The sequence below is a fragment of the Seriola dumerili genome, unplaced genomic scaffold (assembly GCF_002260705.1).
Source record: "Seriola dumerili isolate Sdu_G_001 unplaced genomic scaffold, Sdu_1.0 BDQW01000044.1, whole genome shotgun sequence".
NCBI lineage: Eukaryota > Metazoa > Chordata > Actinopteri > Carangiformes > Carangidae > Seriola > Seriola dumerili.
Window position 1 is genome coordinate 1050542 of NW_019174299.1, and position 138020 is coordinate 1188561.

The following is a 138020-nucleotide window of genomic DNA, read 5'->3' on the forward strand; positions in this document are numbered from 1 at the left end:
AAAATGTTTTGGAAGAATGATGTTCATCCCTCCAGTTTTTCAAGTTCCAGAGTTAAGAGACTTGTAGAATCAATAACCAAGGAGCACTGAAGCTGTTCTGGCAGCATGTGGTGGCCCAAGACACTTTATACTGTTTTTTACTTAAATTTGTCATTTGTTTAAATTCATGATCATCTGTATTTGTACAGTATATACAGTCTGGTTAGATTTCCTATCGACAACAACCCAATGAAAGGACCACCTGGATACACTAATGCATGAGTGATGTTTGTGTAATCAGTGTTCACGCAGAGAACACTACCACCTCAGGGAAATCAGACAGCTTGAATGTAAATGTTTTTTTTTAATCAGATTTGATTAGATCAAAATGAAAAAAGCAGCTGCTTCACCTGATACACAGCATCCCAATGTAATCAGGTTTTGCAAAATTAACAGAGAAATAACGAAAACAAGATCTGCGATATGATAAATGTTACGAGTTAATACACACACCATACTGAGAGAGTATAGGGTTGAAAATATGTGGAATTTACATCAAGTCATTCAGCAGTGCTCATTCACCTCCGTGTGAGCAACAGGCACAGTTTGATAGAATTTCACCTTTTAAATCTATATAAGATTACAGACGTAGAGATGCAGGAGTGGAGTGTGAGTAATAAAATGGAAGAACCAGATGTACAAATTAAATATTATATATTTTGTATTTTGATATATTGTCTTATAGTATACCTTGTTATCTAATTAGGATCTTTTAAGGTATCAATATGCCTGCAGCGCCTCCCAATGGTGCAGAAGTTTTCAACATGTTTTTTCACATAAAACAAATGTGACCAGCAGAGGGCAACAGATAACTGCTTTATCCTGATAAGTAATGCATACTTGAATCCAACACACTAAGCTACTTTGTGTATCTGCTAAAATTTTGTCTTTGAACTGAAGGTAAAAGCTCTTCTGGTTACAATTTTCAAAATAATGTGCATGTGTAAATAATCTTATTCTATGACTGAATTCATGTATTGGCACTGCTGACTTTCTGAGAGAGTTGATCATTTACAATAGCAATGAATCAACATGATTTCATAGAAATAAGTAAACTTCTTTACACCTTACTAATTAAAGCTCTGGTCATGAATGTGATCAAATGATTGAACGTTCAGCATGTGCGAGTTGGATCTGTTTTCCTCCTAATAATGTGAGATAAATTTAAGCTCACATTAGTGAAATAAAGATACACATGCAAGATTTAGGCAAACCTATAATATGGGTGCACAATGCGAGACTACAGTATTATTTGAGCGATGAATATGCAAAGGAAGGGAGGAGGGATAATTGTCACAGTAATAAGTTGCTATGTTTGTGTTTGCTTGATCTTTGCAAATGTTTTTTTTTTTTTTTTTGATCAGCCCGTAACTCAAAGTTGATCGATCACTGTAATCCAACGACTTCAGCATCACTATGACGCTCTAGCTATAATATGACCTCCTTCCTTTGTACAGTTACAGCCGTGATGATGCTCAACAGTGTCTGAGATCCAGCTAAACACATGCAAATGCAACAAGCGTGGATCTCCGTGTATTCATGGCCTGTCTGCATCAGCTGAGTCATTTGCATGTGTCCTTATTATTACTCGAGAAGATGACAGCTTTTCTGTATGGGAATCAGCTTATCACCCTCCCCCACCCCGCACCCCCTCCACTCAGCCTGGCCTTCTGTCTGCTGAGTGCCATGGCAGAGGGATCTCTATTAACATAATGATGCTGTACATGTTTCTTTCCCAGTGCTCCAGTGAATGTGGACCATATGGTGATGACGTGAAGAGGAGAAAGTGGCTGATGTGAGCTCAGCCGTGCAAATGGTCTCATCATTTAATGATTAGCAGAGCAAGCAACCGTCAATCTGAGAGGTTTGCTTTGGAAAAAAAACAAATATTTCCCTCAGTGACGTTTCACCTCACTTTTTCTTGTACTAAGAAAAATACCAGCTCTCCAGCCATGCTACAATGTTTACCTAAACAGCAGCAAACTCAGCTTCAAACCGCAAATTGTCCTCTCTTGAGCTGGGGCTTTCCCAGCTCCTTCTCTCTACAGGCGCAGACACTACAGGAGGGTGGGAGGGCCTCAGGATGTTCTCTGAATAACAGGCCCTCTCATGAGCAGACACCCCAGGGAGCATGATGGCCCAGTGGGCCACCCAGTCCACATGAGTGCATACATGCTCCCACAGAGTGTTTGTTTGAGGGCAGAGGTCTGATCCCTCAAAAAAGTCCAAGCAACCATAATAAACCCAGGCTGACAGTGTTAAACTGTGATGGATGTGTGCTGTTAGAGAGGCCTGATAGTATAGCTGTGGGTTATCTGCTGATCTGTGTGTGTTTTTAAATGTTTGTTAATCAGAAAGTCAAGATAACACAAATCAACCATTAAAACAGAATCTTACAAGAGCGATGGAAGAGTTTGATTCTTTGTTGTTTTTAAAGTTTACAGACAGAAACACTAGTGTTACCAAGTAATAAAACACGTTTGACTTTACTTTTGTGACACAGTTTTTTGCATTATGATAATGATTCTTGGTTTAATTGCATGTTGTCATGGATTTTGTCGACTGGTCCCAACATGTGACATGAAGATGATCTGTTCTATAAAGTTTCTGATGCACAGAATGAAGGAATACATTTCTTGCCTTTGTCCCACATTTTTGCTGGATTTGAAAACAAATAGACGAGGAGCTAGAAAGCTATTCAAACAGCACAATTTAACCCCACATCCTGAGAGACGAACACATGTCTCGTCCCAGCTCGTGCCTCTGCTAAACAACGCTCAGTTTTCCATTTGGAGGCATCGCCAAAAGGTGAGGGTGAACCGTGTAGATGGAGATTTAGTGCTGCGTCCGTCAGAGGTTACTCTGTATGGACATCTCTCTTGTCAGTGGCAGCAGACACACACACACACACACTCTTTTTGAACTACCTCACTTCACATTCCTCCAGTTTGCCAACATGTTTACCCAGTGTCATGGAGCATGCTTGCGGTCGTGCTTACTTGTGTATCTAATGGCAGGGATATTAGCTCAGAGGGTCAACCCAATGAGGGTAATGGCCACTATTAAAACAGGGGCCTTCTGGTGGCTCAGCAGGAGGTGTGGGCAGGATGGGGTTGGGGGTGGGGGGTCGGACCCTTGTTGTGGGTTTTTTGGAGGCTGTCAGCAGCAACCAAACTGTTTTCCAGCAGAAACAGAAGCAGTAGACGAGAGCTGATGGGCTGAGCAGCTGGAGACCATGTTATGTGATGGAGCCAGGGCTGTAACAGATAAAGCCCTTCATCCTCTGGTCTGTTCTGCTTCATCTTAGGCTGTGCTACATACACAACTAGGCTTCTGTATTCCTTTATTTTTAAACTGTATCTATTTTTTCTCATTATATATTGACTAATGGCCTGAAATAAAGTGAATATATTGATTAATTGACTGGCTGACAGTAGTGGAAGGAAGCACTAAGATCTACTCTTACTTAAGAAAAATGATTGTGGGATAAACGTTTGAACATCACTTTAATAATGCAGCTGGTAAAGATGGAGCTAATTTTATTTACTTTGTATTCTGCTGTGTAGCTTTGCTTTCTATAGATTAAATCTAGAAAGCAGCTGGTAACTACAGCTGTTGAATAGGTAAATGTAGTGAAGTAAAAAGTACAATATAGTAGAATTATAAAGTAACATAATATGGTATTACTCAAGTACATGTACATCAAAATTGTACTTAAGTACATGTACTTTCACTGTTACCCTCCACAGCTGTTGACTGATTTATGTTTGTAACTAGCGGATCCCTGTGGTGACCGGATATCTTAGCCGTCATGAAAGTATAAATTCATTATATTACAAATACTAAGCCAAGATAACAAGAGCTACTGATGTAATATTTTGCACAATTCATTAAAGTGGTGGATAAAGGCAAAATATGTCTGTAAAATCAGTAAATGTGAATCTATTGTACCTTCTGAGGTGTACCTCTTGATGTGTTATTATCATACACATTACATTACATTACATATTATCATATACATTTTTTTTTTTACCTCAATATAATAAACCATTAAACCCATCACTGCTGGGGTGCACAACAAGAGCACTGTGGGCTCTTCCAAGGGTCGGCACAGGGTCACCCTTTCACATCTGGACATGTCATCAGCCCTACAGATCTGCACAAAGGCAGCCAGTGTTCTTGGACCAGAGACAGACTTGTGTCCAACAACATCCTATTGACAAAAATATGCATCATTATATTCAACAATTAACAAATTGACACATGTGCGGGCCTCAAACTGTACTTAAACATATTAAATGTCAGGGTTAGTGTCAATGAAAGTAGATATGGTGGATAATGAGCATGTCGTGATCTATTACTTGCAGGTTCAAAGGTTGCGGTCACAGTTATCAGTGTCTGATATCTACAACAGCACCGTGAGCTTCTTAACTGATTTTAAGTGATTCAACAGATGCGCACACTTCTCCTATCTCATCAAGACTGCAGAGCTGTGTCTCTGAAAATGTGTCTGTCAGTGCTTTATGAAAACCCTGGTCATATATACCACCGATTCTTATTTACATATGTGTGAAAATGATCTGATGGGTAAAGTTTCATTCCTGCTGGGTGACTCCTGCAGAGCTCCATATCAAAGAGTATCACTTACCAAACCGTGATTGATCGTCGCTCACCTGGTCCGTCTGGTAAGCTGAGATGCTTGCAACCACATCCTAAATTTGCACGACAGCTCCTGATTCAATATTCTCATGTTTGTGCCTGCATGTCTGCCATGTGTGAGCGCGACAGGCATCACCAGTTTTTTTTTTTTTTACAACATGTTGTCAGATCAAAGTGTGGGGCTGGTGCTAGCAGGTCACAGGACAGGGTGTTGCGTGCAGCAGCGCATTCGGGTCATGTGTGAACCATCCAGCATGGCTGTCATCAGAGCATCCCTGGGGTGTGCTCTCGCTGAGTGATGGCCTCACACTGGAGCCCCGAAACCTGCAGTCCAGAGAGCAAGCAGGATCTGGACTGCATATCTAACAAGTAGTACTATTAGAGCTTCATGTATGATACCAGGTGTCTTGGGCCAGCAGATAGAAAACATTTATATACACAGACGTGCTCTGTTCTGGATACAAGTTGTTGGATACAGCAAGTAGAATTTGCACAATAGATAAACCAGATCATTGTTAATGAAGGCAAAAAACAAAAAAAACAACAAAGAATTACCACACAAATACCGGAAGTTTCAGTCTTTTGTTTGCAGGTTTCTTACATTCTTTGAGCTTGTGTTTGAGTCTGTAACAAAAGAATTGTAAAGTGTAACACTTCTCTCTATAAAAGGTAACAGGAGAAACTCAAAGCAACGCCCCACAGCAACAGTTTGTGCTGCTATTGAGTGGTTTCTCTCCAGCAGGAGGAATTCACCCCGGCAGATGGCGGGGCCGAGGCCCTCGAGGCCCCCAGGCAATGCTACACCCTGGGACCCGGATATCTAATCGTGGCCTGTTGAGCCTCTCACCTGCTGCTCCGCCGCTCACAATGTTATCTCATCTCCCTGACCTATTGTGGCTCCCATCGGAGATAATGACAGTTGAGAGACCCACGCAGACCCGGAGCAGGGGCTCGTTCTCCCCGGAGAGAGGCAGGATCATGGGAAACCCTCGGAGTAATCGATCTCTCCATTTCGCCTCCTCTGGTGGATCTTGTTTCTTATCGTGACCTGCAGACAGCTACTGCGTTGTTTGTGTATATGGCACAGATTGCTATGATTTTAAAAGCAGCTATTCTTAGTGCTGCATGTAATGTTATTATTCTTTATAAATGGGTTGTGGTTGGTCACTCTACCTCTTTACCACTATACATTGTAGTGAATGTTTGTATATTTTCCTATTGTACTTAACAGGGAATATTTTTCTTAGAAAGTGGAACAAAGCAGTGCAATGTAAAATCAACAGTGACATTTCATTTGTTTATTCATGTTGTCTTGACCTGGCATTTTACATTGTAGTTTTACAATGGGAGAACATTTTCCCTCTTTCACCATGAGCTCATAAACGGTCAAACCATAAATCTGCCGCCTTGGGTAACCACAGTTGGTTGCATTTTGAAATCCCAAATCTCGCAACCTACTTATGACCAAACCACGGTGTTGTGCTGTGGAGAATTTTGTTGTTGTTGTCTTTTTCTCTTGCTCTCCACCGTTTTAATTTTCACCCAGTCATTTTCCCTGCACCATCCAGTTCCAGCGTGACCTCGGTTCCCACCATCTCAGACAGATATTTGTCACAGTGGCCCAGTTCTCACTGAGCTCCGCTGGATCATTAATGGGACTTTCACTGTTTCATCTTGAATATGTACCTCTTCAGCGCAGCACATCGCTCTGTGGATGGGAAAATGACCTGGTGTGTCAAAAAATATTAATCTAGTGTTATACTTTATGTCAAAAGAAGATCCAATTCCAATTTGTATGCAGTTCTTCCTGCCAATTCAGTGTACAACATATATTCAGATAACCAGCTTTGGGGCCAAGGTTCACTCTGAAGTTACTGTACTTGCGAAGCATAGACCAAGGACCTCCTGTACAAAGGGTTCTGACATAACATAAACACTGAACATGTGTCTCGTCCTAGAGCAGTGATCTATATACTACCTGCATAAACTTGAAGCACAGTGCTCTGACTTATTCTGTGTCATGACAAGATTCTGACACTCATACAATTCCTTGAACAAATCAATTACTTATTAGTTGTTCATGTCCAAACATTTCTACTTCTTCACACTGTCTGCAGATCCAAGCCCAGTTCTTCTGATTGAAGATGTAAATCTTTAAAAACTGTTCACAAATATATATTTTTTAATTTTTAAAAAAGGCTAAATAATCACCTAAAAACAGCGAGGCACTAGACTTTTAGACTTTTTTATTTTACAATACTCCAGAACTTAACAGTGTTTTTATTTTTAGCTGCAGATTCCTTGTTCTAGTAAGTATTTCTGGCCAGATGATGATGTGTGTTAGAACAGTGTCTCACTGATGTGTTTTTTTAATTGTTTTTGGACAACAGTTGAGCTCCCAATGCACAGAGGAATAAACTCTATCAGCCTTTGGACACACATTGCTGGTTTTGGTCTTTTTTATTGGATTTTTTGTTAATAAAAAAATATTGCATCCTCAGACTTATTGCTAACATTAACCTTAAAGGGTTAGTCCAGCTATTTCATATTTTCCAGCTATTTGATATTGCACTTCCATAAAGACAAGAAGGTCCCTTGAATGGCTCCACAAATCCTTATATTATATACCCTAACTCTATAGGTACTTTCATTAGAGCCTCTTTACCTCTCAAATACCCACCACTTTCAAACCCCACAACTACCGTCTGTGAGTCTGCAGTCCAAGTCGAGATACCGTAACTCTGATGGCATTGTCAGCATCCTTTTCTTAAACTTTCAGTGATACAGAAGATATAAAACAGCTGTTTTCACAAGCTGAGAGAAGCACTTTTTCATGACCAGAAACCTGAGTGGTGGATTGCCTTTTTCAAGGATAAAATGGTGGTAAGCTCAGGCTTTGTCTATCTGATTCAACATGCTTAACAATATATGACCAAAAAAAAAAAAAGACCCAACAGCAGTTAAAATCATCGCTGTATCTATACTTGTGTCCGATATGTGCAGTAAAACATATGCAGTCTAGTTTGACTATGATGTATTTTGAGTCCTGCTGCAAACATAAAGGGAAGGAAGTGAAGGGAGTTTGACAATGATCTGTCTCATCACCAGTTTCTGTATAAACAGAAAAAAAGAGTATCTTCTTGCTTCAGTAAACTTCACAAAAGAGATCAAATGCAAAGAGCACACCCAATTATTGTGTGAGCGGCTTAAACTGTGTTGCCTTTGTAGTCAAACAATCCATATGTAACCAAGAGAAAGGAAATGGAGTTCTTTAGGGTCTCGGACAATGCAAAGAGAAGCACAGTGTATGGTTTTCACATGAGATCTCCTACAGACTTGGCCTCATTAAAGGTCACTTTGCATTCAGCTTTTCCACTTCAGTGGGCTTTAAGGAGGGTACGAGTCTTCGTGGAGTGAAATGCTCTCAGAGCTAATACAGTTTTACATCATGGCAGAACTTTCAGTTTATGAACTTTGTGATTCATAGTTCAGGAAATCTGGAAGATATTTTGTACTTTTCTAGCTTGGCAGAACAACACTCTCTAAATCAAATGTACATATGTTCTGTGTATTGTTCAAAATTCCATCAATAATCATGAGATTATGAAGATTTTTCAGGCTCACATGCCGGCTTAACTAAATTAAGAAAACTGAGAATGTCTCAATGTCAAAGAAATCCTGCAACAGTGAGAGGAAAAGGGGAACTTACATTTGGTGACAGACATCGCAGATACAAAGTTGGATTTTCTTCTTTATGACAATTAACCCTAAGTAAACTCACCAATTCATTGTCAGTAAAAAGTTTCCTCTTAATGACATTGTATTTTGTCATTGTTGATGTAGTTTGGTACATTTATAGACAAAATATTTGTGATATTTTGCCATTGAGGGAGACATTATATAGTTAATGGTGACTTGATGTCGCAGATCTCCATTAGATGTCTGAATCCAGGAACTTGAGAGGACTTATTTTATTGTATAAAGGCAGATATCCATGTATTTTTGATTATAAAGCAGGTCTAGGTTCTATATTAATATTGTAAAAGTATGAAAGTGCTCAGTCCACAGAGAAATGCATACAGCCTGTATTCAGAAACTGAACCTTAAAATAAGCTGTCAGGACTTCTGTAACTTTGAGATGTCACAACAAAGCAGTCACCACTCTTAGTCATGCCCCAAGCCCCGAGTGTTTACCTGAAATCTGTTATATTTTTTATTCAATCACTCAGAAAACAATCAATCAGAAGAGAGGCTGGCCCACCAACCTGTTTTTACTGGAGAGAAGCTCGAGAGAGGAGATGTAAAACTACATTGAGATGCTTTTTGGTACTTATTCTGTATCTTCCTATGGATCTCAAAACCTCAAATAAAACACCAGAAAAGTGTAAAATATGGGCCCTTTAATGATGTCTTTGTGTAAAAAAAATGGAAATTAAAATTTCTAATCAAAAAACATCCACAGATCATGACCTCCATGTCCTCAGTTGAAGTTATGGCCCCGGTTGACATGCCTTTTCTGCAGGCAAAACAAACTGTGGAGCAAGACCTCCTCCCTGAGAAACAGAGCAGAGTCTCACTGCAACAGAAACCAAAGTGACACTGCTGATAACCCTGTGCCATTGTGTGCCTGGCTGCCAGAGCATCTCTGTTGCACGGCAGTGTGTAAAACACGATGGAGATAACAGCAAATCCCAAACATTCCCCAAAAGAAAAAACAAATCCTACATTTTTCTTCCACAAAAGCAAACACCAAATCTCCTTATCTTAAGATGGATTGCATCTGTAAGACCACCACCATTCAAAGAGAGGAAACGCTGATGTTTTGTAATGTTATGCCTCAGGGGACAAAATGGCATTTTGTAACTTATATGAAAATATACTTTGTTAAAAAAAGAGAGCAGACTGGTGTGTGTGTGTGTATGTGCTTACAAACTTATGGAAATGCATGCTTAGTATGGAAAACGCAATTGATAGCTATGTGTACATGTACAATATATTGCTTGATTGAGGCTAAAGCTGTCCCAGGCAATCATTCAGTATCTTCGCCAGTTGTTGATCCACGTAAAAGATATGAAAATAAAGAAACAGGTAATGTAAGTTGATGCACTATGAAATGCCCCTGCCTTGAGTAAAACTGGGTTGGGTTATTACTGTAGGTAGAAGGGCAGTTAGGCGGACATGCTCACGTTTGCAGTTTATGTTAAAGCAGATAAACACACTGTTTAATTCCTTACACATTGGCTCTTTGTATATGTTTGGTTTTGGAAATGCTAAAAAAAAAAGAAAAAGTATCACTCTTACTACAGCCACACAAACACCTTTAATGTGGAGAAATCCAAAACTTGGTGGCAGAAGTTGAGTGAATTAAAAGAAGTTGATGTTTTTCAAAGTACAAAATAACTTCAGTAATTTAGGATTCTGTTTTTCCCAGTACATTTAAATTTTATCTGAACAAAAATCAGTCTTCAACATGAGAGAAATGGCATTTTAATTGTCAATATATCTGTTTGATCCGACTCTAAAGATTACAGCTGAGAAACACAAGTTCTAGGAGTTCCCCTTTATTACAAGGTAGTGCAGGTGAGAGCAGGTAAGGGCTGGGTGTGGGGCAAAAGGCAAATCCAAAAAGATGAAAACAAAAGTGCAAAAAAGCTGGACCGCCACAGCTGAGACAAATGTGACAAAAACTGTTTCAAGCTGTTATGCTGTCGCTTCCACTACTCCTAACTGGCATCATGCTGTAGGCTATGCTAACGTTTTAGCATGCACGCTCTGGATATTCAGTGACAGTCCTCTTCGTTACATAAGATGACCCCCTGGCCAGACTCAGAGTATCAGCGTATCACTGCAGTAATGACAACAAATTGCCTCAACACCGGCATGTGACAGTGCTGAAGTAACAGAGGAGGATTACACTCCATCAAACCTTTCTCAGGGGTTTATCCAAGAGCCACATCCTGCGCTCCATCAATAACAACAGAATCAATTTGTTTGCTTTTCACTTATCATGTGGAAAAAAAGTGACTCATTTAATGACACACAGACACAGACACAGAAAGAAAGAAAGAAAGAAAACAAGAAAGAAAGAAAGAAAGAAAGAAAGAAAGAAAGAAAGAAAGACAAAAAAAAGAGCTGCTCTGCATCCTAGCAAAGTGGCCCCAACATAAACAGTGATCTGTTGAACAGCAGAGTAAACTTCCTCTGCTTGCACTGGTGCACACACTTCCTGAGGGGATTGAGCGATGCATCAGGCTGAACCCCGTTCTCCATAAAGGCTGGAAGTGTCTCATCCGACAAGCAAATGGGCCAACCCAGCAAATTCAAGCCACATGCTGACCACTTGCTTGTCTCCTGTTACTGTAGGTCATCTGTGCACGCCGCCTGAAATGAATACAGTGTGCTCAGAAATTCCCGCTTATTTTTTGAATAATAAAATAGATTTTTTTTTTTTGTTGATATGGACATAGGTCAGCCCACCACTTCTGACTGAAATATTTCAACAACAACATGGATCGATTGCCATGAAATTCTATACAGACATTCATGGGCCCCTTACACGCTAAACCATTGTGAGCATGTTAGCTCAGCACACTGCTGTGCCTATAAGTACTATGGCAATAAACTCTCATTCAAGCATTACTGTCTTGGGAAATTTTCAGTTTCAGCCTGAAATCAAGCAAAGAATAAAATGCAGCCATGGCTCAGTTTCCCACAATGTCTTGTGTTAAGATGATTTTCCTTTCCTATACATGATCTCAGCACTAAGATGTTTTCTGAGAAACATGTCTGTTACTTTATTGTTCTGGAGAAAGTGGATTAACTAGCTGTTTCCACTAATTCAGTGTGTTCTACAGCTTATTTTTGATTTCCTGCTCCATGACTACAGATTAATATCTCCGGTGGCAGCAGCCCAACTCCAACAAACCCTTGACTAGGAGGGTCCCTAACCCCAGCACCCTGAGAAACACTGTAGCCAGTGCGAAGAGCCATACCGCCGCATAATTGGAGACATGATTGGAGAAGAGTAGATATGTGTGAGTTTCAGCCGCCTGGGGGGAGTCCCACCCAGGGAGAGTGGAGAGGAAGCTGTACAGATGGAGGTCAGAGTTGGGTGGCTCACATCCTACTCACTATTTGTCCTGTTATTCCAATCTCCGCCAACACACAGGCGGGATCCTGATCAGGGATAATGCTCAGGGAATCCGAAAAAAAAAAAAAAAATTTTTTTTTTTTTTGCTCCATAGTGATTTTTACTTTCAACACAACCAACTCATGAACATGAAAGCATGAAATGACACTCACTAAGCCGCAGGAATTTAAGAAGAGTTTTAAAATGCGGCCATCGGGGCAAACTTGCCATGAAATCTTATAAAAAGTCTCATAAAACAGTATAATTAGAACTTTTTTTGTTCTAAACTGCCATTTGTCAACTACAAAAGGAAGCCAGATGCAACATTTACAGCCTGAATTGGCAAGTGTAACGTCCTTGAAGGCTTTGAAGACCCTCCAACTGATGTTCATCATTTCCATATATGATGTCCCCCTGTGACTTAGCTGCAGGGCTTTTATTATGTTATTTCCAGTCTGCTGCTGAATTTGGCCTGCAGAAGCTGAAGCTGGCTGATGTAATGTTTTTTATGGCTTAAGCAGAGAAAGGCTGTTCTCAGATGTCAAATATATCTGTGCAGATACCTTTAACAGTGCCTTCTTGGGACAGGACAAGATAGTTAAAGAACTTTTATACAGTAAGTAACACTGTTCAGGTTTTCTTCATATTGAATGCTGACACCACCTGAATTATATTTCCTATTTCCTAAAATCACCCTGATGTGTCTGTGTGTTTTGGTGTTATTGATGGAAAAAAACATCCAACATGGGATGATTCACGACATGCGGACTACAAAGGCAAGGCCACAATGAGGACTCTTCCTGGAGATGTGACTTTGTTCACGTCGTCTTGACCGAGGTCATAGTGAGCAGGTCAGGCAAACTTTGGCAAAGACCAGCGAAGCAGCAGCGGGAGCACCACCGATGACCTGGGAAATCAGGATCTTTTCCGTCAATACTACAGAGACAAAGAGATGCCAGAGGACGATGACCCTTTCCTGCTAATCAGAGGGAGATTCGCGGAGAGGAAAGGACTCCTCCCTCCACCTCTGCTCCGGCAGTGATGAGGTTTCCATGTTTGTGTTGGCTCGTGGCGGTATGAAGGTACCTGTATCCTTTCTGGCAGACGACAGGGATACACAGACTTATCCTCTGGCTATGAATGGAAAAGACGAACCCCCGAAAGCTTCATCAGTCCCGTTTGTTTATCATCCCCTGGATTTTGAGTAAATTTCCTTTCTGTAGGTGATGCTTGACTTGTTTAGGAATGGTGCTCAAATAGTTGTCAAAGTATCGAGTACTGTAATCATTCAGTTTCCTTTCACATTGTTTTGCCAAATCATTGTATAATACAATCCATTAACAAAGTTCAGCTAAACTCCACTGACTGTATATAAGCAATATGGGCCCAAATCTATGTGTTTCCATGTGATTTACTCATCTCCTCCCTTGTGTTTTCCTTTTTAGCCACAGCAGCACATGGCTCTAGGTCCGTCTCCTAGTCCATCAGTGCACCACTTTGATCCAGACTGAAATATCTCAACAACTACAGGGTGGATTGACATTAAATTAAATATCCATGCTCCCTAGAGAAATGGTTTTTTCACATCTAGGACCCCTAAACTGACACAAATTAGGCCACAGGCCCCCATCTTTTTGCTTTTGGATGTTTTATTACAGAAAGTGTGTGAAACCCCAAAATAGTCACACATTCTGTCATTATGTTACCCAAGGATGGAATTATAGTGAAAATAAATGATTGCCCTTTTTGCTGGGGACCCCCAGGAACCCCCTCAAGGACCCCTGGTCCCCACTCGAGGATGAATCCAACTTTTTTTAATTGAAATTTGTGGTTTTGAGTGAAATTTGAGTGACCAAAAATATTTGGTACAAACATTCATGTACCTGCAGAACGAATGACATTCCCATCCATCAGCCTCAGCTGTACTTTAGTGCTAATTAGCAAATGTTAACCTGCCTTTATGAATGTTTGATATGTTGTTGGGTTTTATTTTCCCACAAATATGGACAATCTATATTTTCATGTAACTTACTTCTGTTATAATGTGTTTGTTTTTCTCTTGTTTTTAATCCTTCTTTTTCATTATCTAAAGCACTTTGTGACTTTGTTAAGAGTGCCATATAAATAAAGTTTATTAAAATTATATTAATCATTATTCCTGTTAAATCTCAACATGTTAAAATTGTCAGGGTGAGGACAATAATACGCTGACGATGTGGCGTTAATATTCTCACAATCAGATGTAAACATGAACAGACATAAATCAATCATGTGTAAAGAAAAAAAGGAATTTCAGAGAAGAGTCCAAAAACATTTTTTCATTGCACAAAAAGAAAAAAGAGCTTTTGCATCAATTCATTCTGTATTTATGAGAACGTGCTCGCAGTCCTTTGAAGCCTTTGATGGATAATTCAAACTGATATGATATGAAACTCATTTTGTCCTTCAGGTTCTTCAACAATAGCTCTACAGAGAGATGACCGGGCCCTTTGAGAAGGTCGTTTTCAGACATTATGGCCGCACACTGGCTGAAGATGCATATCTAAGTGTGATTTGACCTGTGCCGTCTTTATGCTGACTGAAGTTCAAGATTCGTCCAGAGCCCTGCGACCCACTTTCATTCATTCGCCCTGATCATCTTGGCCGTGGGCTGTGACCCCGGTAATGTTATACAAACGTCATGCTTCACAGGACTGACAGCTCCCGTAGAACAGGGGAGCATTTGGCCTGCGAGCATTTTCAGAGGGCTCTTTGTGGACGGACAAAGACCTCTGGCAAAGTGAACAATGGTGTTTTACGGACAAGGTCAGGCCAAATAAAAAAAAATAAAAAAAACACACACCCAGACTGTGAGGCAATGTTTCTGCTTGCAAACTCATCTTAGAAGTTCTTCTGTACAATGTTTCCTAATCTCTTTTGTTTCCCCTAAGCTATTTATTACTGGAGTTTGCTCTTCCTTTGAGCATTACTTAAGAGGAACAAAGCTCTTTGTGTTGCAGTGCAGTTTTGTTTGTTAATTATAACATTACAAGAGCTTAAAGTTTTATCACATTCTCTTTATGGCTGCTCATACTATAGGCTTTGAACTTCAAGGTCAGATGTTGTAATGGTGTAAAGCTCTGGATGGTAATTTGTCCTTAAGAATCTAGACAGGATTGTGTTATCATAACACGATACCACCAAAGTGACGATCATGTCCACTAAGGATTTCAGCAGTGTGTTGGATAAAAACTTCGCTTCACACCCCCTTCGGGATTCCACTGCAATGATGATGTGACCGGCGTATTAGAGTAAGCTTCTTCGGGTTTAATTGAAGTGAATGTTTATTGCCTATTTAGTGCATCCTGAGATAACCTGATGGGGCCCAGGGTTTGATCAAAGACATCGGCAGAAAGTTGCATTCTTCTGCAGCCGTCACCTCAAAGGAAATGAGTCACAGTCCAGCTACAGTAAACAGTCGGGACAACAAGCTGTGCTTTTTATCTCTGTTTTATTTCTGCTGCACCCTGTGGCTTTGTGGCTCCACAGCTGAAACCGTCCCCGTAACATTAAAGTTTCTTATTATAGTCAAACAATATTTTAAAACTCACAGAGGCCATTTTGTTGCATTATAAGAACTTTTACTTTTGATAGCTCAAGTTTATTTTGCTGCTAATTCTTAAATATGATTTTGAACTCAGAACTTTTACTTGAAATGGAGTTTTTTTATTTTTTATTTAGTTCCTTTAATTACATAAAGTATCTGGATACTTCATCCACTGTTGGCCACTTCTGTGTTTTACATAAAGACACATGGAGTTTATATCCATAAAGTACATATGATGAGATAGTGAACTGGGAAATAGGGACCGCAAAGATGAACGCTTAAAACTTTTAGAAACGGAACAATTTAATGTGCGTGGACTTCGGTGGTGGAAGAAATATTCAGATCCTTCACTTGCTTAGAAATATCAATGAAACGATGTAAAAATTCTCTTTTACAAGTAAAAATCCTGCATTCAATATCCTACATACGTATAAGTATTATCAACTTAATGTTTAAGGTAAAGTACTTGTTTTGGTTCTTGACTGATATAATATCATATATTACATAAACAATCTTAAAAAAAACTTTATACACAGTTTGGTAGATTAGTCCTGTGCTTCCCAACCTCAGGGTTGAGCCCCTCCAAAGGGTCACAAGATAAAACTGGGGCTCTGGTGGAGGAAAAAAGAGAGAGAGAAAAAAAACAAAAAAAAAACAAAGTCATGATACACATGTTTATGTTTTCAGTTTTTGGACTTTTCTCTAATCTTTGTTCTGATAATTTGACTTCTCTGGGCCTCAAACCTGATGTGTCTGTGGTGAAGTGAAGTAGAAGTGGAAGTAGCATGACATGGAAATGCTCACATGAAGTACAAGTACATCAAAACTGTACTTAGGTACTTGAGTAAATATTTTATCTTTATTATATTAGTGCACTTTCAGTTGACATTGATATCTAATTTTTAGTTAATTCCGAAACTTATTGCTGTTTTTTTGTCTGCCTGTTTACCTTGAAACTTGTTGTCGAATTTCTTAGACCTGCAAATGTACTCAGAAGTAAATCTGATCCTGGCTCGTATTCTGAGCCAGATTCTGTGGTTGGTTTGCTGAATAAAGCCACATTTTGTCAGTGATCCCAGAGCCTAAAGTCCTATTTCATGTCCCAGAGAACAGACGGCTTAGTGATGCAGCAAGCTGCCATGGAAACCAGAGTTTTCTGTTGTGTTGGTTGTGTCAGAGATCCGCCCTTTTGCCCTGACCTCATCCCTCTGTGGCGGCACACTTTCCCCAGGGGGATTTCAGATACAACATCTGCCCTGTGCACCCCCCTCTCCTTTTGACCCACCCACTCCAAAAGCCAGAGAGCTTCTGGACTGGCTCTTCTCAATAAAGGCCATCCGCACACACCTGCTGAGAGGGTCAGAGGTCATCATCCAAGCAGAGGCACACTACCATGACCCGACAGGGCTCCAGCCTGCGTCAGACTCTCACTCAGTCATTCCTTCACTTTCTGAGAAAGACAGTTCCTCTCATCCTGCTTCAAGCTATCACTGCAAAAGATTGTCTTTTATTTGGATATCTGCTGAAAACATGAGTAATGTGGATTTTATAAAACATTACATCAGCTTCTCAAAACACTTTCCCTTTTCATTTTCCCAGATTGTTGCATCTGGCTGCTACGTCATGTGACCACTGAATGTAGAGACAGCGTCTGTGCCTGCAGTGCCTGCTGCCTCGCCGGGCCCTGAAGGAATCGCCCGGCCCTCATCAATCTGCCTCCACATTCCACAATAGCTGACAAAGGGACTCCACTCTGTCAGCGGCAGATGGCTTCGCCTTGGGCTGTCCACGCCAAGCGCCCATTGTTTAGGCTCCAGGGTTTGATGCAGGGACCTTTGCTCCTCCTCCTTCGGTGTTACAAGAGGATACTGGGGTGCAGAAGTTGAATTCTGAATGTGGTGAAATAAACAGAGCGTCTGATATGTCATGTATGTTTTAATATAAGCTCAACTGCATGTTGCTAAAACTATAAGGATGTTTAATATACTAGGTTAAAAAAAAAAAAGAAAAGAAAAGAAAATTGTGCTGGGACAAAAAGCTGTGATCTCTCTGGATTATCCTGATTCCCACAGGGATACAGGAGGTAAGCGTGGCCCCAGCAGGCAAACAGCAACAGGCTCTCACAGCTTGCTATCGTACTGGGAGCCATGTTTTCTTTTGTTGTCTGTGACCAAGAGACACCAAGTTAAAATAAAGCAAATTTTTAAGAAACAGATATAAAAACATTTAAAGTAAGGCTGGTGATACCAAGTAAATACCAGGCCCAGTGTTTAACAGTAAATTAAAAATGTCAAAAGTCTAGTGAGGTGATAACTAAGTCAATGCACTAAGAACAATGTTCGTGAGCCAAGAAAGTGATCTATAGTGAATCAATGTTTTAGTATTGATCCTACTGATGCTATAGTATCAGTACTGAAAACAAGACTTAGTATCATTAGTATTGATTCAATGTGCCCATTCCTAATTTGAGGTCACAACAATCCAAACCTTTCGGGGACAAGGTTCAGTTGTAGTTGTACACCCAGATAAAGCGACACAGTGGGTCTTTGTGGGATCTGAAGGTGCAGTTTGGTTAAAGGTCTTGTAACAATTTTATGGCCCTTCTTTTTCGCCGCTCTCTTTCTTTCCTGGAAGTGGAGGGAAGTGAAGTCTTCTTTATGACATGGGATTCCTTGAACGTGCTCACCAAAAGCTTGCAGCAGCTTTGACTGACTCCATTCAGCAATTAACATAAAGCTGCCTCTCCATTAGAGAGCATGCAGCCCCGGCTCTCTGGGCTTTTTGTGAGGGAGCTGGCTATGTTTAACACATCTGTTGTCTCCCATGTCTGAGCAACCCACAGACAGGTCTGCTCACAGTGATCCTTTTATTTGGCCCTGAAAGGACCTATAGGGGCTCCTGATAGATGGCCTTCATTCCAATGAAAGTAGAAAGCCGGATAATGGGAAGAATAGGGAGCCACCACTCCTGCACACCCCCTGCTCCAAGCCCCTAAACATCCTTTTAAAGGGCTCCTCTTAAACAGTCTGATGCTGAGCCTAATCATGTTGAATCGAGAGACCATGTCTAAGCAAGTTTAAATTCCCGCCTCTGTGGGTGCTTTTTCTTTTAACATCTCAACAATTTGAATTAAAAAAAAAAAAAAGTTTTATGAAAGGACACTTGATCTTAAGTGAACAATTTTAAGTAATCTAAGTGATGATGAAAACTGGCCCAAAGTCATGTTTTCGTTCAGATTTTTTCAGCTAAACCTCAAACAAAAAAAGATGATAATGGAACATGATGGAAAGATTTTCCTTGTTTTATGAATTAATTTCTTCATCCGAACTCCACTCACATCTGAAGCGTTTCATCAGCTTGCTCACAGAGTCTGTTTCCATTGCAACCTGTCACATTCTGCTTTAATCATAAGGCAACTTTTCCACCACAGCAAAGTGTACAAACTTTTTTGATATTTCAAGGTTTTTTTTTTTAATCTGCACACTGAAACTTTGCACTTCTATGACCAGTAGTTTATGTTTAAAGCAGTAATTATGGCCACATGTTTAAAACGGGGGGGGGGTCTGGATCGTGTAACGGTGGATCGAGAAACTAGAGGTCAGCGTTTCATCCATGGGAGTGGAGGGTTAGGAGGGTCAGAGGATGTTTACCGCAGTGTTTCAGCATCAGTGATCAGGACAGCACGGGGATGGAAAGACAATAGACAAAACAATGTCCTATTTAAAGATGGGTCACTGCTATTTATAAACCAGTGAAGAGGCCAGAGGAGGTGGGATGGAGAGCGAAGACAACATTTCATGCTGTCTGTTCAGGATATGTGTGTAATTTATTTTAGTTTCAGGTGTCTTCATGACGTGTGTCAGGCCTGCATGTCTGCTCTGTTTGTATCAGGCTCTCTCTTCCTAATGACAAGCCCAATGCTGTTATCAGTGTAAATCCAAGGATCCGGTGGTCTCATCCATTTGTCATACTCAGCTCTTATTTTGACATCTCTAAGAGGCCCAATAGAGCCAGTTATATCAGTTTAAAACAAAACAGTTACAGAGGGATTTACTCTGCAGCTCAGGCAGATGGTGACATCTACTTTGACCACTACTATCAACTGTAGCAGAGTCAGGTTGTTTTTTTTCTTCATCTCAAGGATGATGCTGACGTGCTGCAGAGCTTGATAACTTTCTGGTGGTGTGCAGTCCTCAACATATCCTGTGTGTTATTCCTGGTATTTGCTCTTCATTGTCTTTCTGCTTGTGAGATCTCTTTTACATCAAAATAGACACTTGTGGCCGGAAACAATGGGCAGCATTGTCTCTCCGTGAAAGGAGAGCATGTGCTTTGCTAATGCCGCACTTGCAGCAGCCAACCTCCGGGACAACCTCTACATTCAGCCTTTGATTAAGGAGCACAGTTATGCATGGATGACTTCCTCCAAGGTGCCTGGAGGTTGTGGGAAAGGGCCAGTGAGTAGGTGTGGCCTCAGTCAGGGGGCCGTTCCTGCCCCAGTCAATGGACTACACAGCCCTTAATGATACTGGGCTGAGTGCAGCTGAGCCAGGGATGAGGCTCAAACTGTAACTACATGTATGCGTGTATCTATGTGTAGTTTTAAACAGACATGTAACCTAACTAAAATACATTCACATAAACACACAAGTAATTTCTTTCTTCCTTTCTTTCTTTCTTTCTTTTTAAAGGAGCTATTTGTAATATCTCTCTGATAAAGACAAGCGTTAACATTGGCGTTGCTTTCCACCGCTGGAGACAGCTCTTGGTGAGTAAAGGAATGAAGTTTGATGGTGAACTCACAACGTATCTTCTAGACTGGTAATCAATGCTAATGTCGGCTATGTAGCAATAGCAAAACTTACAAAGAGCTCCTTTCGAAGTTCTTAACATTTACATCTTTTCAAGGTTTCAAGTTTCTACATCACACTTGTGTAAATTTTATACTGGACCACGAATCAGTTGTGATGACAAACACGTCTTAACGTCAGATGAATATGAAAATGTCCTTTTAGTGTCAAACTCTGCACATACATCATTCTGCACAAAAAAGTAACAAGTAGCAAAATATATCTTCGACTGGAGGGAGATTTTAAAAACTGTTTTAATAACTTTGGAGCAAAAATAAATGACAGTAAGAACCTCAAATGCAAAAATAACATATTAATCATAGATAGGGGAGGCTTTCTGCTTACAGTCAACAGAGTTCAAAGTCCTGATTGCATCAACATCATCACAAAGGTCCTGCAGCAGAGACAGGAGGCTGATCCGGGGTCAGGGCTGTTTGTGCCCAGCCTGATCTCAGCACATCTGTGTGCACTGCGAGGGCTCGGTCACAGACGGCCTCCTGTTAAACAGCGTGATTAGTGAGGCGCCTGTATGGAGGCCTGTGAGGATGAGGGGTCGGCTGCCTTCTGAAGGAGATTAATACAACAGTGCGGGCAGGGAGGAGCACCTGCCATCCGTCAACTCAAAGACTGGCAGGCCATGAGATCTAACACTAACTGTGTTTGAGGTGCAGTCTTCCAGAAGTGGAAATGACATTTAATCACGTGATAAATTCTGGGTTCAAGCTCGTGAAGTATGTAGATATGTCTGAGAATAAATGCAGTCTGGCGTGTAGACAATGTGCAGGGTGAACCATACACTCTTCATGTGATTTTTCCCGATATCTGTAACGTGATCTCTTCTATCCCCGTCATGCCATGCAGCATTCGGCTCCCAACCTAACCTGCTCCTGTCATGGATGTCTCCCATGGGAAATCAAAAAGGCTTGTAAGCAGTGCTAATGCTACAGTTTCCCACGGATACTACAAGAGCTAAAAGGCACTGATACTCAGAGAGGTCAGCTAAGAATCATGTTTCTGGCACTAGCCTTCATAAAATGATTCGCTCATTTTAGAAGTCCCAGCGTGAACAGGTTAGGAGTGAATTTACAGTTTGAAATTCATTCGGGATAAAAAAAAAAAAATGCCAACATGCTAAATCCCTATTCTTTTCATGAGCTCCTGATAGTAGAACAAGGAGTCTGCTAATCCATTTAATATGAGAGGATCAGCCCAGTTGGACCCACCACAAGGGATAAACCGCTGCTCTGTGGGATGGAAGCTGCTCTTGTTCCGCGACTGGAGCTGGGCCAAGGCCGGTGCCAGAAATTAATCCCAGTGACAAACAGCTCAGCTGACCAGGTTGGACAGTCTGGGAAGAAGGTGTGTGTGTGTCTGTGTGTTTATGTGTGTTGGTGGAGCCTGTAATGATGTGGGATTTCCTGACAGGTGGTATGTTGAATATACGCCATGTGGCAACCCCTGCTTGGCCTTCATCCTTTAATACGGAGTCCTCCTGCTATCATTTAACACCAGTCTCCCTGGTTTTAATAGCAATTAACGGATCATGAAAATAAAGCTGGAAAAATAATGAGAGATGACTCCTGGATTTACAGCAATGTAAAGCAAGAAAGGTTTGTGACATTCTGGTTTAACATTCTGGGAAAGAGGCTTATTCGCTTTCTTGCCAAGTGTTAGAAAATAAGATTGATAATTTGATACTCTTATACCTTTATGTTAAATATGTCACCAGGACCAGTGGCAGGTTAGCTTGGCTTAGCACAAAGACTGGAAACAGAGGAAAACAGAAACTGAAGCTCAATATTCAACATTTTATATTTGTTTTATTTCAATCCATACTAAAACTGAATTGTATACAGGGGGCTTTGATACTTACTTGATGTTGGTGAAGTGCCCTTTTTACATTTTTGTCTTTCTATGGAATAAACAAACAAAACATAAGGTAAGATAAAATTAGAGAAAATAAGACTTTATTGAGCCGCAGGGGGGATATTAAAAATGCAAGTACAGATAAATACAGAAAAGTAATGAATAAATAAATAATGGTTTTGTCACCTTTGGACAGAGCCAGGCTAGCTGCTTCCCTCTGTTTGCAGTCTTCATGCTAAGCTTAGCTAACCAGTTGCTGGCAGTAGAGAAGAAGAATTTGCTGCTATTTTGAACCTCCTCACATTTACAGACAAAAGGGAAATAATCTGTTCTATATGCATTATATTAAGCATTGTACGTTCTACCAATTACCAGAGTGTCGTTGACAATCAGCCAAGATTTACTATATTGTCTCACACTGTTTACACATGGGAGTAAAGTCATTTAGCTGACACATCTGCCGCAGTCACATCTGCCTTTCATTGTCATGGTTCTTTAATTTGTCTGGCCTCTCATGTTGCTGTATATCACCCTGCTCCCTGCAGACCTCGCTCATGGTAAACAATAACCCGTGACTGAACTTTGCCTCTTTGCATTACAAAAAAAAAAAAAACATGAGCTGAAAATCCTCATGAGTCGTAAAATCAACAAGTAAAAGGTTGAAATCTTATAGACTGTGAAACTGAGGCAGGGTAATTAATCTTTTTATTTGCTAATAGACCTCTGGATTCAGAGCAAACACTCATTAAAATCCTAAATAGCAACAGATGTGATGTAGTTAAAGGTATACTGTAGGGATGGTTGACCCATATTGCAGTATCAGAGGACAATATTGTGGTAAAGCTCCAGGGGAGAAATATTTAGTTCTTTCCTGATGCTGAATGATTGTTTCTTTTCAGTCTGTTGGGAGATATGACGGTTTGGTTATTTAAACAGATCAAGTATCAGGAGTGAGACCACAGGGACTCTCTTCATCTTTTTACCTGTGGTCACATGACCACTGGAAATGTAGTTAAAGGTATACTGTACCTTAAACTACTCAGCTGCTTTGTAGATAATCAATAAGGTGTATTTGACAAGAATTGGAGAGCTAACATCTCTAGCATTTAGCCAGTTTGCTTATACAGGATTATATTTGGTTTATTGTGAATGTCACTTACTTGCTTACTGCTGGAATATTTATCAGTTCCCTACGTTTCAATCTATTCAGTCTTCATCAGGTACATAGGCAAGCTTTATTACATTTCCATATGATCCAATCAGAGGCTCACATCTAAATTAGTTCAAGTAGTGAATGAAACACTTTGAGCAGACACACACACACACACACACACACACACACACACACACACACACAACACAACATCACACACACACACACACACACACACACACACACACACACACACATTGACATTTAGGTTAGTGAGTGAAGACGAAATCATACTAAAGATTAGAAAGGGATTAGAAAATGACGCAGGGCAAATCATGTAAGATGAATCAAAAACCACACAGAAAACATGATATATAGAAAACGTTACAGCCACATCCATAGAGCAACGCACTTCTATCAAAGGTCAAAAATTAACTCATTAAGCAAATGTACCAACCACTTCATCCTGAGAAAATACATGATGTTTATGACTCAATAAAAAAAGACAAAGACTGAGATGAAGTTTTTTGTGGCGTTTTCACTATAGTGTTGTAAAAAGTACAAAATTTACTTCTGAAATGTAGTGAAATACAAATATAAAGTATATATAACAGAAATACCTCAAAAGTGAACCTCACTACAGTAATTTAGTGAAGATACTTTCGGAGGTTTATGGTTGTTTAGTACTTTTGCATTTTACCTACACAAACAGGGCTCAGCTCTACTTCATTGCTGAATGTATTTATTAATCGTCATGACGATACAGTTCACTGATTCTTGCTTTTCCACTAGTTTGTGATGAAATAACATCAGTATTACATAAGGGAAGGGGGCATCCGGATTTGAACCGGAGACCTCTTGATCTGCAGTCAAATGCTCTACCACTGAGCTATACCCCCTCATACATAGTAAGCAAAACACTTTGAGATTTTAATACATAGTGATAGGCCTTTTGCTTTATATATCTTCTTTTATTTTAGGCTGTCAGTGCATATTTTCAAATCCAACTCAAGTCATTCTCTCTGAGGCTGTTACCACATCTGTAGACACTCAGATCTCTGTCGAAGCCCTTTTCTACCAATAAAAGAAAAAAAATGAAGTCATGGTAAAAAGTTTGCATTAAAAAGTCCAGGTTGTGAGATAGTGTCAAAATTATGAGAAAACTGTCGAATTTGGACTTATTAAGTAAAAAAATATGAGTGAAAAAAGTCACAGTTATGAGATTAAAAGCTCAAAATTAAAAGACAAAATGTCAATCAAAATTGTCAACTGAATATTTTTTAATCAGAAATAGTCTTCCATGGATCTCTTTCTGGAAAAATAAAAAAGAGAATTTACACAATGTGTGTAACACCCACATAACACTCCCAGTGTGTAACCTCAGCAGTTTCCCACCACAGCCTCTCACTCCAGCTCCACTCTGCCTGCCGTCCCGTGAGAGTCTGACACATCAGACTGCTCTGTCATTTTCACAGTATCAGATCCCACAGCCCCATTCTTCAGCCATAATACACACAGATCATATCTCTGCACCTCTTCATGTTCCACAACAGAGAGCCCTCCCTGTAACACTGGTGAGAAAGGACACAACAAATAGGAAACCATGCCAATCTCCCCCATCATTCATAATTCAGGCTGTCCAATGCCATTTTTTTTCCTGAGGAGCCACACAGTTGTGTGGCTGTAAAGACCAGACTAGACTACAGTCCTCCCAATTTAATGTGTCAGTCATTTGAAGTTCCCACAACAACAAGAGCCGGCACAAAGAGAGAGTGCTGGGAAGCATTAGACTGACAGAGTGGAAGTAGGCCAGGAGCAGGGGGTGACGAGCAGATCTGAACAGTTATGCAAATAGCTCGTGTTCGCCTGGTTATGGAGAGGACAGTGAAAGGGAACAATTATGGTAGTGGTGGGGGCATTTTAAAATAGGACATCAACCAGCAGCCATGAGTTTCCTGTTTTCGTTGGACCTGCAGTGATGTGTCTTTCTCCTCTGCACCAAATATCTCCCTTGCCTCACAGCACCAAGTTTGTTTATTGAGCCGAGAAATTGAGAATAAACTTTATCACTACTGATACATCCTCAAGAAAAAAAAATCTAAACTAACTAATCGCTTAACCAAACTAACTCTGACACAATGACTTCACACTTTATGTTTAATGTCCTGTGATTACAGAGAAAAACAAATCAGATTATGGACACCCCCTCTGCAATGGCTCACACATTTGACATGTTTAAATGATAAAGAGCCTGATGAGAGGACAACAACAGACAATTAAAAGCACTTCAATGCCTCCTGTCTCTTCTGGACCCCCCATTGGACGTCCCAGCAAGGTAGCTACAGGACAAAGACAGAAAAAGAGACTGGTTGGGAAAGTGGCCCTTTACTCCAACACTAGAGATCTTTTCATGGGCCTGTTGTTGGTCATACAACCACCATCTTCCTCCCTCTTAACATTTACATTATAATATGGAAATAACTCAAAGCTGTCAACAGCTTTTAGAGTTCCCTTGAGTTGAGTATTTGCCCCATGAGTGTATTGAGCTCTTAATGGAAATATAAACCTGAACGGCCTCCAGTGAATATCTAGTTTCCAGTAACAATAAGTTGCATTGTACAGTGTAGAGAAGTCCAAGCTGCTGTGGCAGAAATAACACTGGTATACGAAGAAAACTGATCTGGCACTGGCTGATATTTCTGAGTGACTCACAAATGATCACAAATAAAAAAGAGGGTTTATATGTTGTATTACTGAAAAGAAGAAATTGGGCTCAACATGTCCGGGCTTGCCAGCAAGTAGCCTGACATGTTAGCTCCTGGTTGACCATTTACAGTTTGACAAAAGATTTGTGACATTTTTAAGATAGTCAAATGCAAGAACTGTTTCTCAACACATTCAGAAACAATCAGAAACTCTATTTTACCAGTTCATTGTGTTTACCTGAAGGAGGTCTATTCAGACCTATGGGAACGCTCTCTGCAGATCAATAAAAATAGGTCATATTTATTTGTTTCTTGAGCATCTGAAGCATTCTCAGCTGTGGTCCTTGGAGAGTTTCCCCCTGATGTTGCATTAAGAGGAAAGTTGTGGTCTGAAGGGGACGCCCGGTCCTCTGGCTTTCACTTCTGGTGTGACCCATAGTCCCATCAGAGCTAGTGTGTCCATGAAAACAAACACAACCAAAGACAAATCCCACCACCAGGCTCTCATCCCCTGATCCTCACAGTCACTGTGGTCTTATTCTATATGTACTTTTTCTTAGAACGCCTGCTCACACTTGAACAGTGGTAATACTAACCTTCATCGTGGTTAGTATTGTTTTCATTATTATGAAAATAAACTACCAAGACATATCTTAACATGTATCAAAGACACCAAACATCAGTCCATCGTGTTTGTTTTCTTCAAACTACAAACAAAAAGAAAAAGTCTCCAGAGTGTGGATGGATTACCAAGTGGGCATACTGGGCACAGGCCCAGGGGCCTTAGAGGTCAGGGAGCCTGGGGGCCAGAACCTCTGCATGAAGTGACTGCTAATGTTAAGTCAGACAACCACAAAGAGACACAAAATGACTATAAAGACTTGTGTTGTCCTATATAGGAAGGGGTCCAGCCTTGTACCTCTCTGTGCCCGGGGACCTGTTTTCTCATAACCCATCCATGCTCTGGAGAGTTTTAACTCTCAAACAATGCATGCTGGGAAGTCCGTTAGTATACTAATTTTGTTTCTATAAAGATTCATTAAAAAAAAAACCCATAGACTTTGGGACAACGGAAACAGCAGTGCTAAAATGGTTAAAATAGTTTCCAGGTTTTAGGACTCATTCCTGCAGCACTCTATGATCTCGGATTCGGAGTTTGGTGTGCAGGAGATCTAAACCCTTGCACATCTGCATCTCAGATTATAATGTGAAAGACTGCAATTCAGTGGACACATATTTGAATCAGTTACTAATAAACAAAAGCTTCAAAAAGCAGAAACATCCAGGGAACCATCCTGAAGAATATCAAACAAAGTGAAGTATAAAATAAACTGAAACATTATGAGTTGAGAAAAATGATGTGGCTTTGAACTAATGTCTTCCATGTTGTGTTGGGTGTTTTTTTTTTTTTTCAACATACATTTTTTGTACATACATTATATAGCGTATCAGGTTATAGCTGACATCTTCCAGAGCTGAGTGTGCATGTGTGCTTATCAGCGAATAAAAAGAGACCCTTAACTTTTTGGACAGTTGTGGGATGTTCACAGAGATACTGGACATGTCTTCATGCACTAGATTCTTTACCTGCTGTATTATATGTGATCCATGTGTAGCCCTTGTTGTACAAGCAGGAACTATAAATAGCAGGCCTTTAATTTTACCATCCGACTGAGGCTTCTCGGGCCATGCAGATCCCCAAACATGCTGGTACAATCAGGCAGAAAATCAAACACACTGGTGTTTAAATGTGGGTTTGTGGGCACTATGTTGAGGAAGTGGGCATGTCTGAAGAGACTGGATTTAATTTCTGGTATTCAGCTGTAATGTTTGTCAAAGATGAAATGGAGTTGTGGGGTGATTTCAAAAGGGACATTAAAGTTTTTTTTCTAAAAAGATTAAATAAACTGTGAACTTGAGGGGAGGTTAGAGCTAATCCAAATGGAGAACTTTACTCTTTTGCTTGCTATTTTTAACAACTGACAATAAAGGCCTTACAAGCCCAGCATCCACTGATCCTTAGAGTGTAGTATTATTCCATAATGTACTTTTTAATAATTCTTGTTCTCACTTAAAGAGCTGTAGTCAACACTAACCTTCATCGTGGTTAGAATTGTTTTCATTATAATGAAAAGAATCAACCAGAACATACTCTATCTTAATATGTATTAAAGACGCCCAACAAGAGTCCATCATGTTTGTTTTCTTCAAATTACAAGAAAATGAAGGGTCTCTAGAGTGTGGATGGATTACCAAGTGGGCATACCGGGCACAGGCCCAGAGGGTCCGAGAGGTCAGGGAGCCTCGGGGCCAGAACTTCTGTATGAAGTGATTGTTAATATTTGAAAGTCATAGAGCTCAGACACAAAACAACCATAAAGAGATGGAAAATGACCACAAACAGACACAAAATGACCATAAAGAGACAAAACATTACCATGGAGATGCAAAACAACCATCATTTGTGTGTCTTTTTGTATCTTTTTCAGTCTGGTGGTCCCATATAGGAGGGGTGGGGAGTCTTTTACCTGTCTGGGCCCATGGGCCTATTTTCTCTTAATCCATCCATGCTCTGGAAAGTTTTTAACTCTCAAACAATGCATGCTGGGAAGTCTGTTAGTATGCTAATCTTGTTACTTTAGTGATTTGACTGAACTCTCAGTAGTTGATTTATTCAACTCAACATTTTAAGTTGAATTAAGGTGAAATTAATAAAAACCTGGCAACACTTAACTTAAAGTCCTCCTACTTAGCGTTTAAAACCGGTGTATATATTTAATAAATGGTTTACAAAACACTGTGATGTATGTGAGTCTGGCAGAAAGAGGCGGTTAATCGAGGAAGAATGAAGGCCACAGAGACAACCCCCTCCGCCTGGTTTCTTATACTTGCTTTTGAACAGCTCTCTGTGCACACTTTTAAAAGGTGAACAAAAGGCCTCGTCAGAAGCAACAAAGCAGAGACGTAACTTATGTCCTGTGTCCCAGAATTAAAATGAATAAAAACACCTGCAGTGGAAAATAAACTTTTCTGGTGCAAATGTTCTGGAATGACACGTTTGTGCTGCTGCAAGTAAAGACAGAGGAGTTAACCATTGAGATGTGTGTGACTGGGCCTTTGTGTCATACACCATTTCTTTTTCACTTTTTGGGAGTTTGTCCCAAAGCTGAACCAAAATCATCAATGTGACTTTCTCTGATTGTTGTGTTTGAGTGTTTATCGTCATAGATGGGATATTTTAATATTCTTAGGATCACAAGATAGAGAGATAAATCTGGCTCCAATCTCGCACTAAAGCAAAACTAGACCTTTAATTGATGCTAAACTCAATATAGTGGTGGCCGGGAGCTGGGTGTTTCTGAGGCCCCAAGCAGCTGCATGTTTAAAATGCCTAAATGGAACTCATGTCTTTTGGTCAGCGTCCCAGCACCAGACGGCAGTCGGTTGTGAGAGCCAGAATTTGAATAACAAGTGTTCAGGAATGGCCAACTGTTTGGAGTACCCACAAGGTCAGTGAGGAACAATAGAGCATGTTTCTCTGGTGAACACCCGGCTCAGGCTCAGGCTCACACTTGGCTGAGTTTAAATAACTCACCTTGAAGAAAAAAAGAAAAAAGAAAAAAGGAAAAAGTAGAGTAGTGAGTGTGAGTGTGAGTGTGAGTCTCAGTGCTGTGTGAAAGATGCCGTTTTTCCCCAGGTGCAGTTTGAAACTCACCTTTCCTCGTGACCACCTGCAGCTTTGTTTTCTTTGGGTCAATCTTTTACTCCGATTATCTGTCAAAACCAAACTGAACTGTGCAGGACACACACACACACACACACACACACACACACACACACACACACACACACACACACACACACACACACACACACACACACACACACACATACATAGAACTATAACCACGCCCCTTATCTGCGTCGCTGACTAGCATGCTGCATTCAAGGACCTCCTATGAGGCGTGGCCAGCATGCAAGCTTATATATTTTCCCTCCTAACGACTCTCTTGTTCACTACTCAGCTATGCACGTGAACGGACCTTTCATTCATCCTGTTGTGTTTTACTGAGAGAGAGAAAAAAAATACCATATGGACTTTGCATTGGAGATTCGAGCTGCTTCATAGTTTTTAGTGGGTTTTTTTTTTTTTTTTAAGGTTTTAATCATGCTGAAGAATAACGGGAAGAAGACAGCTATCTCTGTAGCCAGCACAGCGTGCTTCTGCCTGCTGCTGCTCCTGGTCGCTGTGCAGCATCACCGGGTCCAGGTGGACGAGGAGACGGGCGGAGAGGACACCGGGACGCCCTCTCTTCTCCGGGGAGATGAGGCGGAGGACGGTAGCGCACAGGTTAAGAAAGGATTCTCGGCGTACTTCACCAAGCTGACCCGCGGACGTAGGGAGGTGGAGAAGCCCGCACGCTCCTCTGCGTCCGCCGCCGAGCCGCCTCCAGCTGAGGACATCAGCGCTGATGACATCTTCATCGCCGTGAAGACCACCAAGAAGTTCCACCGGTCCAGACTGAACCTGCTCCTGGACACATGGGTCTCAAGGAACATGCAACAGGTAAAGGAAAAGTGCAAAATGAAATCTTGATCTTGATCATGCATTATTCATTTGGCATTAATCAACTTTTTCTATCAAATACTGTGCACGCACCAGCTGAAACAGTAGACTTAAGGAAACTGTCTGCCTGCTTGTGGGCTGATACCATTGTTGCTGAGCTCTGTGCTACACAGCTGAACAATAAGGCAGTGTACACATGCAGGTGATGCCTGTTTGATGGCTGCTTACAGTGCTGCATTGTTCCCCTTGTCACCAGATGACACAGTGAAATAGCCACACAGCCCCTGTTAACCATGCTGAATTTCCTCGGCTCTGTCACTTTTTATTCTCCTCTGAGTGATGTCCCTGAGAACGGAGGGAGCAGTTTTCAGGACTCCCTCTTCTCCCACTCTCAGCCCCCCTCTCTCTCCCACTCTCTATTATTCCTCCTCTTTTTTGGGTGTCCCTGTGAATGCCCCTGGTGCAATGGATGCTTCACAGCACCGAGTCCAGCGCTGTCCCCCTTCCAGGACTAACAAAGCGTCTTTCTGAAGGGGGAAGAAAAGCTTTCCCAGCCCCTTGTCTCCCCTCTCTCCATGGGAACGTGGGAGCTGAGTCTGGGTCAAGCTCAGTGGAGGGATGGGAAAACGGGGGGCTTCGTTAAAGAGGATGCCTGGGACAAAAGGGGTGCATCTATAGGCAAGTTTGTACTGGGAAGTGGCACGCAGAGTATGAATATGTGGCCTTGAGAACCAAGCTCCTTTAGGGTGCTTGCACGGCTATAGTTTGCAAAAAACAGAGTCTAGTCAAAGTGATTTTATCCTGCACCTAGGGGTGTTGCATGTGCTTTTTCTAAATGTCCTTTTGATTTGCTGCGGGCACTGTCACACACTCTTTTTCAAACCTTGTCTTTCTCTTTTATCTCAAGCACCAGGGAAGTTTGGGGAGAGGAATCCTCTCTTGAGATGTGTTTAATGTCAGGAAAATAATAGTAATGATAATAATAATGATAGACTGTCACAATCACTTAGACAGTGATTACCTGCATCGTTTTGGTTAATGTCCAAACCAGGCTTTTATCATCTGTTTATATGTGAAGTGATTGTGCTAATTGGTTGTAATTACTGTGCTGGATGATGTTAGCTAACCCATCCGACAGAGTTAACAGCAGGGCTTACAGGCAGGCAGCTGGCGGGTGACTGCGCGGACAAAAAGGGACAGAGGGAGCACCACAATGCAGGAGGGAGTTCCTGGAGGACGGGTGCCAGGTGGTCGGGAGAGACTGAACAAAGGGCGGCCTTAATGCCAGCCATATGATGCTCTGAGTTCCCACCATGTACATATGGCCGTCCTCCGTGTTCAGGTTCAGATTCTCACGCTCAGCTGATGAACATCTGTGGAGTTTTGGATCACGTTTGGAGCTGCAGGCACAAGGGACAAAAGTATTATTAAAGCACAAGCAAGTAGATAACTCTCTCTCTTTTTTACTCTCATGCAGATGGAGCTGTTATCGGCTGCTGTTTACATGAAGAACAGACAGGGCAGATTATCTCTGTGATAGCTGTGTTGACACAATAGTGCTTGTGGATCTTCTTAATCTTTGAGCCCATTCAGAGCATAAATAGCATTTTTTTTTTTTTTGGGAAATCCACCATGTTGGTAAATGGGTTCCCATTGTGGCTGAATCCATTAAGTAGCTGTGAATTGGTGTTTCTTAAACAGAAAGTCTCTTTTTATACATACAGTACCCTTTCCTGTTTTCTATTATTCCCCCATTCTTCACACTGGAACAATGCAGCATCATACAGACAGAGAGGGGCTTAAAACAAAAGAACAAAAAGGATCCTTCTCCACACAATAGCAACCGCCAGCTTAAAGTTTAGATCATAGAAATCTAGAAGACCTAAACCCTCCTCCTCCTCTTCCTCCTCCTCCTCCTCCTCCTCCTCCTCCTTCTTCTTCTTCTTCTTCTTCTTCTTCTTCTTCTCCCTTCCCCGAATTGATTTGTAAAAGTGGCACGTAGTAGCTGCTTTTATCAAAGCCCAAATTCCTCCTGCGAGTGTCTGGACAGCTGGCACCAACATCTTCATGCTGGTGTGTGCCATGCATTCCTCTCTTAAGAGTACGATAATTGGCCAGCGCTCCATCCAACAATGAGCGCTTTTAGTATTTAGGGGGGAAAAAAAACACTTGGCGCTGTGTTTGAGTGAATTAAATGACTGCACAGTGAAGCAGTAAAGTACAAGTGGTCAGAAAGAGGTTGGGTGTCCTTCAAGAGGACAGCCTGGTGTTAGAAATCTGCTCCTGCCGTTTTAAAGGACAACTTATTTTGCCTTTTAGCTCTCACCATCTTTCACTACTTTGTCCCTCCTGCAGTCATTCTAGCTCTCCTGTGAGTTGTTTTCCAAATCATTTGTCCCCTGATTAAAAAAGAAAAAAAAAAGTGGTGAAAATGCTTTGAATGTGTGGGACAGGAGAGGGATGGAGTCGAGGGGGTGGAGGTGGTGACTGATGGAAGGAGGGGAGCCTGGTGCCCTTCCTTCCGGTGGAGCTGGAGACAGCCAGCCAGGCACCACGTCCAGCTCAGACAGGGCCGTGCCAGGCCTTCCTGTGGTCAAGCAGTGAGCCCCCCCCCCCCCCCCCCCCCCCTTCTCCTCACCCCGTGCCCTCTCGCCTCTTATCTCTGCTTCACACAGAAACATTTTTCTTTGGTATGAATTAGTATTCCAGGAAAGTAACAGTTCTTTTTAGTTTCACTTAAGAAACAAAAGACAGAAGGGGAAGAAAAAACCTTCCCCAGGAGGTTTCTCTTTAGTTAACTCCTGCAGCTGTATGCAAATGCTGGCAAACATATTTAGAATTTACCCAGTGGAGACTTTACCCAGCATGAAAACTCACAGCATTGTTCTATTCAAGAGGCTCCGGCCGTGTATGTGGGCCCAGAGGAGGGGGAAGGAGGAGGAGGCAGGATGGGGGGGGTGAATGGCCACACACGGTTTTCGATTTACTAATCAGCAGTGAGATTCCACCCCCAACCCTTCCCCTCCCTCCCTCCCTCTCTTTCTGTCAGTGCCCTGGCAGCTCTGGCAGCTGCCTCAGTGATTAGGCCGTCTATTGAAGGGGCTTTAAAAGCAAACAGCGCCAGCCTCTGATCCCTTTACCAGTGAAACCACCACCCTTCCTTAAACAAATACAGGATCATGCCTTTAGCATTGAGCAACATCTGCTCAGTTTTGCTCCACAAACAGTTCAAGCGTCTTTTTTTTTTTTTTTCCTGTGCAGAAAAAAAGAAGTAAAAAGATGTGTCGTCTCATTCTAGTAAAGCCTGGTTGCAGTGGCAGCAGGGGAGCAAACTTGTGGATGTGAGTTATAGCAGAAGAAAAGTGCTCTGTCAGTGAGGGTTACTAAGGCTGCGCGACCTGGCGTGTAGAGACACGTGGCGTAGATAAGGCAGCGTGATGTTCGGCAGGTGCTGCCTCACCTGAGCTGAAGAGTAAACAGACCACTGGCGGTTACAAAGCCCAGGGCCGCCAGCTTTTTCATCATCGCCATTCACCAGCTTGCACCTGCTCAGTGTGAGCTATCACAAAGAGGAGTCTAATCTTACCCTGCCTCTTTAAAGTGTGTTCCTGTAAGGTGCCCTTTGTTGTTAACTCCTTTTATGACTAACTGCTACATTTAACAAGCGCCTGCAGCCTCGTGGTTGGATTCTTTCAACCTGTACAATGTGTCAGTCCTGCAGCGGCGGGGAGACAGAGATTTTTTGTGTTTGGTGGTTTATCAGATCTGAGTTGACTATAAGATTTTTGTGCCACAGTTTGAGACGTATTCAACGTGTTGAAGCTCGGCAGCAGGTCCAGCAGAGTGCAGGGGCTCAGCCGGGGGATGGGATACACGGATGGGGTGTGTGTGGGGGCGGACAGTCTGCCTCCTCCTTTGTTCTATGTCTGGGATGCTTCGGGGCCGCTGCATAGTTGCCATGGAGAGAGTGAAACGCAGGACAAAAGGCCTTTATTAGAGCAGGGGGTTGTTTAACTCAGTGTGTTTTCCACTGCATAAAAGACATGTTGATTGATGCTAATCACACCGGCCTTCATAGGGAGGAAGAGGGGACACACTGTTGAATTTGATCGTGTGACCGCTTTCACATGATCAGCCAAACCAAAGTGGTTTAGTTTTGATGGGTTTAAAGACCACGTCCACTCATCTGTTTATTTTCCCCCTGTTTGTTCACAGACTTACATCTTCACAGACGGAGAGGATGAGGAGCTAAAAAAGAAAATTGGTAAGTTTTATGAGGGGGATTTCATCTTGGGAACAAGGATGCACATTGTTTTATTAGAAAAGGGGCCAATTCTGAATTTATGACAAATCAAATTATGTTTTAAAGGCCATAAAAATTCAGCTTTGAGCATTTTGCTTCAGTAAAAGATGGTAATCAAATACATAGAGCCTCCGTTGATGATACCAACTCTATTTGTTCTCATTGTTGCCACAGGGAGTCATGCAATCAACACCAATTGCTCCGCAGCTCATAGCAGACAAGCTCTGTCTTGCAAGATGGCGGTGGAATATGACAAGTTCATAGAGTCTGGGAAAAAGTAAGTATCACTTATACTCCACATTTGTTTAAATCAAGTTTGCTGCATTGGTCTGAATATCTCAGGATCTAATCTAATCTAATTCTTCTGTTTCTGCGTTTTAAGGTGGTTCTGTCATGTTGATGATGACAACTACGTGAATGTTCGGACTCTGGTGAAGCACCTGTCCCAGTACCCCCACACCCAAGACATGTACATCGGCAAACCCAGTCTGGACCGGCCCATAGAGGCCACAGAGAGACTGGGGGACAATAAGATGGTATTTAGAAGATTCTTCTTTCTATTAATCTAATATTTCAAGCTCATAATTTCAGGTTATTTCTCAGATAATACCATATATTAACACTGTTTTTCTGTCTCCTCTTCTAGAAACCAGTCAACTTCTGGTTTGCTACTGGAGGAGCAGGCTTCTGCGTGAGCCGGGGTCTGGCACTGAAGATGAGCCCGTGGGCCAGGTAAGATTCAGATACGCTCTATTACTACTTTACTGCAGAGACTTGACGTCAGTCACTCCGTCTTGAAGATGACAAAAAAAGCTTCAATCGTCATATTTTGCTATAAGCTTGTTTGCTTTTCAAAATAAAATCCTCACTGTGCATTCAGAGCAAAGACCACAAGGGCAAAATGTTTGACATTTTCCTTTAACACAATGGAAGAACTACAACTGTAGCTCATTACAACCTTAGACTTCCTACAAGTTTAATATTTTGAAATGCTGAATTACTATGGCCTCCAGAAGGCGTGTCACACACCAGCACTGACCGGGTGTCTGTATCTTTCCAGTGGCGGCCACTTCATGAACACAGCAGAGAAAATCCGCCTGCCGGACGACTGCACCATCGGCTACATCATCGAGTCGGTTCTCGGGGTCCCACTGACCCGCAGCAACCTGTTCCACTCCCACCTGGAGAACCTGCAACAGGTGCAGAGGTCTGAGATTCACAAGCAGGTGAGAAACTCAGATCATCCTTTATCATACCGTATCCTCTACAGCCTTTGGAGCTCAAGCTGAAACCACGAATCTGAATTTCTATGTCGCTCATGTCTTTTGCTGTGATTCTTCTTCCAGATCACCCTCAGTTATGGGATGTTCGAAAACAAGAGTAATATTATCAATTTGAAAGGGGCTTTTCCTGTGGAGGAGGATCCATCCAGGTGAGAGATCTGTCTCTATTTAATGACATGACACAGATTTAATCTCGGTGTCCGCGCCCTTCCGCAAATCTAACTCCAACCCTCTTTTCTTCTTTCTTCCAGGTTCAAGTCTGTGCACTGTCTCCTGTATCCAGACACCCCATGGTGTCCCCCTCAGGTTGCCTTTTAGGGTGACCGCTCCTTTCTCATCCTCGTCCCCGTCGTGCCTCGGTATCTGAAAGGCTCAAGGGGACCAGTGTTTGGTATTAGACCGTGCGGCTGCTGTTGCTGCAGTAATGCACGGTCTTGAATAGTTTTACTGGGCTGCTGTGCGGCCCGCCTCGGGACTATTTCTTCCTGTCTGGAGCCAGGACCCCCCCCTCCCCCCCATAATGCTGGGGCGGAGGACTCCAGCTCTCGGCAGGAAGTAGCTTTCAGCGTTAAGCTTTGCAGGCAATCAGTTGAGCTTTGTGATGTATATGTTGCTTGTAAATGTATCTGCGATTCTCATAGAATGTATTGTCATATATTCAAGCCTTTTTGCCAGCTTTACATTTAACATTTTTCTTTTTGTTTTCGCTTTCAAAAATGCAAAGCCATTCAGGTCTGTAGGCTTTTCTGGCTTTTACCACATATAACTGGCTTTTCCAGGATTTTTATTTTTGTTTGTTTATGTCTATTAATTCAGATGACTCCGGACAAACGCTCTAATATGAAGATGTTGTGCTTTTAAGTTAACAGTGTTATTTCTTCTACGAACCTGAGCTGGCAATATAGGCTGATTTCCAAAAGCATCCTTTGGTGACCTAATCTGAGGTATATCAGGACAAAGCACTTTTCCCCTTTTAAATTTTTTTTTGGTGAACTGACCTAATATTTACGTCCTTTAATGACATGCCTCAGATTTGTGTCTAAACCACCAACAACAAAAGAATAACCCCCTCAAAATCTCAATATCTATTCATTTTTATGTATTTAATAACGCTCCTTGCATTTGTTACAATCAGGGAAAAACAATGAGTGGAAGAGATTTTGATTTGGGGTTACAATCAGCTTTTGAATTGCTTTGAAAAGATGTTTCTTTTCTTTTCTTTTTTTTTTTGAAAATTGCACAGTTGAGTTTCAAATGAGCTGATGTTTGCTCCTGAGAAGACTCTCACCTCTAAAGGCTCAACAGTGGAGAATTACTAACTTTAAGCTTGGGACAGAGAAGACCCAAAATAGCAGAGAGAAAAGCAGTTTGAACCGTGGAATCTAAATAATAACCACACGTGTAATCTGAGCCTCAGTCTATAATAGTTTGCACAAAAGACTGATGAGCCTCTCTGTTATTATTATTATTATTGTTATTGTTATTAACATGAATGTTCTTTATTTACACATAATATTGGCTGGTTACTGTTGAGGCTTGTGAGGTGAAAACTTAACAAGAGCAACGTCAGTGTTTGCACATGGAGGTGTTTGTTCCCTCTGTGTCGTCTCTCACCCATATTGGGTTTCGCTGTACATCTTGATTACAGTATTGTGTACTGTGCCTTTTTGTTCAAACGACTAGCTATCGTATATGTTTAGAATGTAATTTCCCCCCCCTTTTGTGGTTTACGTACGCTTTTAATGACCCGGACACGATTTTTGTACTGCTTTGAACTGTGTGACTAAATGACTGTGGTGTTTATTCTCCAGTATCTGGAGGGTTTCGAACAGTTCAGTCCCAACACCGGCTTCTCAGGGATTATGAGCTGATCGTGGTATCAACTACCATGGGACCCACGGTGGGACCTGAAACTTTTAAATAAAAGTGCATAACCACTGAGAAACTTAACATATTTGGTTGTGTTTTTATTTCACTGTCTTCCAAGTTCAAGATGATAAACTTCATAGAAGTATAATACAAAATCTGGTGGCATAGAAACTTAAAAAGTGTTTTTCTTATCATAGAGTTGTATGATGTTGCTATGGAAACCAGGGGTAACTAAGAAACATGGGGAGTCAGTCTTCTATTCCACTCCATTTCAGAGGGAAATGTACTTTTTACTTCACTACACATATTTGAGAGCTGTAGTTACCTGATACTTTGCAGATTAAAATTTCACACACAAATACATAAGCTATAGAGTAAAACCTTTTAAAATCCTGTCCATTAGAATACATACAATGTAATGCTTATATACATGTCTAGTTTACATTTCTAATGTCTATAACTTGTGACGCGATATAGAGAAGTTAAAGTAGTTAAAAATAGCGTCATCTCAGCCAGCTACTACAATAAAATGAACAATCTAATTATGTAGTGCATAATATAGCCTACAACAGTCTGACACCACTATGGGAAAGTGATTTCAGACCTATGGACCCCACTGTACATCAGTCTCAGGGTCAAGTACATTTCATACTTTCAAGGAATATTTTTGACATTTTGAAAAATGTGCTTATTACCTCTCTTGACCAGAGTTAGTGTTCAATGAGAAGACTGATACCACTGTCATGTCGGTACAGTAACTATGAAGCTGTAGCCAGCAGCCGGCTAACTTAGCTTAGCATAAAGCTTGCCTGGCTCTGTCGGGTTAAAAAAATGTACCAGCACCTCTGAGCACAAAAGCGAAGAGTAACAGTAAGAGTAACAACCTTCAGGGAGTTGTACTGTTGTTTTTAAACTTCAGTTTTTGTACAGATCAAACAAACAAGATTTTATATTGAAATTCATTCTAGAGCAGTGCTGGCAGGCTGGTTTTGTTACAGTTGGAGAGAACCAGGCTAGCAAACAGACAGATATGAGATTGAGCTAATAACTCTCCGTCAATAAACGACTATGCGTCGTTTATCTGAATCCTTCCACCAGTGATCGCGATGAATAGTCCCATTCAGACTGTTCCTAAAACTTTAGACCTGAGGCTCCAAAAACTGGAGATACAAGTATCATCCCGATGAATTTCAGGGCTGAGTTTTCGGTCTATAAATATATAGACGGATTAAAAGTTCTGACAAAAAGACAGAATTCTTGCAACTTTTCTAATTATCAGCATTCAATAGTAAAAAATGATGTTATCGGCCTCCAGACGCACATGCTGGCTGAACCCTGGCAGGCCTGTAGCTGAAGATCCACCTCACATGGCAGACAAATTACCCGGAGCAAACATCCCCACCACAAACCATAATCACAGCTTTGCCTTCCAGAGATGTATAGTGGGAAAAACTGCAGTCTTTTATGTGTCTAAATCTCATGTTCAAACAGACATCAGTCATCTGCGCCCGCTTCCTTCACTCGGCTGACTCACAAAGTGTTTCCACTGAATCTGTGCAGAAGTTTCAAATCATACATTTGTGTAAGATAGAACAATCGAAGCAGTTTGATTGGTAGCTTCACTCATTTACTTAGTGGCAAACGGTTGATCATCTTCTCCCAGCTTGCTAACGAGAGGAAGAGACAGATCCCTCCTCTGGCTCCTCACCCATGGGAAAAGAGGGCATGTGGCTTAAGTGTAAAACTCTTGTATTATTAAATTGGCAAGCTGTGAATGCGCAAACAGTAATCGGCTCAGGAGCAGTTTGATCTTTTCCTACAAGAGGTTTTTACATAAATAACAAATCATAAGAGTGTTGGTCTAATCTATCACTAATCTTTTTAAGATCAGACTCTCAAAACTGTCACTTGAATGTAACATTTTCAGTCATAACCGAAGAGGCGTGTATATTATCAGGGTTTTTGCTCAATAAGAAGTATCTTTAATTCAGTGAGAAGTCTGTGTGTGCAGCAGGAGGAAATAAGAGTATGAGAGTTAAATTTGGCTAAACCCATTTCCTCCAGCTCATTTGTAATCCCTCCAAATCAGTAATCCTCCGAACACACCAATCTGTCACATCTGTGAGCAACTTTGAATGAATGGCACTTGTTATATGTGATTACTGTCCTTTGGTGGTTTCCCACTGTTTATCTTTCCTCAACATTTGCTATTGCAATTATGTCTGTTCCCATACCAGCAGCTGCAGCATATAAGAAATACAGTGTGCTTTAAGTGTAGGCCATCAGCATTTCAATTTACACCCTGAGCCGAGGCCAAGTTTTCGGCCTCACACACAGCGACAGAGAGGAGGAAACTGTCCTGAAATTGTACTCCTGTTTTTATGCTGATTTAACATGTGGGTGAGCTCTAGAGGTGCTAAGGTGCTAACTGTTTCCCCCTGTTTCCAACCTTCGTGCTATGCTAAGGTAACAACATCATTAGAAGATAAGACACGTCTTAAAATAAGAAGTCAGTATCTTGACTGGAAGAAGTATAACTTCTCCAAAACTCTGCTGTTCAAACTGTGATGTGTGTGTAGCTGTTTTGCATATGTATAATGTGACAACAGGTGAGAGATTACAAGAACACAAACGTCCAACTGAAGACATCCACCGACCGCCGCTCGACCACCTGCCTGTCAGCGTACCATTATGAAATATGACTGGAGGCTGTTGCTGTGGCTGATTTTCTGCCACTGATAAGGGATCCAGTATCCAAAAGTGTCATCGTGTCCTGTTTACAAAACATAAAACACCCACATAACTCGGGTCTGTCTCTGTCTGAGTCACACTTGAGAAGAAATGCAGCTTCTCTGCCCATTTCTTTTTTCTTTTCACCCCCAGGGAGAAACCAAATATATCGACATGGTGTCTTGTCTGACACCCATGTAATGACTCAAGATGGCAGTTAACAGATTTACGATCGCTGAGACTGTTTCTCATCCATTTCTGAATGAGAAACAGTCTCACTTTTAATTTTTAATGTGCAAAATACTAAAAAAACAAACAAAGTGGTACAGCAGGGGCGGGGCCAGAGGGATGGCATGGCCCTGCTGGAATTGGGTTGGCCAACCTTCACCCTCCCCTCATCATTGTCAGTAGATGCGACATTGTTGGATTACTGAACAGGGGCCCTGGACCAGAGCCTCTACAGGAAGTGACTGAAAAACATTTGCTGCTGAAACGTTAATCCAACGACCGTAAAAAGAAGCAAAAACAATCGCAACGATGCACAAAATGACCTAGAGACATGCTAAATGAGCTCAAATAGATGCATGACTACAAACAGACGCAAAATGACCAAAAAAAAAAGAGTCAAAAAGTGACGTTATCTTTCTGGCGTTCAGTAGTTTTTGTTTTCATTGTCAAGAAATAGTTTTATGATTTTTTATTTGTTTATATTTCATTATGTTTTGTATGTTAGAACATCTTTAAAACACTGGATATCTAGACTTCGCACGTCTTAACAATGACATCCACCGCTTAAGGTGGACTGACAAGAAAGACTCTTGTAAGTCTGTTAACAGTTTGTACCCTGCTGATTGAAACACAAACACCTGGGTGTGCTTTCTTGCACCTCCCATCAGTGGCTCTGAATGGATAATGTGAAATTTCACAACACTGTAAAAATCACTCCGTTTGTTTGAGTGAAAACCAAAACAGCAGGTCTAACTGTGAAATGGAAAAGCCCAGAGTGGGAGGGAGAGGAGTTGGAGTGGATGTGGTGAGGTATGGATGGCTGCCACGGAGGGACATTCCTCAGAGTGCAGGGGATTACAGAGACGCTGGCCACTCGCACATTGCCTTCATGACTTTCCTTTGCTGTATCAGTCAGTCTCCAATTAACAGCCTGCATTGTCTGCAGGATTAGGAGTGGCGGGACAAGTCCCGCTGGCCCGCAGAGAGATCTCACAGCAACTGGCACAGGCTTTAATCCTGCTCGACGTGAGCTCTAAAGGCAGACCAAGTGGGAGTTTACCATAATCCAGGTATCACATATCCCTGCTGTAGAGGGACTTGAACTTCGTAGTGAGCAGCACTTCAGTGGAGGACTTGAGGAATTTGGAGGAGGACCAGCGTTTCTGCCTTGAGCTGACCAGCAGCTTTTTGTTTCCCTCTCAGTTGGAAGATGCTGCAGGAAATGAGCGATTGTCACATTAAGTGCTCAAATTCAATTCATCCTGCCAGGCTCTGCACAAAAATCTTTGACTTCTGGGATTCATTTCAAATTTTAAACATTCATATTTTTAACAGACTGTCAGGACTGTGAGGTTAGATATATAAACAGTCTGGCTTTATGTTGTACATTCAGGTCAGTCAGTGTTAACTTCACAGATATGAACTGCATTTATTGTGTAACATTCCTCAGCCTCGTGCTGGTTGTTTGGAACGGTCAAACTGACATTTATTAAAATGAATGCCACAAATATAATGATGATTCAAAGACAAACTGTTCATTTCAGCGACGTTGTTCTACAGTTTGTAAATGTTTATAATCTGTACACTGGCCTTGTGTGACAAAACACAAAGACAATATAACTGGTGCCCCAAAAAACAGAAAGATTGCACCAGTGTAATAATGTTTTACAAAGCAAAAATGATCATAAAAAGGTCAATTTTCTCATATGATTTCACCAGGTGACCAGAAGCTGTCAACTTTACAAACAGGCCTGGGGTGAAGAAATTTAAACACATATACAGGTAGTAAAAAAAGGTCAAACAGTTTGAAAAAACAACATGACTAAAATGAATATCCCTACATGAATGATGGTGATTTAAACTGTTGAATAACTCTCAGTCTTTATTATCTTTTCTACAGCAGCATAAGATTGATTATATTATATGTAGGTCATTTGCATTGAAGCAAAATGACTGAGTCATGGTGCTTTGCACAAATTCAAATTAGGATGCAAATGATGGCACACAATGCCAGGAAGTGAGAACTCATAACTCCTCAGTGACCTTATGGTAAAAAGATTTTGGATCTAATCACTGCAACACACTTTTAGGTGGAGGACAGCAGACAAATAAAAGTTTTAGATTATCCTTATAATTATCTACCAAACCCGCTACTGCCTGTGTCTGAATGTTTCTCTCCTGTGTATAAACTGTGTTTCTGAATGTTATGCTGTAACCTTGGTAATAAGGACACAGATATTTCCTTGTGAGCTCAGATAGTGTGGTTAAAGCTCTGATGTGGTTGGTTTTAGAGGTGGTGGTGAACCAGTGGATCATGAAAAAAAAGAAGACTTCAGATCGCTTTAAAAGAACAGGAGGGAAAGGGAAGTGCTTTGAGAAAAAGTCATGAAGCATCTCAGTGAGCAGGAGGAGCAAAAAAAAAAAAAAAAGGGGAAGGAGAGGGATAACCAGACAGCTTCGTAAATCCTTCACTGGCTACGTGCTCCCTCTGACTGGTCCGGCTGATGCGTACAAAGGAGGAGGTGAGGTGTGAATAACATTGAGCGCTGACTCCCGGGGACACAGCTGCCTCCCTCTGAGCCCGGCCACAAAGGAGACAAACCAGGCACCCTGTTTCCTTGACTCCCTTTAGCTCGTAAGCAACAAAGAAGCAGGATTCCCTCCAGAAAACAGGACACAAAGGTGCTCACGCCCATGATTCATCTACCTCATCTATCCTGCAATGAAAACATGGACTTGTTGAGAAAGTGAACATTACGAGCAGTGAAAGACATGGAAGCAGAGGCACTTTGCTTAACTTTGATCTACTTTTTCAGAGGGAAATATTGAAGATAAATTAAAAAATGTATATATCGGGGCTTTGTTTTGTCTTCTTTCTTCTCCCATTAATCATCTCACGACCCCTACAATTTATCTGGTGACCCTTTGGAAAGGGGCCCGACCCCCAGGTTGGGAATCACAGGGCTCAACTACCAAATACATTTTCACTTTTAGTTATAGTGGAGTATTTTTATATAATTGCTGTATTGGTACTTTTATTTAAGAAAATAATGCAAATACTTCTGCTATGTCTGTTCAGCTCTCTCTGAAAGAATGAATGAATGAATGAATGAATGAATGAAAGAATAAAAGTATATTACTGCCAACCACTTCACAAAGCATAACCATCATGTTTATCTTTTTTGTCTGTTGTCAGCTGTGTACACCCCCTCTCATGTAAGTTAAACATAAAGTCAATTCAATGTCCACTGTGAGTCTCTGTGGTGTGATTTTCATACTGCACTGGAACAAATGGAAACGTCGTGCTGCCAGGAAGGCAGGGAAACAATCTAAATATTTATGGTATGTTTTGGAAAATAGCAATGTCAGAAATGTGGAGTAGGAATGATTTCTAGTTGCTAAAACATGCAAAACCGCTGGTTTATGTTCTGCCACATTATTTCCACTGAGGGTTTGATACCAGAGTTGTATTAGGACAAAGTGTATGACCCTACACAATCTCTACCAGAGGGGTTGAGATGCTGCACGCCCTGTGATTTAGTGCTGATAAAACGTGTGCATTTTTAAATGGAAGTCTTCCCTTGAGCAGCTTGGACTCTCTCTCGTGTGCCTCCTGGCCGTCGTGCAGCTGCCTGGCATTGAGGAGAGCCGTGGTCTGACCACCTGGCAGAGAGCCCAGCCAGACTCAGGAAGTGTCCTTGGGGTGGGGAGGAGGAGGGGGGTCAGATGGTGCAGGCACACCCCCCCTGTCATTCAGCTCCTCACCTCAAAGCATTAGTAATGCATTCCTCCAGTCCAGCAACAAGCAGGGTAATTCAATTTCCTCGACAGTGAGACCGTGTGAAATTTCATTTGCATCTCTGGGCCTGTGTGTAAGACGGGTTTTAAAAACCTCTCAGCCTCCGTCATGCTTTGTTTGTTTACTGCTTTGTTTAGTTCGGCCCCCACAATAAACAGCGGGGAGCACAGGAGATGATTTAATCTCTATATTCATCTTTAGAGACAGAAAATACCTGGAAAAATTTGCAAAATAATGAATATACTGCCCAGTCTGAGTTTGTAGTTTGTACTAAAAAGACTCATTTTGAATAAATAACAAAAGTTCAGTGAAAAATTTTGAGGGCAAATAATGAAAAAAGAATAGCCTGGTCCAAATATGTGAAGATACATACCCTCTGTGGCTTTTATATCCCATCCCAGCCCCCAGTCTTCCACATGAGAAGTCAGTGTTTGGGGCGACAGCAGCTGGCTGGCGGTATGAAGGAAGTTGACAAAACCAGACTGGTGGCCCGGTGCTGACACTGACCTCCCGCCTGCTGTCAACCCAGAGAGGTCAGAAACACAAAACTGCCTTTCTGCTCCGCTCAGACTGGTCCGCATGCAAGCCTGTGGCCTGTCCCTGCACTGCAACACGAGTAAATACCAACACGTGTGGAATCTCTAGGGAGAAATACCACGGTGACTTCCTCCAGAAATCATGCACATTCTGTACAAAAGAACATCAGAGATCAGAGAAAGGTTCATATGTACCTTTTTTAAATCTTTAAAGCTTTTTTATCTTTAAGCTGAAACTCACTATAAAGCTCTGTCAGGCCGAGGGGAGCTGTAGATTCATGCAGCAACTCTCTGTATGTTCTTCACTACGAACAACCTCTTTCACATTGTCACATTGTTTTCATGCTGTCATTTCTACATTGTTACCTTTTATAGCCACTTTAAGACCATTCTTGGTAAACTTCCTGTTAACCTCTCTGCTGTTAAGTCATCTGTTTCATGAACAATATAATGGTTTTAAAAGGTTAACGGTTCTGTCTCTCATGTGGTACCTGTCTTACACTCAGTCTTCCTGCAGGGTTCAAGTTACATTTCTAATACTGGTAGAATTCAATTTCATACCGCTTTTCAAGGTCAAACGGGCAAAAGGCAAAGTATGATATATATCAGTTTCAACCAGTGGGGGTGTAAGGCCTACAACTTATTAACATTAATATCACAATATTTATCAGTACATCCTAGCTGTATATAACAATAATTCCCAATAATATCATTGATCAATCTTTAAACATGACCTGGATAAGCAGCAGAAAAGAATTGGATGACTGGCTGGCTGGAACGACCAATTAAAAGACAAGTAATTGATATAACTGCTTACTGGAAAAAAAATATGTGAAACATTAATAATAAAGCCAAATTCAAATCCTGTGTGCAACAATAAAATATATTTCACATACTTCTGTAAAACCTTAATAGAAATAAATGACCATGTGTTAGAATGGGGCAAAACCTTTCTTGTGTATAATTGTACAATATCACAAATATTGACTATAATAATTTTGTATTGCTTCACTCATAAAGAGCTGTTTTCAGAACAAAAGTATGTTAAAAAAAAAAAAAAAGAAAAACTGACAACTACCTCTGTAGGAAATGGGGCTGACAAGAGTGAAGTTTTGCTGCTACCTAGTGTCCGTTCCTGGTCGGGCTGTGAGGACACATCAGCTTCTCTATAACACACACAAATCCAATGAGCAGATGCACTACAGTTAAGGTTTGTTTAATTTTAAAACACAGCATTCAAGCTCCATATAACCACAGGTTTTACATGTACACATTTTAGAGATTGCAAAAATGATGTACAAAATAAAAAAAACATTAAATCTACAGTGATTTTTTTTTTCCAGAAACAAAAATTGAAATCTATTTATCATATTCACATTAATGAAGCAACACTTTGTGTTTGCTACAAATTCTAAAACGAAATTTAAAAAAAAAAAAAAAAAAAATCTACGAGCAAATCAAATATAAAAATGTTTTAAAATGTGAAATAAGCTTTTTAAGAAATTAAAAATGAAACGTCAATTTCAGAATTTTTTTTTTTTCCTTTTCTTCATTTTGTAAATGTTTATAATCTGTACAATAGCTCGGCATAACAAACAACAAAGAGAATATGACCACTACGAAAAACAGGAAGAAGATTGCATCAGTGTAATAACGTCTTACAGAGCATAAATGTTTTGAAGAAGCCAGGCCGATCGCAGAGGAAGCCAGGAGCTGTCAGCTTTACAAACAGGCCTGAACGTAAAGACATTTAAAAAGATATTCAGATAGTAAAAGAGTTGTGCTTGACTTATTGGCACAGTCTCAAAAAAAAAACAAAAAAAAAGAACCAAAAAACAAAAATCACCTCTTGTACTGGTCACAAAGCACATCGAAGAGAAGCAAGCAGCAGAAGTACAAACATCTCATTCCACATTTGAAGGATGGTCATGCTTCAACAGGAACAATTTCCAGTTTATACAGAGAGCAGAGTTATCACAATCCCTTCACAGCATCCACTCACCCTTATCTACCGCTGTTATAAATGCTAAAACACATTTGTGAGACACTGCATTGCCAATGCATCAGGTATCTCCGGGGAAACTCTCAGAGAAACCGTGATATGCATATATTCCACATGAACGTGCATTAAAATTCCTGTTGGGATAATCAGTGAGTGGCATTTCTGACTCTAAACTGCCGCGTTTGGTCGAGGAGATCGTTGCCGGACAGACTCGAGGATATGAGTGTGTACAATTCCCAGTTCTGTTAAGGGAGACGAAGCTTTACAACTTAGCTGAAACATGAAGAGAATTACAAGCAGTCTGGTGAATTGAGGGCACTGCAAATTATCTTAAAAAGTCTGGAGTAATGTTGCAGGAGACATCACACACTTCTCTGTATTCCAGTGCTTCACCGTCGTCTTCAAAGGTCGGTTAAAAAAAAAAAAAGGTTCTGCTTCCAGTAGTATAAAAACTTCTCTTTCTTCGTCAAATTCTTCTCTTTTTTTTTTCATCATCTTTGTCCTTATCAAATCCTCTGAGAGCATCAAGTTCACAGCTTCACAAGTTACAGTCACTGCTGTGGAAAAGTGGCTCATAATGTATTTAAAAAAATGCCACAGGAAATAAAAGTGTCCCGAGGTGACAGAAAGATTTCAATTTCAGACCGGTACGACGTGCAATACTGCAGGAAAACTGGTCCCAGATGTCAGATTTAAGACAAAATGCAAAAACAAGCAAATGTGCACATGTGATGCACATTATGCCAACATTAACAGGAGAATAACGCAAATATCAGATTTGCATTTTTTAAGTTCCACGAGCAGAAAGAAAACCTGAGCAACTGAGATGCTGCACTGTGAAGTGAATCTATATCACGATGGTTTGATCTATGTTGAACGTGTGATGTGAGAAATTTTATCTACTCCTCAGGTGGGAAAGAAAACAGTTGATTCCTCCTGCATTTATGTGTAAGGCAATGAGAGAGGTTGTGGTACAGTACAGTACAAAAAAAAAAAAACAACAACCAGTAGTAATCAGTGTTAATCTATGAGCACTTCCAGAGTCCTCAACACTGCAATGCCTTGTTAGATGTGACAGCGTACAGCGTCACGGTGCGTTCATGTGTAAAGAAAAAATTTTTTTTTTAAATTGGAGTGTAAGAGACAGTCCAGGCTCCATCACATCAGAGTTGCAGATAAACTCCAAGCACCAGCCAAGGATTGTTGAAACTGGAGAAAAAGTATCTGCGTGAGAGTCAAGAGATGGGATTTAATGGATGCCGTCAAGTTTTGCTTCAACCAACCAGCAAAAGCACGTTTTGTTTTCCCATTTTAAGTCGAGTGAGACAGTTACTGGTGGCGGTGGGGGAAGCAGGAGGTGGAGCGACTGAGTGGAAAAAAACGTTTGTGAGGAATGACCGGAGGAGTGATTGAATGTGACTTTAGAGACGTCAGTGCTGCAGACAGGACGAGTCCAGTGTTGTCTAGTGCGCCGGAGGGGTGTTAGGATCTGGTCGGCTGTTGGCCAGATACTTTGCCCGCATGCTGGAGGTGTACTGTGGAAGAGAAACAGAAAGTGACACAAAGAAGAAAACGTAAATCATGGTTTCACTCTTTATAGTTGAAAGTGTGAGCACGTAAAGAGTAAAATCACTCCTGTCTTTCACAACATACAACACAAAATCCATGTAGGATTTGAACTGAAACTGAAAGATAATGTTTTTGAAGCTTTTGAAAAATGTATCTGTTGGAACAGCGAACAGATTCACAGGCTCAGTGCTTTGTTGAGTAAGAAAAAAAAAAACCTTTTGGTAAATAAAACATCAAAAGCTGCAGTTGAATATATACAGATTGCACAATCAGAACAAAGCACCACGATCACAATTCATTCAACAGATCAGAGAAAATCCTACACAGGTTACCTTTCAAACTATGAACTCCACTGCTCTGGAAACTAAAGGGAATTTAAACGATTCAAACACAGAAACAACATCACAGCCACAGCTTAAGAGGACAGAGACATCAGAGCACAAGGAGCTGAATAAATACACACCAATTCTAGTTGAAATGATTTCACGTTTTGCTGTTAACCTTCGTGCACATCCACAGGGCCGGGCATTCATATACATGTAGGATGCACCCATGCAATTTTTTTATATATACAGGCGACACAAGAACAAAAAGGCTGCATTTCAAACTCATGTGGAGACACGATGTTGACTTTTTCAGCTGTGATATATGTTCTCGTGTTGTGATCACCTCTCAGAGCCATTTGGACAAGCTGTGGAGGATGCTGAGAATATGGGCTCAACTGAACATGACTTACCTTGAGCGTTAAAGGACAAGAGGTTTTGATTTACCTGAACAACATGCTAACTCTCAACAGTTTATATTTGTGTAAAGAACAGGGGTTTTGACACTATGAGCCTCCCCTCAGATAAAATCCAGACAACAGAGCCCCCCCCCCCCCCCCCCCCGCCATAATTTTAAATTGATTGTAACAGAGCATATTTTTATTTGTTGCACTATCAATACATTTTTAAACTCCTATTATTATTCTTTGTTTTACTTTTATTTTGACATCATCCTTATCTAAATTTGGAACTACACTTCTAGTAATGCTTTGAGGAATGTAAACAGACAGTATCATGTTGCATTGGAGTCAGTCAGTCAGCTGTGGGCTACAAATTGAGCTCCGTTGTTTTAGCCTATAGTTGTTTACATTTTGGCAAACTGGCACCATTTATCTACACTGGAGTACGCCATCTACCTATTAATGTGCAGATAACTCAGTGGTGTATTTTGACATGAAGCAAACTTAAAAAATGTGATGAAGTTCTTTTTTTCTAAGCAGACTACTGGATGTTTATTCATACACTGAATTTAGAAATATGTGTATAAAGCACCTTACTTGCCTCCATGAGCTGCGTATCACAGCCACTGTTTTTTTTTAAGGTTAATTTTACTGACTCTTGATTTTGAGGGAATAAAACACTCAGCACAACTGGGCTAATCTGAAACAATATTGTTATTGTGCACCATTTCCCCCTTTATAGTAAAAATAAAAAAATAAATAAAAAAAATTCTCCCTATCACACTCAATAACCAAATCCTAAACTATTTTAAAATGCAAGTGCGTCATATTTATGAGTTCATTTTCAAACCCAAGAAACAAGACAAAGCAGCTCCACATGATCATCGAAACGGTTTAACGGCTTCATAATCTGACGATGACTCATCATTGACTCAGATCACAGTGAGCCTCAGGGCAGAGTTACGACCTCACATGTTCCTCCCAGTGCATCTGTGGTGCAGGGGGTGTAGGGGATCATGCAGCCCGGGGCCACAGGAAACAAACATCAGGTGAGACACCAGGTGGGACAAGAGTCAGGACAGAGAGGGTGTGGGGGGAGGGGAGGGGCTCCAGCAGCCCTGGTGGGACCTTAATAGAGGGTAAGTAAAGCTGGGAGTTTGGGAGGTGGTGGTACAGAGGAGGAACAGGCCAGCAGGTGGAAGAGGCGGGCATTTTTTGTACCTGTTAGCATAGCAGACGAGGTTACCAAAACGATCTTGAACTCTCCGAAGGCTTTAACTGCCAGCAGTGACCGCTGTTACTGTCCGCGGCAGTCAAATACAACTGTATGGATTCGCAGAAAAACAACAAAAAACGACAAGAAGAGAGTATAGAGAAGTAACACAGAGCAGCGTCTAGGTCCAAGCAGACACACAGACACCAGGGAGGGCAGGATGTCTGGTAGAGGTTCAGGCCAGGTGGTGGGGGGCGGGAGGGTATAACTGAGGTGGGCTCTTTAATACATACTCTTACATTGTTTTCAACATCTGCAAACTGTGTCAAACTTGTCAAAAAAAGTTCTTGCACATCATCAAGTGTCAGTGACAGTTGTAAAGGATCAGAAACTCTGGAAAAACTACAGAATCCCGCACAGGGTTCATCACTTGAAATCACTTACTGGATGACGTTTCAGTCCTCAGACAAAGTTCATAAAGACAAACAGCAACCAGGAAATCAGAGGATCAATCAGAGGACACTGGAAACACTCTTCAAATACATAAACAGACGTGATACTGAGTTCTTTTATTTTTCTTGGGAGAGAGCCTGTTACCTATATATGTGTGCGTTGTGCTGTTTGTCTATACAAACTTTGCCAGGTTTGATTAAAACATCATCAACATCCGGATGAGTATGAGTGATGCACAAAGTGCAGGTTGACAGAAAAAGACAGAAAACACTGTCATGTAAGAAATTTATTATTTCATTATTCCATCATTATTTTGGTCCTTGTAGGAAAATTCATTTTCATTTTACCTCCTTCTTCCATAAAAAAGGTCAAGTACAGTGTCAGCCGTCGGCGCTGAGAGATTCAAAAATCAAACTATGTTTTTTATTATGATGAAGGATCTCTCTATATATTGGTTACCCAAATGCCAAATTAAAACTTGTGTTCTGTCATACTATCATAGTGGTAAATACAGTTAAAATAACCATGTTGATTCATGTTTATACGTTGATGTGTCTGTGGCTGATGGGTTAATATGGATGCTTTTCTTATGAAGGTGCAGTAATACACAGTACGGGAGCTGGTTCTATGTTGTTAAACGGGGTGTTTCCACCACTGGAACTTTCCCAGAGAACCGAGAACCTTTAGAGGAACTTAGGAACTAAACCTGTGTTTCAACTGGAACAACCAGAATTGAATTCCTGTACGATTGTTCCAAGTCCAAGGGTAGCACTTTCTAGTGGAGCTATTCGGGCTCACTGTTCGCTGTTTGGTCAAACACAGACTCTGTGGCTGCTGCAGCTTCTATATTTCTGGATATTCCTTGATGTTTGCTAATGTTAAAACAAAACTAGGCTTTGCTGTCGACTTCCTGACTCAGAAAAAAGAAAAGAAAAGAAAAGAAAAGAAAAACAATTTGATGATAGTTTAATGGCGGTTGTTATAAAGTAGAAATGACACAACCAAGAAACAACCATCAAACATTCAGTTGATCGTCGACCGTGGAGACAGATGCTCTGCAGTTTTTAAGTCTCCCATCTCCAACAACTGAGTCGCAAAACAATAAAGACAAAGATTTACTTGATGCTGCTGCCGTCTTTTAATTTGCCTAATCTTTTGTTCTTTGGATGCGGTGGAAATGCAAACAGGAAAGTTTTAAGTTTAGTTCCTGAGTTTAGTTCATCTGGTTCCATAGTTCCTGGAATATTTTGTTCATCGAAAAAGGGCAGACAATCAGTCCCTCGCAAAGAGGCTGCCCAATGACCCAGAGGTGCTCCCACAGCGCTCACATTTTTACAGGGAATGCGACACTTACCGAGGGGGGAGGAGACTCTCGTCCGATCAGAGGCGTGTTTTCACAGCGAGAGTTCTGGAAGTTGGCGTTCTGAGCCCTGTTGAATTCAACACAGTGAGATCAAACACAACAAGGACACAAGTACAGTGTAAATCCCTACACATTGCTTTCCAGATGTGAAACAATATACTGTATACATGAAACTCTCCAAGTCAGCTTTCAGCATACCAACACAGAGCCAGAAACTGGGGGACACCCCCCCCCCCCCACTTTCCCTAACAGTGGACTTCACTCATGAGGCAGAAGGCTTTGGGTTTCACAGGCATCACAACTGGAGAGCAACAGCTGCATCTGCTGGCCAGGACTTTCTATAAGAGAACTGAGCTTCTCTCAGGGGACGTATGATCTGACTTGTGAGTACATGAAGTATCCAATATCAGCCTCTCTGCCGGGAACACAGTCTGTGTTGTGAAAATAAATTAACTGCCACTTCTGCCTTTCACTTAATGCTGCGTAGTGTGAAGCAGTGGTGACTTACATGTACTCTGTGACAGGTGCGTTGCTGACGGTGTGGGCGGCAGCAGGGATGGAGGTCTCGCTGCCGTAGCTGCTGCCACAGCTGTACAGGCTGGGCATGTGGACTCGATACAGGTTATCGTGGTTTTGCCTTCCTCCATGGCTCAGAGACTCGTCCTCACTGTCCTCCTCGTTACTGCAAAACACAACACAACACTGTAACACCACCACCACCACCAGAGGGACCCCCTGTCCTAACTGTGTGATGATGACAAAGGAGCATAAAAATGCCACGTGGTCCCGTTTTGCTTTTATTCTCAGTCACGTTTTGATTCAGTTTCATCGCCGCCTGAGGGAGAGAAAACAGGATGAATCCTCTGCTGAAGCAAAGAACAGGCAGTTTTCCGCTGACCTTAATGGGCCTGAGCAAAGACTGTAAAAATAGACTCATCTAATTGGTTCCGTTCCTACCCGAAAATAAAAAGTCCTAATTTTGCATCAACACAATAAATGCATTTGCAGAAATGATGTGATTCCACTTGTTTTCAAACAATGAGGCTCAATAGTGTGTGTCTGAAACCAATAATGGACAGAACAACGATGGAGCCTGTCTCCCTCTAGTGTTCATGGCAGGCACAATCCATTTCCTGCATATCTAATCCATGAGGTCATAGTTTAGTGCAGCTTACAACACATTTTCAATTAAATGTTCATATCAGGAAAAAGTGGCAAAGCCATTAATGAATTAATAATACTAATAAAACCATAGAAATCCCAAAGTTAAATATAAAACATAAATAACTTGTCACTTCAAGCCGTAATTCCAGATGGGGTAAAAGGAATTAGTTTCATTACGACAGTATAACAGAACAAGCTTAGCAGCAACCACTGAGAGAAACAGACTGGTAGCGTGTAAGCCTTTGCTTTATAACAGGAAGCTCCAGCTGAGATCAAACTGATCAACATGCATGCACCCCCCCCGCCTCACGGCAAGAAGGGATCAGTTAATTATGTGGTGCAGCTGAGCTGACGGCTGCGCCTGGGAAACCACTTTCCCCATAGCCATCCTGCAAACCTTATCTGGTGCTGATAGGACGAAGAAATCATCCTGATTTCACCCCTCTGCTGCTGCAAACGACACCAGCTCAGGCGGTGGTTGTGATAGATTTAGGCCAACCCGGCACAATTAGCGGGGATAACGGGAAATAATCTATTTGAGGAAGCAGCTGAAGCCTTCTGGACTTGTCCCAGTGGTAAACACAGCCAGTCTTTGAACAGCAAACAAACACAAGCCTTACACAAAAATATTCATGTTCCCCTATCTGTGTGGAGGTTTCTTTTCTGAATTACTTTGTCTAGTTCATTCCCATGCCATGTAAAAACAAAAGGGTTCGAAGAAATGCTCTAAAACCATAATTAATTGATAGGCTTATCCTCTTGAATTATTTCTCACTGTATACACAGTCCCGTACACAAAGTCATCTTAAAAGCTTTTATGCAGCCTCCTACGTGGTTGTGAGTTGAAGGGAGTATACTGTACTCCTTTACTGGATGTCGTACCTCTTGCCCCGCCAGGTGTGAGGCACGCTGCAAACAATTGAGCTGAACATGAGAGCAGTGACGAAGGAGAAGAGCACAAGGTAGATGAGGCCTTCCAGTCCATCGTAACACAGACCTGTCATGGCCTGGACGTAGTCCTGAAACAAGAGGAGGCACAGATTTTTACTGTGGCACGTATGAACAGATCAGCATCTATATTAGAACAACTTAAGAATTTTGACAAAGATAAGAAGGAGAGAGCAAAACAAACACGAAGAGGTAGTAAAAAGCTAGAGTTGCTGTTTCTAAATTTTCGACATGTGGATTCAAAGGTCTTTAAAATGCATCCACTGTGAGTTCTCATTTAAACTAGGTCAAACCAATGAGCTCACAGTTGGCAAACTACAAGGAAGACAGTGCAGTTTCACCTAGGTTTGGAGAGAAGCACTACGCTCCACATTATCATGGCTGAAAATCTTCATTCTGTGTGCACTGCACAGCAGAAACACATTTGGTATTCCACTGAAGGTAGTCTAATTTTTGAAATAATAAGATTTGGCATGATAAAGGGGCAGTGGAGAGAGCAAGAAGAAAGAGCTCCGCTTGCACATGTGCACTTGGAACTTGGAAACCACTGAGGGAAAAATCTTCCCAAGCACAGTGACAGCCAAGTACTCATCATTCAGCCCAGCTTCATAAATGGTACATTGCCAGCATCAATTGGACTAGAACTTGCATACAGGAAGGCAAGTGTTATCTGTGGTGACAGGTGTAGTCAGCTGCACAAGCACAAAAGAGGGGTTATTTTGTAATGCAACTAAGCTGCACTGCAAAGATGTCACAACAAATCAATCCCCAGGCCCTTTTTTCATCAGACATAGAGGGACCCTACAGTCTTCTCTTGTAAGTCTTCTCCTCCCTGCTCACCATGTGCAGGCTGCGACAGTCCACCAGCGCAGTGAGCTGATGTAGGCTGATCTCTGTGGTGTTCAGTATCCCCTGGATCTCCTCCAAACTTCCCTGGAAATGAATGAGGGGAAGAAAAAAAAGAAAAAACACTGTTGGAAAAAGGCTTAACTTGAAATCCAACTTTCACATACTTGGATGCTTTAACCATCCGTGACAATGACATTGGGAAAAAAAAAAACAACTATAGTTAAATGGCAGTTTCCTGTCCGTCAGTTTAACCTGTCGGTTTAAACAGTCAAGAACAAGCCAACGTGGCTGCAAAAAGGAAGCAGGTGAACTATCAGGTGATTATCAATTCTACACACATTTATCAGGGATGTGTCTTTCATCAATACGCAACAGGACACAGAAGCTCCAGCTGAAAAAGCAGATTTCCTCATCTGATACACTGTCTCCCGTCTTCCTCCTGTTCTCATCACAGCTTCAGCAGAAAATACGTCCGATTTACCTGATAGAAACGTTTCCACCACCTCAGCACATTTGTCCGTGTGGGTATGTGAAGTGAAATATGCCCCTCTCTCTATTCCCAATGTCAGCTCTCATTTGTGTGTCTGTCAACACGGTGTAAGAACCAGCGGTGGACAATGCCACAGTGTTGTATTGACAAGGGCCAGTGAAAGCCTAATGCGGCTAAACGGACATAATGCACGTCCCAGGTGGGCTGTCAGCAGATCTTTATGTGGACAGGTGCGCTTCACTTCTCTGCAGCTCAGTCGTTTGGTCCCATTCATTGGGATATTCTGTCATCACAAATGGTACAATAGTACAGGACAGGACAGCTTGTGGCCTGGGGAAGGGAGGGGGTAACAGACACCCTGTAATGTGCCATTTCTAGTAAAGAGTGTATTGATTGGGGTGGGGGTGGGGGGGTTACCTTGGTTTGTTTATACTCTCTGGTGGCAGAGCGGAGCAGCTCGGACACATCATCCTGCATCTCCACTAATGCTTTGTGGCTCCCGGAAAGCTTCTGAAATAAAGCATGAATACTGTAGCGGCACAGAACATCTCGACAGTATTTTCATTTTTAATCATTGCCGAGAACCTTCAGCTGATATCTCCCATTTGTAGTCAATTAGACGTCTAGTGAAAGCATCGCAGACAGTTTATAGATGTGAGTTGAAAGACTTTATATATAGCTTATTTTTCTATACAGTTGTACTAACAATAGATGCCTGGACTTCAGCAGCACTCAAAAGTTTTGATTTATTCATGCAGCTTGAAAGAGAAAATGTAGGTAGTCCATTAAAGCGAACTATGGATTTCCCAGTAAAAGCGACATTCTCCTTTCATACAACATCACTACCGCCTAACACATATACTTTGAAGTAGGCACATGCTATCAGCACAGAGACACACAGGAAAAGTTGCTCTGCATCACTTTTCCTGCAGGCAGAATGGAAAGTATTGTACTACTGCATGGGAAAATGTCCTTTGAGGCAATGGGAATGACTCATTGTGCCCACTTGAATTCTTACCAGTAACAAGGTCATACATCATGCAGTAGATGTGTCTATGATATTGTGTCTACTCAGATTTGAGTACTGTAAGTGTCATATTGATTTGCAAGCCATTAGACAGACACAGTCTAGTAACTTTAAAAGAGAAAACTGGTTTGATTTAACATGTTCAAAATCCAACGAGCAGAAAAAACGTTGGTAATGTATGCAACAAACCTGCTGGAAGGGGTTGGTTTGTTCCACACTGCAACTAAGGTAGTACCGCAGGATTTCTGTGAGTAAAAGGACAAGAAGAACACAACAGATACTTTTAGCATATCTATACAAACTCACATCTACATAACAATTATCTTCATTACCAAATAATCTGCACAGTAATTTCTTGATTAATTGTGTTGTCTATATAAAGCCCAGCATCTTCAAATTACTTGTTTAGTCCGAAACAAACGTCCAAACCCCAAAGAAATGACACTTATCCCAGAAAGCAGAAAATCCTTAAATGATTCAAACAACTAATTCATGCTTGCATAAAAAAAGTCGATTAGTTTTCCGTTGGTTGACTTAGTGATTAATGGGATAATAGTTTCAGCTGTATGTCCATTAAAAAAAAAATACACACCCAATCAACAGCCAAGCTCAGGCAATGTAAAGCTTGTTTTGTTAGTTGTTAGTCTCAACTACATAGTTTTTGTGCCTGAAGCTGAGCTGGTGCTGTCTGAGATTCAGACGCTTGACTTGACTACTTTGAAAAGCTGAGGAGGGGGGCAGGTCAGGGCTAAGTAGTGTTGGTGTTTATGAACCAGAATTAGTACAGTGCAGCCGTGGAGCTTCATGCTGCAATCAAAGGCTTTTATTGATTTTATTTGAGGTCCATTCTATTATTTTTAGTCGTACCCGCTCACTGTAACTTGTGGTGAACTTGTTAACAGGCAGTTGCTGATGCAAACATCCAGCAACTACTATTCATTTAGAGGTGCACTACTGCCCAAATGGAAAGTCTAAGTCCAATATTCACTTTCATTTAGCTCTGTTTTTGATCTCTACCAACTCCTCAAGGAAATATCTGGTTCTTTAGCTGCTAAATGATTCACTGTGTTCACTAGCTAGTCGCTAACGGTGTCTGTCTGCTGTTTGGGACTGAGCAGTTGAATAGTGTACAGAGGGTTTTTTACACCTTTTTACTCTGAAAACAGCTGCCTGCTGAAGGTCATACCAACACTATGAGAGCAGTGAGCGTGAACCAAAACAGTAAGCTTGTGGCTGCACAGCTAAACAATGCGCTGAAACTCACTATAAAGCTCTGTAAGTTGTAGAGTAATGTAAAGCTCTGCGATTATAGCCACTTTAAAAAAACAGAGTCGTGTCTATTAATTCTGGTATCTCTTATTTAACACTACACTGTTCGCTGTACACTGCTTCAGCTACTACTCTTTTGTTCTAGGAAAGGGGCCAAAAGAAATTTTATTTTATTTTCTACATCTGTCTAGTCATGTTCCCTGCTGCGCCGTTAGAGCTTGATTGCTGCTGTAACTGTGCACCCACTGAGCTAATCCTGAGCTCTGAGGTGAAATGTTCCAAGAGAATAAAAGTTCACATGTACTGTAATAGTATGAATGAATTAATGTCTTTTTCCCTTGACGCAGAAAAACTTCAGCAACAACAAAACACACAGCCAGTGAGAGGCTTAGGTGCAACCCTCCTTACTGCGCAGAGCAAAACTCCACAAAGAGCAGTTACATCTCTGGAGATACTGTTAAATTACGACATGACCAAACTTGTACGCTCCTCACAAGTACACCATAAACCAAAGCAAGGTTTCGGACTTTCACATGCTATTGCTACCCACTTCACTTATTTCTTCTAAAACACATCGGTGAGTAGGAGTCGATGAGACGGGAGCATGTGACTAAAAAGCGATAGCAATGTCCACAGATACAAGCTGTGAGAACACCACCACCGACCTAACACATGGTGCAAGTGACGTCCGCACACACTGCCGTGTCAGGAGTTTCTTTCCCACACAGCTGAGCATGAGAGGAGAATTTCCGGTGCAAAAAAAAAAAAAAAGAAAAAGAAAAAAAAAAAGTACATATAAAACAAGCTTCTGCCGATCCAGCTCTCATCCATACACCCACACATGCAAATGTCAGGAAGAGCAGATTTCCTGTAGTCTGACTTTTGGTAATGGATGGAAAAACTGATGCCTCATTTTAGTTTTTGTGCCACTTGGTGTCAGTTCTATTTCTTTTTTTTTCTTTTTTTTTTTTTTGCCACCGTTCTATGCAGCAGAAAATGAAGACTTTGTTCTGCTAACGACTCAGTGATGATGAAACCTCAAAATAAAACAATGCAGTGGACAAGACAGGGGTATTGTTCTGTTTTACGATCAGATTGATTATCAGTGAGCCATGGGCTTGGGTCACATGGGAGCTTGCTTATTGGACAGAGATTTGGCAGCGCATTATCCCAGCAGGTTAAAATTTTTGGCAGGGTTAGGGAGTCAAAACAAATCTGGTTCCGGGCCCCGGAGCTTCACATAAAATGCTCTCTGAGTATTTTGTTATCATAGGTTTTCTAGGCATGAGGAACTGCTGGCTGCCATATTATCAACCAAACTGAACAAGCAAACGTTCTACAGAGAGAGACTGGCCTCTGAATAAATGCTCAAGTTATTCAGGATTGCATATTTTGATTAAATAAAAAAAAAATCTGCATCATTTTGATGCAGCTCATGTTTGCTGCATTTTTTGTGTATGTTTTTGTGTAAGTATTTCACAAACAAAACCAGCAGAATACCAGAGAAACACGAAAGATGAACTCTCACTCTCTGACTGGATCAAACCCGTGTGTCTTATTACACAATGAGAAGAAACAGAGGAATGAAAAATAACAGTGAGGGTTGTTGAAAATATTCAAGAAAATATAACAGCCATCCAGGGGAGGAAAGCAATAAATCTAGTGTAGTAATAACACGCTTTGTGCTATCAAGAGGTTTGTCTGCTGCAATTTCAGACAGGCAATTGCTGAAAAGGAAAAATATACAAGAACTAAATAAGAAGTTATCTTTCCAAGGCTGACATTTGTGGGTAAAAATAAGTATATAATTATATTTTTATTCAAAATTTAATTCATTCGTTGAAACAAATAGAGATTTATTTGAACTGCTTAATAGTTAACACGTGTTTCAGAGGAAAAAATAGAACTGAAAACCCCCATACTGCATGAATCAGCCCCCGGGGCAAAATACAGCTTCATAGCAGCAGAATAATACAGTCCAGTGCATAGAATAAGTCGGTGCTCTCAGATCAACCATACAGTGCAAGATTTACAGCTGATGCCCCAACTTCTGCCCAAAGGCTTGAATTGTGTATTCAGAAAAATCACCATATTTTGGCAGAAGCTGCTGCTGAAAAAGGACACGGAGTAGGCACAGAGTGAGCACCATCTTCTCATTTGGCTTCTCCAACAACTGAAGAGGGATGCAGGAAATATATTGTCTCTGATCCTCCCCTCCACCATCCTTATCTCCCTCATACACTCTGCTTCTCTCACACACACACACACACACACACACACACACACACACACACACACACACCCAAGGCACCATTTTTCCTCTTACACGCATCCCATCATGGGACAGATTGAGCAATTACTGAAATGAGACGCGACAGAGAGACTTCTGTACTGTTTAAAAAGGCAGCCCATTGCCCTCTTGACCCGGCTGCAGATGTGCCAGTAAATTTAGAAGCCTTTTATGGGCCATGAACAAAACCAAGCCCTCGCTCTTTAGAACAATGTCATCTCACTGCAGCACAATAACCTGTCCTCTGCAATTGTAGATGACTAATATTCCTGATTTTAAAGAGCTGACTGAGTGAACACAAAGCCATATCTTTACAACATGCACATGAATAATACTTAGTATATGTGATTCATACCTTGATTGATGACTCCATACTGGGCTGCCACTTTTGTGACATACGTGTCAGGAGCAACACAGAAATCACTGGAGGTCTAGAAAAAACAAAGACACAGTTACAGTCACAGTTTTGCTTCATGTTAACAGCAATGAAGTGAAACAGTGTCACAGACGCGACAGTGGATGCACCGTCATCTTTGATGTAACATGCGAGTAATTGATCACAGCTTTAAAAACACTTACAACACCACAGGCTGACTGTGTCTCAGCTGAGAGCATTTGCACCAACTAAATTAAGCACATTTAGGTGTGAAGTCTGATTCATCTGCAGGGGAGGAAATCCTCCACATGAATCTTTAATTTACATAAATATTCACATGCATCAACATTTTCCATCCTCCTGGAGAATTAACGTAAAAATGTGTCTTTGAATCAAGTCATAAAAAAAAACAATATGCAAACATTGTGGATTCATGCTGCTGTTGATTTAAGTAGTTTTTTCTCCTCCATGTAGCACCCAAATTAGTTGCCTTGGCTCTCTGAGAACAATGGCTGCTATATTATGGCTACAGAGTTAATCCCAGTTGTTTTTGCTTGTGATCACAGGTCTTAATCACCATCATTAGACTAGAGGATTTTTGGAAAATGCTGACTAACCAGGAAAATGTACCCCCTGTACTTTGCAGCACAGCCTGATACAACAATTTCTCCACAAATCACCACAAATGTAGTAGTTTCAACAAAAGCATATTTCATTTAAGGTAGTATTTATTGCCCACTTTAGTTACAGTGAAGGGATACTGCACTGAAAAGCATCATACAAGTGTTTCTATTTTTAAGATCACCCAGTGTATTTCAGCACACACTTTTTTTATAAATATTTAAACTCTTCAACCGATTAAGTGAAACAAAATCCAAGGCCAAATTCTGTAGTCGTTGGCTGTGCACACAAAAATCGTGTTATCCAATTATACGCAATGAACTGTGCAGCTCTACCTGGGAAAACAGGATCATGCTATGATGGAGACACTCACCGTGGAGATGGCCAACTCCAGCCCCAGGGAGACCCAGCTGATAACCAGAGCCACTACACCAAACAAGCACACCCTGGGGAGACCAAGAGGAGGTGTTAAGTGTAAATGCCTTAATAAGTTGTCTTTATCTTGTTTATGTTCTGAATGTCTTAGTTTGTCTCACTCGATTTGTAAAGTGTTCTTGGGTGTCTTGAGAGGCACTCATAAATAAAATGTATTATTATTATTATTATTATTATATGTACATCTACAATGATATACATGTAAAGCTGCAACAATTACTTGATTAATCAATAGTGATGTGATGAATTGAAGACATTTCAACAAAAAAAAAGTGTTGTGGTGCCAGGTTGTAGGATGTGAATATTTTCTGGTTTCCTTACGTCTTTTACATTTGTAAACCAAATATCTTTTTGCTGTTGGTTGGACAAAAGAAGACATTTGAAGAGTTGGGCTTTGGGAAACTGTGATGGACTTTTTTCAGATTTAATCGTTAATGAAAACAATTGTTCATCTAAAAGGAAGAACAGGATAGGAGGAAAGTATAGGAGCTGTGTCGGCCAATCAACTGACTCACACAAGTCACTACATGACTTATTTAAGTTAAATGCAGCTAAATACTGATATAGGTTAATGTTAATGTTACTGAAATTACTGTATTGTATTTTTGCGTCTAAAAAAAAAGTGTCAAAGTGTCATTAGTAATCATCAAAATACTGAAGATTAAATTAACTGTGACTGTGCTGATATTTTATAGAAAGCATGAATCCATCCTGATTAAACTGTACTGACAAGGTGGCTCTGATGAGTCGGGGGCTTCATGTACAGTAATTGCCGTTCACTCTGTGACAAGACCTTAAGTAATTTCCCAGGGCAGAATCGTTTTCCCTTAAGTGTTCTTGTGGCCATGATCTCATGATGGGACTCACCCTATAAGTGTTCCCTTGGAATTGCGAATGAGGCCGAACAGCACCAGAAGGCAGATGAGGACATCGAACAGTAGCAGGCCTATGTAGCCCAGCCACCTGTGAAGACAAATGCCATTAACAACAAATGGCTGAGAGCAGCACAGCAAACCGTCGCTCAGCAGAGCTCCATCTTAAAAGCAATCCTAATGATTTTTTCTAACCCAGCTCTAAGGATTCCACAAAATCGTTTTTGCTGTGTGAAATTGGGCAATTTAAGTGAATCTGCATTCATAGAGTGTATCTCATGTCAATTCTGCTTTGAATTAATGGCCGTCTGTAAAACAATGAGCCACTTGCATATTTATCATTTTAGGCAAACTCAGTACATCCCAGAGGGACTGCCACAACACTGTCTTCAATATCTTCTAACAAACTGGGAAAGTCAAGGCAGGTTTAAAATTCTTGGTAAGTCAGCTGCCTGTGCTCACATCTTCCTCCTACTTTGGATTCACTCAGATATTTTATTACAGACAGATATCCAACAGAGTGTTGTCGGACAACGCTGTCTCACCAGGGAAAAGACAGACTAACTTTGAACCTTTCAACAATATTTGAACTCCGAGAGAGTCGAGTCTTCACAGGGATGTAAATTACTGAAGGAGTGTGTGTCTGCATAGAAAGTTTAACACTAAGATGTGTAGCACATGAATCATGGTCTGCTGTTTTATGTGATGCTCATATGTTAATCAACACTGCTGCTGCTGCTGCTGCTGCTGCTGCTGCTGCTGCTGCTGCTGCTGCTGCTGCTGCTGCCACTCCTCACTGTGCTGCATCAGACAGGAGCTGAGTTTTTGTTGTATTGTGCTCTTTGTTTGATTGAATGTTTCTTGGACTCCACCGTTAAAGACGTACCTGTACCAGTCATACAGCTCAATCGTGACGGCCAGCTCTTCCAGGGAGATGTTGGTGCTGTCCCAGAAGGGAATCTCCACCATCTGCCTGACCAGCTCGTCCAGCTGGCCCTGCAGCTTTTGGATGATGGACAGGTAGTCCGCATGCTGTGCATACTGGCCCTCAAGCTGTTGCAGATTGTCGTCTACTGTCTGGTTCAGTGAGGATGTACTGTCATATACCTAGAATCACCCCATTGACAAACAAAGTCATGACTGAGCTCAGAGAGGACAAGCAGATTCACTACAACAGCTCTACGGGTAGAGGAAACCAGCACTGCTCCTGGCAGATGGGTGATGAATTATTAAATATGCTGGTATAATTTGTGCTCTGAGTCTTACCAGCTTCTGCACTCCCGTGATTGTACGGTTTGCATGGCGCAGGGAATACGTCAGCCGATTCACTCCATCACAAGTCTCGCCGTTCCCATAGAAACCGACAGCAATGCCAGCGCTGAGGGGAGACAAAAGGAAGGGAGGGGAGACAGGGTGGTGAGGAGGAGGGATTAGCTAAAAAAGACACTGAGAGGAGACAGAGAAGAGAGCGGGCGAAGGGGGACAGCGAGGCAGTGGGAGAGGCGTGTGAACTCTACATTAACCCTGTCGGCGCAGACCCCAGTCAACAGGCTCCTTTCAGCTTCCAGCAGAAAGACTCCATACAGAACCATGGAAACACAGAGGAATGGACCAGCTATGCCCCAAACCCCACACTAGGGCTGACAAAGGCCGTACTGAGGCAGGAGATCAGCTCTCATTTGCACAGACAGGCCTCAGGTTGCAGAAAAACAGTTCTGGCAACTGCACAGGCAACAGTTTCTATAGGTACAGCCACAGGAAAAATATTTTCACAATGTTAAAAAATATTCTGCCAATTTATGCATGCAATTAGCAATCTTTTCTTTTGATATGTAGCAGAGAGTAGAAGCTATTCACAGTAAAATTGCTGTGTTCTATTTTAGTGAAAAAAAAAAATATCTAAAGATATCTCTTCCTGTGTTGCAGCTGTTGGTCTTTTTTTGCTAACTCCCATCCAATGCCAGAGTGCATTTTATAAAGTGGGATGATAATAAGCGAATCACTCCAAGCCCAGTCTAACAGCGTTCAGCCTGCCACCAACGGGCTTTCCTCTTCCTGGTGGGCTGCTAATCTCTTCCTCTCACACTCTGTAGTGTGAATAAGGGTGAACAGGAGCAGCGTCACAGCAAAAAATAAAAACCAGCCTCCCTGCTGCGTTGTGCACCTGTGGAAACTGTGCTGCTCATTCTTTATTGTACAAAACAACACTGAGAAATATCCTTAAAAAGAGGCGCAGTGTTTTGTGCGATGATACCAAAGCGTGGACTCCCCTGTCAAAGAACAAAAGCATAACAGAACAAAGCGCAGAAATGCCTCCAACTTGGTTTTACTTGCTTTCACTAAAACGTTTGTGCGTGGCCACAAGCACACACTGATACAGTGATTATGATGCAGTTCTTGTACTCATCAGGTCCCCAAGCTCTTTGTGCTACGCTGAATCGACCGTGATGGCTCTCCAGTGGCCCATCAACAGAAGGAGGAAAACAGGAAACTAACGCAGTGTTCGAAGATAGAAAGCATGTCCAGATGGTACAGTTCTCACACTGTCGCCTTCAAAGATAAAAAAATAACAAAGCATAATATTGAAGCCAATGTATATAGCAATTATAAACATGCAAATATAGGCTACATTCCCTCAGTATTAATGTACAGTCCCAACAGGAGTGTTTTTGTGACTGCAACAACCCAAAGTACATGAGTATGCAGCATTTTCTTAAAAAAATTATGAGATCGTTTAAACTTACTTGTTAATATTTGCAATACAAATTTAGGGCTGTAGTCTGGGTGTTAGTTCCGCCTTAAAAGCTCAGTTTAGGGAAAAATGTAAGTTGTCTGGGTCTCTGATAACAAGTGGTTTTACTGAAATGTGATTTAATTTGAGTTGGGACAATTTTGTGTGGTGAAACCTGGTCATTTTCCAACTTTGCAAGCCAATTCTTCTGATTTGGCAATTTCATGTGAAAATACTGAGGAGACTGAAGACAATTTCAAACCTACTGTTGTTTGGTTTTTGTGTCCTGAGGATACAGAGAGGCAGGCTGTTTCAGGCTGGTTCCTGCCTCTCTGGTTTCAGCACTGACCACATGATTCAAATATTCAGCGAAGATTGTCAGGCTGACGTCCTGCCTCTTCCCGTGTCTTTGTGTTTGTGTGAATGCAAAGTATCTACCATCAACAATACAACTGGGGAACGCCACTGGCAGAAAATGCAGACAGTATGCATCTTTAGAAGATTTACTCCTGAGAACTGGTTGCTTTCTTTGCTTTGTTGCAATACACATGCAGCAGAACGTGGCAGGTTACCTACAGTTCATTCTGTCTAACGCTCCACTCGTGCCACGCCTATGTATATGTATGAAGGCTGTCAAACCCAGACACTCAAAATATCAGAGTTCAAATACAGATTCTCTGAAAGCCGCACCAATCTGTCTGCCGATATTCTGAAATAACTTTTCAGTTTCAGGATAAAAGGAATCAGGACCCTGTGTTAAATGAACAATATATAGTAAGTAACTGTGCTTGGGGATTCAAATACACTGACTCCTGACCACTGTGATCCTGTGTTTATACTCACCTGCAGACAAGTGTTGCTATGATGACACACCAGGCCGTGCAGCAGCAGTCAGCGTTGGGCTGCTCCACATTTTTGGTTCGCCGGCAGCACAGCCAGATGGAGTAGAAGAGCAGAAATAGGAGGTCCAGGGCCAGACAGGCGAGCGCCACACCTCCCAATAACAGGATGGACTGATGGACAGAAGGAGGTGGTTATGGAAAGTTCACCGCTGAAGCCACTTTCATGTCAATAACAGTGGGGATAATTGCCTTACAAAGTTTCCCACGGAGAAACATCACACAGTATGCCTGAAGAACTGAGCTGCAAATACTCCTTACATACATTCTCTTCTTCTCTATGTGAACTTTTGTTGATTTGTGTCCATCACAAGCTTTAATAATAAACTCTGTGCAGCAAAGGGGCTTACAGTTGTCTTACCCATTGTCCTAAATTAAAAACTGAAGGTAGGATTTGTTTACAAGTACCCTGGAACACAGACCATAATTAGCAGAAAACATCAATAATATAAGATCTCATCTTTCTCTGTGACGTAAAAAAGAAAAAACAAAAACAAATGAGAAGGCAGCTTTTAATTTTCATGAGGTACTGAACAGCCTGTTCATTTAAGCCCAAGGAATACAGAGCTAATTGTGGACTTGATGTCCTAGAGACAACTGAAAAAAGCCACAATGAAAGGGTTCTGTTAAGTGAGAGAGAGAATTACAAAATGCTGTGTGAAAGAAATGGAGAGATAAATACCCCCTGAACAACTCTAAAAGAAAAGGCTGCTATTATTCGCTAGATTTTACCATTGTCATCATCAATCTTCACTGGCAGAATTTCAAAGCTAGCACTACAGCAATATACAGTGATAGTTACACCTCTCAAGACACAGCAGCACATCCTATGTAGGTCACACAGAGGGCCTCTGTGTTCACTGTATACTCTTGAGGGTTCGGGACTGGCGCAGATTTCCATCCTGCCACTTTTGTTTTGAGAAAAATTCAGTTTTGGTTGCATTTGTTTAGTTTTCTCAATGATGCATCACAGCGACAGACACGCCCTGATGCAGTGGTTGTCGAACTGTTCGTGCCAGTGTGGGAACTCAATCTTATCAGTGAACAATTGCAGGCTCACAAGCATAAAGTCTGGCCAGTTTAGTATTGAGTGTGATACAAACAAGACGGACTGGCTTATCAGACACAAATGCGACTGACTGATTCAGCTACCGCATGTTGCTTTGCATAGTTCAACCAAACCAGGGTTCACCGAGTGCAACAGTAATCCAGGAGTAAGAAGCTATACTGCTACTGCATGTTACGTTTGATGCATCACTTCCATATGACCTGTGCATCATGGTGACGTAGACCAATACTGAGCATCCCTGACAGCTCAGCCATCTGGATATGTCAAGACTTCCCCTGAAGCCTGACTGAGAGCACTGCATAGTTAACAGCCTGTCATCACAGTACGGTTAATAATTATGGTTTAGCAAGCTAGCTTAATGATGACCACTTTTATGTTGCTCTTGTCAAGATGAATGTGTGAAGGGAGTGAGATAATGTGCTTTAACAGCTGAATTAGCTGTGCGCGTTTTAATAAAATGTACATTATAGTTTAATCCAGTCCATCCGGCTTCCTCTGAATACTCTCATTTTAACACTGGTGTTGTTCATGCTCAACTTCTCACTGTTCATGCTGGACATCACACAAACACAGCTGCAGCCATTATCCAGTCAATGAACCCGTCCTATTTTCCACCAGGAAAAGGCTCCAAATCATACCTCAGAGAGATCCAGAGTGACAGTAACAGTGAGGTGGTAAAAAAGTTGTCTTTTTCCCCAGCAAATGGACCCCAGTGCCACCTCAAGTAAACAATACATTCCTTTAAAATGCTGATTTTGTCTGATTTAGTTCTCACTAAATTGTGGATCAGTTGAAGAAAATACTGTACACTTTTGAATTACTTTCTTTTTCAAACATGAATGTCTGTACAAGGTTCAGCATAACACCGTACATGAACACAGCTGACAAAAATTTCTAGAACGTGGGCTCCCATTTCTCACAAACAGTGGCTCACTTCTTGATTTTCTGAGTCACACTTCCACGGTAAAAGGGAAGCATTGTTATTTTGTAACTTGTTCACACTAAAGATTCACCCATGTCTGGCAGTTTTCACTTCTGTTAAGAACTACCCCTCTATCTATTGTCATTCCCTCCACCAGTACTGTCTGAAACTGGCATGCCACACACTCATTACCCTGTCTGTCAGAGCACTTCAAAGAACCACAACACCATAGAAGATTTGGTAATGACGCATTTTCAAAAGGGAACGACATAAACAAAGTCCATTAATAAATGAACTAAAGATACTGGTTTTATAATCAAATAACATTGGGATATTTAGCTCTTTACTACACTCATAACAAACACAAAAACTTCCTATCTTACCAGACAAGGTATTAAGTTAATTGAACTGTCAAATCAGCTGTTTCCACAGAATTTAAGTATTACCCAGCTTTCACAGATGGTAAGGGATTTCTTTGTTGAACCTAAAACCAAAAAGAATGCAATGTAATCTGAAGTTAATGCTGAGCCATCTGACACTATTCAGTTTTCCTGAGTTTTAAAGCACAATGTATGCACAATTTCTCTACTGAGAGGCATAACCTGCACACAAGTCAATGGTCAACAGAAACAAACTGCATCAGGATAAACAAGTAAGTGCTAAAAACTACCACTGCTATAATAAAACCAAATATCACTTTACCTAAAAGAGATTCTCTTTAATATTAAACATTTGAACAAATGTCATGCTGATCACCCCTCCCCCAGTCTTAGCTGTTCACCATGCTGTGCAGTCACCTGCTGGACCCTTGCTACCAGTTTAACCTCTTTAATCTGAGAATAATAAGGGGTTTTATTGCAAAGGCACTTCAGAGTCAAAATGCTCCTCTGTGGTATAACGAACACTGGTAATGACTTGATCTTAAAGAAAATAATATTTGAGGTTGCTTAGGCCAACTTAGGTGGCTTGGCTCAGACTATACAATGCCAGCTGGCCAGTGTCTGGAAAAGGTCAAGACACGGATATAACAGCTACACACAGATGGTGACATGGATCAAAAGGTGAAGAAGGAGAACAGGTGGAAAAAGGTCATCTGTCACTGATTTTATTCATCTACACCATCACCATCATATCCTCCTAAAGGTGGACACTGAAATCAAACTGATACTGTGACAAACTATTAGTTAAAACATTTAGTTAAAAACATATCTGTGGGTATGTGTTGGCTGCCTGGGAACCCCAACTTCTAGAGTCACCTGACACGAAGCAAATGAGTCAGAGAGGTGATTTTACCTGTTGATATGTCCAGTCCTCTGGTTGGAAATCACTGCTAGTTTGCTCGAACTTGAGGTTGAAATGGGGCAGTCTGTGTAGCAGGTTCACCCACCATGGTGGAGAGTAGCTAACCACTGCTGCCATGGCGAGTAAACGTCAATGAGATGCGCTCAGCGGACAAACAAGCAAGGATGCTTGAAACTGTAAACAGGCAGGGGAGTCCACTTCATAAAGCCTGTCTGTATCCGGGATGAAAGCAAAGAAAACAAACATTATTGCTCACTAGCATCAGAAGCTAGCTTGCGTTTCACATACCTGGTAAAGTTGAAGTGTTATTTTGACTGTGCCAATCAAAAATATTGAATTACTCACTGATATGGAAATCGATACACAATTTAAAAGCTACACACACTATATTACATTATTTAGCATTGGCTGTTTCAAACACCACTGTTGGCTAACTTGGAAAAAACTAGTAGTTAGCTGTTACACCGGCGACCAGAAGCTTAGCCAAGCTAGTTAGCTTGTTAATCTGTCAAGTTAATAGAGAGTTGGGTCGCTAGCGGGGTTCCTGCTACAATACTAGCCGTGAACACCCCCGGAGTACCATGGTCCATTTAAATTTTGGTTTTTAAAAATCCGTTGTTTAAGATCGTTAAGTGTACCCGTAATGTAGCTAGCGTTAACTCAGCTAACGTTAGCCGGTTTAGCCACTGGTTAGTTCAGTCCGCTGAGAGTCGAATAACAACAACAAGTCTCTTTTGTTCTTCTTGACATCCTGCTCTGCGGTTTGTTCACATTACATCCTGTTTTTTGATGGTTTGTTTGTTGTAGTTGGTGATGTCTTGTGGTCTTATTCCGCCGCAGCAGCTCAAACAAGCCCCTTCGAGTTAAACCTCCATCCAGTTACAATTGGAGTGCTGGGAGACTGGAGCCAACACAGCGACTGATCACGGCGTTAACCCAGATGGCAAGTCGCCCGGCCCGGCCCGCACACATCCCACCTCACCGGCGCAAAAACAACCCAGCAGCGCCACCCAGAGGCGCCCCAGTGTCGACTGAGAAGTTCAGTTAGTGTCGAAAATAGTATAACAGCTTGTCGACTGCATTATCGAACCAGAGGTGGTGAACAGGACATGGCCCCAGGGTAAAAAATGTCCCTGGGGCCCTATTGACCCCCACTATACATGACCATGGCAGTTTATTACATCTCCAGGCCAACCAGTACTCTGGAGCTGAAATAATTAGTTGATTAAGCAAAAAATGAATTACAAACAATTTTGATCATTCATAAGCAAGAAAAAGCCTAAATGTAAACTTTAACTAGTTTCCCCAGTTTTCTATCATAGCAATCCTAACATCTTTGAGTTTTTGGCTGTTTGTCAAAAAAAAACTATTAAAATATCTTAACTTGGGATCCAGGGATTAATGATGGCCATTTCTAATAATTTTCTGACATTTTATACACTGGACAATCAGTTGATTACTATAAAAAAAAATTGTCAGACATATTAATAATGAAAATAATTATTGGTTGCAGCCTTACAGTACTGCTATGATGGAGTAATACGGCCAGGGCCATGAAGGACGGAAGACCTGAGATAGATGCTGTTGTACTTATGTGGAATAAATTAACAACTAATTATTGATTAATGAAATTGTGTGGATCCAAATGATAAACATGTAGCCCCTGGGCAGTTGCCCGCTTTACCTCGTTGGTAATCCAACTTTAGTGTATACAACAGAATTTGGGATTTCTGAGATTTGACATGGGTTAAAAGCAAGAAGCTAAATCAATGTGCAAAGCATGTTTTAACGTGATTTAAAATGCTTTTGCCCATTCTGTAGCGGTGCCCTTTTGATTTCAACTTCAGTAACTCAAAAGCTAAAACTTACGAAAAGTCCCTGAAGGCAGCATTATTAATACCTACGGGTTTTAAGAATGAGGAACAGAAAATTAAACCAAATTTACTTGCACAAATGAAACCAGGAAACAAACAGGTCTCAACAAGACAATATTCCCTAGATTATTTAGTAAACCGCAGACCGATCGTCAGAGCTTCTGGTTTGAGTGACATAAGCAGAGGCGTAAAGTTTAAATTACACCAGTATTATGACACACTCTTTAGTCACCGGAGAATGTCCGTTTATACAGCTGCTCTTCTTCAGACTTGGACTTTAACCAGCGCTCACTACAACTTTAAGAAATAAGTTACTTGTTTTTTCTTTTCTTCAGGAAATCACATGGAGGTGCTCTTGTGCTCACATGACACTCTGAACCATGGCAGGAGAGATCAATGAAGGTACGTTGCGAAAACTTCTCACACTCTTCTCAACGCTGTGTTGCTTTATCGCTTCCTTCTTACTTTAGTGTTTTGTTCGGCGTTGCGGTGTCAGCACGGTCAAAGATATTTGATTTGATGTGTTTAAAATGTGGCTATTCGTGCTCGTTGAAGTCGCGCTGTGGACTAACCAATCAGAACTTTTGGGTACACTGCGATCGGAATGAAGTAGCTCCATCTTAAAAGCATTCACGAGTAGATAATGTTACTTTAAATCACCTGCTAATGTTTTCTTGATACCCGATATTGAACAGCGGCAGTGAATATTACTGTTAACCACAATGTCAGAGGGGCAAAAGGTTTATGAAAGTTTTAATGCTTTTTTTTTTCCTGCCACGTGAAAACTGTCAGCTGGTCTCTTCAGTACCGAACTCAGCAGTACATTATCAGGCCTATACTGAAATAACCAGAGATGTATTATCTTTATTTATCTGCCATACATACCGTACAGCTGATAAGGTTGTTCACGTACTGAATCTTTAAGCATTTCTTTGTCTCTGAAAATAGGAATGTTTTGGCCATCAGAGCAAAACTGTTTTATCTGTGTTGGGATGAAATAAGGTCATATGACAGGAAATAAAAAGAGTAGATGTATAAAAGGTGATATGATCACCATATATCCAGCTCAGGGTACCACAGATGTAAACTATGGTACTGTATTAAAATGATATTTGTTCATATTGGGTGGTTGTGATGCTATCTAGGTGTTGTTCCTCTTTTAGGCTCAGTTCCTGCCTATTACAGGGAAGTATATGTGGCCGTCCGCTGTAGGACAGATGAGAGGGTGCAGGTTGAAGTTTTTCAGCGGTTGCTCCAAAGGACCGATCTCCCCAAGGCTGTATTAGGCCAGGTGAGAGGTTCACACTTGAATTATCAAGATGCTGCAGCAGACAACAGTTTATAAATTTAAAAAAAAAAAGCTGTGATAAGCATAACTGTAATTTGATACAGAGACATCCATTATATTTTATCCTTTAAACTGACATTTGCCTTATACAACTTGTACAAAATATAGGCCTTGAATTTACACAATGGAGGTGTGTCCTATACATCCATCACATCTTCTCTCTAGATTCACTTATTCCTCTTAAGAGCCACAGGGGTCTGTAGCTTACTGGGGTGTGCACTGAGCACATGGTTTCCTATGCATCCATGAATGAATATGAAATAATTACTGACTGGTGAATTAAATAGTCTGCAAATTGTGCTGCTCTAATCAAAATGGATAAATTAAACACTTGAGTGTATGGCATCCCTGCTCAAATATTAGTTTGATTCTGATAAGACATATTTTGTGAGTTGCTATTAGGCAATAAAGATAAAGTAGATACAGATGTAATTTCTTATCAGTAACAGGCTGGCAAAAGCTTTGTGTTGCCTAGCAGACTGTTAACCACCTCATCTGTTAGATTTTTCTTTCTTTAATGCTGAGATATAGGTTAACGTTACAACACATCAGTGTTATGAAATGGTTCTGAGCGTATAGTTTCTGTGGTATATTTCAGGCGCAATTCCCTTCTCCTGACCTCCTGACCGCATATCATCGCTTTTGTGTCTGCTGAGCTTTTTTTTTTTTTTTTTTTTTTTTTTTTTTTGCATAGAGGAATGCAAACCACAGTTGAATTTAGATCTCAGACTGAAAAACGGTGACCTTTAGGTCATATTGTCTTTGTCCTTCTCAGATTGCTGAGCATGTTGACTCCACAGATGGATTCCTGAGCAAGTTGTCCCTCTATAAAGCGCTTGCTTTGATTGCCCTTGCTCAGCAAGGAAGGCAGCCAAGCCCCAAACTCTTGGAGAATTGCATACAAGGTAGGTGACAGCATTACAGTGTTACAGTGACAGCAGTGCAGTAAAGGTTTTGCTTAATGAGTAGCCTGGTGATTCTTCAGATATACCTCTACGGTCAAGATATTTCTTTTATACACTCTGTTATTGGCCCTTTATGACAGTTTACCACTGGAATATACACTTACTGCTTTCAGTTAGATATACTGCATAGTATGGTAATAGTTGTAAAGCAACAGAGGGACCTTTAGCAGCATTTAGATAAAATTTTGAAGCAATTTTCCACCTCATGCTTTTAGCCTCTTTCACAACAGAAGAAAAGCTCACATTTTGTTTTAATTCATCTTCATTTGTTTTATTTTATTTTGGTAGAGAAGCCTAAGCTATGTTTAAGTGTTGCATTCTTTCACTAGTCTTGGAGTGCGAAGATGATGGGGGGGGGGCGTTTATGGTTTTCATAGAGGTAGCCATTATGCTGGCTTGACTTAGATCCATTCCCAACCTTCTGTGATTATTTAAGGCCCTCTCTGTTATTTCAGGTGTGGCCAGTACAGCAGCTTGCAGCATGCCACTTCCTCAGCTGTACAAGAACAAGTTTTCTGCATTTGTCCCAGTACATTACATTCAATTCATGACCCTCTTGGAATGTACAGGAAGGGATAAATCACAGAACACACGCACAATACTGTACTAGCTAAAGACAAATAGAGTCGGACACGGAGTAATCTGCACAACGGAGAAAAGTGTTTTTTTTAACAGCATTCCTCCCTATTGGGAAATTCATTTGATCCTATATGTATTGATTTAATCATGAAAAACAAATATTAGAAGCTGGTTCTGCCGGTGTGCTTGACAGAGTTACCGAAACCTCAGCTCGGGGAACCAAAGGATCTGAGCGCACTGAGGATGCAGCCAGCTCAGGAGGACGCCCTGATGATGTCCAAGACGCTGGACAAGCTGCTGGTCATAGACACAGTCCAGGTGGAGCTCATACCTGAGAAGAAGGGCCTGTTCCTCAAACATGTGGAGTACCAGGTCACCAGCCAGGCAAGGCATCCCATAAAAGCTACCACGCATCAATTATTGTTGCTAGTCGTTAGAAAAACCTCAAAAGCAAGCAAATGTTTATCTTACCTATGATGATACTGATTTTTTTTAAATTTATTTGAAAGTTACATAAAATCTACAGAAATGTTATTTGCACTTTCTCATTTTCTGATCATTTTATGTCTTTGCTTCTTATTTTTCAGCGTTATAAAATATCAGTTTACAGACGCTATAGTGATTTTGATGTCTTCCATGAGGTTTTGCTACAGAGGTTTGCCTACAGAGTGGTGCCGGCGCTGCCACCTAAAAGGATGTTAAAGGGAGGTATGTCTGAACACTCTGACATCTACACAGTTACTAATGTATTTCTTTGTTTCTGCATTTATTCCATCTTAGATTTTATACGATCCTTTTGGAACCTTTTAATTATTTACAGACTTTTTTTTAATTTTTTTATTATTATTTGGGTTTATATGCAAACATGAATATCCAGGAGGTTTTGAATGATAAGGAATAAATGTTTATTACTGTCAATGTCAATGCAGACTGCTGTTATTGCAGGTTCTATTGTTTCAAACAGACATCGCTGCTCATCAAAGTTATTGCCTGAGAGAAACAAGGAAACAATTGATGCATAAAATGAGCCTGTTTTAGTTCACTCATGTAAATGTGCCGTCACACCAGTTGTGCTCTTTTTCTCTCATGCTACTGATTGATTTGTGTAGCTCAAGATCTATTTCAGTACTCTACGTGTTTGTGCCTTTTTTCAACAATAAGTGCAGAGGACTTTTGACGCTCTGAGGATGTCAGTAAGATTTTGACAACGGTGAATTTACTTGCTGTAAATTGAAAGAGTGTTCCGCTGATTTTAGCAATGAACTTCTATAACAGTGGTGTACTCATGATGGACAGTTAGAAAAAAAGTATGATAAAAGATGTTATAGAAAATACAAGACATATCTTTTTTTTCTTTTTTCTTTTTTTTTTTAATCTCATGCATTTTTCTTCCTTTTCAAAACAAATCCTGCTGCCTACATTACTCACAATGCAACTCAACCACCAACAGTTTGGTCAGAGTTTCGGGTGTGTTATAGTAGCAGCTTCACTTGAGGAAGAAACTGTGATGTGTAAAATCAGTGGAACTTCCCTTTGATGTTTGTATTTATTTAGGGATAGTACATTATATAAATTGACCTTAAGGTGGCTTTAATAGATATTTCTATTATAATAATGTATCAAATGACAATGTGAAAACAATGACAATATGAAAAGGCTTCCTCAGTGATAAACCTGCAGAGAAATATCACCCGACTCTGCAGCTCCCCTCGGCTTTAGAGAGCTTACATCAGCGGTCCCCAAACTTTTTTCAGTGGGGGCCACATCAACTTTCCTTTCTGAGATGGGGGGCCGAGGTTAGTCTATAACAGGAAATGATATGGGCCAGGGTGACAACCAGTATTATTGTGGAGATTACAATGATAATTTGTTGTAGCTGCCCTTCGTTTGGCTTTGGCACCACCTGTTGATTTGCAAAAAAAAGTAATAAAAAGTCTTCACATGTGTTTATTTGAAGTACCACAGATACTCCATTTATTTTATAGAAAATAACAACACAAACTGATGGTAATGCCGGGGGGGGCGCCGGCGGGCCGCTGGGCGGCTAGCTCTGCTTGCTGGGCGCAATGCGCTGTGCCAGGGAAGGGGGGCGCCGGCGGCCGCCGGGCTGCTAGCTCTGCTTGCTGGGCGCAATGCTGTGCCGGGGGGGGGGGGGGCGGCGCCGGCGGGCCGCCGGGCTGTAGCTCTGCTTGCTGGGCGCAATGCCTGTGCCGGGGGGGGGGCGCCGGCAGGCCACCGGGCAGCCCAGCTTCTGCTTGCTGGGCGCAATGCCTGTGCCGGGGGGGGGGGGCGCCGCGGGCCGCCATGGGTAATCTCTCATATGCTGAGGTGGCCACACCATTAAGACTAGTGTGAATGTCCACCGGAAAAGTTTGTCCAAAGTCCACAAGTTTGGTGTCTACGGACTCGGCTCGTCACGCTGAGTAACATATGTCGCCCCAGCCTTCTGAGTCGCTCGCCTTCCGAAGGGCCGCCATGGGCGGTCTCTCATATCTGTGCCGGGGGACACGGTTAAATTCTGTGTTTTAATAATTTTCCAAAAAGTTTTCTCGAAAGTCCACAAATTTGGTTCTACGGACTGCGGTCGTCACGTGAGTAACATATGTCGCGCCAGGCTCTAAGTCGTCCTTCGGAGGGATCTGCGTTAAACGTCTCCGAGGCAGCTTGCTGCGACGAAAAATTTGTCAAAAGTCCACAAATTGGGTGTCTACGACTCGGCTCGTCACGCTGAGTAACATATGTCAGCCCAGCCTTCTGAGTCGCTCCTTTCGAAGGGCCCACACATGGTCATCTCTCAATATGCTGAGAGTGCCACACCTGCGGTCCCAAACTTTTTTCAGTGGGGGCAACACATCTAACTTTCCTTTCTGAATGGGGGCACTAAAGGTTAGCTCTATTCAGGACAATGATATGGGCCAGGGTGACAACCAGTAATTATTGTGGAGATTACAATGATACTTTATTGTAGACTGCCTCAGTTTGGCTTTGGCACCACGTCTGATTTGCAAAAAAAAAGTAATAAAAATCTTCAACATGTACTTTATTTGAAGTACAAGATACTCCATTTATTTTTATAGAAAATAACAAACAAACTGATGGTAAATGCCGGGGGGGGGCCGGCGGGACGGCTAGCTCTGCTTGCTGGGCGCAATGCCTGTGCCGGGGAGGGGGGCGCCGGCGGCACGCGGGCTGCTAGCTCTGCTTGCTCTGGGACGCAATGCCTGTGCGGGGGTGGGGGGCGCCGGGGGCCGGCGGGCTGCTAGCTCTGCTTGCTGGGCCGCAATGCCGTGCCCGGGGGGGGGGGGGGGGCGCCGGCGGGCCACGCAGCTACCTCTGACTTCTGTGGGGCAATGCTGTGCCGGGGGGAGGGGGCGCCGGCGGGCGCCATGGTCATACTCTCAATAGCTGAGGTGCCACACCATTCGACTAGTGTGAATGTCCACAACGGAAAAGTTTGTCCAAAGTCCACAAGTTTGGTGTCTACGGACTCTCGGCTTCGTCACGCTGAGTATAACATTTGTCAGCCCACATGCCGTTCTGAGTCCTCTCCTTCCGAAGGGCCGCCATGGCGGTCTCTCATATGCTGCCGGGGGACAACGGTTAAATTCTGTGTTTTATAATTTAATTCCAAAAATTATTTTCATTCGAAAGTCACACAATTTGGTGTCTACGGACTCGGCTTGTCACGCTGAGTAAACATATGTCAGCCCAGGCTTCTAAGTCGCTCCTTCGGAAGGGATGCCTCGTTAACGTCGTCCGAGGCCCGCTTGCTGCGACGAAAAATTTTGTCAAAAGTCCACAAATTGGGTGTCTACGGACTCGGCTCGTCAGCTAGAGTAACATATGTTCAGCCGTCCAGGCTTCTTAAAGTCGATCCCTTCAGGGAAGGGATGCCTCGTTCTAAGTGTCGAGCCGCTTGCATGCGACGAAAATTGTGTCAAAGGTCCACAAGTTGGGTGTACTACGGACTCGGCTCGTCACGAGGTTCTGAGTACTACTATGATCTCAGCCCACAGCCATTTCTGAGTCGCCTCACCCTTACCGAAGCGACGCCATGGGTCATCTACTCTCTATATGCTGAGGGTGCCACACACTTAAAGCACTGTGTGAATGCACAACGGAAAAGTTTTGTCCAAAGATCCACAAGTTTCTGCAGTGTCTACGGATCTCGGCTCGTTCACAGCTCTGAGTATACATATGAGCCTCCCAGACCGCTCTGAGCTCGGCTCCTTCCGAAGGGCCCGCCATGGGCCGACTGTCTCTCATATGCTGCCGGGGACGGAGCTTACGTTTAATAATTCCTGTGTTTTAATAATTCTCCAAAAAACTTTTCTCGAAAGGTCCACAAATTTTGGGTGTCTACGCCTGGACTCGCTCGCACGCTAGTAACATAAATGTCAGCCCCAGGTACTTCATAAGTCGCTCCTTGGAAGGGATGCCGTCGTTAATACGTCAGTCCGGCCCGCTATCGTGTGCTGACGAAAATTTTGTTAAAAGTCCACAATTGAGCGTATCACGGAATCTCGGCTCGTGCAAAACGCTGAGTAACATGATCTAGCCCCCAAGCTTCTTGAGTCGCTCCTCTAATCGACCCATGGGCACCATTGGGTCAATCTCTCATATGCATGGAGGTGCCACATCCTGTGGTCCCCAAACTTTTTTCAAGTGGGGAGCACACATCTATACTTTCCTTTCTGAGTATGGGGAGGCCAAGGTTAGTAACTATATACTAGGTAATATTGATATGGCTCCAGATACAACCAGTATTATTGGTGGAGATTGACAATGTAGTACATTTATTGTAAGCTCCTCGCTTTGGCTTTTGGCCAGCCACTGTTGATGTTGCATAAAAAATAGTATAAAAAGTCTTCACATGTGTATTATTTTGAAGTACACTCAACGATACTCATCATTTAATTTATATAGAAAATAACAAGCACTAATACTGATGTACATGACAGGGGAGGGGGGGGGGCGGGCGCTGCTCGCTTGCTGGGCGCAATGCCTGTGGCCGGGGAGGGGGCTGCCGCGGGATCCGCGGGCTGCTAGCTCTGCTTGCTGGGCGCAATTGCTGTGCCGGGGTGTGGGGGGGCGCGCGGGGCCGGCGGGCTGCTAAGCTCTGTTGCTGGGCGCAATGCCTGTGCCGGGGGGGGGGGGCGCCGGCGGGCCGCTCATGGGTCATCTCTCAATATGACTGAGGTGCCACACATAACGACAGTGTGAATGTCCATACCGAGAAAAGTTTGATCCAACCGTCCAATTTGGTGTCTACCGGACTCGACATCGCATCGTCTGAGTTACAGACCATTTAAGATCATGCCCAGCCTCTCGAGTAGTGCTCCCTTTACCAGCAATGGGACCCCCCCCCCCCCCCCCCACCACCCCTTCATCCCCTCCCCTCTCCCCCCCCCCTACGCCCCCACCCCCTCCCCCCTCCCTCTACACCCCCTCCCCACCCCTCCCCCCGTACCCCGCCCCCCCCGCCCCCCCCCCCACCCCTTCCCCCCGCCCCCACCCCCTCCCTCCACCCCCCCCCACTCCCCCCCGCCCTCCACCCCCCCCACCCCACCCCGCCTCCGCCCTCCCCCCCCCCCCCCCCCCCCCACCCCCCCCCTCAGCCCTCCACAACCCACCTCCACTCCACTCCCACCACCACCCCCCCCCCCCCCCCCCCCACCCCCCCCCCACCCCCCCTCACTCCCCACCAACCCCCCCCTACCGTACCCACCACCCCACCCCACCCCCCCCCTTCACCCCCTTCATCCACCCCCCCGACCCCTCACCACCACTCCCCGCCTCCACCCCGACTCCCCACCCCCCGCCCCCCCCCCCCCCCCCCCCCCCCCCCCCCCCCCCCCCCACACCCCCCCCACCCCCCACTCCCTCCCCCCTCCTCCCCCCCCTCCCACCCCCTCCTCCCACCCCCCCCCGCCCCCCCCCCCAGCCCCCCCCACCCCTGACCTCCTCCACCTCCCCCCTCCCCTCTCCCTACCCTCCCCCCACGTCCTCCCCCCCCCCCCCATCCTGTACTCCCCCCCCCCCTCCCTCTCTCCCACCCCCCGCACCCTCCACACCCCCCACCCCTCCCCCTCCTACCCCCCCCCCCGCAGCCAATCACCACCCCCCCTCACACCACCCCCCCACATCCCACCCCCCACACCCCCCCCCCACCACACTCCCCACTCACCTCCCCCCACTCACTCTCAACACCCCCCCCCTCCCCGCACACCCCCCACCTACACGCAAACACCCACCCCCTCCACCCTCTCCCACCCTCACCTACACACCCCCTCCCCCCCCCCCACCCCCCCTCCACTCCCCCCCCCACCCCATCCACACCCACTCCCCCCCCCCCCTCCTCTCCCTCCGCCCCCCTCCCCCACAGCAACCCCACTCCCCCCACCCCCCCTCCCCCACCCTCCCCCCCCCCGACACACACCTACTCCCCTCCACACCACTCCCCCCCCCCCCACTCCCACCCCCTCACCCCCCTCCACCTCCCCCCCCCCCCCCCCCCCCCCCCCTCCCCCCCCCCCCCACCACTCAATCCAACTCCCCCCCCCCCTCAGCCCTCCCCCCACTCCGCCCCTTCCCTCCCTGCTCTCCCCTCCCCCTCACCTCCTCCCCCTAACCCACCACCCCCCCCCCGCCCTTCTCTCCACCATCCCAGCTAACAACCACACACATACCCCCCCCCCCCTCCTCCCCCACACCACCCACCCACACCGACCTCATCACCTCACACCCCCCCTCCCCCCACCCCCCCCCCACCACCCCACCCATCCCCCCCCCCACACACCCCATCACCACCCCACCCCCCCCACCTCACCCCCCCACCCACTCAACCCCTGCCCCTCCACACCACACCCCACCTCACCCCTCCCACCCCCCACCCCACTCGCAACCACCCCATTCCAACCCCTCCCCTCCCCGACCTCCCTCACCCCCCCCCCCGCCTCCCCCCTCCACCCCCCCCCCCCCCCCCGCATCTACCTCCCCCCCCCTCCCCTCTCCCCACCCCCCTCCACCACACACCACCCTCAACCCCTCCAACCCCCCTCCCGCCCCGCCACCCTACCCTACCTCCCCCCCCCTCCACCATGTTCTCCCCACCCCTCCCACCCTCACCCCACCCCACCAATCCACACCCCCACCACAATGACCCACCCCCCATCCTCCCTCTCTCCCCCCCACCCCTCCCCCACTCTCCTCCCACCGCACCACACCCCCGCCCTTCACTCCCCCCCACACCTCCTCCCCCCCCCCACACCCGTCCCACACCCCTTCCCCCACCACAACCCCAACCACACCCCCCTCCTCCAACTCTCAAATCTCCCACCGCTCACACACCCCACCACTCTACCCCCCCCCCCCCACCCACCCCTCCCACCTCACCCTCCCTCCCTCCCCTCCACACCCCAGCCCCCACCCCCCCGCCTCCCCCACCTCACACGACCGCCCACAAACCACCCTCCGCCACCCCCACCCCCACCCCACACCCCCCACTCGCCCCCACTCCCCCACCCCCCCCCCCCCCCCCCCCCCCTCCCTCCCCTCTCTACCACCTCTCCTCGCAACCCCCACTCACAGCCCACCCCCCACACAACCCACCCCAACCCACCCACCCGCCCTCACCAGCCATCCCCCCCCCCCACACAACCACACAACCCCCACCCCACCCCGCCCACCCACCCACCCCCCCCTGCCCCAACCCGACACTACCCCCCACCCTCCCACTCCTCCATCGCCTCACCTCACACCCCCAACCACCCCACACCGCCGCCCCCCCACCCCACCACTCTCCTACCTCTCCCCCGCACCTCCCTCTCCCCCACCCGCGCCCCCCCCCCCTTCCGACCCCCCACCAGACCCCACACCACTCACCTCCACCACCCCACACCCCCCCCCCCCCCCCCCCCCACCCGCCCCCCACCCGCCCACCTTCCCCTCCCCCACCCTCCACCTCCCACCATACCCATCCCCTCCCACACTACAACACTCACCAATCCCACCCCCACCCAGTCCCCCCCCCCACCGCCGCACCCCTCCATCAGCCACTGGGCACGGTATTCATCTCCTACACATATTGCATGACAGCCAAGGAAGAGGACCCACCCAGATTCAATCATCTGCTCTTCTCTCATATAATTATCCAACACATTTTATAATACGACAGCGACAATATATGAGATAGTCTACTAAAGGTACTCAGGACATAACTCACGCTGTAGTAAGCAATATGTCAGTCACCCAATTATAAGTACATCTTCGCCTTCGGAAGCGGTTCGTAAACACGTCTTACAGAGGCTCCCGCCTTAGCTAGACGAATCGAAAATTTATAGTCAAGTCTCACAGATTGGTGTATACCGACTCGCATAACGTCTACGCATACAGCATAAACTATATGTCGCCAGTCTCTATGAGCGCCACATTTAACCAGAAGAGAACCAATAGGAGCATACTTTCTACATATCGCTGACAGATGACACATACCATCATACCATTAAGACTAGTGTCGAATGTCCACACCGAAAAAAAGTTTTCAAAGTCACGAAGTATTCGCGCTCGATCTCCCGCGACTCAGGATCCGATACACCTGCCAGCTTAAACATCAATATCAGCCACCACCCTTCTGGATACGCTCCACTTACCGTAAAGGGACGACCCCATGGACAGAGTCAATCAATACATCATGACTGGACAGCGAGACATCCGAGTTTATTCTTCCGATTTATATATTCCAAGCTTACTTCGTCGATAAGTCCACAATTTCGAGTGCATCTTAACGGTAGTCAAGGTCGTCCACGACACTCGCACGCTAACAACTACATGTACCCACGACCCAGGGCTTCTAAGTCACGGCTCCTTCGGAAGGTATGCTCGGTATCGTCTCCGAGTGCCCGACTTGCTTGCGATCGAAAAGTTCTTGTCAAAGATCCACAATATTGGGGTCTCTACGACTCGGCTCGTCAGCGCTGAGTAACATAATCGTCAGCCGCAGTCCTCTCAGTCCGCTCCCTTTCGAAGCGGCCCGCCATGGGTCATCTCTCATATGCATGAGGTGCCACAACCTGCGGGTTCCCAAGGACTTTTTTCAGTGGGGCCACATCAACTTCCTTTCTGCAGATGGGGGGCCCGAGGTTAGTCTATAACAGGAAATGATATGGGCCAGGTGTACAACACAGTATTATTGTGGAGATTAACAATGAATAATTTATTGTAGCTGCCCTTCGTTTGGCTTTGCACCCGCAAACCCTGGTTTGGATTTGCAAAAAAAAGTAATAAAAGTCTTCACATGTGTTTTATTTGAAGTACCAATAGCAGATACTCCATTTATTTATAGAAAATATACAACACAAACTGATGGCAATGTCGGGTGGGGGCCGCACGGCGGGGCCGGCGGGCGGCTGAGCTCTGCTTGCTGGGCGCAATGCTGTGCCGGGGGGGGGGGGTGGGCGCGTACCACAGATCTCCATTTATTTTATAGAAAATAACAACACAAACTGATGGTACATTTCTTCAAGTAACGAAATGAGGTGATTGATTTTGTAACAGGTACAGTTGAGTTAACAAATGTGTAAAGTGTTCTTTCTTTACAGGTAGTGAAATAATATTAATACAGAATAGTGGTCAGAATCAGGTTAGAACATGTTGGCCTATACAAAACAGGCATTACGTATAACCTCGACATCTTTTAATATTCTATTGCTATTGAAATCAGTAGGCTTACCATATCAGTGTGAGCTGTGGGCTTGCTTCTGACTGGTGAGGAGATCGATGTCAGGTTCCATTCCAGTTACAGCCAGTCTCAGAGACTGATGCAGGTGTTGATCTGTGAGACTTGATCTCGTCGGATTTTTTATCAGCTTCATGTGTGAAAAAGTTTGCTCACAGATATATGTGCTCCCAAAAACTGTGGACATCTTTGTTGCGTGCTTTCTTATGTTGGGGTAGGTCTCATTTGGGAGGGCAGCATAGTACTTGATCAGACTGTTGGGGCTGAATACGTCTTTCAGCACATCACAGGTCTGCAACTCAGCCAGCTCAAATTGAAGAGAAGGCAGGGTGTCGTTAATGTCGGCAGCAAAAGGGTTCTGGAATGTGCGGATTTCTTTAACGTGGACATGAAGCTCACGGAACCGCACACCGAACTCCGCCCTCAGTGTTTCCAGTGCGTCCTTGCACTTCTCGGTTGGGAACGGGACCGCCGGTTTCTCAGCTGAGAAGCTTCGAGTAGCAGGGAGATGGGTGAAGTCTTGTTTTTGCACCTGTCCAATAAGCAGCACTAGTTTAAGCTCAAATACTTTGATGTGGGAATACATGTCAGATTAGTTTTCCCTTGCCTTGGAGCTGCAAGTTGAGGCCGTTTAAAATTTCTGACACATCTGTTAACAAAGGCGAGGTCCCATTTCCATTCTGTGTCGATCAGCTCTGGGACAGTTTTTCCCTTTGTCAGGAGAAAGGCATTGATTTCGGGTAGCAGGTCGTAAAAACGCTTCAAAACTCTGCCCCGGCTTAACCAGTGGACTTCAGTGTGGTAAAGCACGTCTCCGTGGGCTGATTCTAGCTCGGAGAGAAAGGCTTGGAACTGCCTGTGTTTAAGTCCGTTTGCTCTGATGAAGTTTATGCAGGACACAACCACCTTCATGACAGATTCCCACCTCAGAACTTTGCAGCTTGACGCTGGCTCGGTCACGATCAAAGTCACGTCAGAATATACCATTGTGTGAGGAGGTGAATATGAGCCACTATTAACTATAAATAGCTCATAACTATGGTCAATTTTAATTAGAATGCCAACCTTTAAGTACGGATATGTTATGATGTTATGATAGGAAAATGCAATTTAATAAAAATTGGTTGATGTTTAGAGGGATTGTCTGGGATCGTTAAGTGGGCCACTCCAATTGCTTTGGCGGGCCGGATGTGGCCCGCGGGCCGTAGTTTGGGGACCCCTGGCTTACATTATATCTAACAGTGACATAATGTTGTCACATGATACTCCATGGTGAAATACTAATAGTCAGCAGTGGCATATGCCAGATAAGTTGGAGTTGCAGTCACACAGCATTGGTATAATAATAATATAATATAATAATTAGCAGCAGCATTTACTGTATCAGTAAGAATTGGTATATGACAGTGGAACATGAGTGACAAACGGCGCCACAAGCCAGTAAAACGGCGGGAACATGTCAAAAACCAGAAGTGGCATATCAGACAGAACTGGCAAATGGCATTAATAGTGGCGTGCCATCAGTCACTGCAACTCTTTCCACTCTTTACTGCTGAATGTGCTCTTTTGTTGCACTTCTTCCATGAGTTTTTGTTTTCTCTGGTGTCCGTCCACAGTGCTGACCTCCGTTTCCGAGCGGGAGTTTATTGAGGGGAGGAGACGTGCTCTGGGCAGGTTCATTAACTTGGTGGCACGGCATCCCATCTTCTCAGAGGACGAGCTGGTTAAGACCTTCCTCACCTTCAGTGGCTCTGTATGTAGTTTCTGTAACTTGCTGCCTGGTTTCACTGCTAGCGCCGGCTGTTGCACAATAAGCCCATAACGTCATGATGACTGACAATGAGATGCATCCTGTACCAACTACTCAGTGTCTTGTTCTTTTTTTTTTCCCTCTCACCCACTCCTCACCCCTCTTCCCAAACAGGATGTTCAGAGTAAGCTGCGCGATGCTTACAAGAAAACAGGTGACGAGTTCATGACCAACAGAATTGCAACCCAGGCAAAGGTTAGTCACAAACTGTATGTACGACAGAAAAATCCTTGCACAGTTGCCCTCAGAGAATAACCCGCATTTTAAAATTTTGTTGGACTTGTTCTGTAGGAGTATCTCCCCGCTGACATTCAGTCCCAGTTCTCGACAAGCAGAGAGCTGATTAGAAATATCCACAACAGCTTCCACAAGCTGCGGGACAGGGCTGAGAAAATGGCAGAGCGCTCTAAGGAGAATGCAACTGATCTCCTCATGTTTGGCAGAGAGCTCAGGTATTTCATTATTATGAATATGAGGTTAAAGTCTTTCTCTACTATCCAGAGGTTTTGGACTGAGAAAACAAATGTTAATATGATTCAAAGTCCTCTGTGTTGTTGTGTCTCTTCATGGTTGTGAGCTTGAAATTCATTTGGCAGCGAAGGCACCACAATATTACATTATGTCCCTGTAATAATGCGGTTCTCTGCAGTGCACTGGGCTCAGATGCTTCATCTCTTCCCGCCTTGGCCTCTTCACAAAGCACCTGGGGGACCCTGCGTCAGTCACTGAAGAGTCTGTCAGTGGAGTTCGCTGTGCTATCTGACAAAGCTGCTCAGCAGGTACAGCCCTCAGTCCTTCATCCCCACCACCTGCTCTGCCGTGCTCGTCCAAAACTGGCACTGGGTAATAAATGTTGTTTTGCTAATGTCCTCAGGGCAGACGGGAAGAGGATGATGTTGTGGAAAAACTGAATCTTTTCCTGGATTTGTTGCAGTCGTACAGAGTGAGTCAGTTTCGCTTTTGTTTTTTTGGGTTGTTTTTTTTTTTTAATGTACTCATTTAACTTAAATTCATCGCCAGGGGTCCCCGACCTTTCATGACAGGTGATTTTATTTTGAAGTTTACATGTTTGATGTCACATCAAGGCAATAAAATCAATCACTTCTTTTCTGATTGGGAGATATGAGGAGCTGTAGATTGACAATAAATCCAGGTTCAGTTAGTAACTAAATTCAGGATATTATGTAATGGTCAGTTTTAACCCAACAAGTCTATCTCACTTGGAAGTGTAGTTTTTAATAGTGGGTGGATTGTTCAGATTTATCAAGGCAACTGGTGGGCAGATAAAGTGGCATTTTTCATAGCTCCTCAACTAAATCTATTAACAGCAATATACTGTATATGGTAATTTTTATGATCCTGTCACCCTTGGCTGTTGCATATTAATTTATAATGACATTTTGCCATTTTGAGGCAAATAAGAACTGCTGTTATGTGACCATGACTGTCTTTTTCTCTAGGATCTCTGTGAGCGCCATGAGAAAGGCGTGCTGCACGAGCACCAGAGAGCTCTGCACAAGTACAGTTTGATGAAGAGGCAGATGATGAGCGCCACCGTTCAGCCAAAAGAGCAGACATCTGTGGAGCAGCTTGAATCACGAATTGTTCAGGTGATCAGTCTCTTTCAGTCCCCCCCACACACACACACACACACACACACACACACACACACACACACACATTTTTAGCCTCTCAGGTTGCCTCCTCACTGATTGCATTTTGTTTTAACTCATTTTCTACTTGATAAATAAAATGCTACACTGGCTTGAGTGTGTCTATTACTAATCCACTCGCCATTAAACACACAGTCTGGCCACATCTTGAGCGGGACACCATAGCAACCCTGTCACAGCAACTTGCAAACCTTCCATTACTCATTAAAGAAATCCAGCTTTCCACATAATACATGCATACAAATGACACATGGTGAAATTATATCTCATTAGTTAAAAATAGATAAAATAAATAAAAAATGCTGTGTGATATCTGGAGAGGTTAGAAATTCTCACACCATTTACCATTTCCTACCAGTTCTGAGGTGTGAAAGCAACAAGATATTCGCTCTTTAAAGTCAATCAAACCATTTCACACTTTGGAGTATAAATACTGACAGTGCCCCCATGCAGTATATCTCCTTTAGCAGTGTTTAATAACCATCAATATCTCACAGGATTAAACCTTTTAATTTTTTTTCTAGCAATCTAATTGTATTGAAATACCGACATACTAAATGTGGACGCCTAAAATAAAATAACATGGTGATTAAGAGCTTCACTTTGAATGTACCAAATCACCATTTCAAACACTGGAACAAAGCTGAGTCACGTTAGGTTTTCTGACAGTTAACAGAGTTTGTCATCTCAACAGTTGTATCCCTGTTGGTTTTCATCTTGTGACTGCAGTTCCTCTTGTGTTTTTATGAACATACATACTCATACATTTCCGGACCATTCCCCATAACAGTATATAGTATTGTTGTACTTTTATACTAAATACATCTCTAGTCTGGGCTTATACAGCTGTTTGCCTCTTTGTCAGTTGATCAACCCTTGTGACCACATTTTCAACTATGAGTCAGCTGAGTGCTTTAAAGTACCTTTGCATCAGATTATTACATCAACAGACAGTGTTATAACTTTTATCACTGATATGTTGTCAGAGATAAGCAGCAGTTTGTTTTTTTTAAGGTAATGTTATCAAAATAAAAGCTGCCAAATGTCCAATCTAGGTCTCAAGACAGAAAAAAATGACTGAGTTAAGAAGATTTGTACAGTAATTTAAATATGTGGGTCCAGTAACTGTTTAATATATAAAATTGAATAATATTCTGATATTAGCTGTGCTATGTTATAGTCATGCTAGCAACTCTGTGAAACTGTACCTTTGCACAGTGGTGCTTTGAGCTAATTGCTAATGTTAACGTTAGCAATATGCTTACTGTGAAAATGTTAACATGCTGATACGTATAATGTTAACTGTGTTCACCTTAGTTTTGTGTGTTGTGTTTGCGCATGCTAACACTTGCCAGTTAGCATTAAGCACAAATGGCTGATGTGAATGTCACTGGTTTTGCAGGTAATGTTCATAAATTGAGGTATCGGATGGTTTGATGATGGTGCTTCATGAAAGTTAAAAGATCACCAAAATAATTACAATTCATCCTGAGGGGAAGGTGAATGTTTCTATCAAGTTTATTGTCAATCCATCTAGTTAGTTAGTTAGTTAGTTAGTTGGTTAAAGACATTTCACAAAAACACAACACCTCATGCTGGCACTGGAGTGCAAGTCAGGGGATCACCAAAATCTGTAGGATTCATCATCTGGGGGCCATGAATCTGCCCAACAGTTGTTGAGATTTCACTCTGGGCCAAAGTTCTGGACCCACAGACAGATTGACATAGCCAGTAGCATGGCAAAAAACCCATTGTTGTAATAGTAAAGTAATATGCCGAGATTAATGCAGCCTGGCTTGTGATTTTTGACAATGTTTTAAATCCTAAAATCTTTATTGCCCACAGGAAATGTTTCTTTTTCTGATTATTATCATCACTTGATAAGTGATTATGATTTCACATTGTATTTTTCCATTCTGCTAATAGCAAGAAAACGCCATTCAGACCATGGAGCTGCGTAACTACTTCTCCCTGTTCTGCCTTCATCAAGAGACTCAGCTTATCTTCACCTACCTTCCAATCACATCCCACATTCTCGGGGCTTTTGTTAACTCCCAGGTCCAAGGACACAGAGAGGTGAGACTGCATGTCTGGAAATAATTTTTCTTCAGACCCTCCTCTATATCGACACAGCACTGCTTGCTCCAGGGAGGGTCAAAGCTTTAAATTGGCTTTTAAAGTCCAACAAAAGAACTAATAATGATGGTTTGTATCACTGAATGGATAATCGTCTCATCTAGGATTTGAGTTGGCTTACATTTCACATGAACAAGTGAATCTCCTATAAACCTTTGCCTGTTATATAATCAAATAAAGTGCAGAGCATATATTTCTGTCATTAGATACCTCAATCTGAACTGAGTCTTTTTCACTCTAATTCAGATAGGCCAGCGTTTTTATAGGCTTTCTGTTCATCTCAGAGCTCCTGAAGATAACACAGTAAACATGCAAACCACTAACCAATATTAAGATGCAGTGTGTTATATTTATGTTAAGAGCTGTTCCAGGATTTGACTTTTGACTTTTTTGCTATTTTTTTTTTCCAGATGGGAGAGGTGTGGAATGAACTCCAGCCAAAGCTTGGATGTCTCTTTGGTGGTAATAATGGATTGAAAACCCCCATCTAAAACCTAAGGGATCTGCAAAGGAGAAACACTGCCGCTGATGAGGATTACAAACTGGAAAATAACTTGCTCTGTGAGCTAAAGCAAAGAAAAAAAAAAGTTTATTGCACAACTATTTTTCATTGTACTACATCTTCTATAACACAATACACATTCCATTCAGTGAGAGGATTTTCACTTTTGGGATTTGACCATCAACCATACAACCTTTAACTGGATAGTGTTGCTCATGGGTCATTTTATGGTCTGCCTGATGAGGGTATAATGTCCTTTTATAATCTCCAAGTCAACTTTTACAGCCGCCAACAAGGAAGAAAAACCCTCTCAGGTGTTATTTTACAAGGGACAAAAGAAGGATGACAGTATTTTCATACATTCCAGCTCCTCTGATAAAGCACCTGCTATTAACTGAAACTTTTCAAAAGTTTTATACACTAAAATAAAATTGAGAGGGAGAGAAAGTTTTACTTTATTAAAGGAAGGGATTATTTTAAATCCTCTAGTCACAAACTTTTTGGTTTTACTTACTGAATAACTTTAGACCAATGTATTTTTGATACAGATTTTAGTTCATAAGGATGTGTAGCAGCATACTTTATATTTTTTATGTATAAGTGTGCTATTTCTTATGGTTTACTTTTATGTAGAGAAACATCTTTGCTTTCATTGCTTTAACTGTTTGCAAGACTCCCTTTTATTTTATAAGCTATTTTCTTGAAAAGCTGGAGCTCAAATTGTAGGATACTACAAAGGGCAGAGATTTGAGATGTATTGATAAAATGATGACCTCCAGCACTAGTGGCATAATATGTCAGTAATTAAAACACTATAAGCTACTGATTAACTACCAAAGATAAATATTATAAATTCACTTAAATATACACATGTATGATAGAACTTCTATAATTAACACCTTATGTCTTTAATTTCAGCAGAAAATCTTACCATTTTACTCCATACATGAGGACTGTTCTTCACGGTTGCAGATATCAATTTGAATTTGTGTAATTGTGTGTGTGAGGACAAACACAATGTGGATGTTGTTGAACTCCTTTTCCATATATGATCAGACTTTCTACTTTTCAGATATTTGGCATGGAAAAAATGATGCACGCATGTCTGTGCACATATAGTTTATCAGAACATGATATATTTTTCTAAAAAAAAAAAAGAAGAAGAAAGAACTGAAAGTAGCAAGTTGACAAACATTTTACATTTTTGTGCATTTCATAAGTTACCTAAAAAATTGTCACCAGCTGATTTCATCTCATCACATCCCGAAGTGACTGTGTGGAAATCAAGGATGCCATTTATAGGTATTTTATTAAGAAACTGTAATGCTGTATGAAAATACCTTTGTTTTGGCAACACAAATATTTTGGGAATGAGCACAGAAAATGAAACCCAATAAAACTATTACTGTAGATATTGTAAATATTTTATTAAAGAAAAGAAAATCTTTGCTGAATGCTGTTAAATGAGTTATCTTGAAAAATAAAATAATTGAACTGAAAACATTTTTTTTCAGTACAGAGCTGCTTTGATTTTGTTTTTTGATTTTGTCAGCTGGTAATGTTTGTGATGAAAACAGACAAAGAATAAAAAGTTTTATCCTGATGTTAAATTACATGTAAACACTGTACAGTCAACATGGTTCTTTAAGATCCTCAGGATCTAATATCCTCCCACAAATGAAACCGGACAAGAACATTGAACAGTGGGATATTGGTAGTTCATATCAAAATTTTTAAGGTTGATGTTTTGTTTTTAGGCCAAGTCATAAACAACCTCAGCAACAGCCGGGTGATCTCAGAGCTCCTCTACTTCCTCCAGTTTGTGGCTGAGAATCACGTCGTGACCCTGGAACTTAAAGTATCCAACAAACTTCTTCTTCTGCAGCATCAAAGGGAACCACAGAATATCGTCAGCCCACATTTGACTGAAAGGGATTTGGTCACATTCAAACCACTGAGGCCTCATTTCTAGAACAGCAGAGAGACAAAAAATTAGTCGACCTTACAAGAGTGAAACACATTTTTATCACCTGCCTTGCAATGTTACAGGAGGATCAAGATTCACTGAGTTTATCACTTATCTGAGTTATTTCTGAACCATCACCGTCCAGTGCATAGTGGCAATGATAACTGAATCAAATGAAGTTGCATTAGGACTTATAAATTAGTAAGTAATAAGTTGCTGACAGTCTTCGTTATTAATGCAGTGCAGATAACAGCAATTCCAGACTCCTTTCCTGCTTTATCTTATCTGTTCTATGTGTGAATGTGCTTTTAAATTGAAAATGAAAAAAAAAAAAAACACTTCCAATTCAGTTGAAGTAAAGGTTGGTGTTTTCTGAAGTATTTCCTAAAACAATATCCCCATGTTCATAAGTACATTGAAGAAATCCTTTCTGTTTAGCTCAACACCAATGCAAGAGATAGGGGACAAAATCCACCGTTGTCATGATGTGCAGAAAAAATAAAAAGGCCTGTCAAAGTTCATCTGAAGCTAATGCGAGTCTGAGTTAGACAAATCCAAATGGGTTATCCAATGAAGTTACTGTCATTTTTGTACAAAATTTCCTCTTTGCATTCCCCTGATGAGCTATGGTGAAGGGAGAGTCACAAAAAGAACGCTGTGCTAAGAAAAACTTTGCCACTTGATTTGTCTCACTCAGTCTTATAAAGGCTCATTTGGACTTAAATTTATAATTACGTGTCCCCCGTCTCTTACATATAAGTTGTGCTCAGAAAGAATTTATTCACCAATAACCAATCATTCTCTCGATATACAGAACAGTACATATGGGCATGTGAGCATTGTTTTAAAACAGACTTCAAAAAATGCGAACCTGCCCTTTAAGTGCGAATGCCGACTTATATATGAACAAATAAATCATGGATGAAATTTAGTTTTTCCCTAAAGATAAAAGATACTATATTTCAACTCTGGCTTTTCCTGCACTTGCAACGTATGAGTAAATAAATGTGTGACTTCTTATTTCTCAAAAGTCTCAAAAATCACTTGCCCAGACTGCTTCTAAATTAAACCTGATACTTCATTAAACTCCTAATCTCCTCTTATTTCTCTGGCTGTTTGACTCATTCTGTTTCCCTCCAGAGTCTTTGGCTCATAGCTGATTTCTGACTCTTCCACGAGTTGTGGTTTGCTTTTTGCTGTCTGTAAACTTCACCCAGTTGACCTTGACTAAATTCTTAGGAAACATAGATCAGTTCAGGGTCTCTGCAATGTTCCCTCTGCTGACGTGTTCTCTGTGTATTTACAGTATTTTTTTTACTTTATTATTTTTTTTACTTCACCACTGAGAGCACACTTACAGATTCTCCCCCTTCACTATTATACAGTATATTAGTACTTTGTTCAGAAGCACGTCTGTGTCTCAGTCAATACACTTGGAGTCAGTGGTGATAAGTAACTAAGTACATTTACTGAAGCACTGTACTTACAGTAAGAAGTACTTGTACATTACAGTATTTCATTTTCCTGCTACAATGCTTTTATACTTCGACTCCACTACATGTACTTGACCCCTGGCTGCAGTTAGTAGCTATTTTCAGATCAAGATCACACACACAAAACATTTAGTTCATAAAATATGACGTGATGTTCAGTGCACAAAATCTACTCATAGAATAATTTTAGTCTTTAATTGAATCCTTCACATCTTATTTTCTTGATAAAAGTGACAAAAACTGTAAATACATTTCAACCTGTTTTCAGTGGAAATCAAAGTTATTTGCCATGAAGTCTGGACTTCATGGAAGGAAGATTAAGAGGAACCAAAAGTAAAAAGAGAAAATATTCGCAGAATTAAAGTTTTTTTTAGACACATCATTTACTTGGAATTATGTTCAACAAAATCATAAAGTTCCCCTTCACCTCCAAATTCATGGAAATTTTTTATTATGGCAACAAGTGGCAAATTTTGTCAAATCTAGCTTTACCTTCTATTTATTTTCGAGGCAATAGTTGTGTATATATACTGTATGTAGAACATAGCTGTTTCAATGAAGTTTTATTTTGGAGAGTAAGACCCCTCCCCGCCTCCTGCTTCCTCTTACCTCCCCGGACTTCCTCTGATTATTACACAACGGTAATCAGTTTCATAAGGACATAGATCACAGGAATGATCCTTTAACACTACCCACAGTTCAGTGTGGCGCAGTAGAAATCATACCATCTGACTCTGTTGGATCTCCATTATAAGTATCAGCTCTGAAAATGTGGACGTCAAGTAGCTGTGTTTCTCCGACAAACTCAAATTTGATATTTCCGACCTTCTCGAGAGCATCCACCGTGAGGCCACTTTCTTCCTGCAGCTCTCTGAAAATGAAAACATCAAATAAATTTTTGATCATGAGTATTTCAAAAATAACCTCTCTCTCTCTCTCTCTCTCACACACACACACACACACACACACACACACACACTAAAAGCGAGCATAGAGGGTGAAATCATGATATCAGTGTTTCCCAGACAGAGTATCTATTTGTGCAGACCACCCAAAGAGACAGAAAATCATTTTCCCACTGAGTCAGCGACATTCACTGATGAAGACAGTGAGATGAAGTTGGCAGCCACCCCCCCCCCCCTCCCCCCAATATGAAAGCCAGTGTCACAATATAACTACACAGATTTTAAAAAAAAATCTGCCTGCCACATGGTGCATTCAAGAACAAAAACTGTAGCCAACTCTCAATGCTCAGCGGTGATTTCCAACCACATACTGTACAGTCTCAGTGTGGAAAGTCCCACTCTCAAGTATGAAGCAAGTTTTTGTTTCCTTTTTATTGTTTCCCTTTTTACTTTGTCACTCTCATGCAAAAGAAGCAAAGTTAAATATTGTAAACAATATGATAACATACCTAAGTAACATAGTGACATAGCTCAAAAGATTTGACCCAGTGGAGTCTGTCTAAATGTTTTCAGTCACAGTCCTTGATTTAAAACATTTCCTTTGGTTGTTTCAATCAAACTAACAGCTAACGCAGCAATCACAACATTAAGTATTTTTACTGATACACTGACTGTCCCGGGCGCTTTTGTTCCAAAGTGTAACCAACATAATCTTGATATTATTTACCCTTCCAATATAGTTTCTGCAGAGCAGGTCTCTTTTTCACATTTGAGAGAAAGCAGCTCAGGAATGGGCCTGATTGCCTTCAGGGCTTCCTTCCTCGAGCTTTGGAGCAAACTTCCTGCTGCTGACTGATCGCACATTGTCCAGACTCAACATTAACTTATTTTATCAAGCTTACAAACTACACAAACTCACAAAACAGCCTTTCCACTTAACACTCGCACACAAAACTTTTATTGCTTCTGCTCTTACATGAAATATACACACGTTGTTTGATTTCAAATGCCCAAACACATCTTGGTTTATGCAGTTTTTAGTAATAAGTGTATTATATTTCCAATGGCGTGATATAATTCAATACAAAACTCTGATTGATGATCTGTGATTTGATAATATAATATGCCTCGTGGAGCTGAAAAATGGATTGTGAAATAATTTAAATCAATCTATTGTTCAGTGTATGAAACCTCAAAAGTTGTCAAAAAAAATTTGCTGAGTTGAAGGTGACATCTTGTTTTGTTTGCCCAACAGACCAAAAATCCCCAATATTCAGTTTACAATTACACCTGACATAGAAAAGGAGGAAATCATCTTATCTGAGAATCTAGAATCAGACAATATTTGACATTTTCACTCATTCTGCTTGAAAAATGACTGAAACAGTAAATCTATTATCAAAATAGTTGCTGATTATTTTTCACTTGATCAAGTTGATTAATTGACTAATCGTTTCAGTTCTAATCCTCACCCCTTCTCTGCTCAGTACCTCACCTTCCTCTGAGTTAATTTGCATCACATTGAAAAACCTCGTGTATAGTGAAAGACAAGCATCCCTGTGGCTTACACAACCACTAAAATACATATATTTAAAAAAAAAAAAATAGAACAAACTGCTTTTTTTCTTTAAAATTACAGGAAGGGAAGGTAGATACCTTAACATGAAGGGAAATTAATTTACCTTCTTGCAGCATCTTCAATTGTTTCTCCGGGCTGAACTTTGCCCCCAAACCCGTTCCACTTGCCAACCCCAAATCCTCTCTTCTTCATGCCCAGCAACACCCTGCCCGGCTGGACCACCAGCACCAGGGTCAGCAGCTTAGAGGTCAACATCTCACCTGTCTGAGAGAGGAAGTTAGGAAATATGACGTGACATAAACACAGTGTAAACACTACCTTAAGCAACATTAGCTTCCAGCTCAACAGTTGTAAGTCACCTCTGCGTTGACATCTTTACCTGAGCGATTTCTGCCCTATAAACTGTTGAAAAGCGCAAAAACAAATACTGAATAAAGACAGAATGAATAATATGTAATTGTATGAGAACAGTGCACGTTGAAAGAGTCCCGCGTGAACCGCTGCAGACGTCCTCACGTGATGTGCTGATATGTAAAAGCGTGGATTGGTCTGAGCGATGTCAGACTGAAACCGCGAGTGCCATCATTTGTTTTAAAGATCAGCTGGATGTGTCACCCTTTAAATATATTCGACTAGAAACTGCAGCGGTTTAATGTACCGACGTGTAAATCAATTTAAACCATTCAACTCACTTTATTCAATGATAATAATAATAATAATAATAATAATAATAATAATAATAATAATAATAATAATAATAATAATAATAATAATAATAATAATAATTTACAAAGGGCTTTATTGCATTAAAAGCAATAATACACAGAAATGACTACAACTGCATTAAACTGGATAAAACAAAATATGATCGGATGAGATAAGATCATAGGATAGGACGGATTTGATTTCCAGATAGGAAATTCACATGTTATAGCAGTACAAAAAACTGTTTAAAGAGGTAGGAAACAGAAACAACTATCATATTATACATAAACATTTCGAAATCAAAAGCATTCTTGATAAAGATTAAAACATACATACATGAAAACAAACATAAAATGTATTGGAAGGAATGGCAAAATGTATATAGGCTATTATATGAAAAAAGGCATTTTCAAAAGTGATTTAAAAGAAGTGCTGCTACGTCTGGTATGTTTTTATAAAGTGTAGGAGCCTTAATAGAAACGGCATGCAGGGACTACACTACACTGTAGTCTGATAGCCTACTGAGCTGAAAGACACTGATGTCCCAGGTAGGAACTATTGTTGTCTGTGTGTTGTAGTACGTGACTTAGCAATGGCGAATTGCACTTCCACGCAGGCGCAGTTGATCGTCCCGTACACATGACCCTGAACAGTAAAAGCAATGTGGGGTGTATCGTTGCAGAGGAGATGTTTACACCACTCTTTATGTTTAATGAAGAAGCAGAAAGGTAAAACTCCCGCAGAGCAGCGCTGGCTCACGCGACAGCTCAAAGACCCGTATGTCAAAGCCTCTCACGCGCAAAACTTTCGATGCAGAAGCGCCTTCAAGCTGTTAGAGATAGATGACAAGTTCAGGGTGTTACAGCCTGGAGACAGTGTGGTGGACTGCGGAGCTGCACCTGGAGCCTGGAGTCAGGTGGCCGTCCAGAGGGTCAACTCGGCGGGGACAGGTGAGAGGACACACGGGTATGCGCACTCCATGGACGCCAGATAGTTAATACAAGGAGACCGTATGAGAGAGAGGGGAAGCAATGACTAAAATCTAGCAACTTTTCAAGCCACATTTTCAGTTTTCCATTTTGTCCATCCCCTTTACATCAAAATACTGTGGACCTTGGCTATATTCCTATATTCCTTAAAGGGTCTTGGCTTGTTTAGGTTTATTGGAGAACTTGTTCTACATGATCTTTTACTGGAGATTTACACTTTTACTGATCAGTCCCTGTAAATGTCAGACTTCTTGCACTGTTTTTTTACTTTGATTTAAAAAATAAATAACAACACTGAAGAAAGTATTTGACGGATCAGTTTGTCCTGACATTATTCATTAACCAAGATAGAAGCCTGTGGTATTGTAGGATCAATACCTCCGGTTAAATACTGTAGTGCTGTGTGCAGATCCTGTTTTATGTACAGTTAATAATCAGTAATAAAATTATCAATTTATTCTAGTAATTGTAAAACAATACTGCAGTTGATGGATTAGCCTCTGAACAAAACAATTGAATATGCCATCTGGGAAACTGTGATGGCCATTTTTCACTTTGGGACAAATCAATCAAACAACTGGCAGAGAAACAGACAACAAAAACAATCAATAGTTGCTGCTCTCAACTTTGTACAAATGCATGGAAACAATCCGGAAAGCGACAACAATGTGCAAGACAGTTTTATAATATCTCATCCACACCAGAGTACCTGAAGTAATGAACCTATTATGAGTGGCAAGGAAAAGTTTGCGAACACTTTAGAATTACCTGGTGATTCATCATAAAATGTGAACTGATCTTCATCTATGTCACTAATGTAGCCAGACACAATGCGCATAGGCTCATAATGCACAAACAATTATAATCTTTTGTGTCTTTATTGAACACACCCATTAAACATTCATTAATAAGTGGTCAAACCTCACTGGGTTAAGGTCTGGGTTCTGATTCCAACAGGTGGATTTTCTTTGTTTGAAACCGTTGTCATTGTCCTGCTGCATCACCCAGTTTCTACTGAGCTTCAGCAGCAGGTGGACAGACACCCTGACATTATCCTGTAAGAGACCTGGATAGATGTGGGAATTCATTTTCCCCTCGATGACATGGAGCTGTCCAGGCTCAGAGGCAGCAAAGCATCAAATCATGACGCTCCCTCCACCTGACTTCACCATTGAGATGATGCTTTCATGTTGGTATGCAGTTCTCCTTTTACACCACACATAGTGCTGCATGTTCTTCCAAACCAATCCAACCTTAGTTTCATCTGTCCACGAAAAATTTTCTCAGTAGCATTGTGATGTGAAGCTGCTCTTCTGTGCAACCATCCACCATGATTTTATAACCACCTCCAAAGATTCCCTGTTGCTCTGGGCTTCATTTATACCTCGGTGATCATTCTGCATTTGGAGTCATCTGAGCTGGACGCCCACCACTAGGGAGAGAAGCCACGGAACTAAGTCATCTCCATTTATAGACAGTTTGTGTGACTGTGGATGGATGACAATCTAACCTCTTTGAGATGACTCTGTAAACCATTCTGCTTCACGCAAATCAACAATTCTTGATCGTAGGTCTTCTGAGATTCTTTTTTTTGTTTTGTTTGCGAGTTATAGTTCACATCAGCAGATGCTTCTTGTGAACACTGGTTTCCATTAGTTTCACTACTGCATGCAAACTAACAAGTATCTTATGTGAGATAATTCATCTGCATATCTATCATGTCTGCATTTATTTTTGTCTAAAAAATGCATGAACACTAGTATAGTAACTTCTATATCAATATTAACTTAATATTGAAGCAACATTTAAGTAGGTAATAGATTCAAGGCCATTAAGTTAAGTTGGTAACAACTCCCTTTTTCCCAGGTTGGCTATTTGTGCTATTGGCCAAACCATACTGCAATATGTTGTCTTGCTGCTTTGTGTTGGTAAAATCTCTCCATGGACAGTTTACTATTGGATATTTTTCGATGCATTAAATTTGGAGGGTGTGTGAACAGACTAAGGCTGCTATTTGAGGCACAGTATGTGGATTGGACTGACTTTCACAGGCAAGATTTCAGTGTCTTTAGGTTTTACTCTAGTCCCTGTAACCACATTGGTGGGCCAGCCTGTGATATGTGAAGTAACACATAAACATGTTCAAATAACAGAAAAAGCTGCTTATAAATTACAGTGGAAATATTTTTCTTTCAATCCAAGATCCAGAGTTACGGCGGGGTACGGTCATTGGCATTGATCTGCTGAACATACCTCCTCTGGAAGGTGCCCACTTCCTGTCCAGTCACGATGTCACTGACCCCGCCACACATGCCAAGCTGCTGGAGCTGCTCCCCAACGGACAGGCTCACGTCATCCTGAGCGACATGGCGCCAAACGCCAGCGGTTTTCGAGAGATGGACCACGAGAAACTCATCGTGATGTGTTTGTCTTTGATAGACTTGGCTGAGAGGATTTTAAAGCCGGGGGGATCTCTGGTTTGTAAGTACTGGGACGGGATCCTGGTTCAGAAACTCCAGGGGAAGCTCTCGAGCGTGTTCGGTAGTGTTCGGACTTTAAAGCCAAACGCTAGCAGGAAGGATTCGTCTGAGAGATATTTCCTTGCTAGAATGTACAGAAAGCCAGTGAGATGATGGTAGCTTTCTTTTATTTCCCTTGTGTGTATCCTAAAATGAAATTTGAATGTTCTGTTGAGATTCACAAAAGTGCCCCACTGTGTTTTTGATCAGTCTGATCTTGAGGATGAGGCCTCACTTAATACCTTTGATCAAAAGGTGGCACTGTTGAGGCATCGGTGAAGGCTCGCGGCTCCGGGCAAAGGCACATCAAATGCTGCTGGTGTTGATTTTCATCCCAGCAAACTTAACACAGTAGCATCAGTGAATCAGTAATATGTAAGCCTATGCAAGAATCATCGGTGTGATATTCCTCAAGAGCCCGATGCTGTGTTTTCTCTGAAGTTATTGTTTGCCCCACAGTGTTTGTTCTACACACTCAGTTTGCTATTTGCTTTGTTACAGAAAGTCATTTACCAGTGCTGCTTATGCTAATAATTTGCACTGCCAGCCATGTAGAAATATGTAATCATTCTCTCATTCAGAGTTTATGAAGGGAAAACCTAATACATAAGAGTCACATACAGCATGACTAATGGGAAGTGGGATGATGCTGGAGCTTGGCACGCTGCGAGTGTTGCTGGGCTCTGCTCTCTGACAGTGGAGAGATGGCCATTTCCTGGGAAAATATTTTCAGGCCAGTAGACAGATTTTAAGATTCTTCTTTAAATCACTGTGCTGAACACTTTGGAGAGGGCTATTTATTTTGTTTGTGTCTGTGATTCTGTTCTGTTGTGAGTTTGGAACCACTGCTGATGAAATAAAAGGATGTTTCTGTCAGACACACAAGTCATATATTTGATGTCAAAGGAATCTATATAGGGATTCACAGTATAGTTCTTGCCGATATGCGATAGATATAACATTGTCTGCAGTGTGATGTGCATAGTTGTTCTTGCAGTCCAGTGAATCCAGTCTGCAGGGGTGTAGCATGAAAATTTGGGCTCTGTGCATATGAGGTCTCAGTGCGCCCACTTTAATACATCAGCTCTCATGCATGTACAGATAACTGTCTCTTTCTCTTTGATCATTTCTTGGGCATTTTCTATGGCTTTATTATAGCCAACAGCAGACAGAGATGGGGAATGACTTGCAACAAAGGACCCTGGCCGGACCCAGAGATGTTGCTGCTAATGGTGAGCACCTCAACCCCTAGGCCACCAGGGTGCCCCCATGTGCAAATAAATGAATAACAAACAAACACATGCATTCCTAATGGCTGTCAGGGTAGTCAGCGCTGACCTCTTTGAATCAAATATTACTCAGATCAAATCTGTGATGCTTTTACTTTGAGGTTTGCTTGGAGAGGGATTATTGTCAAACATCATTTCCCTCATGGGTTTTTATGTCTTTTATATAAAGACCCAAAGTGAAACCGGAACTTCCAGGTTCTGCTCCACAAGTAGGAAAATCTCTGTAACTACACTAATAACTAAAAATCCAGCCTTTTGACAGTCTGTCTCAACAGTAATGCTGTGTGGCTTGCAACGCATGTCAAGGTAAGTCTGTAGCGTTTTGAAAAACAATCTAATTTAGTAGTTTATTCAATAGTTTTTTAGCAACCTTTAGTGAACATTGTTGTCCATGAGCCCTAGACCTTCGCAGGGTAAACAGAGGAGAGAAGAGGAAAGACAGAAGGTCATAGTTAGCTCAGACATGTCTGTAACAACAGCAGGACAGCAAAGATTATGTCTTAAAAGTGGAGAAAAAGGACAAGAAGAGATCATTGCTGAGTTTTATAGATATGGATGCAAGTACCCACGCTACAGTTGTTGTAAAGGTTCATGGGAGCTTCCTCTGTGCTCATAAAGTAATTGTTGTGTTGAACTTTGTTGAAATCATGAAGGTTTTGATTTCTGCCGACTACGGGGATTTGTTTTAGAATATGGACGGTGAACCTCAGGAACTTGCTTCATTTCCTGAGGCATAAGACAAGGTAGAAAAGAGGCTCTATTTTCTGGCCTCCACACCGTGAAAGGATTACTGTGTTTAATAATAAAAGACAAGTAAATCAGATTTCACTGGAGTTTCACTTGTACTGTGCTAACTAGTAGTGTTTCATGCAAATGTTCAGTGTAAACAGCTGCAAACAGTTGCTTAATATTCATCTTCTAATAACCCCTTTATGAGCTCGCTGTCTCACATCCTCAGTAACACCAGAATATGAAGGGAAGGTAATGCTGCTTTATTTATCTGCAAGCTAGGCAAAGCCACTAGGTACAATCTAAATAGCAGTTTAAAACTATTTATGAACAATATTGTTTTGGATACAAAGAGTAGTCAGTTGTGGTGTTGATTTAGTGGCCAATAATAATTAATTAATTGGCGTGATAATGTGAAAATTGGAGGAAAAAATGAAAAACTTAATTTCATGCCTCTTGAGGGACCTCTGTATACTTCGGTAATTAGTTCCACTATGATGCCCCTGCTATTCATAGATTAATAACACACCTGATTAGATAAAAGTTCAATCAAGTATTGAACTTTTAAATTTCAGGGTTGCCCCTGTAGCAAAAATATTTCTGATGGTTTTTTTTAATATATATATGTACCTTTTCCAGCTGAATACACCTTCCTTAAAGCATAACTGGAAAATCTTCATTTATCATGAAAACACAACTCCTTCAAATTACTGATGAATCACTGTTGTTATTAAAATCTGATTAAATCTAAATTGATTTTTAAAGTCTGATCATTCCACAAAATGACAATTAGAAGCCCAATCAAGCTTGAATTTGCATTTACGCCTGCGAAAGGAAGAGACGGCTCACATGAATAAATTAATAAGGCTGCTATTTGGCCTCCCTGTCTCAGGAGTGATGAGTAATACAGTATGAACTGAAACATTCATGCCTCTTGGTAGAATTAACTGCAGAGAAGAGGGACTGACCTCTAAAGATGATTGTTTGGAATGAATGGGAGCAGCCGTGCCTGTTGATGAAGCTGATAGTGAAAGATGTGAACAGATGACCAATTTTACTTCTCATTACTTGTTGATTATTCAGCCCATTGCTATTTAGATTTAAATTACTCCAAAATTACTGTGGGATTTATGTATATTCCATTGGAGCAGGGCACTCGGGCTCAGGATGAATGATGATTCATTCACAGGTTAATTCATTCTTCTCTGGCCAGCTGCAGGTTCAGATGTAAATATTAGTAGATTAAGAGAGACAAAAAAAAAAAAACAGTTGGAGAGCCATAGATTTTAAATTCAGATCTGATGTCGAGTCCTGTAATCGCTTCTATAATCATCTGGATTTTGAAACAAATCTGCCTCACAAAGACCTCTTTGAACTGCACGTTAATAGTCTGATGCTGTTAATGGAAATGAAAGGTGACACTAATATCCCTCATATAACGGTTTATTTACTTTTTTCAACATATCTGGTTTGTGTGAGATGTAGCGTGTGATCAAATTGATGAAGATGCGGATGAAGATGAGTATAATCAGCTGCCACTTAGTGTGACTCTAATAAAGTATTACCTGGAAATCTTTGGGAGTCTTTGGGAGGAAGGTTTTTTTTATTACAAATAAATTTTTTTTTACTTCCACCTATGTGCTCTGCAGTATTTGCTCTGGTGTCAAAGGTCAAGTCTTCTGCTGGTCTTTGACACTGGACCTCGGAGTGATTTAGAAAATGTCACCATATTCAGATGCAAAGTGATGCAACAAAACGGTAAAACTTTGCATTTTGGAGAAGGAGGAATGTTTCCTTTTTAAATTCGGCTCTGTCTCAATAATGAAAACAAACAGTCTCGCTAATATTACCACAGTGGAAGTCTCAAATTGACAGGAAATTAAAGAAATGGTAATATCATTTCTAACCATCGTGCCATTCATTCCCTTGGCTGACCCGAGTTGCCAAAATGAATTGCTCGTCTGACAACATTCATCATTCGACGAGCCTGTCCCTGAATGTTCGCAGACTGAGCCAAGCAGGCATTCACTGACACAAAGTAATGACTACTATTATGATGATAATTTCATACCGTCTTCACAGAAAAAATGAATCTGAAATCTCAGGACTGTGTGACGTCTGCAACTCTTTTTTTCTTTTCTTTTTTTTTTTTTATTGGTGCCACTTTCAGTTTATGATGTCAATGTTTTGGCAGGACATAATGTAAACAACTGAGTGTCACAGAAAAACGTAGGAGTTTAAAATGAAGCATGCAATTAAAATCTTCATGCCTGTCCAAATACGATATTGCAGCCACAGCGTTTCCAGTGCAGCTCATACTATGACCTATTAAAGTCTGACAAAATCTTACAGGTATTTTTGTTTCTGCCTCTCTGACACTATCATGCAAAAGGACACATGTCAGTGAATAATCAGACAATCTCCTCTTGATCTTTATGGCAGTCCCGCAGAAAAATGTCAGGAAGATTATCGCAAACAGGGTGAAGGACGGTTGTGGGAGGAGGGTTAAAGAGACACAGGAAAAACAAAACACGGGCCACAAAGAAAGAATTTTGCATCCCCGTAGCCACTGACATTTACTGGGAGGAACGGAAAATGACTGCAGATGGAAACTGAGAGCTCATAATTTAAAAAGAAAGCGCTCTTATTGCTAATGTGGATTCCCTCCAGGTAAGAAGGCATTTGTCAGACTTTCACCTCACAGGGTTTTTACCAAAGCCAAAACTTCTGCCAAGTTCTGACAAAGGGTTTGAGCACATAAAGAAGAAAATGGATGTCCTGTCATCTTGATGTCCTGTCTTCTCTCAACACCATCATTTTCTGCTGTCCTCTTTGCACTGGACCCAAACACAAAGCTTTTTTTCTTCCACTCATAAACTTAACTTGTCACTTACGAAGGAAGGCCTGAGCTGATGCCAGCAGAAAAAAACAAAAAAAAACAAAAACCCTTCAAACATGAGTTAGCTCATGAATTAGAATGCTTCTTTACTATCGTCGGCTACCCTGTGAAGACCAAAGAGACACTTATCAGTCTTTATAATCACTTCAAACGTCTACAATACTTAGATCTTGAGATAATTTGTTTCCTATGAATCAGCTAATGAGTAGATATGAATTTGATTTTAAACCATAATGGTCAGTTTACATCATTTACAGGCTTTTGCAGTTTGTGAATGCAGCAAGACAGTGAAAGCTCTAGGCAGGATCCAGTCCAGCATAATAAAAAAAAAAGAAAGAACTGTTTTTAAGCCAACTCATCTTCAGACAAGATATGCGCCTAGTTATGGCCATTGACATTATGGATTGTGCCACCGCATTGTATAATAGTGTGAGGATCTAAAAGTTTAATCAGCTTAGTACAAACTGGTCATTGGCTCAGGGACAATGTTAGTGGAGTCCAAAGATGGAGGCATCAAGCAGGTCAAACAAGACTCAGTGTTGGATTAGATTGTAAATACTGTCTTTTGACCATTGTAGCCTATTATACAGAAGGTCCATGGTATAGTGTTGCCATGCAAATCTGCCCCTCAAAAAAACCTCCCATTCAAAATTTTTCCTGGAAACATTTTCAAGATGACTGCAGATTTACAGTAGATCTGTGATGTGTAAATTTTAGGAATTCATGATAATGAAATAAATGTGTTCCATTTTCTTTTTTATTATGGACTTAGAGATGTTTGTGAGGATTCAGTGTGTAAAGAAAATTCATCTCATCTCATCTCATCTCATCTCATCTCATCTCATCTCATCTCATCTCATCTCATCAACTCAAGTTCATACAATTTGTGCAACTGTATGTATCAGTTTTATACAGACAGTAAAATGTGTCACCAATGTGACACCAAAAATGAATACATAGAGGAAGTCACCAACCCTGGAAACCAATCCAAAGACTTTAAATATATCTTTTCAACTATAACTGTATTATCTTCTGAAGTGAAACATAAGGTGATCCCTTACACAGAGTACAGACATGTTTATGGTTGATTTTTACATAAAGGAATCAAGCCCGAGACCCTACAGAGCTGTGCAGTGCCACCACAGTCTGTATGGATTATGTATTAAAATGTTCTTTGATTGAACAAAGTAACAGTTAACATGAAGAGCTGGAGCTGTTTAAACATCCCAGACTATAACCACCATGTCAACAGACCACCGAAGAGAAGGCCTGATGACTCCAGACAGTGTGTTATAAACACAATAAATGTTATCGAGACTATTAGCTGGTGTGTGATTCCAGATCAGTGTTATGTTGTATTGAGACAATTTAATATTTATACAGCTTTTATTTTTATCTGTTCAAAAAAAGTTCATACTTACTTGCTGCCATGCAACAAACATGATGAAACCATCTGTCTTCTCCTGCATCTGGATAGTCAGCTACAGCATGTAAGTCATTTTAAGATCCTCCCTGTAAGGCACAAGACTCCCTCCTGCTGTGAAATACACATTTGTGGCTGTGGGTTGCAGTGTTTCCTCTCCACCACTGTTGGCATTTCTCTGCATCTCTGACAGGCACACCATGAGGGTTGCCCTGGGATAGGAGGTACTGGTGAAGGAGCAGCAGGTACCAACTGTCTGATGACGTCAAATATCAGGCTGGGGTCCCATGCCAAACATGATGACATCTGATGTAAATGTTGAATGTGTTCCTTGTAGTAACAAAACACATAGTGAAAAATTCATTTTATTGAGGCTTTTACAGCTGCTTTTATATAAGGTGTAGTGGGAACCGCTTATTTTTTTTTAGAAATTTCAGACAATTACTGCTGTGGCTACTTACACGTTCATGCAATGCAAAGTCATTTCATTTAGTGTAATTATAGTTATGTGTTTTCATAGGGATGCCAGAATTACCCTCAGACCAGTACCAACCCTTATGGTCACCCACAACCAGCAAGAAATGGTAAGTCATGGACATACTACACCTCATACCTAGAATATTTGGGCTCAAATTGGGGTCAAAATTATTTTGAGCTTGTAAATTGATGTTCACAAATAATTCTGATGTTTGCAATCTGATTGGATCAGTCAGACAATGAGTCCAATCAGAGGGCACATGGTTCCCTTACTTTCATCTCTGCAGTGGCTCCTGAAAGGCATAATAGATTTTCAAGCCCATGCTGTCATCCATCTTGAAATCTACAACACCTTTCAGGATCTTTATCACCTTTATGGGTTATGAGGCATTTTTTGTACCTTAACATATGAGAAACACTTTTCGTACCTGTGCAAAATCAACAAAGCAAGGAAAACTTAGCAAAGCCTTATGGGGAGTCATCATTGCTTCAGAGGAGGCTGCAGTAGAACTTCATGAATGCAATATTTCTCAATTTAAGTCCTTTGTGCAGAGAGCAGAAATGTGAAATCTAACTTTTAATTGGATTTTTGTTTTCTTTTCCATTTAATTAACTTGTCATGGGACAGGTGGGGAGCTATCTGGTGGGAATCATGGGGCCGATCTGCTTGCTGGTGGATAGAAAAATGAGGAAATACAAGTGGGAATGAAGACTGGGCAGAAGACAGATGGTGCAAGGGCTAATTGTATGACATCTTACTTTATGTAACTGTTTACATCTTGGACAGAGGACTTTGCATTATCCGTATTCCAATTCAGACACAGATTTGCAAAAAAACTACTTTAAATTAACAGTGAATTAAATAAACCACTTTTTATTTACTAGCAAATATTCTTACAATAAAATATAATAAAAATAAAAATTATTTAATGTTGAAAATGTTTTTAGTTGATGGGGTAAAATTACACTTGTGTTGCCAGTATTTTGCATCTTATGGAAATCTGCGAGGCTGTAATTATATAAATTAGGTGTGTTTATCAAATCCCAGACTTTGAAGTAAAATTCACCCACTTAGCATCTCAGGTAATGGCTGGAACCCCCGCTGGATTACTTAGAAAGTGAGAGAGGAAGCGGGGGAGTCTTTTGGAGAGCGCCTGCTCATTAATCTTTCTAAAGATGCTGTAGGCAGGACTTGACATGGTTGTACAGTGGGTGCCCCTTGGGTTCATGTCAGCACTGTACGGAGAGAGCGGGTTGTACGACCGGAGGCGCTGTGTTGGGTTTTGTTTTTCTCTTGCAGAATGGGAGACGGATGGGGTGAGCTGTCTGCCGGCTCCCACAGTTCTCTACTGGTTGTTATGGTTGACTTGTCTTATTCCTGGAAGGTGCAAAACTTCACCTATTGGGGGAGTTGTCATTCTACCAGCAGGAGAGGAAGACAACACTTTTGGCAAGGCATCTAACATTCTCTCAGAGTGGAGAGCAGCGGGAGGTTGATGAATGTAGAGGAAAAACATGTCCTCATTGTTATGCAAGAGGATTGAATTATTCTTGTTAACGGTTTAGAGCTTCGGTCGATTCAAGCTGTGATTGTAAATATTCATACGATTTGCAAAGATCCTGTGTTAACTTGAAGGACTTTTCAGTTTCAAGATAGTGGGGATTGTCTATATAAGTGTTGCCATACAATAAGCTATCAACACAAACAACATATCACTCATACACTGATAGAAATACATAAATCCTGCTCATCATTTTTACCTCTTTGAAGCATTGTGAAATGAAAATCAATCCAGTGTTCGTCTCCAGGGAAAATCGTCAACTGGGATTTAAGAGACATACAGGAAGTGTACAGTGGTTGCTGTGGGATGTTTCTTGTTTTGCCTCATTGCCACAGGAACCTGTGAAAAGGCTTTGAAGTGAACTATATAAGAATCTGTTTATGAGACATTCATCAGAATTAAAGCTAATTCACAGGTTTCTGTAGCAGTGCTGTGCTAAACAACAAAGAAAAGAGCCTTCAAATGAGTTTATTTCTAGATTTTACAGCATGGAAAATAAAATAAATACACAATATGAGAAAAGGGAGCAAACAAGAAAAAGAAAAAATCCACTAAAAGATGGATGTGTGTGGCAAGCAGGGCCGAGTCGGGTTTTCGGTCAGGAGGCGGAGAGAGGTGAGGGGCGGCCTGATGAGACAACAAGCAGCACCTGAGTCCCATTAACTGTCTATATCTGTCCCCGGCCTTCTGCACAGTCACAACCCATTCCCACTGCCTCACCATATGGTGGCTTCACCGTTGTGCTGTACATGTTTTTATTTTATGAAAATAGCCTTTTGCAGCTGTCTTCTCCTTTTCATTTCTTTCTCAGATGCAGGAGAAGCCACCATTTTGCAAACTTCTCCATTGTGACAGGACTCCCCTTACCTCTGCAAGATGAGCAGTCTCTTTGTTTCCCATTTTATCGTTCTGATTTTGTCTCAGAATTGCTCTATCACCCATTTCCCCCGGCATGCTGTTAAATGAATGAACATCTCTTGCCATGGGCCTTTGGCTCTGTGAATTGAAAGAGGAAGGAAAGAGTGAGACTCCAGCACAAAGAGAACATGTTGCCTAGAAAACAACTCTGGTATTTTGGGCTTGTTTTTGTGTATCTCTGTTCCCAAGGGCATCATCGTAGTCTTATTGGGCTTAGCCATGGTTGCTGAGATGGTAGTCTGTGTTTAAAATCAGGGCAGTTGAAAATGAGAATGTGTGTAGGACATAATTAAATTAAGGTCTTATTTTTGATTGCAATGAAGCAAATGCACATGTGTTGATTTTATAGACCTATGGACCAAAACGTCCGTGTCACTTCTCCTCCTCCTCTCACCTGTGGCGATGAGTGATCATGGCTAAAGACTAAAGAGTCAAACCTGCTGTATCATTGCCTGTGTCATGCTTGATTGCACAAACTCCACACTTAAATGTGTCAAGTGATGAAGGACAATTCTTCTCATCACCTAAAATCCCACACAGTCGAAATAATGTGTTATTTTTTTGATAATTGTAATATTTATGGTTTTAGGGGGGAGGTTATGTAATTTAACTATATCTCAACAGCCAGATGCTAGTCATCACAGTGAGGTTGCTATAGGCAACCAGCAGAGATGCTGCATCGAAAGTACTGGGTGAATGGATAATTGTATTTGTCAAGAAATAGCCCACAAATCATCTTTTTTTTGGGGCTTTTTATGCCTTTATTTGATAATACAGTAGAGAGACAGGAAATGGGGCGGCAGAGAGAGGGGGAATGACACGCAGCAAAGGCCGTCCGATGCAGGACTTGAACCAGGGCCAACTGCAGCGAGGACTGTAGCCTCTACACATGGGGCGCCTGCTTAGACCACTACGCCACACGATGCCCCACGATGCCCCACGATGCCCCACAAATCATCATTTTAACATTCATGTAAAAGATATAGTATGTTAACTGGTGAGCTTTGGAGGTGTTGGTAAGCTTTTTTTTTTTTTTTTAATCTTGAGGCTCAGACAGGCTAGCTGTTCCCCCTTATGCTAGGCTAAGCTAATCACCTTCCAGCTCATGCTCCATACATTTTGTTCTTTGCTCAACCTGTCCTGGAGGTACTTCAATGTAACCTTAAGGCCATCTGCACACATTATACACTATGTTTATAGAAGTGTGAATTTATGTACAGATACTGGGCACCTGCATCACATGCCTATATTAGTGCTGTAAATATATATTTTCATCCAAACAACATGTTTTTTTGTTTTGTTTTGTCTTAAATTGATATTAATATATATGATGCTTTTGAGATCACACTCATCATCATCAATCATCAGATTTTTTTATTTTCTTAATTTTCACTTCAGCACCACGTGATGGTATCAAAATAGGAAGGCTGTTCACCCTTTATGTACATGACTTTCTTGTTTCTCCCGCAGTGCAGAATCTGTAACAACCTCTGTTAGGACTCTTGTGTGACCACCTCACCACCAATTTTTTACACGCTGTGATGGCAAATTACGCCGGATTACTTCCTTGATAAAGTCTTAAACCAAAACTAATGAATCCTAACGGTGAAAAATCACCATTGTCAAGGCTGCCAAAATGAAATGATGATGATAATTTTGCAGGTCACTCTGTCCTTGTCTTTTGTTGCCTTCGGTTTGTCATCCAGATAATGTGAGACTCCCACAGGCACAACAGTGAGACATCCTTTAATACATTACGTGCAAGGACCTCATGTATTTGCATGAGTGATAAGTAACACGAATACGTAACACTTTCTTCATTTCATTTTGACATGATTCTTAATGTGTTTTATTGTATAGTTGTCCATGAAATAGTTTATTGTAAAGTCTTGTGTTGATGCTGCGTTGTCCCTTCTGGTTTTGTTGATTCTGTCTTGTAATTGTCTTGCAATTTTAAAGTACTCTTTCAAAAAGGATTTCAATCTCCCAAATAACCTTGGTTAGATGAAGGTCAGCGCAGCAAAGTTTGAAATCTTTCACGGCTGTCATAGCTGAACACCATAGGAGGAGGTTTGTTTGCAGCAGCAGCAGCAGCAGAAGCAGCACGCTCACATCACTTCATCCCAGTCAGATCACTCTTTTGCAATCAATGTTTCAAACTTGCAGTGTGACTACAAATTCTTGTGACTTTGGTAACAATGTTGAGGAGGAGTTGGCTCGCACAAGAATGCACAAGAAAATTATCTGAGTTGGACATGACAAACGAACTCCCTCTGTGATATAAATTTCCTGTTCCTTTATTTAACTATCTATGCAGCAGGTGTATAGGGACTGGACTCTCAGCCTGTCCTTAAGGTTTAGTGTACATATTTCCTATTACAACAGGTATGATTTATTATTCATATAAATGGTCTGCTGTGACATGGTGGCAATTTCACATGATGCATCAGAATGCCTGCATTATGTTCATAATTAATTTTTATTTCTTAGTTCAGCTACTCTGCTATATGATACAATGAATATTAATACTTAAATCAGTATTCTCTCAGATGGAGGCTCCTCCACTTTGGTTCTTTCTGAAATATCTCAGCAGCTATTGGATGGATGGATGTCTATGACTTTGGTGATCCCCAACTTTTTGTGTAGCAACACCAGCAGGTCAAAGTCTTCACTTTTACTCAAAGAATTAGATTTTGTAGAGACATTCATGATTCCTAAACAATGAATACTATTGATGTAGGTGAAACCCTGATTCCCCGCCTGGAAAGAACATGCAGCACTATGTATGGTGTAAAAAGGAACTGAATACCAACATGAAAACATTATCCCAAAGGTGAAGCAGGGTGGAGGGAGCATCATAGTTTGGGGCTTTGCTGCCTCTGAGCCTGGACAGCTCCACATCATCAGGGGGGAAAATGCATTCCCACATTTATCCAGGTCTCTGAACCTGAACATTGTGCAGGTCTGATCAGCAGCTACTAGAAGAGCTTGTTTGGGGTTATGGGTGACAGAGGAGGTTTGACCAGTCATTAATTGCAAGGGTTTGCTTACTTTTTCCACCAGCACTGTGAATGTTTAATGGCTGTGTTTAAGGAAGAAACACAAAAGATTACAAATGTTTGTGTGATATTAGCTTAGGAACATTGTGTTTGTCCATGTTTGTGACTTAGCTGAAGACCAGATCACATTTCATGACCAATCAATGCTGAAAACCAGGTAATAGCAAAGGGTCCACATACTTTTTTTGTTGAGGTAAAATCAACAAAAGCTGTTTATCCCTAGTTGAAAGCTGATGCCGTTCTTTGGCTGATTTTCCTTTTAAACTGTGCTCGTGTTAAATCGGCAGTGTCAGGAATAATGTATTTGCTGCCTTTTGTTGGTGCTCATGTGGAACAATTGGTTGTTTTTCTCAACAGGAGATGTGTGTATTAATGACAACAAAAAGTGACTAATGAAGCAAAAAATTTTGACCTGTGCTGAGAAAGTCTCTGTGTTTGTCTGGCTGGATAAATGATCAGTGAAGGCCTATTGTCAGTTTGCTCCAACAGAGTTGATGGCACACTGCTGGAGACCAGAACATTGATGTCTTTTATGACATTTAAAAAGTTTAACCCAATTCCACTGCTGGTGCATCAGTCTTTAATATCCTATGTGGACTAATTTCTGCTCACATTGACATTTATCTAAGCCATTTTTTAAAATATGGCTTCAGATTTAGGCGTAAATATGATGATATATATATGAAATTCTTCACCATTCCTACCACCCTGTCTTGCTACTCTTTGCCCACTACCATCTATCACATTAACTGTAACTGACAATCACCGTCAGTGCAGGGGCTTTGCAGTCCTCATGAGATTTGTGACTCCATTGTTTCAGCTACATATGAAAGGAAAGCGGTCCACATTCACACAGAAGGGTTGGATCATTATGAAGTGAGCTCAGTCTGAAAGTCATGGGAATAACACGTCTCGATTCTGAAAGAGGGTGGATTTTCTTTTTAATGAAGAGAGCTTGCCAAAGTAATTGTTCTGCTTAATTGTTCTTCTGTTGCGATGACACCAAGTTCATGGGTTGAATACAAAGACCAAAATCGTGAGGTTTCAACAGAGGTATGCTATGTGCGTAAAAATGGGAACTGGAATACAAAACTAAAGCTTTGAATTACATAATGAAGGGATACTGATGGCACCTCTGGTTGTATAATGCTGAAAATGCCAAGTCTGACTGTAGAAAAACATGACAATACTCATTATAATGTATACCTACTGCCTGTATACCATATGCCTGACGCTGCTGTTTTTACATTTTATAGCAGACATAAGGAATTTACCACATAATCTGGAATCAGCGCGGCAATTCAATAAATGATTATGTTGCTGGTGCTAAAAATACAACTCAGGATCATGTGACTGTTTAACAAACAGAGTGGGCATCGATTGAAGTTGGGACTGAAACAAGCCCATGAGAGTAGATCCGAATGAAGTGAGTTAATCAAAGGAGCAAGTTGCAGACAGATCGTCCATATTATTGATGTTCCATAAATAAGAGGCATATATTTTACCTTTTGACAGGCCTCCTAGTTACTGAGCCATTTCAGATCAGAACGTTATTACAGTAGGACAAAATATAATGCTGCTGGTACTTAATGACATGAGCTTTAATATTGATGCTTTTTCATTTAGAGCTTGATTCTCTATTTTTAGAGGAATGTGTGTGACAGAAAATAATGCAATATTTGGTTAAAATCCAGCAAATACATGGCAAGGGTGGATAATGAGACAATGGGTCCCTTGGCTCAGACATGTAAAAGGCCCCCCACCCCTCCTACTTTTGAGAAAGGCTCACTTTGTGGTTGTTTTTTGTATCTTTGTAGTCATTTTGTATATCTTTGTACTCATTTGCATCTTTTTGTAGCTGTTTTGTGTCTCTTTGTGTCTCTTTGTGGCCATTTTGTGTCTCTTTGTGTCTCTTTGTGGCTGTTTTATGTCTCTTTGTGGTTGTGTCTCTTTATGGTCTGGACCAGTGCCTGGTGACTGTTCAGTAATCCATCCATTACTATGGGTAACGCCAGTGTTTTCCAGTCTTTTTTTTTTTTTTTAAATATAAATACTGTTATATTCATAATATTATAAAATATCATATGTACAGAAGTTTTTTAGATAAGGAAATAGATAATGATGCGGTATTTTGAAAATCCAGCACATGTAGACAATGCAGACAACATTGGGGCAAGACTCTTTTTATGGCTGTTTTGTGTCTTTTTGTGGTTGTTTTGTATCTCTTTATGGTTGTGTTGGGCGTCTTTGTGGCTGTTTTGTGTGTTATTGTGTCTGTGTTGCATCTCTTTGCGAACTGGACCAGTGATTGGTACATCCATCCACTACTATGGGTGGTGCCAGTGTTACCCAGTCTTTACTTATCTTTTCCTATCATGTTTTTTAATTAATAAATTACTGTTAAATTCATAATATTACAGAACATCATATGGACAGAAGCTTTTTGTTTTTTTAGATAAGAAAGTTTAAACCACTAATACACTATTATATATTATACATAAACAATCTTTTACATCCTTTATGGGACAATAAAGAAACACTAATTGCAATTTTGACCCTCACAGATTTGTGTATTACAGTTGTGTGTTCTTCAACAATTGGGCTGTGGACAGTGGTGCACTTTCAACCCAATTTTCTGTTTAGGGGATGTTTTCTACTCTTTTCTTTTCATCAGATTTGACCAACTGAGGAGGGAATGAGGAAGCCAGAGTCCTCTGGGGCCCGGAGCCTCAATTTATGTTACATTGTTGAGACTCTGCTAAAGCCTCATTCAATCCCTCATTCAGGACGTGAAGAAACTGTTTCCAAACAGTGGCTGTGCTTTCCTGAAAAGCGGCAAGTATTGGCTCGCCATGTGTTAATGAAACATTGCAGCCTGGGCCACTGATAGCAAACACAACAACACGATTTGCCTGATTAATTTAAAGCTTTATTACTCAACAGTGAAAGTTTATATAGCTTGCAGTCATGGTGATAACACAATTGCTGCACTGCTGTGTGTCGAAATGGGACTTTTCAGTCAATAATGCCACATTTGCTTCACATTTACCTCAGGAAAACGTAGTCAATAGCAGCAGAAAAACACAAAAAAGAAACAAAACAAAAGTCGAAAAATAAAACACAATCAATGTCTGAGTACAAAGTAAAAATACAATGTTCATCTGCAAGAAATGACAGCTGGCAAGTCGACCTTTTCTCCACACTTTTGTTGTTGTACACTTACACACATGGACTGTATCACTGAACCAGACACACACACACACACACACACACACACACACACACACACACACACACACACACACACACACACACCTGAGCCTCCTTGCTGGGCAGTTGCCAGCATGAGTCACAGCTCAGTAGAATGAAACAACAAACAACGACGGGCCATTTTTTCACTGTTGATTTGCAAAGCCATTACAGTATTGCAGTAAACAGTTGTGTTTCATACACAGCCAGCAGCTGTGAGATGTTTGAATGTTCATGATTAGGACAATATCATGTTGCTGTGAACTGAAAGTTTGAGGTTAAGACAACTAAACAATGACTGGTTTCATGGTCAAATATTAGAACTACCTCAGTAGAGAAAGTGCAGAATTATTCTGATGAGGTTCTGGTATCATGGCGGCAACTATCTTATCTTATGTCAGGTACACAGTAGAAATACAGTGCTGAGGAAATGTGTCGGTGAATGTATTCGATTAGCCAATGCTCCATTTTGTCAGATCACGTCATGTTGTGTTGCAGGAAAAGTTGAGAGCCTGGTTCAACTTTGTTGCTGGAGCCCTCTGCAACACACATACATTTACATGTGTATAAAAAGTTTCTGACCATCCATGAGATATTTCAGTCCTGACCAAAGTGGTGGACTGCCTGACCGATTTCGCTGACAGCTAAAAATGAAACGATTGCATCGAGGTTGTGACTGTACAGCGATCTCCTTCTTTTTCAAATATCAAAATGTAACGTAAATTGTTGGTGTGAGGCAGAGCACAGACCATGGTCCCCTGGTATCATAGGCACATCATCAGGAGAGGCAAACCAGGCGAATGCTTGAGGCCTCTAAGGGGAAAAGGGGTCAACGATAGCCTCTCATGTTGGCACATTTTGCAATGACAACTCTAAACCCCCGTATAACCTCCCATAAGTTGCTAGATAGTTTGTGGGCTTCTTTGCCTGGGGCTCCCCAGAGTTGCCACTGCATGGCATTAATATCAAACATGATGTCTGCCCATTCACCAACCTTGACCTCCGCCGTGATATATAAATGTCAGAGACTGTCCTCCCATAATAAATGCCCCCATATGCCGTTTGTGGAAGCAAATTATTACAACCTATAGTTAGATTTTATTGTTAAGCGACAGCTAGCAGTCGTGTTAGACAGCATCTGTCTTTTCAGCTAATGCCTCAAATGACATGTTTACGATCAAGTGACAAAGGCCTCCAGCGGCCGAAGTAATTACGTAGTTATATGGCGACATAGGGAGGAGGAGGGAGGAGGACCTCAGCGCTTGTTTCATACTTCAAACTGATACTCAGCTTCATTTCTTTCATTTATAACTTTATCATTCTAACCATGACAACGAATGGGTCCTATCTTATAGTTTTCACATTGGCAGAATCACCCAATAAGAGCACACAGTCATTTCTGAGGGGGTGGGGCTGGGTTGTTTCATATTTCCTTTACCTCACTGACAGACTTAAAAGGCACAAGCAAGTTCTCATCTTGGAAAACTGTCCATTGAGCATCCGCCCAGTCGTATTGGCACATTCCAATATGACAGTCAGGTCGACCACAGGGATGAACTAGAAAATAGCAGCGTCGGCTCAGCAGGAGAGCAGGTGCATATTTTTGGTTATCTATTGGAAACAGCAAAGTGGAATGAAAATAAGTACCACAAGTAGTGCTTCCTCATCTGTAGGACACCGGCATGTTTTTTTCAAGTCAGAAATGGCAGAGTAGGTTCATTGACTATTCTTGGTCAAAGTCCGTGTGATGCTGGGAGTCGGTCTCCAAGCCAGTGGTGCATCAGCGTTCAATGATAACCTGATTCTGTGTGTTCATCCAAATATGTGAGTCACGCAGCTGAAAGTTGTTTCTCATCACAGTGACTACAGCGGCCCACTCGGGTGGTTACCTTGACACACAAACAGAAACGCACACACAATACTGCTGTCCATCTTGTTTTGTGCTCTGCATTTCAGTGTTCACACGTTTACATTGGTGCACAGGAAGCAATTGCAAGCTATGAAAAAAGAATGGAATGAAATGTCACTATTAATCAATGTAATGGTGGACATTGATAGAAGTAGAAGAAAAAGGTATAACTGATGATCTGGTGCCAAGTGTGGGTCTGCTGCTGGTTGCTGAACTTGAGTCAGTGCACAGCCAAGGCATCGTGTGAGTCTGCGTTGATGATTTTTAATCTCTATTTATTTTTAAATACCATGTCAGGGATGATTTATGTGGATACTTTGATAGATGTTTTGTCCAGATTCGGCATCAGAAAATCAGGTGGCATTATCCATGACAAAATTGAAATTAGTTTATTCTCTATCATCACACTGGATGTGCAATTACAGTACCGATGGATGAGCAACCTATCATCGGGAAGCGGCTCTTAAATTGGGGGAGACGAAAACAAATCTACTCTGGTTGAGCAATTTTGTGTATCACCTTAATTACATTTCTAAACCTTGCAAGAAAACTGAAGTCTGCACTCCACAAATTTCTGGTAATAATTTATCGCAGACAGTTTATAATATTTAAACTGTGAAAATTCACTTTTATTGCAGTATGGGGATAGCAGCATTTACTGATATATTTATATAATTGGGTAATAATTTTATGTATGATCAATATGCTGTATGAACTATCCCACTTTTTCAAATTCCATAAATGCTTTTGACAGATCTTCTGGGCCATAGATATTATATGATTGTTCATTGAAAAAAATGGGACATACTTCATGTCAGTGCATGTTTACTTGTATCAGATGTAACTTTTTCCTTTTCCTCTTTCAATCGCAATCTCTTACACTGTGTCCATCCATTTCACTGCTTCAGCCTGCTATAGTCCTTTAAGGCTCTCCTTTCATATCTTCCACCTGACGTGGGTGTGAAACTTGTTGACTGACAGTCACTCTTCAAAGTACAGACTGTCCTTTTCGTGTGGCAGAGCCACAGGCATCAAACAACTAATTCAGGTCAGTAGTCAGGCACTCGTCCCATGTACCTTTGGCAGCAACTATATCTGAGTGGAGCTTTGTGTGTTTAATGGCATGTTTAAAACTTCTAAAGGTTGGTTACATCTGCAGGTGACCTTTAATGACTACCGTTAAATAAAGTGAGGCACAGACCGGCTGCTGAACCCATGCATATGTTAACCATGTTTTTGAAGCATTTTATATATCTTCCAAATCTCAATTTCAAATTTAAAGATCTTTTTTTTTTTTTTTTAAATATTAACAAACGATCAAATCACTACATGCGTACTGAAAGGAGTTGCTTGAAGTGTACTCACATACGTAGATCCTGGCTCTGCAATTCCCCTCAGTATTTCAGCATCTTTTAAGTCACTGATTTGATTCTACAGTTCCAACCTTTACTGTTTTGGTTCTTTCTCCGCCTCGTTTTTGGTCACAGCCGGCAGCTGTTTACAGAAAAAAAATGATCATTTTTTTTAAAAAAAACCCACCATACACTGACAGATAGACACAGTTAGCCACTAGCTGGTGAACATAGTGGAGTGTTTAGCAGCTAAACAGTCAAATATTTCCCTCAGGAGTTGGTAGACCAAAAACAGAACTAAAACAATTGTTGAATGTTGGAAATGTATTTGCCAGGTGAACAGAAACATGTAAAGAAGCCATTGTTCACCATATCAACTTTACACAGTGATGTCAAGGGATGTTCACATTTTATGGGGCAGTAAAATATATGGCTAGGCAAGACAAAGTTATCTATATATCACAATTCATACATAAGGCAGTTTCAAAGTGCTTACACACATTTAAATTTAGAAAGGAATTGGACACAATCTTTTTTGGAGACATTAGAAAGCAGCGGAAATAAATGAATGAATGAAGTGTCACATTTGTTTTTACTCTTGGCACAGAAAGTAAATGTTTTGCTTTCTTGGACTATTCATTACATTTCAATATTTTAACATTGTCTGCTGGGCGTTGTTTGCTAAGGAATTGAACCAGTATGCTAAATGCTTACATCTGTCATTTGATTTGTAAAAAAGCTGGGGTCAACTATAACAATGCATCGTATGTTTTAGCTTTATTACCATGTGTATCTATAGTTTTGAATTTAGAGGATTTCGGAGTTTAGAAAGTCAGTACTGAATCTCTACAATGTCTCTACAGCATCAGCTTACTAGAAACATCCCATAACTTCATAATCAGCCATTTCCCAACAACCACTGTGCGCCTGTTTGGATTCACGGCTTGTTCAATGAAGTTATGAAACCTGTAGCTCATCTGCAGGGCAGTAGTCTCATTATATCTAAGTCAACAAAATAGTAACTGTTTTCCTTCTTTATGTCATTTCTGCTGAGGTCTATAAGTGGAGGAGGTGCTGATCCCCATATTACAGAGACAGATTTGAATAGCTGCCATGTACAGTCATCGCAGTGAATGTAATGGCCACGTTATCACTGATTATAAAAACTGGATGAGTCTGCTTTTTGAGTTCTTGCTAATTCAATGATGTCCCTGCTCCTTTGGTTGTGGAAAATTACAACCTCTACGTTTTACACCAAATCCAATAATGTTAGAGATTTATTTTTGCAATAACAAGAAGTTCAGAAAATGCTCTGCCCTTACAAAGTATCTGTGCCCTCAAAACATTTCGTTACTGGCTAATTTGTGCTATAATTAAGAGACACATGAGCTGAAACCACAATCCAGTCAATATGCAGCCCTTAATAGTTATTTAGGGATGATTAGACTGTGTCACAAGTTAGAGAGGGACAGCTCCACTTTGAATTTGTTTTTTCATTATTTTCACAAACTTCACAAACAAAGGAAGCTGATTTAAATTCAACATTCACCCATTAAATCTGAAAAACCTGCTGAAAATGGAGAAAACACAGAGCAATTAAAACTCATTTGAAAGAGGGAGAACTGATGTCTTCAGGCACATGGAATAAGCTTAAATATCTACCAGGTTTCGACCTCATTACATAATCCTTTACCTATTAGAAGTGACATGGCAATCTTCTGTTCAATAAAAATAAAACCTCACCATGGTAAGTTATTATTTACTGTTGCTTCTTGTGTTTATTATTTTTTATATTTTTCTGAGAATTGTTGTAAGTTGTACACAGTTAAAATGGATTAAAGCTAATTATAGAGACGCTGTTGCCCCAATATATCATGTTCCTATATTCTCTGTGTTGAACATGCTCTTATTTTCTGGCTGCATATAACATTTTAACCAACAAAAATACAAAGTACAACGTCTTTTTTTGTTTGTCCTCTTTATCTGCTGTGTATTTCTTTTTTGTGCAAAAAAAAACAACAACTGGGATTTGGGTTCTTAGTACAGCTTTGCTTGAATTTTTCATCACAGATTTAGGTATTGAGTGTAGGCTGGCGACTGCTGCTCTACATTACAAGCCTGCACACTAGTTCATGCAGACGACTGGAGAACTCACATATAACATACACAGTGGTTAAAAGTTACTGAGTACTTACTCAAGTAATGTCATGAGGTGAAATTTAGATGTACTTTAATAGAGTATTTCCACTTCGACCTATTGTACTCTACTACAGTTCAGAGTAAATATTGTACTTTTTACCCAGCTTTAGTTTTTTTTGTTACACATAAAATCTGTGATGAGTAACTAAAATTATATTTTGTTAACTACCAATACAGACATACATATATAAACTATGGTGGTTAAAATAAGCTACTCCTGGACCGATAACAATATAAAAAGCAATTTTATGTAAAGAAGACTTGGTAAAAACTGGGTAATATACAGTATACCCTGCATGTGAGCTCAGGGTGCACTGAGGAGTTTTTACCTGCCCTCTCTGTGTGCCTGTCATTCATTTACTGAGAGCATGCTGTGTGCATGTTCCAGAACTGGGCTTACATATGTAATCAACCCAATCCGACACCCTACTGGGAGCTGGCTAACTGCAGCAGCTAATGGTGTGGATCTGCGCTTCCAATTCACTGAGCCTCAACTCCATTACGGCAAATAAGCAAAATGTATTACAGGTACCATTATCGCTAAAGGAGGCCGAGGAATGACTAAACATGAGATACACCGAACAGAGAGAGCATGAGAGAGGGAGCGAGACAGAAGCCATAAGTAGCAGATCTGAATTGCATGTGAACAACAGAAATGCCAGCAACCAGAAATTAGATGATATGCTTAGCACAACAAATAAAAGTTGTTGAGAAATAAAAGTTTCTGTCCACTGAAATGTTAAAGGGCTTTTGATTTGAAATGGATACAGGAAGTGTTGAGTTTGGCCAAAGGGAAAAGTCAAACACTCAGCTGACCAATGGTGCAACTTCATCACTCAGTCAACTCCATAGGTGCGTCCTTTTTTGACTCTTGTGGACTTCCACTGTTAGTCAACGTGAACTGCCGGTGATGGTGGCCGTGGAGTAGACTTACATCAGGTTGGACACATTCTACTTCCCCTAGCATGACTTAGCACACAGCAGTGGCTGATCTTGCAGCGTGTATCCGTGTTACCTTCAATATGTTGGACTGTTTTGCAAAAACTATCCAGACTATTTACTCAAACCCCAAAATATGTTGTTCTCAAACATTTTCAAGCCAGACACAGGTTTCCATCAGTCTTTTGAAATTAAAACTAAGCATAAATCTAAGCTGTTTAATGAAAACATCTAGGTGGATGGGTTAAGGTGTATTGGTAAGAAGTCACACATGGAATACCGGCTAGTGCAATGCTTTTAGTGAGATAACATTTTTTATTCATTTCTGTTTTACTGAGATCCATATTGAGAATAAAAAAAAAACAAGGGCCATTACTTCTTTTACAGTAACAAACTCCTGAACTAAACTTTTTTTTTACCGTTGTCTTGCTGGAAATGAAAACTAAAATGATAAAATAAATTACATCCCCTTTGGGAGAGATAACCATAAAGTCACAATGCATATCACCTGTGTTGCCAACTTAGCTACTTTCCAGACCCCTTTAACGACTTCTTTTTTTTTTCTTCAAATCATCATTCCACAAATCTAATGACTTTTTGGACAAACCATCTAGCTACTTTCCAGAAAGTTGCTGGTGAGAGGCACCTGTCTTTGTGTTTATTCTGAGGGAGGCAGAGAGGCGGAGCAGTTCATTCAGTCCACAGAGAATGAAATAAGGAAGGTATTCTGTAGCTTCTAACTTTCTCTGTTAGTGATCATGTTACAAGTAAATACAGCTGAAATACAGCGCGGTCTTTAACATATGTAAAAATGGAAAAACAAATCTGCAGCCAACATGTGAGCACAGACAGTAGGAGAGAAGCAAATGTTTAAGGAAACTAGGCTGAATACAAATACCACGCGATGACGTCATGTATTTGCGTCATCTAGCAACATTTAGCCACTTTTCAAGCAGGCTTCATTGCAAGTTGTCACACGTGGTTGGTTCAACCAAAAGTATTCCGACAACATATGATACAGTTTCATAAGGTAGCAAGTACACTGCTGCCCAATATCTTCAACTTTTGATTATACTTCTTCCGCCACTGGACATACTAACATATTAAAATAAGCGGGATATTTGAGCTTTCAGAGCCCTGTCCACATGTTTGCTCTACTATTGCTCATTACAAGCTAACCTGGAAACCACCAATTTTTGAAGAACTTAATCGTCCTGCTCCTCACTATTTGGATTTGCCGTTGGCCTAAAACTGTCACCAACAACGGGAGTTTTTTTTGTCTCTGCTGTCTGTAAGTCGTCCCTGAGGAGAACACGGCTTCACTTCAATAAGGTAAGTGCATGAATTTGCTGTTTGTGCAGACGTCTGTTTGTCAATGGCTCCAGTGCTCCGGCTAAAGGCAACAAGCTCGTGAACAAAACGGCTAATATTTACATTTCTGTCCATTTTAGAACTTAGAAACTGAGACTCAAAGTGCGTTTTTGACCTGAAATATTTTCACTGTAGCTTAATTAATACTCTTAGCTACTGTTCCCAAGGTCCCACTCTCTAATTAAGCCAACCTTAAGATGCTACCATTGTTGCTGCTGGCTTTATTTACATCTATGCTGTGTGTTAAAGTGCTTTGGGCAGTGTGTGTGTGTGTGTGCATTGCATTTTCTGGCTACTGATTTTTGCTGTTTCTGCTGTTTTGCTGCTAATAGTGAAATACTTTGTTGTACTGGAGTATCTGTTTTTTCTTATGGTTGTTGTTTGGCATGTGTATTATGATGCTTTCATTGTGTGAGTGATAACACTGAGGTTTTATCAGTGTTTTGGGTTCTGTGACATGTTTTACAACATTTCTCCTACTTTGTTGAGTTTCCTGTTGTCTCATTGCACACTTGGGTCCTCAGTATAGAGCTGAAATCATCAGACAAATAATCAATTAGTTAATTGACAGAAAAATAATCACCAACTATTCTGATAATTGATTCATCATTTTTTAAAAGAAAATATTTAAAAATTCTCTGGTTTCATCCTCTCAAATAGGAATATTTTCTGGTTTCCTGTCTTCTTTGATACTAATTTGTAATTTTGGGGTTTTGCCTCTCAAATTGACATATTCAAGATATTGAGTTTGCTCTCATGAAAAACTAAAAATTCCAGCAAATCTTGATATTTGAATATTTGAGGGGTTGAAACTAGTACATTTTCAGCATTTTTGATCAAAAATGGTCATTGTAATGTGACAATTATCAAAATTGTTGATTCATTTTCTTCCAATCAATTAACCAATAATCAGCAGATTATTTCAGCAATTGTACCATTTGTAATGCAAAAATGCATTTGAATGAGTATGAGCAGATATACTGTATTTCTGGAAGCGTATATAAAGGAAAGAGCAGGACTTTTTGAGCTGCCATGATAAGTAATATGATACACCATGCATAGTGCATGTGCAGTAGTTTTCCATAGGTGGTGAAATTTCATCAATATTCATGAGTGAGTCTTTATTGGTATGTTGTGCAGATGTGCAGTGTCTCAGTGTTGCAGGTATGAATAATGAGTGTGTCTGTATTGGATAAAGTCCTCCATGCTCTCTCATACTGTGTGACACGTCCTCCACACTCAGGTTTATTAAATTAAGCTTACAATTTGCATAGACCTACATAATTGTTCCATTTCTCTATTACAGTGAAAGTGCAAATAATTTGTACAACTCTGGTTTCTTTAGTGATGAATGGAGCCGTTTTTATGCTTTCATCACGGGCTGCTGGTGGATCAGTGAGAGCTGTCACAAAATTGTTCCATTTGGTGCTTTGAAGAACAACAATGTGTCTTGAAAAGTGACCCAAACAACTTTAAACCCTCCTCCACATTATATCACCAAGGGAAAATAACCCGTGGAGAGTCTCAGAAGTTAGGAAAATGTGGGATTTTACACAGAGGTGATAAACATTACTCTTTTCCTTTCATCTTTAAGTTAGTTTGTGGGGAACATTTGGGAAAAATCTTTCAGAATGAAATGTTCTTTTGTATAAAAATTGAAAATCAATAACAACGACAACACCACCACATTATCTACATGACACGTAATTGTTGAATCATTTCTCCTTTCTGGTGTAGCTGCCAGAAACTGCATTGAAATGATCTGTCCTCCCTGTTTTCATAAAGTTATTATGTGAAGTAATATTGTGTATCTGAAGAAGAAAATGTTTTATTTTATGTGATCTCAGAACATTTTCTTCAAGCCGTTAGCGTCTTTTACTTTATTTTTTAAAAACTGGACTGAAGAGGCTATCGCTAATGCATCCAAGAGCAATACAGTATTCAGTACAGCTGCAGAAAACAGAGAACAGCCTGAAGGATTGGTTTCCATAATTGCCACCCAATTAATGAGCTAACTAAAACAGTGTGTCCTGCAGCAGTTTCCTCTGCTTTGTCCTCAGATTTGAGCCATATTAGGTTGTGCCTAAATTCAAATGACACATGTCCTTTGGAAGATAAACATTCCCTTCATTAGTTTGTGCTGCTGGCCCAGTAGTTCCTTCATGTTGTGGTGTGAAACAATCCCCAGTGTATTATTCAGGCATATCAGACAGCAACCATTTAATATTTTGAACTACAAAATATTTAATAATATATTTGCAGTTTAAAAAAAAAGATTTAACACAGAACCCTCTCTTCCGTATTCATTTAAGCTCCACAGTGTGGACCTAAAAGTTGGAAAAATCGGCGGTTCTTGGGTTAACTGCTGAGATAAGCTTGAAAAAAAATAGAGCAAGGAAGTGAATGACCAACTCCCTCATTATACAACCACTGAACTGCCACAGACCTGAGGTGAGTGGAAGAGACTGGTGTCTCAAGATGCATGACAGCGTCAGTCCTTTTACCAAATGCCCTAAAACGACTTCTGTTGACAGCGACAATTGCCTCTAGCAGTTGTAGTAATTATGGCAGGAGCAAAGTAGGAAATAAGGTGACCCAAACCGCGATGTTTCCTAAAACTTCCCGAGTTATTTATGTGCCTAAATCGAACCAAACTTTACCAAAAATCAAAACCCTCAAAAACTTTTTTTTTTTAACCAGTTCTACCTGCGCTGTGACAAGGATATTAGATTAATACACAAATAGTAACGATGATGTGTTTTTACTGTCAGTGGCCTGAGATATTTAATCAGAGCTAGTACCTGTGTGGTTTCTAGAGCATGTCGTCATATCTTGGAAAATGTAAATTATTTACTCCCGCCTATAATTATTATAGTATCATAATTACTTGGGTGTTAGTTGTAATTTCTCACTTCTCACAACATTTTTTTCTACATTGTGCAGCTGCCCTGATTGATGCTTCAATATGTTACCTGGAGTTGAAAATGAAATTTTAAATGATCACAACACCCGGACTCCTTGAGTCTTTACAAAAATGACTATAAAGTTTTTGAAATGTCTGTGGTTTGCTGACTGGCAATGATGCATGCTTCCTCTCTCTTGTATGATCAAGCTGGAAGTATGGAAATGCAAGCAACAGTTAATGATAAAATCTTATTATGCAAACAGCGGCCTGAGTTAGGGTCTGGCCTTTCTACTCAAGATGATAATGTAATTAAAGCATTTGCTCTGGCTTGTTGGGTTATGTCAGGGCTAATGAATGTAATTGTTATTGATTAATCTGTTGAATATTTATTTTGATTAAAATTTGATGTCCCTGAGCCCAAGGTGAAATCTTAAAACCAGAAGTTTTTTAAAACAGTCTTTGGACCAACAGTCCAAAACCCAACGATATTTGAGTTATAATGATATAAAACAGAGAAAAGCAGCAAATACTCATAAGCGAAGAACTAAGTGGTAAATGAGGCATTATCTTATGAAAAATTACTTAAATGATTAATCAACTATATAAAGTTTATTAGTGTTTCATTATTGATTATATTATGCTTTTGTATGCTTTCAGAAAATGTTCTAACAGATAATTTCTAAGAGTCCACAGCTCCATTCATATTTAATCTCTGGTAGCTGGGCTGAATGAGTGTGTGCTGTTGCTTTATGAAACTTGTTTGTGAACTGTGATATCTGGATGTCCTATCTGCTCCCATCTTATCCGTCAGGTGCCATTGTTAGTGCCTTGCTCCCAGTAAAGGTGACATGGAGCAGGTAGTCACTTAGGACAATTAGTTTTTCAGTGAGAGCACAGATTTCAAATAGTCGAGCAAAGGCACAGGTGTCGCGAAATATTTTAGATCTTTGTCTTGATGCAGTGGTTAGCTGCGGCTTGCTGTTATTGAGAGCAGGACAATATATCCACAGCATGTGAGCGCTTTGCATGATAAAAGCCCTCAAACTGTAGGACAGACAGTGTATGTGCCTCAAGTAAGTCTGTTGAAACATGAAAGACACGGTACAGATCTCTGTCAGCACTTCATGCAATGTAGCAGATGGAATTAGACAATGTTGTGTCTTATCTTGGGAAATTAAGTGCTGTAAATTGGGTTTAATGACATGCTGCAAAGTGTTGCAATTCTTTTTTAAAAGGACCAATAAGGGGCTTTTACAATCCTGGGTCTTTTTTGATAAAATGTCATCATTATGAAACATCATTGTTCCCCTCAGGATCAATGACAAACCCAGGCAGAGGTGGGTGAAAAGGGAGCCACCTGTTGTGTGACATTTAGCAGTTAATTTTCAATTTTAGCTTGTTTTGAGAAGAAATGCTTCATTTCCTTTTTTAATTTACCACAAAGTTGAGTAAGCACCGTGTTCTCTTGGTGGAAAAAACATCTTCCAGGCAGTCTCGACTGGAGTGAGAATCTACAGTAATCTCATGAGGTTGCTGCCTGTCATATTTCTGTAATTCTTGATGGGATTCGCATGCTGTAAACTATTCCGATTGAGCGTGGCAGTTCTGAAAAACTGCGACATCAAAGCTAAACGTCTGGTTGCTTCAGCTTCAACACATGCGAATCAGGGTTTGTCCCATCCCCCTGTGATGTTAAACATTTCTCTGAGCAGTGACTAAAACAGGCCTGTATCACCTTTTCTCCAGTGAACGGGACAAAAACATTAATCATGGTGTTGAAAAACGGCTTCAAGGATCTTTAACAAGATCTATTCAATTGTGCCTAAATACACTTCCTCAATTTATATGACACCTTAAAAATGCAATTCAGAAACACAAAAGTGATCAGATGAGAAAAGACTTGCCTGATATAGAGCCCTGGGATGTAAATGACTTTGGCTAATTGCTGCATTTAGACACCCAGTGTGGTTGAAAAGAGGAGAGCAATTGGGAGGAAGGCATGAGCTGCAGGTGTGATGGAAGATGGAGTGGAAGAATAAAGTGTGACGCAATACTGCAATACTGCAATACTGAAAGAAAATGTATTGCCTCCTTTTCGTTATAGATAAGATGATGTCTCTATCATCATATCAGTATCTTTACTGCGACTGCAGCGACTACTGCCACTGCAGTTACTCCTCTTCATGCTATTCCCCTCAAATGATGCAGAAAGAAAACCTCTAAATATGTCATGTTACTGAAATTGTACATGATTTGTCAGAGATGGTGCAAAGCATTTCACAGTCTCTTGTCTTGTGTTTGTCAAAATATAATGTGAGAGTCAGAGAAAATCCTCTCAGCTGGTTTCCGAGCGCTGGATGTTTGTGCAGAATGAAACGTGCACAGATGTTTCAGTAATACATCATTTCAATAAAACAGCCATTTCTATTCATCCAGTCTTCGTTGCACGTTGACTAGCTAATATTAACTCATTTGCTGCAAGCAGGAGTACAATGAGAAACACAGACTTTGGAGCTTTTCTCTTTTTCTTTTCTCAAAACATCATTGCATTGTCTCATTTGTAGCTTCCAATGTTTTCAGTTCACTGCAGCAGTTCACAAAATTACAACAGGTATCAGCGAGCTGTTTAACCATTGAGGTAAATCACTGAGTCGTACTGAGTGGACCCCGGAGGTTCAATTACGTAAATCCATTCATTTTCTAAATGGAAAGTATTGATTGAATTGATGTTAATACAGCGATGTCAGGATGTCCTCCAGGAAGTTGCTGGCAGAGAGAAATCAGTCTTGAGCTGTACATATACCACTCATATTCAAAGGTTTGTTTTTTCTTTACAATTTTGTAAACATGAAGTGAAAGAAATTAGCTGTTTTGCAAATGGACATACAGCAGTACTGATGATACAAGACTTCCTGACTTGCTCAAAAAACAACTGAGAATTAACATTTGGCTTATACAACACAATTTGAATATCCCTCATTTTTGTTACTGGAATTTGTTGAATGAAGGAGGGGAAGCTGCAGGCCTTCCTTTTAAGTGAAAACAAAATGCTTTTTGAGGCTTTAGATGGTATACAAACTGCATAATCTCCTCATTGTTTGTTAGATTCTTGGACATGAAAGGGAAAAGCAATTTATTAGACTGCAAAAATATGCTCTGTCTCTCTTGAGTGCATGCTGGCCTAACAAACTGTAGCTTTAATGAACAGTAATTCTAGCCGAAGAAAAAGGAGATGAAGGAATTTTGTGTAAAAAAAAAAAAAAAGAAAAAAAAAAGAAAAAAAAGTATTTTTATATATATATATATATATAAACACCTCTTCAACACTTCTGACTGTCATCAAATTGTTAAGAAATTAAAAAATGTAAGGGGATAGAAGCCTTTCAAATGCATATTATTTTAATCTGAACAAAGCCTGCTTTGTTCGCTTCTTCTGATGTACACAGAATTGAACTGGTACTTGTACTCAGCTTGGTAAATTGAAAACTGAAAATTTACAAGGTTGAAATCACAGTAATCTGGAGCTGTAAACTGACAAAGAAGAAATGCTACAGGTGAAATGGAGGCCTTTGAGAGATTCCCAGTTTCAATATGGGCTCAAATTTTGTAGCAGGATTTGAGCAACAACTTGCCAAAGCTTTAATATCAAAACCAGTGTCTTTCAGCTGTAATTGAATATTCTACAGTGGAGAAATAAATTGCTCAATATAAGATTGATCTGCAACTGAGTCATAGTTTATGGTTAATTTTAGTCATTTTCTTTTGCAAAACTGTCAAACAACTTAAATGGTAGGATACTTGTCCTTGTCAGACAGCACAATAAGATGACATATTATCACCTTATGAAGCTATATTTCCTAATGCATTAGCAGCACCAGTGGTGATCCTAGACTTTTTTGGGGGCCCCCGGCAAAAAGTCCATCAAGAATTGTGCTTGACCAATTGCGCTTAATCAAATGTCATAAAAATTAATAAGTAACACCATGAACACATGCACGTCTGAGTATTTGAACAACAAAGGAGGAACAACGTGTAAATATGTGACCAGGAGAGACAGTGTTTGTGTGACCGATGTGCATGCACAGACTCATGCAGTTTAGAGGGGGAGAGTTTAACCCAAGATATTTTCTGTAGCTGCAATTTACAGATGTTCCTTTATTGCCTCACATGCAAGCTATTGGTAGACACAAAATGCAGGCAGACATGGTTAGCGACTAGCTGGTGAACACAGTGGAGCATTTAGTGGACGAGGAGCCAGATATTTTCCTCAGAAGTTAGTAGAAACCAGAAATGGAGCAAAAGAGAGTGAATATTGGATTTATATTTGCAGGTGGCCAGAAAACACAACTCTAAATGAATGATAATGTTACTTCATAACTGTTGGATAAGTAGATAATCAACTATTTACTATAATAAGTTCACGATATCAACATAAAATGTGATGATATGTCAATATTGTCTTCACAACATTATAGTACTAATAATACTAGTAATAATAATTATGATGATGATGAAAACACTTATTGCAACTTTAAGGCACAGTAACACCACCATTTGATAATTAGATAAAAGCACCTCAAATAAAAGCAGATTTTGTGTATAGATCTCCCAGCAAACTACACAATGTAGAAAATGACTTTTCTCTGGATAACATGAAAGTAGTTCCCTGTAGTCAACCCACTGAAAGAGCTGCATAACCCGCAGCCATGTTTGTTCCCACTGCTGTTCCAGGAATGTGTAGGTAGAGTTCATTGTCTCATATAAAGATACAATGAAAAGTTTGTTGCGGGGCTTCACTGTATCTACTGTATCTAAATGTTGTTGATGTGGAACTTTAGTACGCAATCCCTCAGTGTGAAACATGCACTATGTAGGTGCTGTAGTTGTAAAGATAAGAAACTTTGTTCTTGGACATCTCAACCAAATGGTGTCCTTGTAATAGGCATTTTTTCAGTGTCTGTAAACCTTTTATGCTCAGAATCACAAGTGTATCATTAACTGGCAGGTCCCTCCAACATATTATCACACTGCTGGAGTGCTCTGAATAGATTATTCATAGTGCCTGATAACTGTGTGGGATGTCTGCGTAGGAGTGGGGACAGAAGCAGGATCCACTGAATTATCTCAGCGACAACCAACAGCTGATGTCTTCATCACAGTTACAACAGGCCGTTACCTGAACAATTATACATTTAAGCAGTAACTGCAGCTTTTACAACAGCACCAGTTTACTGAGAGAGAAGTGAAATAATGGAAGCTCCTCGATCGTCCTCAGGGTAAAATGAGCTAACTGAAGTGGTCTGAATCATTCCTCTCTGTTGAAAATCACCCATCTCCCTGTCAGCAAATCAGCAAATCCATGCAAACACGCAGCAACAAACCCCAGTGTGTCTGTCCTTTGTAGCCTATATGTTTTGTTGGAATTAGGCCTGCCGCTAATGATTGTTTTCCTTAGTTTTTTATTGATTAAGTCCAACTGCTTGTTTGATAAACAGTTTCACAGTTTTACTGGATAAACAACTTCAACGATTAGGCTTTGAAATAAGCATCAAATTAGTGAGGTTTGTATTACTCAGTGAATTTATGATTTTAGTTTTAATCCTGTTTTATGCGCTGAATCTGCATTCACATGACATCACAGTCTTTGCTAAATCTGCCTCATGTTTCCTTTTAAAGGGTGCTGGGTGAGAAACATCATCTGGTGATGACTTAAAGTTGACGCTTTGTAACATCAGCTGGTAAAAAACCTCAGCACCGCACAAATCGAGGAGCTCATTTAACCATTGTTCAGTTCGAGCCACAGATATGTTCTGAGCAAGTTTGCCTGAAACTTGTCTTTGAACTGCTGCGTCACCTTAGTAACGTTACTGTTACTCGTCTGAGGATCCTGAGCTTTAGCATTGTTAGCGTTGAAATCACTGGCACTGCCATTTGTGCCAGTCCTTTTGGGTTCCGGTGTTTTTTTTTTTCTGAGCGGGTTCGACTTCAGATGATGTACATTTTACATAATGTTTGCATACCTTCAAGTTTATATCATTGTAACCTGGTTGTATATACTAGTGAGAGATGCTGTAAGAACAGACGGGCTTGTAGCCTTGTAGAGAGGAGAGGGAGCGTTTCAAGTACGTTGTCCTCGGCAGAAACTGACACAGCATTTCTGACCAGTGTCCAATCCGCACTGCACAGGTATACAGTTTACCTTGTTCACCATCTTAGCTTAGCGTGTTTGCATGCTAACATGCCAAGACAAATGTCAGTGCCAAATTTTGTGCCAATCCATGTAGTAAATGTTGAGATATTCCGTAGAAAATCAAAATGGTATAAGAAAAAAAAAAACAATTAGGAGGATCACCTAAGTATGAGGGAATCATCCTCTGGAAACCATCAAACTTCTTCACCACTGTCCTGAAAAACAATTTTAACCAACTCAAAGTGAATATAAACCATCCCAAAATCAAATGTTGTTCCTTTACTTTGTTAATATCACACACACACACACACACACACACACACACACACACACACACACACACACACACACACACACCGCGGCAGAAATAGATTCTTGCTTTATAGTCAGATTAGATAATTAGATATGCTGTCTGCTGCCGTCCCGTTTCTGCTCTTGATAACCACCAGAACCCATCTGGAGACACCACGGTGTCACGGTGTCTACGGTATAAAATTCTGTAGATCTGACCTGATCATACAGACTTTGAGGACTTTAATTAGCTTATTAGAATAATAGACTCAGACTAAATTCCTGTTTTCTGCCCACTGTTTATTATGTAACACTGGACTCAATGGGAGCTGTACTGGGAGCTGTGGTCCTGAACCCACTCTGCTGCTCTGCTCCTCTTGTCTGCAGAATTACTGCAGCTAAATGCACAACTATTTGAAGGATTTTCCTGGATTTTAACTTCTTTTCTCTGAGATTATCAGACATTGTAGTCATAGTCAGTGCTTGGTTCAGTTTGTCATTTGCTAAACTATAGTATATACTATATACTTTAGTAAAGACAATGATACCATTATCTCAATATCTGCAATTATCACCCAGTACATCGGCCAGGCCAGTTTATTGGTCTAGTCGTATTCTTGATCTCATTTTTAATGGGAACAACATAAGTAATTGGCCAGTCCTTTTTTTAATTTAAGGTGTCAAGGATATAGATTACTGATACTCATCCAGGGTTGTGACCCATTTTCTCTTGTTGCATTCAAATGTGTTTTTACACTCCACAGCTCTATTGTACTTTTGTTTTGCTAGGACACTCAAAATGCGGGTTTTCCTCCATTTTAAATTCATTATAATATCTTGAAGTGTCTTAGAAATATTGTAATGTAATTAGACTAATTTAGTCAGAGATTAATTAAAGGAGCATTCGCTGCTGCAATAGATGCACTTGGATATGACTTATTAGTATTCGTGGAGCATTTGGAGAGGGTAAGGCTTTGTTTGAGATGTAATCACGACTCAAATTAACACAGTGATAGGTTTAAGCGTGATGCTCATCGAAGGTCAAACAGAGACACTTCCTGAGGAGGAAACAGCCAGGTACAGGAGGCAGGTGACACCAAGAAGACCATGTAGGTGCATTAAGCCGTATATCGGGAATACTAATGTTAAACAGTGTCCTCAAATTCTAATTGCGTTCCTGTTAATCAACAAGACTGACAACAGGCCGGGTGAGCTCAAGAGGCCTGGGAGGAAATCTATTAACATACAATATGTTGCTGTGCTTGTTAAAATAATGGAAAAGCTTTGGGCTGGGGGTGGCAGGGGTAGGTGTATTGTTCTCCTCGCTGTCACTTTAGTTAATTGCAAATCTGAACCCTTTAAGGCCAGATGGAAGTTTGTGCAGTTTGACAAGCTTCATGAAGACTTGAACTCCACAGTCCCAATGAATTGTGTCTCTGGGTAATCCTAATTGAACATGTACTGGCCATGCAGCTTACATTGTTTTGGCACTTATTAATAGCACGCTGAAGGAGAATTCTGATGTGGTTTCTACAATTGAAATAAAAGATAATAAACAAGAGTCCAGATCTCTTTGGCTCGCGGAGGCCAGTAATGCTTGACTTGTCACCACAACTCCTCTAATTGGGCCCTAGGTGAAGACTGGATGGGGCTTAAGGGACTGACTGGCTTTACATTTCAGATCTATTCTTGTAAATAAGTTGCGGTTTAGATTTGAATGTTACTACGCTACCTTGGGAAATCTGTTGTTACCAGATAACTGTCGGCAGGTTTTTGAAAAGTCTTGAAAATCATTTAATTGAGAAAAAAAGGCCTGAGAAGGTATTAAAAAGGTATTAAAAAGTCTTGAATATTTTTTGCCTGTATGTTGTTGCGGATTATTGGGAGACATTGTACATCAACAGTATAAACTACAAATGAGACTGGTGTGACAGTGGATAGCATATATAGGAGGCTGTTTAATCCTTTTGTGGAGTTAGAGTCAGCACCATCAGACCTGTTGCAAACACTGTTACAACTAATAACTCCAGTAACTAGGAAGCTTATTGAATCATAATGGGCTTATGTTAGTTTTGCAAAAACTTAAATGAACTTAAATTGACAGTTTTTTGTTGATTAGTCCATCCATCAGTTTTCTGCCACTTGTCAGGGTCCAGGTTGCATTATTTGTTAATTGTATTCCTCGGAATTATTGTTATACAATTTGCAAGTACTGACAAAATGTGATAAATGTCAAAATATTTGTGTCCTTCATAAAAAATTGTAGGTCTTTTTGTCTCTACTGGTTTTCCATCATTCTTTGACCAGTAAAGAAAATACATTCTATGTAGTATCAAAAATTCCCTGTATACATCTAGGACTATCACTGCAATATCGTACGCACGGTTTTATCAAAATTCTCCAAATTGGTAATGGAAGAATCCATTTCCTGTTTTCTATTTCCTGGTGGGAGATATCTGACAACAGCAAGCAAAATTTGCTTGATAAAACTGAAAAACATGGACTCATTAAAGCCTCCGCTGGAGTATATGTAACAGAGCAATCTGAGCCTGACGTGGGTGCTCACTGCTTGTGACAGAACGTTCACAAGCCTGGGTCCCAGGGGTGCTGCGCAGAGAGGCTTCACCACAGTGCCTCATCCTCGCAGCAGACAGCAGAGAGTGGCAGCCCTGAGGGAGGGCCACTCAGTCCTGTCTGCTCACTGGCCAAGGCACAGACATATACTGTCAGATATGTCCTTCCACTGGGTAGCCAAACTTCTGTGGTTACATGAAACTACGTGACCTCTTTACCCCTTATCTCGGTAGATTTTTGGCAGTTTTGGAAATTTTACCATTTCTGTACCCTTGGGTAGATGCTCGGACAGAAACAGTGTGAAACTGTCACAAAGGTTGATTTGAGGCCAAGATAAAAGGTGTGACGATGTTCTCTCCTGGCAAATACAAAAACCTCTTTTAGTGGGCATTCAAACCAAAAATAGTGCTATTTAAAAAAAAAAAAAAAAAACCCCACAAAACCAAGAGGCTGTGTTGATGTGTGGGCGTGTTGCTACAGGTACTGGTGATAAGATGAAAATGTGAAAATCTATTCGGGAAGATGTTTTAGCAGTTTATCCATTTACCCACATTGTAGTTTTCAAGCTTGTCAGACACCAATGATTGGCATAAAGTTTTACAATGGTATTAGAGAGGATTTCAAAACTCTTAAAAATGTATGCAGAGATCACCGCAGAATGAATGTTGTTCACGTACGGTGTTCCACCTGGACGGTGCTCTTCAGCATATTTGATACAAAAAGTTGGGCCAGGTTCAGTTTTATTACCAGACAACACAGTGTGGAGGTAGTCTGGTGGGGTTTGAGATATAAAATCCAGTCCAGTATAACAAAACTAAAACTAAAACTACTATAACTCAACTAATTACATAAAAATTAGAGAGAAGATGAAACAGATCATGAGCTTAACAAATCTGGGTATTTGCTGCACCAAAGTGGATCTGGCTATCCAAACAATAGCCCAATACTGGATTTTTGAGGCTCATATTGATATTGATATTTGAGAATTCAAAAAATGTGATAATGATAAATCAGCTGATAGTAATTAAAATCAAACAAATACATGAAGATTCTTGACACTAATCCCTCAGATTTCTATCTTTCCTTTTACACACATTACTTTTAGTGCGATGTGGTGGACAAACTATATAACAATGATGCTTTTTCTAAACTATTCATTCATTCATTCATTCATTCATTCATTTTCTACTGCTTATCCTCTAGTAGGGTCGCGGGGGGGCTGGAGCCTATCCCAGCATCCTTTCGGGCGAGAGGCGGGGTACACCCTGGACAGGTCGCCAGTCCATCGCCATCATTTTGGCATTTTGTACTGCAATTTCTTCTCACTTATCAGCTGGCATATACACCAGTATAGTATCTGCAATAAGCTAATATCAGCCTAGCAGATTTATCAGTGTGTTTCTAATCAAACAGCCACTGGCCTGAACAGTTCAAATTGAACATCTCTGCTATCCCTTGCATTTCATTAATGTTACTCTGGCTGATTGAACTGCTCCCGTGTCAGGTAAAAATAGTACATGGGACCTGATATGACTATCTTAAGTGTTGTAAAAGTAGGACAAAGGCCTGAGGAGGCTAAGTGTTTCATTAGGGTTGTAAAGTTGGCACCTCCATCCAGAGGTGTTTCACAGACATGGACCTAAAAGCCTCCTGGAGGCTCAGCATTTAATTCTGGTGTCCCACAAACACCACCCTCATACTTATTCTGGCACTCATTGGAGTTGTGGTACACTGTGTTTACTACAGTGCGCATTCCTTAAGGTTCAGAATTAGCCCACAGTATATAAACTAATGCCCAAACTTGACATCTACGTCAGCAACAGTAGGCTGATGGGTAATTGGCTAATGAACCTGCAGCTTGAAAGGATATAGTCAGCCTTTAAGGTTTGCTGCTGTTCTTGTATCTGACACTCTTCTTATCTGATGATATTATACCATGGAAGATCTTACTTTGGCATATCACCTACTTTTCAGATGAATTGTGCCAATTGCATCATTAAAAGATGCTAGATTCTC

General features: G+C 41.2%; 5 protein-coding genes and 1 non-coding gene across 9 annotated transcripts; 3 read left to right on the top strand and 3 right to left on the bottom strand.

Moving 5' to 3' along the window:
• Positions 1 to 24109: 24109 nt before the first annotated feature.
• Positions 24110 to 24181, bottom strand: trnac-gca. Its single transcript has one exon. It is a non-coding gene; the product is annotated as a tRNA-Cys (tRNA).
• Positions 24182 to 30025: 5844 nt separating this feature from the next.
• lfng (LFNG O-fucosylpeptide 3-beta-N-acetylglucosaminyltransferase) lies at positions 30026 to 38090 on the top strand. Its single transcript, XM_022739730.1, has 8 exons — positions 30026 to 30554; positions 34770 to 34818; positions 35032 to 35134; positions 35240 to 35393; positions 35504 to 35589; positions 35918 to 36083; positions 36204 to 36289; positions 36392 to 38090. The coding sequence occupies exons 1-8, from the start codon at positions 30156 to 30158 to the stop codon at positions 36456 to 36458; spliced, it is 1110 nt and encodes a 369-aa protein (XP_022595451.1). The 5' UTR covers positions 30026 to 30155; the 3' UTR covers positions 36459 to 38090.
• A 10330-nt stretch (positions 38091 to 48420) lies between these two features.
• ttyh3 (tweety family member 3) lies at positions 48421 to 70775 on the bottom strand. Its single transcript, XM_022739663.1, has 15 exons — positions 70529 to 70775; positions 69882 to 70102; positions 66542 to 66711; positions 64234 to 64345; positions 63854 to 64074; positions 62963 to 63058; positions 62034 to 62106; positions 61019 to 61094; positions 57294 to 57349; positions 56495 to 56587; positions 55579 to 55671; positions 54673 to 54809; positions 53135 to 53308; positions 52618 to 52693; positions 48421 to 48839 (listed from the first exon to the last, which is right to left on the bottom strand). Exons 2-15 carry the CDS (start codon positions 70005 to 70007, stop codon positions 48768 to 48770), a joined length of 1575 nt encoding a protein of 524 aa, XP_022595384.1. The 5' UTR covers positions 70008 to 70102; positions 70529 to 70775; the 3' UTR covers positions 48421 to 48767.
• A 1146-nt stretch (positions 70776 to 71921) lies between these two features.
• snx8 (sorting nexin 8) lies at positions 71922 to 91684 on the top strand. 3 transcript variants are annotated; one of them, XM_022739613.1, is made up of 13 exons: positions 71922 to 72166; positions 72928 to 73055; positions 73888 to 74017; positions 74850 to 75040; positions 75244 to 75364; positions 86009 to 86145; positions 86317 to 86397; positions 86494 to 86654; positions 86852 to 86981; positions 87077 to 87145; positions 87663 to 87812; positions 89802 to 89951; positions 90422 to 91684. In XM_022739613.1, exons 1-13 carry the CDS (start codon positions 72145 to 72147, stop codon positions 90500 to 90502), a joined length of 1551 nt encoding a protein of 516 aa, XP_022595334.1. In that variant the 5' UTR covers positions 71922 to 72144; the 3' UTR covers positions 90503 to 91684. The 3 variants fall into 3 exon arrangements, with proteins under 3 accessions (XP_022595334.1, XP_022595336.1, XP_022595335.1); XM_022739615.1 differs by lacking the exon at positions 72928 to 73055 and having other exon boundaries at positions 73863 to 74017; XM_022739614.1 differs by lacking the exon at positions 72928 to 73055.
• A 349-nt stretch (positions 91685 to 92033) lies between these two features.
• On the bottom strand, positions 92034 to 96966 carry nudt1 (nudix hydrolase 1). 2 transcript variants are annotated; one of them, XM_022739616.1, is made up of 4 exons: positions 96836 to 96966; positions 96560 to 96720; positions 94698 to 94843; positions 92034 to 92481 (listed from the first exon to the last, which is right to left on the bottom strand). In XM_022739616.1, exons 2-4 carry the CDS (start codon positions 96709 to 96711, stop codon positions 92309 to 92311), a joined length of 471 nt encoding a protein of 156 aa, XP_022595337.1. In that variant the 5' UTR covers positions 96712 to 96720; positions 96836 to 96966; the 3' UTR covers positions 92034 to 92308. The 2 variants fall into 2 exon arrangements, with proteins under 2 accessions (XP_022595337.1, XP_022595338.1); XM_022739617.1 differs by having other exon boundaries at positions 96816 to 96966.
• Positions 96967 to 97813: 847 nt separating this feature from the next.
• Positions 97814 to 101629, top strand: mrm2 (mitochondrial rRNA methyltransferase 2). Its single transcript, XM_022739607.1, has 2 exons — positions 97814 to 98111; positions 100353 to 101629. The coding sequence occupies exons 1-2, from the start codon at positions 97823 to 97825 to the stop codon at positions 100781 to 100783; spliced, it is 720 nt and encodes a 239-aa protein (XP_022595328.1). The 5' UTR covers positions 97814 to 97822; the 3' UTR covers positions 100784 to 101629.
• Positions 101630 to 138020: the final 36391 nt, after the last annotated feature.

Excerpts from the sequence above, each read along its gene's own strand:
- snx8 (XM_022739613.1), top strand. The coding sequence starts at position 72,145 with ATGGCAGGAGAGATCAATGAAG. Across the intron at positions 75,041-75,243 it reads AGTACCAGGTCACCAGCCAG|CGTTATAAAATATCAGTTTA; the intron begins GCAAGGCATCCC and ends CTTATTTTTCAG. Across the intron at positions 86,398-86,493 it reads GAATTGCAACCCAGGCAAAG|GAGTATCTCCCCGCTGACAT; the intron begins GTTAGTCACAAA and ends CTTGTTCTGTAG.
- mrm2 (XM_022739607.1), top strand. The coding sequence starts at position 97,823 with ATGTGGGGTGTATCGTTGCAGAGGAGATGTTTACACCACTCTTTATGT. Across the intron at positions 98,112-100,352 it reads GGTCAACTCGGCGGGGACAG|ATCCAGAGTTACGGCGGGGT; the intron begins GTGAGAGGACAC and ends TTTCAATCCAAG.
- ttyh3 (XM_022739663.1), bottom strand. The coding sequence starts at position 70,007 with ATGGCAGCAGTGGTTAGCTACTCTCCACCATGGTGGGTGAACCTGCTA. Across the intron at positions 61,095-62,033 it reads TGGAGTTGGCCATCTCCACG|ACCTCCAGTGATTTCTGTGT; the intron begins GTGAGTGTCTCC and ends TGTTTTTTCTAG. Across the intron at positions 56,588-57,293 it reads AAACCAACCCCTTCCAGCAG|AAGCTTTCCGGGAGCCACAA; the intron begins GTTTGTTGCATA and ends GCTTTATTTCAG.
- nudt1 (XM_022739616.1), bottom strand. The coding sequence starts at position 96,711 with ATGTTGACCTCTAAGCTGCTGACCCTGGTGCTGGTGGTCCAGCCGGGC. Across the intron at positions 94,844-96,559 it reads ATTGAAGATGCTGCAAGAAG|AGAGCTGCAGGAAGAAAGTG; the intron begins GTAAATTAATTT and ends TTTCATTTTCAG. Across the intron at positions 92,482-94,697 it reads AGATCCAACAGAGTCAGATG|AAATGAGGCCTCAGTGGTTT; the intron begins GTATGATTTCTA and ends CTGCTGTTCTAG.
- lfng (XM_022739730.1), top strand. The coding sequence starts at position 30,156 with ATGCTGAAGAATAACGGGAAGAAGACAGCTATCTCTGTAGCCAGCACA. Across the intron at positions 34,819-35,031 it reads GGAGCTAAAAAAGAAAATTG|GGAGTCATGCAATCAACACC; the intron begins GTAAGTTTTATG and ends TTGTTGCCACAG. Across the intron at positions 36,290-36,391 it reads GTGGAGGAGGATCCATCCAG|GTTCAAGTCTGTGCACTGTC; the intron begins GTGAGAGATCTG and ends TCTTTCTTCCAG.